Here is a 121,896-nt window from a genome sequence, read left to right on the forward strand (position 1 = left end):
ATAATATATATCTTCTATCTGACTATGAACAAAAACTAATTTTTAAGATAGTTAAAAACTTATAGGTAAGTAATCTAACCCTAAACAAGTGAAAAATTTTTGTTTGTTTACTAGTTTTTGCATACAATATTTGAAAAGTTTTACCCAAAATTGTTTTGTTTTTTTTTTTTTATCAAAATTGCTATTTCGTATAATTTTATCTGCGAAATCTAGGCACTTTTCGAAAGAAATTTTCCAATAAATCCGTTCGTTTTTCCATAATAACCATTTTTGTCCAAATGGAATGAACAAAAGCACAAAAAGCTAGATTTTAGCTATCAATTACTGTCTAAACTATTCGCTTTACAAAAAAATGTTTCAAATAAAAGTAAAGAATAACTTTAAATTTAAAGCGTCCGTATAATGTTTGTCAGTTATAAACCAGAGTGAAGTTTTAATTGAACCTGAAATCTTAGATCGAATTCGATGCCGAAAGTTTCAAGCATATGTCAACTTAAAAAAGGCACTGCATAGTTTAGAACAGTATTAGAAGAACCTTTTGGTCTGTATTTGGAGATCAGTATAACTATATATTCAATATAGTTGAATAGATTCAGTAACTTTCATGAATTATTCAATATGATAAAGCTAATAAAGTTTAAAAAAGTCTGACGTCATATTTATAATTCTTTTTTTTTTTTCATTCTACACTATTTATAATTTGTATTCACAAGATATACTCTCATCGAACGAACACAATCATGTATCAGGTTCATGTTACAACAATAATGTACTCTACGAGTCACATATTTATCTTTCCACGCTTGAAGATCGAGACAGTAGGTATAGAACTAGCACCTATCGTAATAAGTTTCAATTAAATCTTTTATTTTAAGTATACCATTTACCAAATTTTAAGTTAATAAACACACAAAAATTAATGGATAATACAAAAAAGTTTGAGATCAAACACTGAACAAAAATTAAAATAATGACTACCTCATCCCGAAGTTGGCCTTTTCATATTGAAATAAAGTAAAAATACTTTTAAACAATAATGATTGGAGTACAGCTAAATATATGTATTTACAATAGAATGAGATTGAATTTAAAATATAAATTCATTGATACAAAATCACTAAAGTTAAACAAACAAATCATTACTTCAATGCAACAGAATGATTTTAGTTTAAAGTCATGTATTTTATTGATGAAAAATAAAATTGTACTTAGTTGGAATATATAATCGAGTAAATACAGCGAATCGATGAATTAAAAGAAAATTTATTTGCGTTCGCTTTAAATAGAGGATTAGGATATTATCATCGCATATCCATCATGTCTAGTCCATATGTGATTGAGCCAACTACATGACGATTGTTGTTATTACTAACTTAAAGAAAGTTTGAAATAAACTTATTAATCATTTTTATACCATGTATATATGAAATACACATAGTATATTAAGTTTAGTCCCAAGTTTGTAACCCTTAAAAATATTGATGCTACGAAAAAAATTTTGGTATAGGTGTTCATAGAATCATCTAATTAGTCCATTTCCGGTTGTCCGTCCGTCCGTCCGTCTGTGGACACGATAACTCAAAAACGAAAAAAGATATCGAGCTGAAATTTTTACAGCGTACTCAGGACGTAAATAGTGAGGTCGAGTTCGTAAATGAGCAACATTGGTCAATTGGGTCTTGACCGTAGGACCCATCTTGTAAACCGTTAGAGATAGAACAAAAGTTTAAAAGTAAAAAATGTTCCTTATCAAAATATTTACCCATTGTTTACCCGTGAGGGCGCAAATTAGGCGTAAATTGTATAGTATGTATTATATAAATTGTATATGTATGTGCAATATGATAGAGTAATCAACACTATTTATGCATGGTATTTCAACAATTAACTCAGAAATTGTTTGTTTTCACTTGTTATAACATAAAAAATATTTTTTGGTGTATTTACAACCAAAGAGCATAGGGTAGAGGAGAAGCAGCCCATATGAGCTAATGTAAAATCGTAGTATACGAGTTTCAGCGCCTCTACCGAGTCAGGCTTTCAAACTTAATAGTTAATAGTCACCCCCGCAAAGTAGTCAAACTTAATAGTCATACCCGCAAAGGCCTACAAACTTAATAGTTGATCGCCTCAGACTCCAGATGTCACTTATAATTATACTTCTGCTTCTTGTCTATCCTATAGTCTTTGTTTACAACAAGCATTGATAGCGCAGTTGGTTAAGGCTTAGGACACTAAAATCAATAATAATCCATATGCCGCTGGTTCAATTCGACACGAAGAAATCTAATTTTTTTTATTAAAAATAAACCTTCAAATTTTTTACCTGCTCATGTAGTTGTGACAGTCACATAAGTATTTTGTTTAATATTTATAAGTGGTAGAACCAATCGATTGTTTAAAACTATGTTGCATTTCAAAACAACAATATTTGAAATTTGTTAGGTAGTATATTTCTTTCATACAAACAACTCATGCGTTTGTGTCAACTTCAACACTCAACCCAGGTAGTTGTATCACATTCATGGCACCATTTACCATATTTGATAAAGTTGAGACTACCTTATATCGGTTGGTATTAAAAATTGTTTTTTCAGGGAACGAATTAAATATGTTGAACCTCCAACAAAAAAGGTTGATTTTAAGCAATCTTCAAGGTGTGTCTGATGAAAATCTGTATAGCCGATTAAATATTGAAACTAATCTGGTATCAAGGCTGACGTCTGTGAAGGTCGTTTCTAGAAAAAATACAATTAAATCTAATATCTAAGGTAACTGTGTGAATAACAAAAATAGAACGAGATTTCCATGGAAACGACACAAAGTTTGCATTAAACATTAAAGTATAGCAAAGTTTTCAAAGAATCCACCTAGTGGTGTTTTATTGTATCGAACATACGGAGAACGACGAATTAGCAAACAAAATTTTATAAAATGTATGGATCGATTTTACCTTCTTAGAAATTTAGCGTATCTTTTAAGCTTTTCGCCAGGATTAATAAGCTTATTATATCCTATATATGAGATATATTTAGTCTCAAGTTTGTAAACTTAGAAATATTGATGCCACAAAAAAAATGTTTGTATAGGTGCTCGTAAAAAATGAGTTTGAGCTCGTAAAAGATCAAGGAAGGTCAATCGGGTCTTAGGTCTGTAATACCCAATCGAAATTTATATAAATCGCTACATCGATAGAACAAAAGTTTAAATATAAAAGATGCCCCTTATGAAAAATAAACAACTTTTGTTTGAAACATTTTTTTGTAAATATCTTTGTTTTTTTCAATGAATGTTCAAGTTAGAACAAAAGAGTCCATTGATTCTAATTTCATATTGAACTCATCCAATAATATGAAGGGCAAATTTTTGTCACAGTTCGTTTTGAAGTATGCAGATTATAAAAAATAAGTCAGTAAAGTAATTGTCGGGCAAAAATGTTCGATATTTTATCCCGTAGAACTAATATTAAACACTATCTGTACAGGATATTTCAACTATTAACTCAGTCAATTGTTTATTTTACTTGCATTTTAATTTAATTAAAAAAAATAGATATCAAACATCCTATAATATAGGCCACTTACATTAATGAAGTCTCTAGGCGAAGGTGCATGTAATTTCAATAACATTCTCATCCAGTATACAGGATTTTTCAGCAAAGCTAGTCCATGGGGCGTTAAAACGAGTAGCCACATTTACCAATACAATGTCAAAGTGGCTGAAACAATATTCTTATTGAATTCATTTAAAAATACTTTTTTATTTCGAGGGAGATTATTTTGCTCAAAGATTATTTAGTGAAAAACCCTGTATTACAGGCCTACAGGTCCGTGCGCAGGAATTATTCAAGGGAGGGGTTCAAACTTTTGTACGCCATGCTAGGCCATGAAGTCAATAAAAAAACGAAATTATTTTTTTCAAGTTTAATTTAATTAGATCAAAATGTGATATTCAGTCACTGTTTTTCAATAAGTTAATTCTGAGAAGTACAGACAAAAATGTTATTTATATTGAGCGAGGACTAAACCGTTTAGCCGATTTTCAAACATTGATCTAAGGTATGTTTTGAGAAGGCACAAGGTTGAAAAGGAGCGTTCATTCGTCGGTGTTGTCACAGGCAAAACTTCGAGTGTATTTTCGGCACCTCGTCCGGCAATGCGTTTTGCCAAAATTGAATTTCGTCGACCCCGATGTCACGGGAATCATCGTACAAAATTGAATATTCTAGATAAAAAAATGGAGCAAGGGTTTTCATCAAAATTTTTCATTTTATTCAGAAACAGACAAGCTAAATTTGATAAAATATAGCGATGATTCCAAATTCGATCTATAATCTTCAATTGAACCAGTCTATATATTCGAACTTTGAGTCTGTTATGACGCGAACCTAGGCTGCAGCACTTCTTTATCGTGTTCATCGCAAATATCGCTTATGGTTTTGAAAATTTTCCTGAACTCTTCTTCAACGTTTCCTCTTCTTGCAATCAAAGGATGTTTCGCAACATCAGCTAGTTCAATAGACTTGCCAAGGTCCAGGATTTCTGTTTGAAGTACTTGATTCAAAGAGTGAAGTCAAAGGATGTACCGACCTTAAAATATACATGGATATCTGATTCGTCAGTGAAAATGAGTCTCATAAATGGGTGCATTTTACACGACTATATTATTAGTTCAATAATGTGGATAGATTCTCAATGGGATTTAGGATAATGTGTTAAATATGGTTTGTAGAAAGGGTAAAAGTAATTTCATGCAACCATAAATGCTTATAACTGATAATGTTCCATACATAAACCAAGAAGTTTTTATCTGATTGAACAAAATATGTAAATTCTTCTCGTACATTTATGCTTATATTCATACAGGAATAACGTTTTATGTTATAAACAGGGATAACTATCTATGGTCTAAATAAGGAATATCTACTGATCCCCATATGTTCATGATAAAATGAGTCAAGGGCATTAGTTAGAGTTACAATGTATACCTACTCTGTATTATATAAAATTGTTACATTTGTTTGGTTTGATCATTTAGTTATCTTTAATAATTACAGTATAATATTACATTGTAATAATTCATGTTCCCGTAAACCGTGCGCCCATTATGAAGCGATATTGTCATGATTCTTTTTATCTGCATAGATTAGTAATACAGCACCCTTCTAGACTGCATGAAATCCGGTAGTGTTGATTTTTTTCAGACTTGTTTGTGATGTTGTCCCAATGAATAATCCAAGTTTGTAACCTTGGGTGACGGACGCAACGTTGCCAAAAATTGAAAAACCCGTGAACATTACAGCTTTTTTTCAGATTTTAGAGATTATAACCCTAAACAGGTAATTTTTAAGTACTCTTTCAAATTTTTTAACGAAGACTCACTTTGCTACAAAATGAGACTAGAATCGTCTCTGTAGACCCAATAGTTTTCGAGATAAATCCTTTCAAAGTTTATCATTTTTCGAACTTGGAACGTTATTCACGTTCTAGTCTCATATTATAGCAAATTTAGTCTACTTTAGAAACAATTGAAAAACGTACTTCAAAAACTACCTCTTTAGGGTTAAAATCGCCAAAATCTGGAAAAAGCTGAAATTTTTAGGGGTTTTTTCGATTTTTGACAAAGATGCTCGAGAGACTAATTCATCTAAAGTATATTTAAGTAACTTTTTTCTAAATTAATAATTCTAATTTTTTATTAATTATTAATAAACAATAGTTATATTTTTGAATAAAAAAAAAAACAGTAGTGTCATATTTACACCCGTGGAGGCAGTGAGCCAATCGAAATCACCCTAAATTAATATTTTTCAGCTTGTTTCTATGGAAAATTACGTTATAATATATTTAAAGCATTTTAGAAACAAACCATTTACCATTCTGCATGTCACTGGCGTTTGAACTTATAGTATAAAAAAACATTTTCAATTGTAAAATTTTAAAGAAAAAACAATTAAAAAAATTTTTTTTAATTTTTTCTTAGTAATTTTTAGTAAACTTTTGAAAAATAATAAAATTAAAAAACATGCAAGTTCTCTATTAATAAATTTATCCAATGACAGAGCACTTAGAATCATTTTCGGAGATACTGCAGATTTTCTAGTTGCTTAGCAGAAATGGCGTTTGCAAGATATTGCATATGACGTAGAAGATGGCCCAATGTATGGATCTGGGATCGCCCATTTATCCAAAGTGAGCAATATTATTATCCGAGAAACTCTGCCCTCACAAAAATAAAATGCGTTTTTCTTGAAACTACTTTTTTCGAGGTGCATTCCCTGATATCTCAAGTTCTACTCGACCGAAAGAAAAATGAAGTTTAAACCGTGAATCGAATGTTGACTTTAAAGAAATCGGTTTTACTATTTTTGTGCTTTGATATGCTTGTTTGCCTTCCGTTTTTGTTAGAAGAAATTTATTGACAACACTAGACATATTGGAACAAATTTCTGGAAGCTTGCAACTATCGAATGTGCAATTACCGTTTCCACTATTAACCACCAAATAATTGCATTTCACTTTTTAACACCTCCTAGAACTGCAAACATCCTGCCCTTTGTTTCTAATATGCTGTCAATACGAAAATCGAATAATCCAATTTCCGTAAATTCAACCATCGATCCTTGGCTGTTAATTCACTTTTCTTTATTATCAAACTTCAACTTCATTTTCTTTATCATTCCTTCAAATAGAAGACAAAACAACATTTATTATGGGCTTAAGGTCTATGACTGTTTTAATGGATATATAAGTTTATTTGTTTGTTCATTCGATCTAATCTAATTACAGAATTGCTTTTTTCGAGTTCGATTATTTATTCTCGTTCAATTAACATCGATTGTATAGATTACAGTGTGTTCCACATAGAGGAATATCATTTCTTTTAGGTTTATATGTTATATTTACTGGCTGAAATTGCTCCGAGATATCCGAATGACCCGATTATTTTACTTTTGTATCAAAATTGCTCTAGAAAATAACTTTATCCAAATCGAATACAAACAAATTTTCCCGTTTTTTTGCAATTTTCTTAAGGCCATAAAAAACTAACATCTTTTAACTAAAAAAAAAACATTTTTTCGAAAGTAGTTAGCTTTCGAAAAAATATGTCATTATAGCATTTAATTAAAAGAAAACATGGTAGCTGCAGAAAAATGCTTTGGTCAAAAGTTGCGGAGATTAGTAAAGGGCAATTGCGGAGATTTCCCTGTGTCCACGACTTTGACTTGAAATTGCAATTTCAAAGTCATTTCATCTTGATTTTCAAAGGATCTTGACCTGGACATGAAAGTTATTAGCATAGATAAATGACCATTATTGTCCTTGATAATTTTTGGTTAAAACATTTTTCTAAATCTAGCGTATTTTATTTCGATTAAATGCAATAATGATATATTTTGAAGTTGTATTTTCTCCGAAACTAATGATTTTCGAAAAAATGTTTTAAATAATAAATATTAGTTTTTTTATGTGGATAAACTTTTTAATTTATCTCTTATTGTTATTATTCTATTTCTTATCTTTTAGAATTGAAATTGACGGTTAAAGCAACCCGGAGAACCAGGTTTAATCTGATGTCAGAACATAATTATATCCATCAAACTCTACAACTTTTGTTTAAGTAATTTTTTTATTGATTGACAACAAAACGAGCTATTAGCGAGCTAATAATAGATTAAAATGGTCCACCCCGTATAAGAAATTATTTCCCCAACTGTCAAAGAATCCACACTTTTCTTATCTTTTGGAGGGTGAAATAATATCGATTTCCACTCTCTGGATATTAAAAAATACTGGTTCTATCAAGGTGAAAATACTTGTCTTATAAATATAATCAACATTAAATCAAAATCATAAAAGTACAAAAGAAATAAATCTACAAAATGCATAAAATCGTCAATAGGGGATAATTCTGATGTAGAATTGACCATATTAGATACTCATAAAAATGTAAAACTAGACTTGATACCATGACAAAATTTGAAAGTGAAATTAAAATTGATAAAAAAACGATGAAATTATAACCAATCAAAGATTACATTCAAAAGTTAACCATTTCCTCTTAACAAAACAAAGTTTTATATGTAATCTCTATGGCGATAACCGTCGGTACCTTCATCTTTGTTTATTTAGGAATTTTAAACGTTCATATCTTGCATACTAATAAAGATTTAAAAAAAAAAAAACTGCACTTTTCTATTCCTGCAGTGAGAATTCTTCATCTAAAGTGATTTAGTCCGATCCTCTATTCTTCAAAAATTCCATTAGGATGATTATACAAAGTTTAGTGCCAGTTATTTACATATTTCTATTGATTGATACTTAACGATATAGTCCGGTACTGGTCAGTTGACTGAAACCTTGATAACAATAATAAATTGTAATAATAATGTATAGTATATGTATATATAGTCTCATATTATTACAGGAAACAACAATTTATGTATTACATTTATAAAAAAATTCGACTTTACTGAGCTGAACACTGAACACTGAAATGAATGAAGTCGTTATCAAATAAATGGTTTATTATGTAAGTTCATTATTAGAACTCTTATTATAATTTTAACACTTACGCACTAAAATGTTCTACATTTTTATTATTTAAATCTAATTTTATTCTTGATACAGTTTTTAAGTAAATTATGATTCGTTTGTTAATCAGTTCCATTTATTTTTATTATAACAATCATTATAATTAATATTATTTAATCAATGCAGTTAATTCAGTTATTAAGTCCTAATATATTTTGTACAAAATTAGTGAATACAAACAATTGACTGACTTATTTTTTTAAATACCCCGATAAAATTCGTCATTGAGTAGGCTTAATTTTCGCATGGAAAATTTTTGTAGGATCCCGTTTAAAACATGCTCCTGAACGTAAAATTGCAGGTTGCCCGGTAGGATATTGTTTCGAAAATACTCTAAATATTGTACAGAAAAGTTGAAATCCTGCCAAAGTTTTCCATGCAAAAACTAAGCATGCTCAATAACGAATTTTGCCGGGACTAAATGTCAGTACTTGTATTATTTTTAATAAACACAATAATGGCCTTTTGGACGCCTTTTCGAAAGTATTTTGTAGAACTTTTTTCGTTTTTCGAGAATCTTTCGCAAGACCATTGGTTGAAGCTCCCTGCAAATTTAAAACTCCCTATCTTTTTTAGTTTTGGACAAAGTTTGGTACTTATTTGCGACCTCAAGGACACGGACGGGTGGACAGGCGTACAGACAAACGGAAATGGGCGAATTAGTTTATTTTATGAATACCTATAACAAACCCGTTTATTAGAAGTTTATCCGAATTCATGAATAATGCGATATATTTGAGATCAATTTAATTTGAGAAAATAAATGAAAAATTTGCGAAAAACGAATGAAAAATTAAATTCGAGGTCGTATGAATAGTTCACTATAATTTTTTCAACAAGAAAAAATTTGCTTACCATAACACAATCCAACCCCCTCACCCCTCTTTCAAAATACGGTATTCACCCCTCAGAAGGTGGATGATGAATAACCTTTACATCAGATCGTTGTGAAAAGATATTGAAATTCCGGACAATACCTTCTCAGAATTTCGAATACTCATTTGCTTAGATTACAAACAAATAAGGACTCTAGTGGTTTATTTGGCTTTTGCCCTCTCTAGAAAAATTCATTTGTTAATTTTTCCCTTTCCCTCAAGAATTTGTCCATATAGCTTCGTCATCTCTGCAAGGATTGAAATTAGACGCTGTTTTATCATAAGTCCGTGTTTTATCTTTTACCATTTACTATAATTATAAAATATATTTCAAAATTTTAAAGCACTTCGTCGAAAATTGGCAACATTGTTCGTGGTTCAAAACTTTTTCCGTCAAAAATTCTCGAGGAATTCTTGAGCGGTTGAGCCAGCTTTTACTTGCGTGCCACAAAAATACAACAAATTGCTTAAATATTTTATAAACAATGAGATTTAATAAATTTGTGAAAAAAAGCTTTAAATAGAAAAATATAATTAAAGGATCTTTTTAATATTTAAATATAAATTTATCCTATGGACCTATGCAAACATTTAGAGGTGTTTGATAAGCTTCTAAAAAATATAATTTGTATTAACTTTTATATGTATATAGACAACTTTTTATACATTAATGTAATTAACATGTACGTGAGCAAATATTAATGATATAACAAATAAAAATTATATATAGCAAAAATATAATTTGTGTAAATTTTTATTAACTTTTGTATTTATAGGCAACTTTTTGTACATTAATGTAATTAAAAAGTATATGTTCAAACATATAAATGTGTCGAAAACACTTAAAAATTTACTTAATATATTCAACTATAATTTGATTCTTAATTAATTAGGAACCTTTATTTAAATTGTTTTTCATTTATTATTTCCAAAAATCCTTCAGAATAAAGAATTACCGAAACCTAAATCTAGATTCTAGAAAACTCTAATTATTGATATCTTACGAAGATTTTAACATAATCTCTTAATCATATTCAAATGGAAAACCCGGAATTGAAGACTTTTTTATAAATCCAAATTTCAAATTCGATATTTTTTGAAATTTTAACGTAAAAAAAAAATCATACTTATACTTAATAACCATGTTTTAATTATAAACAATAATTAATTATAAACAGATTAAAAAGTAATAATTGTAAAAATAATTTATAAGATTTCAACAAAGTTTTTTCTTGGCATAGAAAACATTTAAGGATACGTATTGTCTTTCTTTCAAATGAAATTGCGAAATCCATATATTTATGAAAGGTCAAATAATAAGTATTTTTGTAACAAAAGGTTTAATCACACTGAAATAAAAGAATCTTTTTTCAAAATCTTTTCAATAAATTATAATATTGGATAATTATGATATAATTAAATTAATTCAACAATAGCTTAGTTCTCAATCATAAATAAATTATTAATTATTATAAGATGTATATTTGGAAAAAATTTAGTTCAATTATTTTACTTTTTTGGGATAGCATTGATCAGAAATCTATATAAAAGATGGTTAAAAATTATTTCAAGAATCAATATTATTTATTAATTTATTAGAATAGTTTGATTGATTTTTAAGAAAGATATAGAAACTTACGAAAATGTTCCTGAAATTACGCTTTAATATTATTTTTGTAAGTATAATTTATTTTTTATAATAATCGATTTTAATAAATTTTAACCGTGTTATAAGTTTGACCGCTACGTTTGTGTCTGTCTGTCTCTCTGTGATATTATTTTTCGTTTGAAAGGTTATTTACTGGAGAGTCTACTTAGATATGTTTCAAGTGCGCGTTTTGGGTTCCGTATCCGGGCTAACTAAAAAATAGACCATGATCCTCAAAATCGGTTCAGTTTAGAGAAGGCTTTAAAGATAAAGGTAATTTATTGAAGAGTGTCCTTAGATTAGTTTCAAGTGTGAGTTTAGGATTCCGTATCCAAAAAATTTGTTGGGGGATTTTTAAATTTTGTAAATTTCATTTGTTAAAGCATATTATGCTATAATATAACGGGTTAGAGTTTACTTTTACCTTCAAGTCTTTTAAATCTCTATAGATTTCTATATTCTATTTTATTCGATTGTGTCAAGAAAACGCCAGAAAAATAAATATATATTTTGTTATTAAAAGGACTGTTGGGTACAATAATTTTTATTAACACAACGTAATAAAAACGTTCAACACTAATGAATTTGCTGTGCGAAGGAATTATACTATTTATAATGTCTCCAGAGCTTTCTACATATTCTGTATCACGCGTAGCTTCCATTGATATAACGCGATCATAAAGTTTAATAAATTCAAATAAACTCAAAATTCGAATTCAAAAACTGTGTATTGTGGCCTTGTGACCAGTGGTGGATTTAAGGGATGGCAAAGGAGCAGTTGTCAACTGGGCATCACAAGGTAGCCCTTAGTGCATTAAAAAGACTAAAATAAAGAAGAAAAGGCCGAAAAAGAGAAATTTTTCTGGAAGGGCATCACAAAGGGGGCACCAAGCATTAACGAAAACTAAAAAAAAGCAAGTGAAAACAAACAATTGATTGAGTTAATTGTTGAAATACCATGTATAGACAATGTTGATTACGAAATCGTTTTTTTACGTCATTTAAGTAAAGAAAGATAGCCACTCTTATACACAAAGTAATAAGAGTATCTTTCTTTTTACTTCCTTAGGAGATATAGTATATATATGCTAACGTATTTAATTTGCCTCACGGTAAACAGTGATATTTACGAAAAAATGTTTCAAACAAAAGTTTTTATAAGAAACATTTTCTACAGTTAAACATTTGTTCTATCTCTAACGCTTTTACAAGATGGGTGCTGTGGACCCAAGATCCAATTGACCTATGTTGCTCATTTACGAACTAAATCTCACTTTTTACGCCCTAAGCACGCTATACAAATTTTATTTTTATATCTCTTTTCATTTTTGAGGTTTCGTGTTGACAGACAGACAGACGGACAACCGGAAATGGATTTTTTTGATGATTTTATGAACACCTATACTAAAATTTTCTTCGTAACATTAATATTTTTAAGCATTACAAACTTGGGACTAAACTTAATATACCTCGATATATTTCATCTTTGGTATAAAAAAACCGACCTTTTTATAGATTCTGCCCACTGGGCCTTTTACCTTTGAGTTTTTTTTTTTTTAATTCTATTCTAATTATAGCTTTATTTTCAGATTGGACTACTATCATTTTGTGAATATGTTTCAAGCAGCAAAAATTTATATTTGCCACCATCAAATCGATTTGATGCTGGTTATATGCCACCAATAAATCAAAATTTTTTACCAGAATTATTACAACGACCCGTTTATGGACCAGCCAATTTTAATCCACCACGAACTCATTATGTTCCACCAAATTATTTCCCTCCACCCATGTACCAAATACCTAATCCATCGTTCCATACGTATTATCCAATTGATGTTCCAATAACGACTCCGCCATCAGAAATTAGTATCACTACATCAAGTCCAAATAATAACCCATCAACAGTATCACCACCTGTTGGAAATCTAGGATATCCTGGTTATCCTAGCTATCCTAGTTATTTTCCAGGTGCATGCTGGTGCGGTGCATATCCAAATCCACAACCATCGTATGCACCTCCAACTTCCACAGTTGTTCCGGTAGCGACATCAACGCCGCAAAGTGTTGTTTCCAGTCCAGCACCAGTAAGTAGTAGTCCAGCACCAGTAACGGTAGCTCCTTCGATTCAACCACCAGTTTCTTCATCTCCAGTTGATGGTGCAGGTCTACCAAGTGGTGAGCAAACGCCTGCTCCTATGCCTCCGCCACCATCTGTAAATCCATAAAAATCTATGTTTAAAACAAGTGTTGTAAATATGTTTTGATTATTTATTTATTTTAATTTTATTATGTCAACAAAATTATATTTATAATGTTTTTAATAAAGTTATATTTTTATTATATTTACACTGATTTATATGAAGGTGAGGTAGTACTTATAGATTTGGGCCAAAAGTTTCATCTGTGATGTTAGTTTATCGCTACCAATCACCTATATGCTAAAAACCGAGACAGGACACTACAGTCTAAAAACCTATTATATCCATGTTAATTTTAACCACAAATTTTAAAAGTATGACTCAAATTTAGTATAATTCCATATTTGGTTTATCAAAATTTGATAAAATTTGGATATGATAGAGCGAATTTTAAATTTTTTTGATTTTGACGATGTCATCAAGTTAAAAAATTGATAACGCAAGCAAATTTGATTCGATCTTAGTGGAATTTTTTTTGAAATCCACTAATTTTTGGCCAAACTCTTCATCTGTGATGATAACTTTTCGCTACCAATCACCTATGTTCTAAATACTGGAATCAGGACTCCACATTATTAAAACCTTTTACAGCTAGGTAAAGTTGGATTACAAATTTGAAAATTTTGACCTAAGTTTAGTATAATTCCATACTTGGTTTATCAAAATTGGCTAAAATTTGGATATGATTAAAGTTTTTGGATTTTGATGACGTCATTGAGTTAAGGCAAATCGATTGACTTATAAATAATCAAAATAGGCCAACACGTTTGTTCTCTAGTGTGTCACATATGAATATACTACATATATATAGGCTGAAAAACACATTACCACTCCTTTGTGTCGCACAGTCGGGTAAAATACTGAACTGCATAAAAGATGAAAATAATAATCTTCAATAAATCTTTAATAATATAATAAAATAATTACAGAAGTCAAAAGGTGTAAAATTTAATTACTAATTTATTAGTAATTATTATGTTTGTTTATTTTCTTTTATCTCACCTATAACTTCTGATTTATAGTTAATTTTGTGATTATTATTTTATATTTAATAGATCAAGGTGCCCATAATGGAAAGGTCACCAATTACAACAATATTTTTAACAAATAAATTTACCTATATTCAGGGTTATTCATGTTATTCGAAACGAAAGATTAAGGCTAAAATCTGCTTGTTTTTAAGAAGATTTTTTTCTGTGGAATAGATTGAGGCTTATTGGTTGTACATTTTAAAATTATTTTTGTAATATCTATATATATAAAACAAAGTCGTGTTAGTTACACTACTTATAACTAAAGAACGGCTGAACCGATTTAGCCGATTGGCAGGGAGGTAGTTTAGAGCCAGGAGAAGGACATAGGATAGATCCCGTTCGACAAAATTCCCGTGGGACTTGATAACTGGGTTGGGTTTCGGTGGTGGTGCCATCTATGGTAAACATATTGAACTGACATTTATTTCGATTGTGGCGCCATCTATGGTAAACTTATCGAACTAACATTTATTTCGGCGGTGGTGCCATCTATGATGAACTTATTGGCCAATCCTTAAAAGTTTGTGTTTTAAATCTAGAACATTCATGTTTTTCCCATGGTCAATTATACGTGGCATGTTCACGGGTCGGAAGACCATCTGCGTTGTTTGTTTTTGCGCCTGATAATAAAACAAAAAATGTCGTGTATCACAAGGTACTTTAATGAAGAGCAACCTATGTACTAAAATACAGAAATAATTATGAATGATTAATGTGTTTTTTTATTTTTTCGAATTAAAAAAAAAAAAACTGATTATTTATTGCCATTAAGGCGGAACAAAGTTCGCCGGGTCAGCTAGTATAGGATAACACTTCAACTGCACATTTTTCAATATGAGGTGTGAATTTAATGCTGCGTTACAGTTAAAGATGTTACAAATAAAGGAAAATGAAAGAAATCGCTCGCATTTTGCTTAAATCTCAAGTATTCTGTTTCTTAGGAGTCAAATAACATTAGTAACTTATGAGTTACTCGTGCAAATGTTTCTATTTGTTAATAAACAATAAATTTTTAATTCAATGAAACGGTTAATGTTAAAGCTGAGTTACAAAAAAAGGCAACTTGAATTACGTATACGTCATACGTGTATAATAGTTTTCGATTATTTGACAAATACTTAACATATACATCATACAAATTGCATAGTTACTAATCTAATAAATGAACTTTAGCATTAATCGTTTCATTGAATTAACAATTTATTGTTTATTAACAAATAGAAACATTTGCGCCACTAATGCATTTTGTTCAACGGGAATATAATACTGATTTTGAGAATTTCTGTCTCATGTCAGACGGCCTTAGAGCTTCAAGTGGCGAAATAACCGCTAGCTCAAAAACGTATCAAACTATTTTTCATCTTTATAGGACCTTTTTTGTGAAACTAATGAATTTTTTTCTCAAAGATTAAGTCAATGCCGACTACATTTTTTTAGTAAAATATTTATATTAAAAATTCATGTATCTATTTATCATTTTTGATTAGCAGTGGCATCTAATGAAAATTTTTACAAAAAAAACTATTTTATAGTGGCCGTTCCAAGGCCAAAGTCTAAAGCTGTCTCTAGTTTTAAAAACAATCTTAAAAAAAAAAAAAAAAAAAAAAAAAAAAAAAAAAAAATGAATTTACTTAGAGGAGGGTGTCCCAAAATTTCCTTCCTAAGAAAAAAAATGTAATTTATAGCCAAACTATTTAAGATATTTTTGGTTTCTTTATTTATAAGTGATAGAATATATACCAATTTCTTTTGATTTGTTCAAATTTTTATAACATATTTCACCATCAAAATTAAAAAAATATATTTTTTTTATTTGTGTACCCACTGCCATGTTCATACATCCTTAATTAGTCTGACACAACGGGTTTCTTTTTGTTTTCAATAATTTATTAGGATTTTAACTTTAATTTAAATATATATTTTTTTTAATTTCCATCATCCATCTACCGTTTTCCCATAAAACCAATGTTAAATATGTCTACTTTTCAAGTCGTTTATTTATTTAAATAATCAGTCAACCCCTCCTAAAATTTTCAGAATTGATTAAGACTTAGTCCAATTACATTAAAAAAAAATCAAGTCTTTAATCCAAAATTGCCCTGGCGCTCGTACATCCTTAATAGATCACTTTAAACAAGGAGGTATCATTTTACACCACCTTCCCCTAAGTTTACCTGACTTTATAGCCGTAGTATATGGAAATCTTTGTAATAATAATAAATTAAATGCATATGTTAATTTATGTACACGGAGGTAGAAATATAGTATACATATACACATAGTGTAAAATTTGTGTCGAAAAAAGCGATCAAATCTGTTTTTAAAAATAATCAAAAGTCTTTAGACTTTGATTGATGTGAGTGTTAAAAATTTAAGTTATCCCATTCATAAACTAATTTATCGTACAAACTCAATTTGATTAGTACAAAACACAATTTGGACCAATCAGACACCCCTTTTTATCCTATCATCTTAGTCAAAATAAGTTATCAACCTCGAAATCTAACGCAATAAGCTGCATTTTTGTACAAACTTGTATTTTGGTAGTACAAATTTTGTCTCAAAAGTCACATGTAGTCAGCGTGCGCGTCGTTAGATAATCAAGGTCAAAGGTCTCGAAAATCAGGTTTTTGTGAATATCTGGTTTCTTTTGCTTTCCACCGTATTAACTTATTATAAACGTTGTAGAGGTTAAAATTTTCTACAAATTTTGCCTGAAACTTTTTTTTGTATGTTGAACCGTTTTTGAAATAGAGTTCGCAGAAGGTGTTGCGCTCAGTTTAACGTACTTCAGTGCTGGGTTAATATTTTTAAATATAAGATATTAAATAATTATTTAAGTAGCATTTAATGAATAATTATGGAAAAAAACCGCATAATAGACTGGGATTCACGATTGACCCTATCTATTAAACGGTTTTTCCACTTAATTATCGATTAAATACTATTTAAGTAAATAATTATTTAATACATTATATTTATAAATATTGACCCTGCACTAAGGTACGTATCGCTGAGATACTATTTGTCTGAAAGCTTTTTTTATACGTTCGCGTTGGACCGTTTTTGAAATAGAAAGAACAGAATATGGGGATCTGAGCTATACGTACCTTAGGGCAGGATCAATAATTATAAACATATGCTATTAAAAAATTATTTAAGTAGTATTTAATCGATAATTAAGTGAAAAAACTGTATAATAGACAAGGGCAATCGTGAATCGAAGTCTATTATGCGGTTTTTTTCCTTAACTATTCATTAAATAATAATTAAATAATTTTTAAATATCTTATATTTATAAATGGTGACCTAGCACTGAAATACATTAAGTTTAGCGCACCATCTTCTGCGCCCTCTATTTCAAAAACGGTTCAACGTAATAACAAAAGTTTTATAATAAATACGATTGAAGGCAGAAGAAACGACATATTCACAAAAAATGATTTTCGAGACCTTGAATATCTAACGACGCGCAAGCGTGATCGTATTTAATTTTTGCGACAACATTTTTACTATCAAAATAAATGTTTGTACAAAAATTCTGCTTATTGATTATTCCGTTAGTTTCCGAGGAGAAACCCTTAGATCAGGGCTTCTTAAACTTTTGTAATTCACGACCCCATTTATGATTGCGAGTTTCTTGACGACCCCATACAAATATAAAAGAAAAATAAATTAATATTTTTTGATGATTTATTTATTAGGTAACAAACATATACATATGAAAATATGTAAGTTTAGAATTCGTTTTGAAACATACAAAAATCTAAAATTAAAAATTGCACAAAAAATTATAAAATTGTATTTATTATAGTTTCAAAAATAAAAGTGGATTCTGACCGTCTTAATTCTCTCGAATATATTCAAGTAGTTGCGTGGTAAGTATTAAATTAAAGTATAAGTTAAAAATTTAATGAGATGGATGTGCCTGTTTTTTATTGCATAACAAATCAAATCTTGGTGGAATGTTTGAAACTGCTGGACGTAAGACCTCTTCAACATTTTTTATCGCTGAACGATACTGGGATTTAATATGTGTTAAAGCTGTTTCTTCAGCAATAATACCTAGAAATTTTGTTGATAATTATTTCGGCTTTTAGAGATTGGCAAAAATAAATTTATATTTTTTATTAATTCCAATAACATTTCTGAATTCATAGTAAATGTAATTCAAGTTATTATAATACTCTTAATAGAAATGCAGATACAAACAATCTTTCCGAACTAGAAGATTTTATGATATATTTATCTACGATAATTGTTATTTTATCTTTATAACAATAATTTTACAAGTTAAAAAACATTTTCTGTTATATTTTATTTTTACCTCTCGCGACCCCAGAATTTTGTTACGCGACCCCAAATGGGGTCGCGACCCATAGTTTAAGAAGCCCTGCCTTAGATGATTGGAGTGTCTTGTCTATTTGCTGAGTAAGCTTTACACTACGAATTAAAATTTTATACATATTAAAAATCAATTTAGATTTTTTTCAGATTTTGTCATACAATTTTTGTGGGATGAAAATAGTAAAAATTTCGTTTTTTCAAATTCTACGAACATTAATTTGAAAACTGGAGGGTTAAGAGAAAAGCGTCTCAGAAAAGTTTTTGTTGATTTTCTACCCCCCTGCACTTTTTCGTTTAATAGCATTGTTTAAACGGGATTCTGCAAAAATTTTCGAGAATTTAATGCGAGAATTAAACATGCTTAATGACGGATTAACCGGGTCTACCTATACCGCAACAAATTTTACGAATTAATAAAAAACTTACAACTTTTAATTAAAAAAATTGTGTTTTCTATCAAAATTACATGTTGCGTTAAATTTTACACCTTTTATTTCAATATGGTTCAACATATTTTAGCTCTACTTTACTACATACGTAAAAAAAAATACTATGTCCAGGAACTCTATCTACTAATATCGTGATATTACAAGAGTTAAAATGCATTATAATATATAAATAATAATTACAATCACATGGTTTGTTTAGCTTGAAATTCTCTTTTAAAAATAAAATGTTGAAAGAAATTCAAACATAGTTGTTCAGTTTGTTGTATAATCAACAACAACACGGAAGGTTTAAACACACATTTAACTTAATATTTAAATTATATTTTTATATACATTTTAAGCTATATTAGCTTAACTTTTTAATTAAAAACAACAATGTTTTCTTTAAAATTATTTGTTTTATTAAGTTGTTTGTGTTTGAATTATGTTTATTCGACAACAGTTAAAAATTGTCAAACTGGCGCACAATCAAGTAAATATTACTTTTTTCTTTTCTTTTTTTTTTTTATTGTAGAAAGTTACTAAAAATTAAGCGTTTTTAATACTCGAATTTAGGAAAAAAGAAACCAAAAATTTTGTCTAATAGTATAATAGTATCCCATTTTTAACGCAAGGGCTAAAAACTTCAGAACCAACTCTATAGTCGACAAACTCAACCTAAACACCTCGTAATTAACACAATACTCCGGGTCTATACAATTTTCGGTCTTTTTTTACGATATATTTTTTGCGATATTACGAGTATTCCTTGAACACCCCATTGATAAAAAGTCTTGTTTTTCTTAAGGATATTCTCAAATATCCAAATATTATCAAAATGAGTGTATGATAATAATATCTGAGAGTAAATATTACTTCTTTTTTTTTTTAAATTTCTATAAAAATTTATCAGATTTGGGACAAAAAAAAAACTTTAAAAAAAAAAAACCGACTTCAAAAGAAAAACTTTTCCAAAAAAAATTAATATGCACTAAAAAGTAAAAAAATAATTTATAATATAATGTAGTTACAATTATTGTTATTTTTGCAGTCGGTGTCAGCCAAGCTAATGTAGCAAACTGTTCTGTCAGAGTTGTGTCCTTGGCTGACACCGACTCCAAAAATAACAATAATTTTAACTACATTATATTATACATAATTTTTTTACTTTTTAGTGCATATTAATTTGTTTTAGAAAAGTTTTTCTTTTGAAGTCGGTTTTCTTTTTGTTAAAAGTTTTTTTTATTTAGTGATTTTTTGTGAATCTGAAGTATACTAACTAATTTGTCACTAAAAAAAGAATCATCGAAATCGGTTGGCGTGATATTGAGTTATTCGTCTTCTTGTCGTGCATACTTAATGCAAATTTAAGATTTTTACGGATTACTCATGGATGCCGTTGTCAGAACTGGACCAAAATAAAATGGGACCACACGGGAAGCACGAGCTTTCAAATAGATAAAGAATCATCAAATTCGGTTCACCCAGTCGAAAGTTCAGAGTCCTCCTCCGTTTTTGTTTGAAGTCGGTTAAAAATAGACCGTTTGGCTAATAGTGTGTACAAACACAGGTACCTACGCTTCAAACATAAAAATTGCTTACCCACCATTTTTTAAAACTGTTGCAAAATCAATTTTCATAATTTAAAGCGGTCATAGAGACCTATTAAAATTTAATATTTATAAAATCACTATGTATGAAGTTGGTAAATAATCGTTAGCTAGATAAAGCAGAAAATACTAGAAACTGGTTACCATCAGTGGCGGATTAAGTATTTTGCCGCCCTAGGCCCTGTCTGATTAGCCGCCCTTTTTAAAAGATGAAATTTTATTTTTTTGAATCCGTTTATATTATTTATCCGTTTATAATACTTATATCAATTTAAATATGAAACACCAGAATCATTGAAAATAAAATAAGAAAACATTGTGCAATTCTAGAAGCGGCTTACATGTAAGATTAATTTTACTAAAGATACAAAAAATCAACAGAGCTTTGAAAATTCTTCAAAAAAAGCTTATCAATATTCAATTATTTCTGTTATAAAACATTTTTTATCAGTATTGCACTCACAAATAAAAAAGTTAATCAGAAAATAAATTCCATTCTATTTTATAGAAATTTATTTGTAAATTTATATAAAAAAAATTCGAATAGATCCTTAAAATGTATTGTCGTTACATTATATCAGATTTAAAATTTTGACATTCTGAAAAATTTGCCGCCCCCCAAATTGTGCCGCCCTAGGCCCGGGCCTCACGGGCCTAGGCGGTAATCCATCACTGGTTACCATTGCAATAGTAAACATTGCGAATCGTAATAGAAGTAAAACACAAAAATCTTAGATATTCGTATGAAGAGAATTGTGACAAAATTCATTTTATTTTAAACCATTTTTAAGTAGGACATGTTAGATATTAACGGAGTAACAGGGCCTAGAGGTTATCAATCGAGACAAATGGCATTAATAAGAAAAAGTCTTTTACATAAATCATTTAAAAATATTAATAGAATTTTTTATCATAAAAATTTTTTTTATCTAATTTTTATTTCCGAGAAGATAATTCATATCATTAATATTCAATAGGATGTAAGAATGTAAATAAAAAGTGAGAATTTTCGAAATAACACACTCTTGTAAATGTAATAATTTTTTATTGTATTGACCAGGAAAATATTTGTATTTTTTCTACCCATCGCATGAGGTTAATTATAGTATTTAATTACGCGGTACGCGGTAATAAAGTGATTCAGCAAGGTAGAACAAAAACTTAGTAAACTCACATTTACTTCGAAATATAACGATTATTGTAGATAATTAAATTATATCAAAGAGCCTAAATGGCCGAGCGGTCTAAGGTGTGTGTATTACACTGCGGACTGAGGTTGCGGTTTCGAATCCAGGCAGCAGCAGTGTGAATAATTATGATTAACGAGGGCGGTAGAATAGATTATATTGTCGTCGCTTGTATAAGAACGAAGTAACCGACTCCACCCACATCAAAATGTAATTGTCTCTGTTGCAGGCGTATATGTCAGAGAAACGGAGGTTAAACTCCATTATTATTATTATAATAAAATTTTATATTTTTTTGTTAAATAATGTTTTTGAATCACTAACCGTTTTCGACTTAAACGACTATTACGATTTATTTATTGACTTTTTGACCGATATCTCTTCTAATAATTGTTTAAACAATAAAATTCTATTGTTAGCGAATTGTCGATGTAAATGGAACTATTACTTTTGTACTGATGATGGAATTTTAAAAAAATTTCTTCAAACGTTCATCGATCCTACCTAATAAATGTCAGACTATGTATCTTTACGTTATCTATACGCAAATTAAGCCCGATTTGAAAAAAATTTGGTACCAAGAAGGGTTTTGGTATTTAAAAGGTCAAGTTCGTTAATGAGAAAAATAGATAACGACAGATAAAGAAAGAGGGAAGGTGCGCAAAGTTTACTTTTTATTATTTGATAAAGTTTTAAGCAAAAAAGTACTAATGTGATTTTTTTCTTAGACGCTTAGTTTTTGAAATAAAAATTATTTGCTTACAAAAAATGCAATATTCGATTTTAAGAAAAATGTGTTATTTTTCAATCTCTAAGGGAGTTCGCTTAGTTGGCCCAGCTCCTGCCCTACAAATTTTCTCAACTTTTTATATACAAGTTACCTGCAACTTTTACTTAAAATTTTTTTTTTCTAAAATTAATATTCATGAAATTATAATCGCGTACAATGTTACACTACTGAGTACAAGGTTAAATAAAAACAAGTGAAAACAAACAATTGACTGAGTTAATTGTTGAAATACCATGTATAAACAGTGCTCTGTCACATTACACATACATACATAACTGATATTCCCATATAATACATACTACACAATTTGCGCTCTCACGGGTAAACAGTCATGTTTACGAAAAAATGTTTCAAACAAAAGTTGTTTACTTTTTTATAAGGAATATTTTTTATATTTAAACTTTTGTTCTCTCTAACGATTTACAAGATGGGTCCTACAGACCCAAGACCCAATTGGCTTATCTTATTCATTTACGAACTTGACCTTACTTTTTACGTCCTAAGCATGCCATAAAAATTTCAGCTTGATATCTCTTTTTAGACAGACAGACAGACAACCGGAAATGGGCTAATGAGGTGATTTTATGAACATCTATACCAAAATTTTGTTCATAGTATCAGTATTTTTAAGCGTTACAAACTTGGGACTAAACTTAGTATACCTTGCTATATTTCATATACATTGTATAACGAGGTATGTAAGTGTAATGAAGAAAGTTCAATAAATGTGTAAGAAAATATAAATGATAGTGGCATAATTAGTAATAAATAATTAGCCTTTCTGCAAAAACAGCGACTAGCCCCGCTGAAATTTTTTCACGATACAATAAAAATATTTAACAAAAATGTATTAAATTTAAATCTACAATAAAGGTTGTTACCATTTTTGGCCTAAAGTAGAAGATTACATAGATAAAATTCTCAAGATGGGATCCAACTTTGTAAAGGATTTTGTGTATTTACATTCTTTACGTGGTACTGAACCTATTTAAAGATGTACGGGCATCAAGGCAATTTTTAGTAAAAAGATGGAATTTTGTTCAAATTTCAGTTGGACTAAGTCTAAATCAATTCTGAAAATATTAAGGGGTTGCCCCATTACATTTAAATAAATAGTTGACTTCAAAAGTTGGCATTTTTAACATTGGTTTTATGGTAAAACGGTAGATGGATATGTTTTCATAGATTTCTCCAAAACTAGTGGGTGGAAATTGAAAAAACTACTATTTAATTAAAGTTAAAACTTTAATAAATTATTGAAACCCGTTGCCCCCAACTAATTAAGGATATATGAGTACGGTGGAGGGGACACAAATTTAAAGAAAGTATATTTTATCAATTTGGATGGTGAATTATGTTATAACTTACACAATGTAGTTGCCCTATTAGCTCAGTTGGTTAAGGCGTAACCAATTCCGTCCTCGGTATGCATAGAGTAGCGGGTTCGATTCCCGCCGTCGCAACAAAATTAATTTAATTAATAGTTATGATGGGCTGGTGTAGTGCATGGTAAATGTATGAACTTGGTGCACTCAGCCTCTGAAATTGAGGAGCTGATAAACGAAATTATCAGCGGAAAGGTGGTAAAACACATATATGGTATCACAATGGGCTCTATGGCCTGAGTGTGTCCTTCGTGGACAGCCAATATAACCTACACAATATAAGATGAAATGTAAAAATAATAATTTTTCGATATTTCGAAAACTAAAGTAAATATCGAAAAATTGTATTTATTTTTCGTCTACATTACTCGCACTTGCCTTTTTGCTCATACTACTTTAAAGATAAAAATAACTCCTGTAATTTAATGCAAGAAAAAATTATATTTTAAATCTGTATTAATTCGTTATTTTTTTAAGTAAAAGAAACTTACCGAAGTATGCTAGAAATGTCTTTTAAAGAAGTTTCAACAACTTAAGAATATAAATCAGGATTAGTGTCCGACCGAAGGTTCGGTTTCTGTTTCGGCCTAAAAATCTAGTTACGACGTTAGTTGCGGTTTCGGCAGAAAATCTGCCGAACTTTCGGCCACACCGAAACTCGTGAATTATCGCTCGAGTTCGTGAATTATCGCGCGTCGTTCGGCTAACTTTGAGTGAGTTCGTGTCTGCTGAGTTTGCCGGCCTGTCCGGCGTAATTTTGTTTTGGCTTTATATGCTGTGTTGTCTATTCGGTTTTATTAATTTTAACCAGCCAAATATTGAAACAACTGCCTGCTATCATATCGCTATGATTTAATTGTGTGTTATCTTCTGATACTTGTTTGTTGATTTTAACAATGAGGAAACACAGTATTTAAACAATATCCATTTAATTCAAACTCAATTTTTTTTATTATTATTTGATTGAACCTGTGTTAACTGTCTGTATAAGTTTAAAAAATAAGCCAAATTTCAGTAAACAATCAATTTTTAACATGTCTAAAAAAGTTTCAGTTTCAGTTTCGTTTTCGACCGAAACTGAGACATATACCGAAGATTCGGTTTTGGTAGAAATTTCGTTCTACACCAGTTTCGTTCGTACACTAATCAGGATACTCTGTGTCATTAGTGGCAATAATGTTCAGATAAAAGAATTTCTCACGAATGAATAAGTAAGATATTGCAATTTTCAAGGTTTATAAAAAATGATAATTTTTATACCATGCATATATGTAATATGCAAGGTATACTAAGTTTAGTCCCAAGTTTGTAACGCTTAAAAATATTGATGCTATGAACAAAATTTTGGTATACGTGTTTATAAAATCACCTAATTAGTCCATTTTCGGTTGTCTGTCCGTCTGTCTGCCAACACGATAACTCAAAAACGAAAAAAGATATCAAGCTGAAATTTTTACAGCGTACTCAGGACGTAAAAAGTGAGGTAAAGTTCATAAATGAGCAGCATAGGTCAATTGGGTCTTGACCTATGAGTCCGTAGGACCCATCTTGTAAACCGTTAAAGATAGAACAAAAGTTTAAATGTCTAAAATCTTCCTTATCAAAAACTTTTGTTTGAAACATTTTTTCATAAACATCACCGTTTACCCGTGAGGGCGCAAATTAGGCGTAAATGGTATAGTATTATATGGGGATATCAGTTACATATGTGTGATATGTATGTATGTGTAATGTGACAGAGTAATCAACACTGTCTATGCATGGTATATCAACAATTAACTCAGTCAATTGTTTGTTTTCACTTGTTTATATAATAAAAATAATTTATTTTAATTCAAATTCTTATAAATTGCAATAAATAATGTTTTCTGCAAATATTTATTTATTACCAATATATACGTTTAAACATTGTGAAAGTAATTTTGTAATAAATTATCATTAATAAATATTATATCGATTCTTCATATTATACATACAAAAATGTGATATTGAAAACCATTTCACACACATACATAATTATTAATTTCATAATATCTAGAAAAGCATTTCCGTATATGAAAATTGTAGCTAATTAATCGACAATTATCATTGCACAATCATTATTGAATGATAATCGTACACAGTAGAAAACAAGTGAAAACAACAATTGACTGAGTTAATTGTTGAAATACCATGTATAGACAGTGTTGATTACTCTGTCACATTACACATACATGCATGTCACACACACTATTGATATACCCATATAATACATACTACACAATTTGGGCATAATTTGCGCTCTCACGGGTAAACAGTGATGTTTATGAAAAAACGTTACGTTCCAAACAATGGTTGTTTTTTTTTATAAGGAATATTTTTTATATTTAAACTTTTGTTCTATCTGTAACAGTTAACAATATGGGTCCTACGGATCCAAGACCCAATTAAAATATGTTGTTCATTTACGAACTCGGCCTCACTTTTTACGTCCTCAGCACGCTATAAAAGCTTGGTATCTCAGCTTTATATCTCTTTTCGTTTTTTAGTAATCGTGATGACGGGCGGGCAGGCAGACAGACGACAGATAGACAGGCAACCGGAAATGGACTATTCAGGTGATTTTATGAACACCTATACCAAAATTTTGTTCATAGCATCAATATTTTTAAGCGTTACAAACTTGGGACTTAACTTAAAATAGCTTGGTATATTTCATATACATGGCATCAAAAGTAGACACTATAGTTGCAACAAATCCTGTTCTTAACATGGTAGCAAGAAAATATTTTCTTGGCCCAAAAAAAATTTTTACTTAGTTAGGTACTACAAAGATCGCAATAGGGTACTTTCGGTAGTGAAAAATAAATAATGAAATTTGAAAAAAGTTAAAATTTATGTAAAAATATACTTTAATATTCTGATTTCGAGTCATAAAAGCACATTTTTGTTTTATAATATTAAAATTAAAAATCGTAATTTTTAAACTGTATATCACGTGACATAAAACGCGGGCAAGCCCTGATGTGATGTCATATCGGTATGAACCATAGACCATCAGTTAGTTCAGGGTAGACAGCTGGGTATAACATATCCATAATAAATATTTATATTTATTATAATTAGTTGTCTATGAATATATCTGTCAAACTTATTTGTGTTATTTCGTATAATGATACCGATATTACGTCACCAAATTGAATACCCGCGTTTTTTACAGTTTAAAAAAGGTTTAAAATTAAATTTAAGTTTTTGGCAAGAAAGCGTGTGTATTTTTCCGAAATAAATTTTTGGTGGCTTTTTATTAGCAAAATCAACATTTTGAAGAACTTTTTCAAATATAGTAGAATACCCTATTATCGTAATTCAAGAAAATATAGTATTTGACGGCTAAAAAAAGTTAAGTAAGTAATAGTATTTTTTTGGCTTACAACAACTTCTCAAAGCTTCAACTGAAAGTACTTTCAAGTACTACGTTTGGCCCATAGATAAAATATAGTAGTGGGAAGTTTGTCCCTAGACCATTTTATCTTCATTCGGTCATACAGTCTCCAAAAATAATAAATATTAAAACATAATACAAGTGAAAACAAACAATTGACTGAGTTAATTGTTGAAATACCATGTATAGACAGTGTTAATTACTCTCATTACACACATTACACACACATACATGTTGATGCGCACTCGTTTGTTTTTTTGACGTCACGTAAATAACAAAAGATATTCACTTTTAAATACACACACACACACGCAACTGATATTCCTATATTAATACATACTATAAAATTTTCACCTAATTAACGCCCTCGTGGGTAAACAGTGATGTTTACGAAAAAATGTTTCAAACAAAAGTTGTTTAATTTTTTATAAGGAACATTTTTTACATTTAAACTTTTGTTCTATCTCTAACGGTTTAAAAGATGGGTCCTACGGACCCAAGACCCAATTGACCCATGATGCTCATTTACGAACTTGACCTCACTTTTTACGTCCTGAGTACGCTGTAAAAATTTCAGCTCGATATCTTTTTTCGTTTTTGAGTTATCGTGTCCACAGACGGACGGACGGACAACCGGAAATGGACTAATTAGGTGATTTTATGAACACCTATGACAAAATTTTTTTCCTAGCATCAATATTTTTAAGCGTTACAAACTTTGGACTAAACTTAATATACTATGTATATTTCATATATACATGGTATAATAAACAGTTTTTAATGACGTGTTATTTATTGTAATAATTTGCGACAAGGTCTTCTTGTGAAATTTTTACAATTTTTTTTTATTATTTCACTCAAATTGAACAAAAAAGATATTATTTGTTATTTTTTAATAGTTCTTTTATTTATCAATCAAACAATGCGCATCATACATTTTTATCGATGCTAAAAATTGTTAATAGAAACAGAGACAGGATTTATCTCATTAAGGGGGTATAAGAGTCGGAGATAACAAAATATAAAAGCATTCTTTGTGTTTTTTTTACAAAGTACCTTATTTATTACTAAGCATTATTCTATAGACCCGGTAAAATCCGTCATTGAGCATGAATAATTTTCGGATGTAAAATTTTTTCAGAATTCTCCTGAATGTAAAAGTTATTTATTATTTATATTTGCTTAATAAATTTTGTATACAAATTTAAACATCAAAGTCTTTCGATTATTATTGATGTTTTTTTATGATACAATAGCGTAAACTATACAGATAAATAACTTGTCGAGTTAATCTTAATTAAGTCGAACCCGGGTCAATAGCAATTTCCTATAGAATATTGGTGGATACTATAAAAAAATAGAATTTTTGTACTTTTGGATAAAAATTAATTTATTTTCCTATATTTATCACATTCAGATTTAAGAATTGATCTTAAATCGGTATTTCCAAATGCCGTTAGAGGTATCGTACTTTCAAATAAAAATTAAAATAACTCGTAAAAGTGCTTCACCGAAAGATATTTCAAGAGACTGTGAAGAGGAGTACAAGATTCAAGCCCCTTCCAACCCACTATAGTACGATTACTTAAATACGTAGAATTTACTGTGATAAAAAATGACAAAAATTTTTATTGTGTATTTTCAATAGGTAATTATTTTACGAATGCCATGGTTTTATACACATGGCTTGCTGATTATTGGCATTCTATGGATAATAATTGTGTTTAATTGATAAAAATTTAATTATTATAGAACATGAAAGCATTGAATTGTGTTAAATTGTCATGATTTTTTATAGATACTATTTTTTTCCCTATATACTATAATTTTCATTCATTATTTGAATTTTCTAAGAAATTTTTTTCTTCTAATAAAAAGTAACAGAATAGGGAATATTCATGAAATTTAAATTTGTTTCAAATATTTTTTTCCGTAACTTTATTGGCTGGACATTTCAACTAAACCATTATTTTACTAATAAATATCTTTTTAATTACTTAAAATTAATTAATATAAGTACAAATTCAAAATTACTAAAACGGAAATTCAAATTTTAAAACGGACATAACGTCATAGTATTGGTTTGTCAAATTCGTTGACATACTGTATGGTATTAATTACTTATATTTTGTATGGTATTACATTGAGTTATTTATTCTACGACTTTTTATTAGAAAACTTAATAATAACGAGAGTAAATTCTGTGTTGTAAATTGATTTTTTTAAAGTGTAAATTATATATTGAACTGTCACCAGTTGACAGGTCACATATTAATACGTCATCAACAGAGAGCGCCAAAAGACTGCGTTTAAACATCTCAAAATTATAATGTATTTTAAATACTTTTTTTTACACTTAATTAAAGCATTTTTAAACAGTATTTATATTTTTTGCTATGCTATAACGGTGTAAACAATGAATTGACAATATAAAAAAAACAAGTGAAAACAAACAATTGACTGAGTTAATTGTTGAAATACCATGCATAGTCAGTGTTGATTTCTTTATCACATTACACATACAAACATGTGATACATACATAACTGATAATCAAGTATAGTACATATTATAAAATTTTCGCCTAATTGGCGCCCTCACGGGTAAACAGTGATGTTTACGAAAAAATGTTTCAAACAAAAGTTGTTTAATTTTTGATAAGGAACATTTTTTACATTTAAACTTTTGTTCTATCTCTAACGGTTTACAAGATGGGTCCTACGGCCCCAAGACCCAATTGACCTATGATGCTCATTTACAAACTTGACCTCACTATTTACGTCCTAAGTACGCTGTAAAAAATTCAGCTCGATATCTTTTTTCATTTTTGAGTTATCGTGTCCACAGACGGACGGACAACCGGAAATGGACTAATTAGGTGATTTTATGAACACCTATGACAAAATTTTTTTCCTAGCATCATTATTTTTAAGCGTTACAAACTTGGGACTAAACTTAATACACTATGTATATTTCATATATACATGGTATAAAAAAAACATATTCCCTATTGTTCGAATCGAAAAAGAATGCGAAAATATCCATTTAGCACATTGCTGAATACCATTTCGGTAATGTTCAAAAATAAACTATTTAAATGCGGAAATATTATAAATTCCTTGCGTGTTTAAAACTTATAGGCACAATCAAGGGCAAACATTACACATTTTGAATAATTTAGAGTAGAGTAAAATATTTTTACAACTTTGTTCTGGCATCACGTAAGCTTAATCTAAATAACAAATTCTGAACACATATAAATATTAATCATTTTACACATATAAATGTTAATAATTAGGCTTATGAGAAAATTATGATTAATTAAAATAACCTTGGTGAATCTGAGAATTAATGTGGAAATTTCCGAAATTTTTGAAAACCAAATAAATGGCCATAATTGTGTTGGTTTTTTAAACCCTTTTAATTTATAAAAAATAATGCAAGCACTGGCACTCAACACTTTCTATACAGGGTACTTCAACAATTAACTCATTCAATTGATTGTTTTCGCTTGTTAAAATTATTAATAGCAATTCTCAAGAGGGCGGTTACGTCTTTTTTGAAAAATTTATATTGATTGTCTATACGGTTTATGAGAAATTAACTATCAAATTTAGCGTTTTTAATAAAAAAAGTTTTTCGTTTTTGTGCACAGTTCTTAATTTTGGTATGATTTTAAAGCTTAAAACTTGGGGAATATTGATAAAAGTTTTTAATGTAATTGGTAAAACATTTTTAAAAGCACTTATTGACTAAAAAACCAACATTTATTACGACTTCTTCATATACCATCATGCAAAAAGGGCTGTTTTTAATAATTAATTTATCTTAAGGATGTATGAGCATGACAACAATGTTTGATTTAAAGGCTCAAAATTTGTTTGTAGGTAGTCTTTTACTCAAAGAATATGTGGTTAAAATTTCAGCTTAGGTAACCGTGCAAATTTTTAAGAAAAAAGTCATTAAAAATCGATATAAAATACATTGGCTCTTATGGAGGAATCTCAAAAAACGACATATTTTGGAAGTTTTTGATAATTTTCATTTGGAATGAATGAAAATAAATTTAAAAAAAACTTTTTAATAGAAAGTAAACATATTAGCAATGAATTAGAAAAGAAAAAAACTAAGTGTCACCTACCATATAAGGGATGTAATAGCAGGGTAGATTAAGGGTTGAAATTATTTTTATCTTATTTTCAATTTTGATTATGAATTTTGTTATAACTTCATGAATGTAGACGAAAAATAAGAATAAAATTTTTCGATATGTGTCTTGGTTTTCGAAATGTCGAAAGCTAAATAATTAAACAAAATTTTTAATTTTCGATATTTTGAAAATTAAACCAGATATCGAAAAATTTTATTCTTACTTTTCGTCTTATATCGTCAAGTAATAATATAAATTTATCATCAAAATTGAAAATATCTATTTTTAAATTTGTGCCCCCACTACCATGCTCATACATCCTTAAACCGTACAAAAAATAGAAAATCGACTTGAAATTTGTATAGAAGGCGTATTAAATACTCATTAATTGACACACATAATTTCAGTTTTTTGATAACACTTTCGTTTTGGTGTCGAAATGCCTTAAATATCTTAATAGTTTTTGTAAAAATTGTCGCCACCTTTTATCACTATAAAATACTTCAGACGTCTATGCAAGGATTCCCTGGCTTTTGATATTGTCTAGTCTAAACTCTCGATATTGTAGATAATGTATTTGTTAATAAATATGTAAAAATTTATATAAATGCATTCAGGTACTGTCGATTTTCAAGGCTACCTTAATTATACCATATTAAACAGAAGATTACTTTTTATTATAACCTGATATTATCTATACAAGTAATATTAATATGTATATGTAAGCATAGGCGTATTCAAAATTTGGTCCAAATGAAGGTTTATCAGAAATTTTTTTATTAAAAAATTTCCAGATAAAGATATTGTTATATATAAGCTCACTAGTTGCACCCCGCGATGTTACGCACGATTAAAAGAGAGTGGTGTTACTCGCGACTAAAAGAGATTTCATTACTGTGTAAATTAATCAAGCCTTCTTGAGAAAAATGCGCTAAAAATCTATTTCACGAACTTTTACAAAATTATTTAAAAACCTCGGTTTCTGAATGCTTTCCCATAAGAACCTTGCATTTTTCAGGGATAAAAAGTAGCTTTTGTTATTTTATGACCCCTAAACTACAACTACCTATGGAAAAAATCATGTCGATCCTTTAGTCTATGAAAAATTAAAACAAATCTATCCCACGAGAACCATAAATTTTACTATGATAAAAAGCTATTCCAGACTATAATCTATCTCTGTGTCAAATTTCATTCGAATCCGTTCAGCCGTTCTGGCGTGATTGAGTAACATCTATCCATCCAAACTTTTACAATTATAATATACATATATCAGATATCAGATACCAACATAATTAACTATTTAAGATTAACCAGCGGGAGGTAACTATACCTACGGGGGTTCGCCTATGTGTATAACTATTAATTAATAAAAAATCTATAAGATGGATTTTTCCATTAAAAAAAAAAAAACCTTTAATTACCAATAAAAATGTTGAACCTTCATTTTTAGTATCTTAAAAAAATTGTTTAATTTCAGGGAAATAAAATTATAATTATTCATTATAATTAATAAAAATGCATGGGTAATTACATGAATAAACATCCGTGCATCTGACCCCTTTCAACTACACAAATTAATCCGAAAAACACAGAGAATTCAAATTAATTACTTATTTTGTTTCGATTAAGGTAGTTGTTTTGCTATGGGCATTAACAAAAAAATTTGAAGTCGTTTGACCGTCTCTAACTCGAGTTAAATACAATTAAAGTTCGGATAATTAACATGGAGAGCATAGGACAGGTTGCGTTTTGTTGTGTTTTTAACAAGTTTTTTAATTTTAGAAAAAAACTAGATTTAAGATATTTTCAAAAAACTAACTGAACATTCATGAATTTGTACATGTGAGTTTAAAAAAAAATCAAAACTATTGACCGCTTCATTCTTGAGATATAGTCACTCAAAGTTATTTTGTATAACAGAAACAATTATATTTAGAGTATAAGTAGTGTAAGAGAGATGTCTATTATATACAGAATTACAGATATTTATTATCATGCTATTATCATACAGAATACGTGATAAATGGACAGTCGAGATAAAAGCATGTTAAAATTAATACTTAGCATATCTATACGTACATACCACTGCTGTATGATGTAGTACACTATTTTTACAATATTGTACAAAGATTAATTTAAATGCAATTATGAAATATTTTTAAGTCGCATTTTCATCGAAATCTAACGTTTTTCGAAAAAATGTTTTAAATAAAAATGGTTAGATTTTTTATGAGAATCATCTTTCTAATTTAAATTATTGTTCTATCTCTTACCGCTTAGGATAAAAATTGTTTATAAAAGAAACCCTAAGAACTAGGTCCAATCTGGTGTCAGAACATGATATCCACCATCAAACTCTGCAACTTTTATATAAGCTATTTTTTGATTGGTAAACTACAAAACGAGATATTTAGTTGCATAGATTAAAAGGTCCCACCCTGTATATGTTTTTGAAATGGGCTAATTAAGCCTTTTCATTTGATACTCAACGCGGTATTATTTAAAGATATTTACGGGGATATTCTTTTTAAAATTTCCATATATTTTGGCTTTATCCTTTGGCATTTTTATTATGTTTGAAATATGAAAATAATTAGTTCGATAAATATTCCATTCAATCAAAAACAATGCGGGCTATAAACAATTTAATCGTAATTGATGACTCTCTTTACGATTAATGAATTTCAATCATAGAAACACATCAATTTTATTTTGGTTTGAAGGTTACCATTTGTGTAATAATAAAGTAATTACAGTTCATGAAAATCTATAAAAAAATTTATCTAAAATAAGTGATTTAAAATGATTGATCGGCATAATATATCATACAATAATAGTAATGATCTTAAAAATCTTATACAAATAAATTATACTTCTAATCCTTTCACAAACAGATTTCTAAGTTCGGGTTTCTAATTGATAATTTCTTATATACACGGGGTGACTCAGTGGACATCTAGTGACTCAGTGGACATAGCTTAAGGCAGTATTCTGGTCTAGAAATTTGAAGAAATCAATTTTTTTGAAAATTTTTAAAGGTCAGACCCTTTAGAATATGCACTTAAACGGATTTTTCAAAATTCGAATTATTTTCGGAGATACAGCGGATTTTCTGGCAACGAAGTTTAAATCGATCGCTCTGAACTGCGAACTTCTGCTGCTTCAAAAGAAGACAAAACATGTCGGTTAGCAGAAATAACTTTGCAAGACATTGCATTTGAAGTAGAAGAAGGCCCAATGTATCGATCTGGGATCACCGATTAATTCAAAGAGAGAGTAATATTCATATCCGAGTTTCTCTGCCGAAATTATCAAACTTTTTGAAAGTGGTTGACATGATATCTCAAGTTTTACTCGACCTATTCCTTTGGAATTTGATGGGAATCGTCTGAATTTTTGATTTTAAAAATTCTGGGTATTCGATTTGAATTTTGAGTATTTTTAAAAAGGTCGAAGAGGTAAAAAAAGGATTAAAAACAAAATTTTCTTTTCATTTTAGCCGATTATTATACTTTTTGGGTCAAAGTTACCCTATAAACCTAGTTTCATCAAAAAAATTTAATGAGATTTTCTAGATTCTTTCAAAGAAAATTGCAAAAAATCCGGATTTTATTTTTGATAATATCTTTCAATTGATATCTTCGCAACTTATGGTTCAAACGCAAAATGAACCAGATTTTCGCGTTTTCATAAAGAATAAACAAAAGTATAGAATATACCATTTAGCAATCATTCGTGATTCTTGAATTTCTAGAAAAGATAGTCACTCGTTGATTGTTAGGTTAGGTTAGAGCTATAGAGCCCATTGTGATACCATATAAGTATTTTACCACCTTTCCGCTGATAATTTCATTTATCAGCTCCTTAATTTCAGAGGCTGAGTGCACCTCCTTCATGCATATACCATGCACTACACCAGCCCATCACAACTATTAATTATATTAATTTTGTTGCGACGGCGGGAATTGAACCCGCTACCCTATGCATGCCACGGACGGAATTGGTTACGCCTTAACCAACTGAACTAATAGGTTGATTGAATTTTATGAATTTTTAACGATTTCACTTTTTATTGTGTAGCGTCACAATTTACCTTTTTAAATGTCCCGGTTAAATATACGTAAATAATATTAAAGAATATTTTTATTTATATGTTTAGTATAAATATAATAAGATATTATATTATTAATAAAACAGGTATACATTGAAAAAAATATTCAAGGTCAAATTTATATTATTAAAAAAAAAAATCAAAAATTATTATTATTTTATTTATAAACAAGCAAACAAATTAACGTAGATAATTATTACGAATGATATCAAGGATTATTCATTTTTTGCTCTTTTATAATCCGGCAAGACGAACGTAAAAAACAAGTGAAAACAAACAATTGACTGAATTAATTGTTGAAATACCATGCATAGTCAGTGTTGATTTCTTTATAACATAACACATACAAACATGTGACACATACATAACTGATAATCAAGTATAGTACATATTATAAAATTTTCGCTTAATTGTCGCCCTCACGGGTAAACAGTGATGTTTAAGAAAAAATGTTTCAAACAAAAGTTGTTTAATTTTTGATAAGGAACATTTTTTACATTTAAACTTTATCTCCAACGGTTTACAAGATGTGTCCTACGGACCCCAGACCCAATTGACCTATGATGCTCATTTACGAACTTGACCTCACTTTTACGTCCTGAGTACGCTGTAAAAATTTCAGCTCGATATCTTTTTTCGTTTTTGAGTTATCGTGTCCACAGACGGACGGACGGACGGACGGACAACCGGAAATGGACTAATTAGGTGATTTAGTGAACACCTATGACAATATGACCTAGCATCATTATTTTTAAGCGTTACAAACTTTGGACTAAACTTAATATACTATGTATTTTTCATATATACATGGTATAATAATAGATACCGAGCTGTTTGAGTCGCGAACCCAAGTCGCTCATTCGTACAATAAAATTTCAAGTTTAAAAGCAGTGCTGAACAGCGTTGTTAACCCAAAATCTGTCTACGTGGTAAATATGATTTAAAAAGTTGGTAGTTTGTTGCCCTCTTGTCGTTTTCGGTCGCCCTGTTCCAAAACTAAATCCTTTGCCTCATATTTTGATTAAACATTTTATAATTTTTCTTTAGTAAGTACTTAATGAAAGAGGGGTAGAAACGTCGATAAAAAAGAAAGAAACATAATATTATTTCTAAAGGACCATAAACATTCCTATCGAACTTTTTCAATTTGCGGCAGCATTCTGTACATTCGATGTCAAATAAATAAATAAATAGTAAAAAGCTGAATGTTAATATTTTTGTAAGCAGTACTTTTTATAAAAAATAACTTTTTTTCGTAAACCTTATAATAAAAAAGTTTTACAAATGTAACCAACTTAAGTAGACTCGCTCTATATTAACTATAAACAGAGAAACCTTAAAGTTTAGAGAACGTTCTTGAAAACTTTAGAGTTTAAATTGTATTTTTATTTGGTGAGACTTTGTAAATACCTTGAGAGAAACAATGTTTTGTTTCATATCAGCTGAGTTACTAACTGCCATAAAGTCTTAAAATTTCCTCTAATCAGTGCTGGATTACCCATTAGGCCGGACTAGGCCATGGCCTAGGGCCCCCGACGGGCAGGGGCCCCCACGAAAATCTGATATGATTATTTTTGAACAAAATTTTTCAATTTCAAGTTATTTTTTTTTTCAAATTTCGAAAAAATTTCCTTTCAACCAATTTATTTCATGATAATATGTATTTTGAAACTCAAAATATTCAAAATAACGATTAATTTTACAATTATTCAAAAAAGGGGGGCCCCCGATGGGCTTAATCCGGCACTACCTCTAATAATGTCTTAAAATTTCCTGAAAACATAAATCAAGGTGGTACAATGAAGTTATGCATTAAATAAATTTACTTTTTTTATTCTAAGCAATAGGTATATAGCGACTTTTTTTTCAAAAATTCTATAAAACGAACTTACTGTACCATTTTCATGTTTCAGGCTTCAGCTAATTCTCTTCCTAATAATATTAAAATTTAAGAAATATAATAGGATACATATTTGAAAATTAATTTTTGTGGTTTTTCTTTGTTATAGAGGCATCTCCAGAAGATTTGTCTGCAGCCATAAATATAGTAAACTGTGATAAACCACCATGTAAATTAGTTCGAAAAACAACAACACATATAGAAGCTAAGTTTACACCTTGTAAGTAAATCTTTCTAATTCTATATTAAATAATCTGGTACTTAATAATAAGTTAATTTTTATTTTTTTTTTATAGCCGAAGACGTAGAAAATTTAGTTGATTCAGTACAAGCTATTATTGGCGGAGTGCCACTTCCATTTATTGGAGTTGATGGAAGTTCTGTATGTTCGAAAATTCTACTAGCAAGTGATGGAAGTAAAGCTGAGTGTCCATTAAAAGCTGGAACTGAATACATTTACAAAGATCAATTTGACGTATTAGCAATATATCCAAAAGTAAGAAAATATTTCCCTTCTATCCTATATCCTTTGAGGATCTTGTCACGAAATACGGCTTAAAATGGTCACAGAATTATGATAAAGAAATTTTAAAAATCCCTATCAATAGTCACGATGCAAGCTAATGCCTTATATATCATATTGACATTAAAGTAGTCAGGCTGTTTCAGCAAGTACGATGAATGTTCATTTTTTGCGGTAAAAGATAGTTCAAAGCCCCTTGATCACAATAAACGCAGTTATGGAACAACTCACAATAATGTTAATTATAAAAAAATTAATCGGTGATTGAGCTTCAAAAAAGTTTTCATTATGATGAAAATTTATCACAGATTCTGTTTATGCACAAACAAAAAAGATATTACCTTACGGCGCTTTCCAAAGAGAAAAGATAAAAAACTTTGGTTTTTAATGCTTTTACGATATTTTTAGAGGATTTTCTTACATTTACGTCATACAAATTGCCTAGTTGACTTCACAGTTGACTGCACAACAGCCGAACTACCTTAAACTATTATAAACCAAAATTAAAAAATAACATCAAAATATGGTTTAATAAAGCACTAAAATCTCAAAGAATCACTTTAAAAGGATAGATCGAGGGCTTACAGCATCAATCTGTCAAAAAGATCAAGGTCTGTCGAAAATATCAAGATGAAAGTCTGTCCGAAAGCCATCAATTAAATATTTAACCTTTTTTGGAAGGTATTAGAGACACAGAGAATAAAATTCACGAATTATCGCCACAAGATTAAAACTCTTAAGTTTCTTATTCTTTTATCGTTTTTTTGGTGGTTTTATGGATTTCATACCACGCACGGTCTAGTTATTATAAGACTGTATACCAGGCATGGGCAAACGTGGCTTAGAGAAGTCATTCAGACTTCTGTAACTAACATACAAGTAAGACAGTGATACCCTAACCAGTGACAACCAAAAATACGAGTAAGACAGAGAGACAACATTTTTTCAGTGCGTACCAGGCATGGGCGAGTTATTTGAAGTCACCATTGTTATAACTTTATTGTGTGTCATAAACTTTATTGTGGGTCTCTTTATCCAAGTCCGGATTGCTCAGAGAGGAGGAAGCGAGAAGGGTATACGACTCTTCGATCTATCTCCGTTTCTCTAATAGTAATGAGATAGGTATGTTGTCACTCGTATTTAAGGTTGTCACTGGTTAGATTGTTACTCGTATGTTAAGTTAGGAGTCCGAGGGACTTCTGTAACCCACAAAGTCTTTACACGTATTCTCTCAGCCTAGTATAGTCACAGGCTCCCGGTCTATGTATGGAATAAGGAGCATGGATTTTTAAATTTTCAAATCACTACCTACCATCAGTAAATAGATTCGTTTTGAACTATGCTTGAAAAGTGGGAGTCTTAATTCAGGTTGTGTAATAAAAAAAACAATGGGCATTGTTCGTGTAAAAGTTATTGTTTAAGAATAATTAAAAGTAAATATTCGTGTAGATAACCAAAGATTAACCCATCAACACTTGCGTTGTGAGCATTTTGCTCATGCTTGATTTAAATCATAATTAACTATTATTTGCAAACGTTATATGTGATTGAAACTTCTTCATATAACTTTATTTATTTTCGAATTATGAATTTTTTAGATTTTCTCAAACTTATCTACAGCTTTTAAAAACATTTTTTTCAAGTCCGTCAGAAATTGTGAAAATTTCTCTAATCACAATAGTAAAAGTGTAAGCAAAAATATGCTGAAATTAGTTAAAATAAATTTAAATTATTAGATTATTTCTAACATTTTCACTATCAAACATCATTCAATAATCGCATAATCAAATTATTTTTAATTAGCTAGTGCATTAAAACGTTATAGCAAAAGTTTTTTTTAGATTCTGATGACGTCATAAAGTTAAAAATTCGATTTTTTTGATAACACAGGCAAATTTGATCCGATCTTATTGAAATTTTTATGGAAACCCCCACTAATTTTGGTCATTCTTTTCAGTTGTGATGTCAGTTTTTCGTTAGCTTCCACTTATGTGTTTAATTCCGGGGCCAGAACTCCACATACTTGAAACCTATCAGAACTAGGTTAATTTTGATCAAAAATTTGAAAATTATGACCCAAATGAAGTAGGATTACGTACTTGGTTTATCAAAATTGGATCTAAATTTGGATGTGATAGAGCAAAATTAAATTTTTTGAATTCTGATGACGTCATAAAGTTAAAAAATTCGATTTTTTTGATAACACAGGACAATTTGATCAAATCTCATTTGAATTTTTTGGAAACCCACTAATTTTGGGTCATTCTTTTTAGCTGTGTGTCAGTTTTTCGTTAGCTATCACTTATGTGCTTAACTCCGGGGCTAGGACTCCGCATTCTTAAAACCTATCAGAACTAGGTTAATTTTGATCATAAATTTGAAAATTATGACCCAAATGAAGTAGGATTACATACTTGGTTTATGAAAAATGAATAAAATTTGGATGTGATGGAGCAAAATTAATTTTTTTGGATTCTGATTACGTCATAAAGTTAAAAAATTCGATCTTTTTGATAACACAGGCAAATTTGATCCGATCTTGTTTGAATTTTTTTTGAAACCCACTAATTTTGGGTCAGTCTTTTCAGCTGTGTTGTTAGTTTTCGCTAGCTTTCAATTATGTGCTTAATTCCTGGACCGAAAATCCACATTCTTAAAATCTATTAGATTTCAACACAAATTTGAAAATTATGACCCCAATTTAGTAGGATTATGTACTTGGTTTATCAAAATTGTACATGATCCTTAACATAACTCTAAACCGATATTTCTTAACAGCATCGATATTTTTAAAACCATTTCGACTCTTGAAATACTTATTGTTAGATAGTTTTGAACAAACTGCAACTGTTTCCAAGATATGCCATGACAACTTTCACTAAAATATTTATTAATAATGTTTGTTAATATTTTTATTTCAGATTCAAGCCGTAGTTCATTGGGCATTACAAAGTGATAAGAAAGATATTTTATGTTTTGAAGTACCAATTAAAATTGTTTAAGAATATTTAAGTTTTTAAATATTTTCAATTTTAAATTTACCTGTATTTTTTATCTTTTGTTACCTATATTGAATTTGTAGTGTTAAATTTTAATAAAAATATTTAAAAAGGAAAGTTGATAAAAAATTATTGCTTACAATTTCTTATAAACTCTTTATTTGTTGTACCCTGTATAGGTATTTGAAGGTATATCAAGGTATACTAATTTTAATAACAAAGAGTGTAACCCTTAGAAATATTGATGCTACGAACAAAATTTTGGTATAGGTGTTCATAAAATCACCTAATTAGTTCATTTCTGATTGCTCGCCCGTCATCACAATAATTCAAAAACGAAAAAAGATATCATAGCAAGCTGTAATTTAAATAGCGAGCTCAGGACGTAAAAAGTGAGTTTGAGTTCAAAAATGAGCAATATAGGTCAATTGTGTCTTGGTTTCGTAGGACCCATCTTGTAAACCACTAGAGACAAATTAAGACAATTTTTGGGGTCAATTTTTCTCCAAAAATTTAAAAGATATGGAGTTCAAAAGTTGCAGGTAGCTTCAACCAGTGATCTCGTGAAAGATTCTCGAAAAACGAAAAAAAATTCTAAACGATTATGTTGTTTTTTTTAAAAACTTCTAATTTATTATAAATAATGCAAACACTGACATTCAATACTTTCTTAACAGGGTATTTCAACAATTAACTCAGTCAATTGTTTGTTTTCACTTTCTGTCAGGTTTTTATAAACTGAATATTATGTCTTTAGAATAGGCATCGTAAATGTGCAATTTAGAAAACCTGACAAGAATCTAACGGGAAATAGTTCTCACTCAAAATTTCAAAAACAATTCTGAAAGTTTCTTATGAACAATTTGAAAGTCCTCTGAGTACATACCTTGATTGTTCTACCTACAACCGAAAAGAACTCTCTATAGAACTAGCTAGTGTTTGACAGGTCTAGCCTTAGAACAAATCTACCGGCACATTTAATGGAGATAAATGATAAAGAAGGCTTTTGAGGATTTGAGTTCGTGTTTTTACTTTTGGAGTTTTTAGGAATCGAAATCAGACATAAACAATACACTTTCTTTGAAACACCTTTCAGGCGTGTTTCTGAGGGGAAAAATTACCGGAAGATTGCATTATACTTTTTAGTAGTACACAAAAACATAATGAAATTAGAGAGAAGTATCATTTTCACATTTATTAAACAATAAATAACTAATCCATTATCTCAAAGGAGCAATTGAATCAGAAAGAAAGTATTTCTTTTATGTTAGAAAACAGGGTAAGACAATTTATTTTACTCCTGATTAAAAAAACTATTCTAATTTAAATAAAGTTCTTAAAACGAAATGCAGTTCGTGATACTACCTTTTTTCTCTAGATGCATATTAGAGGAAAAAATTAAAATTAACTGTATTGATTTCTCTTTTCTCTATATTACGTAATTAACAAAATATATTGACATCAAAGAAATAGGTTAAGAACTCTAACCGTCAAAAGTTAGCAAGGTACCTTGTGCCATCTATCATTTATTTTCTTTAAATAGACAAACGATACAGTTTGCACCATTATTGTAGTTGTACATGACTCGAATAGATGTCGTTGTAAGCTTAAACAAAAGCATGTCGGCTAGCTCAATAAACAAAAACATTGTGATAAAGAGCGCACTAGTGATGTTTATAATGCATAGAACGCGCATATGCAGACCACAGCCTGATAAAAGTAATATATATGCACGTATATGTTGTAAACGCCAGTTACCAATTTTATTAACAATAAATTATTGTATTCAATATACATTTTAAAAAGAAAAACATTTAAAAGTGATTCAAATCAAACAAATCAATTATAAATATCGATCATATAAACACATTAATTCATTTATCTATTAAAATTGTGACTATGTAAAACATATTTGTAAATATACTTCTAAAAAAAACGTGATTCAAATTTTCAGCAAAGAAACCACAGTTAGTTTTTAATGTTTTGTGTTACAAAAACCATCATTATATATTATTAATATTTTGAATGTTAAATTACAATGGAACTTGAGTGTATACATTTGAAAAATACATCGATTTCGTTATTTGTGATTGAGTGTAGTTAGAAGTAAAAAAAAAATAATACAAGTTTAGTGTTCTCCGTTCTCGAGTTCATTACTACTTTATTAAAACTGGAAATTTAATATCATTCAAAGTGTTGCAGAATAAATCATCAATTATGGTTAAAAGGTAAGATTTCCTAACAAACATGTCTTTTCTGGATAACTTGTTTCTTCTGTTGTCGATATAATATTTCTTTGATGTCGGATCCAGAATGACTTCTTCAATTAAGGTTAATTATTCCATATCTCAGTATCACAAATTGATCTGTATGATTATTTTTATTTTGTCTAATCAGAAACAGATTTGTTTACATTTGAAACTATATCATTTCATGTTATTATGTAAACATAAGATAATCTAATAATAATAACACCTTCTTCGGAGTGTAATCACTATTATTATATTAAGAAAACCATTATTTAATTAGTAACACTTATGCAATTTCTGGGTTATGTTATGGTTATTACATGTAACGAGGAGAATTAACAGTTTTAAGTTTTCATTTTCCTTCAAAACACTTTCTTATTATATAAAGAAGCAAAACGCCATTTAAATATAAATTTGCAATAACGTCTTATCAGACAGGACTTTGGATATAATAAATATTTTTACGGCGTAGTGCGATTTTTCTTTAAAAAAAAATCGTTAAACAGTTTTAAATCTTTATACCCTGTGTATAAAATTAAAAAAAAAAGTTTCTAAAAGTTGTGTTATTGAAAGTATGGTTAAAGGTAATAAGTAAAAGTTGCCATTGACTTGCAAGTCTGATAAACTGATATTTCTATTCAAAAAATATCGGAAGGGGCCTGTTACTTTTGTATTGTGTACATACTTTTTTTACCTGAATCGTGGGTGAAAGAATTATTTGTGTAGTAGTACCAACTCCCAACTGTTTAAATTGTTCTTTGAATAATCTTACAAGTTACAAGTCGATAATATTTTGGTACAATACAACTTACAGGACATATGGTAATTGTCTGGAACGCACACTATTAGTGACATATTGAGTTTTGCCGTTCATGTTTTTTATTCAAATGTTTTGTCACAAAAAATGTTAACGATCAATATTTACTTGTTTTATAGCCTAGGTTCCATATTTTTATTGGAGGTTAAAAGTGTAAACAATTTGCTTCCTACGAATTCTACTTGATGTAGCTTGATAGAAAGAAAATATTCTTTGAATTAGAAAGTTAGTTTGAGTTTCGAAAATATCAATACTCGCTCGGATTCACCCATTGTGCTGCTCTATTTAAAACCAATAATCCATGTTTTAAACGTGTTTTAAAATCATTTACAGCCCTAAACAAAACTCGCTTTTCTCAATGTTTAACTTCACCGCTTCCGCCAGAACATTTAGAAAACTTTGCTCTAATCTTTTGGAATGCCGGTTTCTAGTGCCGGGTCTCGATGCAGCAGATATTATTTTGTTTCTTCTTCTACATCCCCATTTTTTGATGACTTCAGTGGCTACGCAGACAAGATTCTTCTTATGGTTGAGTAATCTTTTTGTCCTACTAATACTCTTTACTGCCATATATCTTTTACCATAATTTACTATATCTCTTTACTGCCATGTCTCACCTTACTTTCCTTTGTAATTTCATTGATGGTATCCTTTAACAATTTGATTAGCGCTCCAAGCCTAAATAACAATAAAAAATAAGAGGTGTATTGTAAATGGGTCCCTAGCACCTAGACCAAGGGAACTCTTTTTGAGAACTACCTGTCACTCGAAGGCGGTGACGTCTTCGGGCGAGAGTTGTTGTTTTGTTCAGGTGAAGCTATAGGATTCACAGCTTCTCCGCCGGTTAATCGTCCTCCATACTGGCCCTACAAATATGATAATCAGAGATCCTCATATTATGATGGTGGTAGTTCAATCGGCAGTGTCCTGTCACGAGTTCCATCACCTTTCTCAACTGTGCTCTAGTAAGTTTCAGGCGAGTAGAGTCGAATGGCCTAGCTGTGGCCTTCCACAGTCTGGCCTGTCGCATGTCCTACGCAATGTCCCAGCAGGCAAGATGGGCCTATCGTAGTCCATGCTAGATTCGGTAAATTACGGAACATCTGGTTAGGGGAACGACATGCTCAGGTGAAAGGGGCATTTGAGACGACCTTTCTCGTGCCAGCAAGTCCGCTGTTTCATTCTTTTTAGCGTCAGAGTGGATCTCCAAGTCTTTCTAAAGTATGCCTGCTTCTAAATTCCCATTATATATCTGTGGCTAAGAAGCCAATGTAAACAGACTTTGACGTCGCGTATCTGTCTTTTCGGCCACTTATCTATATCTTGGATTTTATCACCCTAGTAATACATTTAATTGCAGTTAGCCGGCAATTTTAGTAGGTTAAATTAGGTTATAGAGGACACACTTAGGCTATAGAACCCATTGTGATACCATATATTTGTTTTACCACCTTTCCGCTGATAATTTCATTTATCAGCTCCTCCATTTCAGACGCTGAGTGCCACCTCCTTCATGCATATACCATGCACTACACCAGCCCATCACTATTAATTAAATTAATTTTGTTGCGACGATATATTAAAAATATATCATTATCGTATTTGATTGAAAGAAAATACGCAGTAATTAATTACCAAGTACCAGTAATTAAGAACTGTATATTTAAAAATGTCGTTGTTTTTATTATTTTCGTGCCAACTTTACAGACATTTGGATTGGTCCTATAAATTCAGCACCATTAAAAATATTACATACTCATTTTTTTAACGCTTTTATTTATATCAAGGCTATAGATATAAAATGCCCTTTGGTAAGACACAATATATTACCATAGGTATAAATTATTTTCATGAAAAAAGAGCAATAAAACACGAAATATGAAATAAATAAAAATTTTAGGTTCTTTAATATTAAACAACTCGTGGTTGTGGTTGAGACCACCCTTATAGCCCAGACCAATAATTTACTGTTACATATAACACCAATATCATCTATAGTGTCTATACATATGTATAAAGTTCTTTGTCCTGAATGACTGACGGATCAACGCACAGCCTAAACCGTTGATAGTAGAGATCTGAAACATGGAGGGTGGTAGGCATCCGATACGACTTATAAAAATTCCTACTCCTAAGGGGGTGAAAAAGGCGATGAAAGTTTTTATTAAAATCCGTCTTTTTTTAGTCTTCACTTAACTAATTTTAAAAATTATTTTACCTATAGAATTTCATTTTGTTATATTGTCAGCAAATAACATGGGATATATTTTATTTAAAAAAAAATTAGGATTCCCCGCCAAAAAACTGAAACCCATTAAATGGCGAACAAAAAGGGGAATTAAGTGAGGGTAAAGGAAGAGAAGGCTACAACGCGGTAGTCTTTGTTTTTAAACTCAAGATTGACGCAAGATTTGAATGTTTGGACATTAGCGTAGTAAAGTGTAGACAACAAGTGAAATTCACATAATTAAAAAAAACAACCGATAATTTTTTTGGCTACGGTACCCTTAACTCGCAGTTGGAACATATCTAGGAACACTCTCCATTAAATTACCTTTTTCCTTAAAGCCTTTTCAAACTGAGCCGATTTTGAAGATCATCGAAAATTTTTTTGTTTTTCGGGTACGGAATCCTAAACTTGCACTTGAAACATGGCTAAGAAGACTTGAAATTACCTTTCATTAAACAAACAAAAAAATCAATATCGATTAATCCGTTTAGGGTGCTACGATGCCACAGACAGACACATACACATAGCATTCAAACTTGTAACACCCCTTTTGTTCGGGGGCTAATAAAATAGCAAAGATAGTTGGTTGTTTAAGGCTTTTTAAAATAAAAAAACTCGAAGAGAAAAGAGTCAGTAACATGAGCTATTTAATAAAAAAAAAAAAAAATAGGATTCCGCAGCAAAAAACTAAAACCTATTAAATGGCGGACAAAAAGGGAAATTAAGTGAGAGTAAAGGAAGAGAAGACCACAATGCGGTAATCTCTGTTTTTAAGAATGAAATTGCCCAGCGACGCCTGTCGTTTGTCTCAAATTAACGCCCATTATCCGTGGTATAGTGTGGACAACAAATGAAATTTACAAAATTTAAAAAACACCCGATAAATTTTTCGGGTACTGAACCCTAAACTTGCAATTGAAACATATCTAAGAACACTCCATAAATTACCTTTTTCCTTTAAGCCTTTTCAAACTAAGCCGATTCTGAAAATCATGCTCAATTTTTTTTTTTTTTTTGGATAGGGAACCCTAAACTCGCACTTTAAACATAGTTAAGAACTACCTTTCACATGAAACAAAAAACAATCTAAATCGATTCATCCGTTTAGGTGCTACGATGCCACAGATAGACAGACAGAGACACACACATAGCGGTCAAACTTGTAACATCCCTTTTTTTAGTTCGGGAGTTAATAAAATAGCAAAGATAGTTGAGTGTTTAAGGTTTTTTAAAATGAACAACTTGAAGAAAAAAGAACGTGTTTTCACTGTTGGGCAAGGTTTTAAAAGCAACAGCTCGCGATTTTCGAAATGAACACAATAATTTCCTATCAAGAAATAAACATACAATTTTGCGTTAATATAAAATAATACCCCAAAAAAACACAAATCCTTTAGTCTTTTTTTTTTTAGAGATAATAATATTCATATGAATTTTTAATAAAAAACACATGCTATGCTATAATAATATACATTTTAGAGCGTATTTTATAATAGTAAATTAGTAGTAACACATAATTCTACATGCATTAAAATATTATTGTAACTATCAAAATATTTATTTAAATAAATTAATATATTTTTATAAAAAAAAGAGTGGTTTTTATTATGCTTTCACAATGTATGTATTTATGCAAATATTGTGGGTATTATGTATGCATTCATAAAATGATTGAGTGACGGACATGCGGATTCTATTATTGTTTATAACAATTAAATTATGCTTTTTACGATTCATTTCATATTAAAACAAGTGAAAACAAACAATTGACTGAGTTAATTGTTGAAATACCATATGTAGACATTGTTGATGACGCAATCGTTTGTTTTTTGACGTCACGTGAATAAAAAGATATATCCATTTTTAAATAGCCACACACACATAACTGATAATCCCATATTAATACATACTATAAAATTTGTAAACAATGTTGTTTATAAAAAAATGTTTTAAATAAAAGTTGTTCATTTTTTTATAACATTTGAACATTTTTTACATTTAAACTTTTGTTCTATCTCTAACGGTTTACAAGATGGGTCCTACGGACCCAAGACCCAATTGAAATATATTGCTCAATCACTAACTTGGCCTCACTTTTTACGTCCTGAGTACGCCATAAAAATTTCATCTTGATATCTCTTTTCGTTATTGAGTTATCTTGTTGACAGAGAGACGGACAGACAACCGGAAATGCACTAATTAGGTAATTCTAAGAACATCTATGCCAAAATGTTTTTTGTAGCATCAATATTTTTAGGCGTTACAAACTTGAGACTAAACTTAGTATAATTTCATATACATTACATATATATTACAGGGTATAAAAAATAGTATTAAATTATTTATTATGTGAGGGCGTGAGTCGTGAGGGCTGGCAAAATGTAGTTTCACACTCTTCTAAAGGGTCCAAATAACATACTAAAAAATCAGCTTTACATCACGTTTTTCGATTTTAATGTAGAATCTGAGTGGCGTAATATTGGCAAGATTTACTAGGATGATTCCATGTCTATGTTTCACACGTCTAAAAAGTTGACAGTGTCAAATGAACGTCATCGGATAATTTTTAGCTTTAAAAAATTGTTTATAAGGTTCCGAGATTATTCGGGAGCACTTAATAACTACCCGACTCTTTAATCGCTCAATTCTTTAGGAAAAATAAATAACCAAATAAATTTCACAATAGCTGAAGACAAAATTAAAAATATTGCACTGATTAAGGTAGTACGAGCGCCAAGCTAAGCTTAGACTTGTGGTTGAAATTATTTATACCTTTGTCTGCTAGCTTCCTTTCAGTAAAGTTGATTTCAACTTCAATGATGAATTTTTTTATAACTTCATGAATGTAAACGAAAAATAAGAATAAAATTTTTTGATCGATATTTTGAAAATTATTCCAGATATCGAAAAATTCTATTCTTATTTTTCGTCCTATATTGTCAAGGTATAACATAATTCACCATCAAAATTGAAAATATATATTTTTAAAAATTCCTGTCTCGACTACCGTGCTCATACATCCTTAATTAGCCGAGCTCAACAGATTTTTTTTGGTTTTCAATAATTTATTAACATTTTAACTTTAATTTAAATAGTTTTTTTAATTTCCACCGACTAGTTTTGGAGAAATCTATGAGAACATATCATCCATCTACAGTTTTCCCATAAGACCAATGTTAACGCCTGCTTTTGAAGTCATTTATTTATTTAAATAATTGGATAAACCCCCACCCCACTAAAATTTTCAGAATTGGTATAGACTAAGTCCAACTTCATATAAAAAAAACCAAGCTTTTTATTTAAAATTGCCTTGGTGGTCGTACTACCTTAAAAACGCAATCGCATATTATTATTATTATTAAAAAACTATTTATTTTATTATCAACTAAAATCGTTGAAATTCAAATATAGACAAGACTAGTTGTTTGTTTCAACAAGTGTTTTTCTTAGTAAATAGTAATACAGATGTACAACCCTTTTTTGGCAGAAGGTTTGTTGTGTGTCACTGACTTCTCATTACTAGTTCTTCCGTTTAAGAAGAACTAGTAGGTATTTAAGTACCTACATTATGTATAAATAAATCTAAGTACACACATATTTAAGAATTACGCCTCCCCATTTTATTGGAAATATAACCCAAAAGATATGTCAACAAAATCTTAAGGTACCTGTACACTGTAGCTAAAACTTAAAAAAATAGGTGTTTATAACATTAAAGTTCTCTGTACATTGCAGAGATTTAGAAATTTCTTCCTTGCACATCTTTTAAGATGTTTCGATACCAAAGAGAAAGTGTTACGAAAATTCTGAAATTTTGTTTCAATTAATGAGTATTTAATACACATATAAATATGATCAACGATAATAAATGAGAACTCTAGGATATGTCGAAATAAATTCCGATTTTTGCTCCCATTTCCTAGATCAATTTTTGTATTTTATAAATACGTATTTTGACTACCAAGTAGTCATCATCAGTATGAATTAGCTAATCGTAATTTCTCTTATGTTACTACTAAGGATTAGGAACTCATTTTAGAAGTTTTAGGTTCGATTTTTTAATTTTATGGTCATTTTCCATAACGTGAGCGGCTCACATGATTATTCTATTCTTCCGTATTTTATATATCCCATATGTTCTTTAAATCTTGTAATAATTTGTCTTCTACTTTGACTTACATATTTCTTCGAACAATTTTGACATCCAATGCAATATATTCCCGATTGTTGTTCGTTGTTAACCTGAAAATAGCTCCCATCAGTAGAACTAAATTGAAATAATTACTTGGAAATCCGAAAGATAAAATTAACAACGAACAACAATCGGGAATATATTGCATTGGATGTCAAAATTGTTCGAAGAAATATGTAAGTCGAAAGTGGAAGACAAATTATTATAAGATTTAAAGAACATATGGGACATATAAAATACGGAAGAATAGACAAATCTTGTGTAGCCGCCCACGTTATGAAAAATGACCATAAAATTGACAAATCGAACTTGAAACTTAATCCTTGCCAATTAGACGCTTATGAAAGTATCTACATTCAAAAATTGGGTGATGAAACAATGAACTTAGACAAGGAACCTATTCCAAATTCGGATTTAATAAAAATTGCAAAATCAAGGTTGAATTTCTAAAATTGGTAATACGTTGTGAAAATAAAATACTATTTATTTTTATGATTTATTTATAATTTTTAATTTAAGTTTGATTTGTAATTTATTATTTTTTAAAATGTCCAAATTTAAACGTCAAAAATACTCTAATGTCGTTGCGCAGAAGGATCATGCTCATTGACCAAGCACTAGTCATCTGATGGAAGCTGATTGGCTGACGTCAATGACACTACAATTTGGCAGATACTTTGAACAGTATAAATTTTAGGTACACGAAAACATCGATGTGCAGTCCGCCACTAAATTAGCAACGAGTAACATAAGAGTAATTACGATTAGCTAATTCATACTGATGATGACTACTTGGTAGTCGAAATACCTTAATTAGTTTTATAGTTAGTTATGGTTTTTTTTTTTTTCTGAATCGCCTCAACAACCTTTACTTCAAGAAATCAAAAAGTACACTTAATCTGTCTTGTACCATGTTTTAAACCCTTAAATTGTTGCAAATCAAATATGCAGACAGAATTTTGTAGTAAATAATTACAGACATTTTTTTTTTTACTACAAAAACTTAAAAATATTATATTATTATAAAATTGTTACACGAACACAAAATAATACAATTCCACAATGTTATGAAATATTTAGCGACTAATCACGAAGCACCGTTAATTACATGTCACGATAACAAAAACATATTGGTGATAATAAACAATTGATTGAGTAACTTGTTAGAATACTCGGTATAGAAAATGTTGAATGTTAGTGTTTACATTATTTTTAATAAATTAGAAAAGTTTCAAAAAACCATTTCGGACGCCATTTGTTTTGGTTTTTGAAAATTTTTGAAAGTATTTTTATAGACTTTTTTGTTTTTTCATTTTTCAAGAACCTTTAGTTGAAGCTACCTCCAAATTTGAACTCCCAATCTTTTGTAGTATTGGAGGAAAATAGAAATCAACTTTGTGCCCTTTGTCCTAACTTGCGTCCTCACGAGTAAACAGTGATGTTTACGAAAAAATGTTTCCAGCAAAAGTTATTTATTTTTTTTATAAGGAAAATTTTTTATATTTAAACTTTTGTTCTATCTCCAACGGTTTACAAGATGGGATCCTAGATCCAATACGTAGCTGATTTACGAAGTCAAACTCATTTTTTCATCCAGCTTGATATCCCTTTTTGTTTTTGAGGTATCGTGTTAATTTTTTATTTTATGAACACTTATTACAAAATTTTGTTCATATCATCAATATTTCTAAGCGTTACAATTTTGGAACTAACTTAGTTTTTAAAAGCGCAAACTATTGTTTTTGCTACTTTTAGGCTTTAGATTTAGCTAAATTATATTATTAACGACTAAGATTTGCCTAAATTCATTTTGACATAAAATTTTTTGCGTTGATGAAATTAAGTTACGGTTGGTTTAATACCCAGAAAGAAAGTACATAAAGCAGAAAACTATTTGAAGGTTGTGAATATTATTATAAAAATGATTTGCCACATAATACTGTTACACAATATTGTTAAAATGAAAAAAAATGAAAATGCGAATTTTGTTATGAAAATCGGTATGTTCTGAGCAAATTTGTCTAATAATTTTTTTCGATATCTCTAACCATCTCTGATGCTAGGAAAAATATTAAGAATCGGCCCTATTTGTTAATTTGTAGTAGGCTGAGTTTAAAGTACAGATTTCGGTTAAGTATTTTAAAAAATGTGACTCATCGTTCTGTATGACTGTGCAAAAATTTCAAATCGATATATTCTTATAAATAACGAAAATATGACGGTCTCTTCATCTTAAATGCGACACACTGTATATGTAGATAATTGATTTATAATGATTATTTAAAGTAAATCTCCGAAAATTCGGAAATAACACAATACGGCTTAATCGAAACTTTAAAGTCCAAAAAATTTGGCTTATGCAAAATCAAAAATTTGATTGACCAAGACTCATCTCTGCAAGACCTAGAATCGATTCTGCAAGACCAAGACATATTTCTGCAAGACCGAGACTAAAACTAATAATGCAAAACCAATACCAAGATACAATATTTTTGCAAGACTAAGACAATTATGGCCTTGGTTTTATTCTCCAAGTTTCGCTCATCCATAGCTAAGAAAAAAGACAATAGGCTTCTGTCCTAAATTTTAAAAATTGGTTTATACGTTATATCAAGTATCTGATTTACACCAAGATTTTATATTATATTTAATAAAAAAAACTTTTAACAAAAAGAAAACTGACTTCAAAAGAAAAACTTTTCCAGAATAAATTAATATGGTGCCAGCCAAGGAAACAACTCTGACAGAACAGTTTGCTACAATAGCTTGGCTGACACCGACTCCAAAAGAACAATAATTATAACCACATTATATTATCGTAATTTTTTTTTTACTTTTTAGTGCGTATTAATTTATATTGGAAAAGTTTTTCTTTTGAAGTCGGTTTTCTTTTTGTTAAAATTTTTTTTATTTTGTGATTTTTAGTGAATCTGAAGTACACTAACTAATTTGTCACTAAAAAAGAATCATCGAAATCGGTTGCCTTGATATTGAGTTATTCGTCCTGTTGTACAAATGCAAATTTAAGACTTTTATGGTTTTCTCATAAATGCCGTTGTCAGAAATAGACCAAAATGAAATGAGACCACACGGGGAGCACCAGCTTTCAAACAGATAAAGAATCATCAAAATCGGTTCACCCAGTCAAAAGTTCTGAGGTAACACACATAAAAGAAAAAATACAGTCGAATTGATAGCTTCCTCCGTTTTTGTTTGAAGTCGGTTAAAAAAATACCATTTACCTTATGTATTTTGCATTTTAAAAAACCAATTCAAATTTACTTCAAAAACATTGTAGAGTGCCATGACGTCTTGAATGACATCATTACATGACATATAATTTTTTAATATGCAAGTTTACAAGCATTTGCAAGTTAACATGTTTTTGTATTTTTAAGCTTACATAGCCTTTCATAGCTTTATATTTTTATACCATGCATATATGTAATTTGCAAGGTATACTAAGTTTAGTCCCAAGTTTGTAACGCTTAAAAATATTGGTGCTACGCAAAAAATTTTGCTATAGGTGTTCATAGAATCACCTTATTAGTCCATTTCCGGTTGTCCGTCCGTCCGTCCGTCTGTGGACACGATAACTCAAAAACGAAAAAAGATATCGAGCTGAAATTACAGCGTACTCAGGGCGTAAAATGTGAGGTTAAGTTCGTAAATGAGCATCATAGGTCAATTGGGTCTTGGGTCCGTGGGACCCATCTTGTAAACCGTTAGAGATAGAATAAAAGATTAAATGTAAAAAATGTTCCTTATAATAAAATAAACAACTTTTGTTTGAAACATTTTTTCGTAAACATCACTGTTTACCCGTGAGGGCGGCAATTAGGCGGAAATTTTATAATAGGTACTGTACTTGAATATCAGTTATGTATGTGTGACATGTATGTATGTGTTATGTGATAAAGAAATCAACACTGACTATGCATGGTATTTCAACAATTAGCTCAGTCAATTGTTTGTTTGCACTTGTTCTTTATTCTTTGTGGACACAAGCCTATTACACGCAAAACAATACAAAGATGCAGCCAATTAAAATAAATGATTTCCGCACTCCTAATTTTTGTTGTTTGAAAGTAAAATAGGAGAAAATTATTCACATTGATGAGTGAATGGACGTGGCGATAATTATTCAGGCTTTTAAGTTGAATGACTTGCAATGTGTTTTTCTTCGCTTGTGCAAATTTACTTTTAGTATTAAAATATTTCAACCCTGACACAAATTTAATCCTCTATATTATGTGTGTGTGACAATACTATTCGTTTTTTTTTTGTTGTTGTTGTGTTTTTGTCGTAAATAATGATTATTATTTATTATTAAGTTTACTTTTTATTATATATTTATTTTATTGTTTTAAATTAAAGGTACAGTCAAATCTAGCTATAACGACGTTGAAGGATACTACATTTGTAATATTATACGAATATAGTATTTTATATGAATCGTTTAGTCGCGGAAACGAAACATTAAAAACAGTCAAAGTTCGAAAAATTTTAACGGTAGGTTGCGGATTCGTTAGAGGGTCAGTAAATTTTGTGACATAAATTAAAAATATGCACTGCGCATAAATATTATGCATTTTATGATTTTAACGTAAATACTCAATTCACAATTCTGTTAATAGTAATGAAAATGATTCCAAACCGGCGCGGTGTCGCTGTTACTCGGAGGTATTTGGAGTCGCTGTACACGAATATCGCTACAGAATTGGTCTCCGAGGTTCCTGGTGATCAGGGTGAGTGGTATACCTGTTGTCCCTTGGAGTTTTCGGAAATTCGTTATGTAATCGGTCCAAACTAGTTACTCGGGAGTTTTAGGAGTCGATGAACATGAATATCGCGACAGAATCGTCCACCGAGGTATCTGGTGCCCATAGTGAGTGGTATCCTCGTAGTTCCCCGTGAATTAATTTTATTATGATAATAAAAAATCATGTAATAATAACATAAATTTATGGGGAAAACGAGTATAATGTTTACCCTGGACAACCTCGGTACCTCGGTACAACAAAGGTACTTCATAGACCAATTCTGTCGGAATATTCGTGTTCAGTGACCCCGAAAACTCCCGAGTAAAAAGTTTGGAAGATTATATAATGATTTTTCCGAAAACTCCAAGCGACGACGAGAATGCCAAAACCTTCAGCTTTCGGAGGAAATGCTACTTAAAAATTTGTGTCATTATTGCATTTAATCGAAATAAAAATTCTTGAAACATTTAAAATGCAATATTAGATGATTTTTCAGAGAAAATTCGCTTAGCTCACGCAACTTCTGCGGTACGAATTTTTTCATTTCGAAGTCCTTTAATAGTTGATTCTCATATAAAAATTAATATGTTTCTATTTAAACCATTTTTTCGAAAATCGTCAGCTTTCGGAGGAAATGCGTCTTAAAAATATGTCATTATTGTATTTAATCGAAAGAAAAATTTTCAAAATAAAAATTATTGAATAATTTTAAATGCAATATTAGAGATTTTTTAATTTTATTCTACAGAGAATTCGCTTAACTAACGCATCTTCTGCGCTACGAATTTATTTAATTTCGAAGTCATTGTTTTAAATAAAGGTATCATTAAAATGATAAACGGTGTGTAATTTATGTGAATAATATTCACTTTTATATGTTTGTTTTTGTTTTTGTTGTTTTTTTTTTTTTTTGTTTTTTTGTTCACACAGTTAAATGTTTTTGAAGAAAAAAAAAAGTTAAACAGAGAGAATAGGTTGTTGTTGCTGGTAGTTGTAAATTCAATATTTATTTTTGAAAATTTATTTTTGTTTGGTGAAGAGTGTGAGAGAGATTTGCTTTGTTTTTGTTGTAAAATGATGGAAAGTAAAAGATTCATTTGTATTTGTCATTCGTTTTTTTATTATTGTACGACAGTTTGTGTCTTTTGTATCTAAGGTAGTACGAGCGCCTTGGCAAGTTTAAACTTGTGGTTGAAATTATTTTTACCTTATTTTTAACAAAATTGATTATGAATTTCATGAATGTAGACGAAAAATAAGAATACAATTTTTCTATATCTGCTTTGGTTTTCAAAATAGCGAAAGATTCTTACTTACTCGTTTTATATTGTTTAGTTATAACATAATTCACCATCAAAATTGAAAAAATCTATATTTTTTAAATTTGTGTCTCCACCACCGAGTGTGCACATACATCATTAATTAGCCGAGCACAACGGGTTTTTTTTGTTTCCAATAATTATTGATTAAGATTTAAACTTTAATTTAAATAGTTTTTATTCCATCGACTAGTTTTAGAGAAGTCTATGAAAACATATCCATCTACCATTATGCCTAATTTTCAACTCATTTATTTTCAGAATTGATTTAGGCTTAGTCCGATTTTATATTAAAAAAAAAATCAAGCTTTTTATCCAAAATTGCCCTGGCACTCGTATATCTGTAACCGTTTTTTTTTATACATTAATTCATAATAATTGTAGATCATGAAACACGAGTCTTGAATAAACTAGCTGTATACGAATTAAGAGAGGTAATAGCAGCATTCTTTAATTGGCTCCATTTGCTTCTCAAAATACAGTAAACTAGTGTTCCGCAGGAAAAGGCCTTAGAACCTCATTTGTTTTATTCAATTTTTGCAAAAAAATTATTCAAAAATTGTATCATCTTTGTAGCATCTTTATAAACTGTACTAGTGTGTCGCATTTAAGATGAAGACATCCTCATATTTGTGTTATTTATACGAATATCGATTTGAAATTTTGCACAGTCATACAGGGTGATGGTGCACATTTTTTTAAGATACTTAACCGAAATTAGAACTTAAAACTCAGAATACTAAAAATTGACAAATTTGGCCGATTCTTAATATTTGTCTAACAAAATTCACATGTTTAATTTTTTCATTATTTTAGTATTTACTCAAAATTATTACAAGTTTATTAAAATATGTATTTGAATACATAACGGTATTCAATTATCAATTTATCCAGTTTTTACATTCCATAGCAGGCATGGACGAATTATTATAAGTAGTAATCACCATTGTTACAACTTTAATTTGTGCTATAAACTTTATTGTGTGTCTCTTTATCCAAGACCGCATTGCTCAAAGAGGAGGAAGCGAGACGGGCATACGACTCTTCTACCTATCTCAGCATCTCTTATAGTAATGAGATTGGTAGACAAAAATTGATGTCTCTTTGTCTTACTTGTATTATTGGTTGACACTGGTTAGGTTGTCCCTGCCTTGCTCGTTATTTAGTTACAGAAGTCTGAAGGACTTCTCTGAGTCACATTTGCCTATGCCTGTTCCATAGCACACTAGTTTAATTTTTAATTTTATAACTACGGAATGTAAAAACTGAATAAATTTATAATTTTAATTTTGTCATGAAAATCGATATGTGGGTGTAAAAAAATATTCTAAGCAACTTTTTCTAATAATAATATTTTCGATGTATTTAACCATCTCTGACGCTAGACAAAATATTAAAAATCGGCAATATTTGTCCATTTTTAGTAGTCTGAGTTCAGTTTCGGTTCTTAAATGTGACACACTGCATCTATTCGCTCCGTGCGTGATTTGCGTTTCCATGGTAACGATACACTACTTTAATTATAGAATTGTATGGATGCATTTATAATTGTATGGATTGCATTGAAGACTTACATTTAAAATTTAATATTATTGTCTCACAAATTTAAATAAATAATTATGATAATTTACATTTGAAAAATAATATTTGTTCAATTTGATTTCTTATTTTCACAATTTTTAATGCATTAAGTTTAATTATAGTTCGTGCTTTTCAATAATTTTAATTTGACATTTCTATAACATTAACATGTAAAGAACTGCAAATTAGTCATAACAGCCCCCTTTAACTCCAAAATTTTTCACTTAAAGCGCTAGCATCGATTTTATTGTCCCTACCATGACTACGCACACAACGAATATTCTACATCATTGAACTGACTAATAATAAGTACACGACCCTTAATATTGAAATTCAGAGTTCAATTTATATGTTATAATGTATTAATAACTTATGCATCTACCGTTACCGTTCACTTACCGTTTTACTACCTAATTCTAATACATGTTCTAACACGCACTTGGTACATCTTTATTTTTTTTTTTGTCATGGTATTAGGAATACTAGGAACCATAATAATTCTATTGTAAGCATAAAATGTAAATGTTACTAAACAAAGAATTACAAATATGTACAAAATAATTTTTATGATTCAGTTATAATAATGTAGATATGATGCCTTGCATATTGTTTAGCAATGACTCAGACTCATCGCATAATGTGATGTAGAAACATGTATATTGTGTGATGAATCATTGGGGAATAATCTAATTGTAGCTCTGAATTGACTATACACATGTGTTTGTTTATTTCATCAGTACAATAATAGGGGGGAGTGAAGTACCAGAGACGATTTTTACTACACAAATGGAATCTTGACGATTTTTATACTGCCGACAAAAGACACATTTACGGTTCCCTCGGCAATAATAGAAAAAATAAATTAGTAGATAAGGATTCGAATTTTTAGTATGTTATAGTTCACGAAATATATTATTATATAAAACAAAAATTTAGGTACCTTGTCGATCAATTAAGAGAGTAATTCTTAATTAAAAATACACTAAATAACATAACCATCTTCATAACAGGTTATGTTATTTGGTGTATTTTTAATTAATTAATTCCTCTCTTAATTGATCGATAAGATACCCAAATTTTTGTTTTATACAATAATACATTTCGTTAACTATAACATACTAAAAATTCAGAGCATTATCTACTAATTTATTTTTTTCTATTACTGGCGAGTCACCCTCCTTAACTGAAACAAAACTTATAAATTGCATGAGGATTTTTACATGTTTTAGGGTCAAAGAGAATATTAACCTCATGATAACCAACCAATTAGTTCATTTTTACTCATCACTTAATAACTTTTGTCCCAAACATGGGACATTCATTTTTCATTTTAAATGACGAAAAATAACAAACTTCGATAGATTATGTGCCATCCATGTACGGGAAATTTTGAACTATTAGGTTTACTTTATTTTTAAACTTTCAAATTAACGGGTAGTTATAATATTCAATTCAAAAATTATGAAAAACAAAATTCTGTGTCAGTTGGGCTGACACATGGGAAATCAATCGGTTATAAAAGTTGACATGATGTTAAGCAATGGGCTATGTATTTCAAATTGGAGTTTTAAATAACGATGATTTTTCAAGACATCAGTTTCGAGCAAACTTAAATAGATCTGAGATTTAACAAAACAAATGAAAACAAACAATTAACAGAGTTAATTGTTGAAATACCTTGTATAGAAAGTGTTGAATGCACTACTTGCAATATTTTTTTAAAAGTTAGAATAGTTTTAAGTATATTGTAGAATATTTTTTTGTATTTTGGCAATGTTTCACAAGACCATTGGTTGAAGCTACCTACAAATGGTCAACTCCCTATTATAGTTTTGGAGAAAATGGTCACCAAAGTTTGCTGTCTTAATTTGAGCGTCTTCACGGGTAAACAGTGATGTTATCAAAAAAAAGTTGATTATTTTTTATTTAGAAACATTTTTTTAAACAATTAAACTTTTGTTGTATCTTTAACGGTTTACAAGGGCTTCTACGAACCCAAGACCCAAATAATCTATGTTACTCATTTACAAAAACAATTTTTACGCCCTGAACACGCTATAAGAATTTCAGCTTGATATATCTTTTAGTTTTTGTATTATCGTGATGATGGACGGACGGACAGACAGTCAGGCAGACGTATGAACTAATTAGATAATTTTATGAACACCTACACCAAAATTTGGTTCGCATTATGAATATTTCTACGCGTTACAAAAGGACTAAAATTAGTATACCTTGGTATGTATTACATATATACAGGATATAAAAGTTTTGTCGTAATTAATGTGATCGGAAATTGGGTGAGATTCCAACTACTAATGTGAGAGGCGTCCAGAACAAAATCCTGATTTATATTTCGGGGTAGAGAAAGTCTTCTTTATAAGAAAGATCGAATGATTTATAAAAATGAGTGGAGGTACTACACATTACCCTATAAATATAATAAAGTTGTAGGTAGACGAACGACATTCATCAATTACATTTTCTGATAATAAAATTATATTATTGTTATTCACGTGGTGGATCTTTTGTTTTTATAACTCATGGTGATGTTACTAATGTACCATTCTAATGTATGTATGTAATGTATGTAGGTATGTATGTGTATGTAGTATGTATGTATGTATGTATGTATCCTACGTACATGTGTGATGATGACGACTACTTTGTTACATTTTAAATAAAATAATGTCTAAACAAAACATTTTAATAATTAATTATTTCAAATGAAATTGGTAATTTTCATTGTAATTGTACAGAAAAAAAAGTACATGTATGGAGGGTACTTCCAATTACAATGCGTCATTGAAACGTGAAAATAAAAAGGTTTTATATGAGAAAATTATTTTTGTATAATTTTTTATGATAGCGTTGGATGATGATGATGATGAGGGTATCATGTCTGCTTTCCACAGAACGTTGATCAGCATGTTTCTCCAATTTACTCTGTCTTTAGCCATGTGCACAATTTTACTAGAGTTTAAGTTTGTAATTCTAAGCTATTAAGATAGCTTAAACGTTTTCTTCCCTTTACTTTTTTTCCTTCAAACTTTCCCGTCAAACATATCATTTCGAAACCATTCTTTCTGATTATGTGACCGAAGGATGATAATTGCCTGCGAAGAACATTGTTTAAAAGTTCCTTTTTAGCTTTCGCATTTTTTTAACACTTTTTGATTTGTCACATAATCATTCCATTTTATTTTAAAAATTTTTCTCCAACACCAAACTTCAAAAGATTCAATCGATTTTTTAAGTTTTTGTTAATAGTACAGGATTCACAACCGTATGTCAAAGTTGACCACTCACATGTTTTCAACACTAATTGTTTTGTTCGAATTTTAATATTTTTATTGGATAGAATTTTTTTGAGCCTGTTGAAATTAACTTGGCTGTTGAAATTCGTCTCTTTATTTCATTATTGAATCTTCCGTCGTTTGATATTAGGGCACCTAAGTAGATATGTTTGTCGACAAATTTAACGGGGGTATTATCAATCATAATATTACAAGGTTGTGTTGTCACCTATTCATATCTAAAGCTTTGCTAAGTTCAGTTAACTTGTTTATTAATACTTGCAGTTTATGTTCATTATCGGTTATTAAAATTTATCATCAGCATATATCAGATTATTGACGTTTATACACCAATTTTAATCCCTTCAAGGTTATTTAGCTCAGTAAATATACTTTCTGTATACATGTTTAATAGCAAAGGTGACAGTATGCATCCCTGTCTTACACCTTTTTTAATCGGTATTTCCTTTAATGAGTTATTTCCTATCTTTATTACCGCAGTTTGATTCCAGTACATGTTGATAATTAATGTTGCGTTGGATATCTGCAAATTTTGACTCTTTTCGTTTATCGAATTTCCCATGAAAATGTAATAAATTTACCTTGTACCTATGGATAGATTTTTTACATTCATAAATTGGTATTTTTTTCGCCATGTCAGATACTACAATACTAAATGTTATTATCATTATTTAAAAAAACTATCCAGAAAAAAAATTTTCATAATTACAACCTCATCCCGAAGTTGAACGTTTCATGTTGAAATGAAGGGAAAATACTTTCAAACAATTTCCTAATGATTGAAATAAATACAGCTAAATAATTGTATTTAAAAATAGAATGAGATTAAATTTAAAATATGAATTCATTGATACAAAATCACTGAGGTTAAATAAACAAAATCATTACTTTTATGAAAGAGATTGATTTTAGTTTAAAGTCATGCATTTTTTTTATGGAAAGTAAAATTGTACTTAGTTGGAATATATAATCGTTTAAGTAAAACGAATAGACGAATTAAAAGAAAATTTCTTTGCGTTTGTTGTAAATATAGGATTTTGTTACTACGGACACATACCTGCCATTTTTTTAAAATAAACCTGATAAACCTTCTCATGGTTGTGACAATCACATAAGTGTTTTGTTATTATATTTATAAGTGTTAGAACCAATCAAAAAAAGATTTTTTTAAAACTAATTTCAAAAACAATATTTGAAGTTTAACTTGTGTCAATTTCATCACTGAACCCCGTACAGCAGTTGCATCACATTCGTGGCCCCATTCGCCATATTTGCTCTCGCCGTGAGCTTGAGACAATATCATATCGGTTGATGTACCTACTCGTTTTTTTATGTTAAGTTTCAATTACGATTGGAGGTGACAATGTTTGAAAACTCATAAATTGACATAAGGATAGAATTAATTCTTTCGGAGCTCTTTGCCAATCAACCTCTGGAAGTTACGATTTCGAATTGGATATATTCATGCAAATTCCTTCGGGTGATAATTAAAAACAAGAACTAATAATTTTATGTGTAAGTATTTTTGTAGCTACGGAATTCTAAAAAGTGCAGAATTATAAGTTCCTAAGCAAATAAATAAATGAACATGTTACAACTTGTGTTTGGATTTAATATGAAAAAAAAATGTGCATAATGATGCTATATTTCTATTTTTGTCAAATTATGTACATTCTATTATGTATTCATTGTCTAGATATTAATTATCAATTTATTATTAATACTTTTACCAGTACGAACATGTTTGATTTTAAATTGCATGGGCCTACTTAGGTCATTGATTTTTTTAACTTCCTATATGGTAGCAACGTTGTAAAGAATTTCTGGTTTCATCTGCTGTACATCTTTATTTTATGTAACTTAGCTTCTCCTAACTATTATTGCGGAGTTTTACAAGCACTGTCGTAGAACGTTTAGGCATTTTTCAAATTAATGTTATAAAAAAATTGGCAGTTCATAGTCGGTGTGGTACTTAAATCGTGTGAGTGCGACCCCTGTATTCCACACAACTAACTTCCCCCTCTCGGAAGGATTATTCTTCAAACATGTACTGCAGCTTATGCTGGAACGATCATTATCTTAAAAATAAATGATGTGTTTTATCCACTTTTCAGATTATGTTTATTTAGTTTTTTCCTGTTTTTTATTAATTGAAAAGGTTTGATTCGGATGTTGCGGCCTTGAAACCGCGGAAATATGTACAACTGGAATTTTTCAAAATCGGCCCCATTACATTAACTTTCTCTAGGAAGTTAAAAATGAAAAATATTTTTGCAGCTATATGATATTTATTGGCATTTTATAAACATAATAAAAACATATAGGCCCTTGAAGTGGGGGGGGGTACAAAAAAACGACACCCAGGTTGATACGATTCTAGCCCTTGTAGTGATCTAAAACATAAAAATTTGAAAAATTGTTAATTAGTAAAAATGTAGCTATCGTCTCAGCAAAAAAAAGTAAAAACTCAACAAAATAGCAACGAAATAAAAAGAAAAATTTTCAACCCTTTCTTTTACCTTTACGAATTTTTAAAAAAATATTGAAATTTTTAAAAACCAAGGTTGAGACGATAGAAAGATTTATAAAGAAGATTCCCACCTTTCAAAGAAGCTGGTCGAGTAGAACTTGAGATATCATGTCAGCCACCTCGATAGTATTCACTTTTAATTAATCGGTGGTAGCAGATCCATACATTAGACCTTCTTCTACTTTACATGCAATATCTTGCAAAGTTATTTCTGCGAACCGAGCTGTTTTGCTTTCTTCTATCACAAGCCCGCAGTACAGCGTGGCCAATTCGAACTTCATTACCAGAAAATCCGCTGTATCTTCGAAAATAATTCAAATTTGTAAAAATCCGTTTAAGGACATATTCTTAAGGGTCTAACCTTTAAAAAAATCGATTTCTTCAAATTTCTAGACCAGAATACAGTGCAACCTCGATATAACAAATCTGAAGGGAACCAGTAAATATTCGTTATATCAAGTAATTCGTTAAACTGAGGCTTGTTATATTGAGGTTAAGTTGGTCTAAAATTCGTTATAAAGAGGTAAAGAAATAATTTTATTTACCTCAACATTACGTACTCATCTTTTTATAGGGAACAACTTTTTCTGATAAATGATAACACAATTTAATCAAATTGCTGTATGTATTTTCTATTTAAAAACAATTAGGTAGGCTACAAAATTTTTTCCTTAGTTTACAAAATTAAATGCAGTAAAATCCATATAAGTAGGTATTCAGGAGGTTACATACATTATGTCGGTAATTAAATGTTAACTTAAAAAATTTTTTTGGTAAAAAAACGTGTCGGAACCTGCCGCGACATGAATTACATACTATGGAGCATACTAACTGTCGTATATTGGTGAGACTTTATACGTTATATAAAGGTTTTGAATTGACGAATTTCGTTATTTAGAGGTATTTAAATTTTTTATTATAGTTGAAAATTCGTTATAAAGAGGCTGTTCGCAAAAAATATTCGTAATGTAGAGGTATATTTTAAATTGACTCTTATGGACAATTCAAGGGGATTGCGAAAAATTTGTTAAATCGAGGAATTCGTTATATTGAGGTTCGTTATATTAAGGTTGCACTGTACTGCCTTAATCCAATATTCGGAGAGTATCATTAAGTTTACAGTGCCTGCCTTATTGGTCTCTGGGAAATCTCACACAATAATTGAAGTTCACGCTGAAATTGTCGAAATTCCAGATTATATTTTTTGCTTGTCTCAATCAGTGAGTGATTTTTCGAAGTCGAACTTTTCTTTGATAGATCTTATGACGGTTCGTTTTTATCTACATGTTCTGATATTAAGGTAGCTTATTTCTTGCGTTGATCATGATAATGACTTTGATAAAACTATGTTAAATTTGTATCAAAATTTAAAAAAATAAAAATTTAATCAGTATCGAAGTAAATATACGACGAAATTATGAATTTTTTTAATTGCTATGAAGGTCACACTAATAAGCGATTGTGTAATCAATGCCAAGAGCATTTATAATCAGTAAGTAAGTACTCTTCTTACGGATCAGTTTTCTTTTTAGTACTCTAGAGATGATGTGAAACATTTTTCCGTCCAGTTATGTCTACGATAAATACTTACCTACCTTATTCATCATAACTGCATCACGTATGACAAATCTAAAATATCTAGTTAACAAAACTTTTAGTTTCCAACTAAAACACTAATGTACTAGATTCTAGGAAAACCAGTTGATCCAGTTTATGAAATTCATCTTAAATCATTTGAATTAAATTCTATCAAAGTTATTATATTATCATCATTTATATGTAATTAACACTATCATTTACGATTTAGAATTTACTGGATTAACTCAATGAATATTAAATGACATGTGAAGGAGGATACATAACCAAAAACAAGGATTTTCACTTAGAAATTTTATAACTCCTGGTCGATGTATTTTCTAATATACTGAATTTTTTCTGGTCTTTTAATATCTCTAAGTGCAAGAAATTTGTGGACTTGCTGAAATAGAAAAAAAAAACCATTTGATAGAGAGAAGAACCCTTCAGTAAATTGTTATTTATAGACAAAACAGCTCATTTTGGCATTAAAAATACTTCGATTTTGATTAAAATGGACGGAACTTTCAATGAAATTCCATGAAAGATCCTAGCAAATGATAATAGGTATAAAAATTGTCAAAGAAATTGAAATAAGGTCCTGATTTAGAAAACATAAAATTTTCCTTGATTTAAGAAGTTTCTATATCAATCGAAATTATGAAATTGGATACCGTGAAAATCCTAAACAAAATATTGTTCTATGATCTTTGAAAGGCTTTGAAAATAATTTTTTCGAAATGTTATCGATACGATTCACAACAAAATTTTCACTCAATTTACCGATCGATAATGCTGAAAAAACTTTTCAAACTTTAGGAAGATGCGAAAAAATGAGGTGCCCTAATTTCTTACTATCTGAAAGTATACTCAATGCCAGAAAAAATGCTCGTTTTAAATCATTCTAAGTGTTACTATTATAACATAAGATATGATGAGTACGCTTAGAATGTTTTAACTGTGGCATTTTTTTTGACAGTGAGTATACATATATTTTTTTGGTAGTGAAATTTATGATACTTAAAAGTGACATTCATGGATGTCATGTATTTACAGATGTCAACACTAGCGAATGTCATCTGTTATGAAAGAAATCGATTATATAAATTTACATAATTTAAATTTAAGGATTTACGAGCACGGTAGCGGAGCACAAATTAAAAAAATATATATTTTCAAATTTTGATGGTGAATTTTGTTTTATAACTTGACGATATGAGACGAAAATTAAGAATACAATTTTTGGATATATATTTCAAAATATCGAAAATTTTGTTTAATTATTCAGTTTTCGATGTTTCGAAAGCCAAGGCAGATATCGAAAAATTTTATTCTCATTTTTCGTCTGCATTCATAAAGTTATTACAAAATTCATCATCAAAGTTGAAAGTAAGATATGAGTTATTTCAATCCCAAATTTACCCTGCTCTTACATCCCTTATATGGATGGAGACACAAAAGTTTTTTTTAATTCCAAGTGAAAATTGTGAAAAACTCAAAATATGTCGTTTTTTGAGATTTTTCCATAAGAGTCAATGTATTTTTTTATATCGATTTTCAATAAAAACTACCTTTTAAAATATTGAACCTTTAAATCAAAACATTGTTGCCATGCTCATACATCCTTAAAGTAGTACGACCACCAATGCACTTTTTTGAGTTATTTTCAACTTTCAATATTTTAAAAATTACTCCAGATATCGGAAAATTTTATTCTTACTTTTAGTCATATATTGTCACATCCTTAATTAATCGGACGGTTTTTTTTTATCAATAATATATTAAGGTTTTAACTTTAGTTTAAATAGCATCGACGGGTTTTGGAGAAATCTATGAAAACATATCATCCATCCACCGTTTTCCCATAAGATCAATGTTAAATATGCCTACTTTTGAAGTCATTTATTTATTTAAATAATCGGGCAACCCTTCCTAAAATTTTCAAAATAGATTTAGACTTTCAAGTCCAATTTCATATAAAAATTTCCCTGGCGCTCGTAAATTTTATTGTATAAAATGCTGGTGATCTATGAAATAATAAGCTATAATCTGATTTATCTCTAGTATTAAATAAATTGAAATAGTTTTTTCAGACATTCTGTATGCACCCGATGAACATTTTCATTGGCATTTATGGTCTTTGTCCCAAACCTTTTTTGTGATTTGATTATGTAATACAGACTATTTTCAGGTAACAATCCAAACACCTTTTGTCTGTGTTAGTGTCGTTACTCGTTACTGTAAATATCATTGTAACATTTTTTATTGTCTAATTCTATTATGGTGTTATAATAAGACACCTACTCATATGAAATAATATAATATGAATATGGTGTCAATAATAAATCAATAATGCACAAGCTGAGTGTATAGAAATTGGTCGTATATGAAAACTTATTAAAATATTATCGTACCAGGACCAGCGCTGGCAACGTTATTCAGAATTTATTTTAAGACGATTTTTTAAGGATGATTTTCCGATATTTCTTTCCTTATTGAACTTAATATAATCCATTCTGGTGTACCTCAGGGCGGTCTGGTGGGTCCAACTCTTTATTTAATTTATACCGCGCATCTAACGGTCGATGACACAAACATAACAGCTACATTTGCAGATGATACTACTATTCCATCCATTGATGTGAATCCAAATTCAGCTCTTCATAAACTGCAGACAAGTATCGATAAAATACAACATTGGTTGAATAAATGGCGTATTCAAGTTAACGAGATAAAATCCGTTCAAGTAACGTTCAGTTTGAGAAAAGAAACGTGTCCAGCTGTTATAATAAACGGTGTAAGTTTTCCACAGTCAAATGAAGTCAAATATCTGGGTACACACCTTGATAGAAGACTTACTTGGCGTAAACTCATCTGGTTGAAAAGCAAACAGCTAAATTTGAAATATTCTAATTTATACTGGCTCTTGGGTCAAAATTCTAAGCTATCATTGAACAATAAAGTGTTAGTGTATAAAACAATACTTAAACCTGTCGTGGACTTACGGCATTCAGCTATGGGGAACTGCTAGCAATATCGAAATCCGTTGAGCACTTTTTATGTCAACCGTCACCATCTTCGCGTATGTTTGTAATTGAACTCCTCTCAAACGGATGAATCGATTTTAATGAAATTTTGTGTGTATGTTCAAGTAGATAGAAGGATTCGGTTTACTACAAAAAGTTTTTGAGGGTTCTGCAAAAACCAAAAAATTCAAACCCATGACATAAGTGGTGGAAACGCATATAAATAATATATTACATTATATATAATTCGCAAGCTAGTTAGTTTTTTTTTCACTTCCATCGGCGGTCCCCAAAGACTTCATCGCATATTTTTATTTAATAATTATTAAAATATTATTTGGCACGGTGTTAGCAACAGTAAAACTGTCTTGAATTATAATTAAGGAATTGAATTAAAGGAACAGAAAAAGTGATTTAAAAAAATTGTCTTCACATGATTTTAACCCGTCAACACTCGCGTTAGCATTTTGCACATGGCCAATTTAAAACATAAATAACTTGCATTATTCAAATGGTATTTGTGGTTGAATCTTTTTCTATCTTCATTTAATTTTATTTGTTTTCGCATCATGAATTTTTCAAATTTGTTGAACCTATCTACAGCTTTTTTTAAATATTTTTTAAATTCCTTCAGAAATTGTGAGAATTTCTCTCATCACGAGAGTAAACGTGCAAACAAAAAAATATTAGATTCGGAAATTTTCGGACCTGTTTGTTAGTTTAATATAAGTCGCCCGCAGTAAATTAAAAGAAACTTGTGATCGAAATTTTATGAAATTAGTTAAAATTAATTAAATTATTGAAATTATTTCTCTGCTCTAATATTTTCACTCTCAAACATCATTCATATTCACGTTATCTAACTATTATTCCATGTATATATGAAATATACATAGTATATTAAGTTTAGTCCGAAGTTTGTAACGCTTAAAAATAATTATGCTAGGAAAAAAATTTTGTCATAGGTGTTCATAAAATCACCTAATTAGACCATTTCCGGTTGTCCGTCCGTCCGTCTGTGGACACGATAACTCAAAAACGAAAAAAGATATCGAGCTGAAATTTTTACAGCGTTCTCAGGACGTAAAAAGTGAGGTCGAGTTCGAAAATGAGCATCATAGGTCAATTGGGTCTTGGGTCCGTAGGACCCATCTTGTAAACCGTTAGAGATAGAAAAAAAGTTTAAATGTAAACAATTTTCCTTATAAAAAAATAAACAACTTTTGTTTGAAACATTTTTTCGTAAACATCACTATTTACTCGTGTGAGGGCCAATTAGGCGGTATCCACTATACTTGAATATCAGTTATGTATGTGTCACATGTATGTATGTGTTATGTGATAAAAAAATCAACACTGACTATGCATGGTATTTCAACAATTAACTCAGTCAATTGTTTGTTTTCACTTGTTTTTAAATTAGAAATAAAATGTATATAAAATTATGTAGAGGCTATCATTTACAAAGTTAAAGAATATTTAACGCGTGAGCAATTATCACGCGACTAAGGATGTTCGAACGGTTGACGCGAATGCTGACGGATTAAAATCAGCAATTTTTACAGCTGGAAATTTTTTCGGGAATTCGTACTAGTAAACGCAGTAAGCCCCTCTCAAATGTGCCAGGCGTACTTTTCCCTTACCCTATTTCAACAAGAAAAGAGATAATCAAAATCCAGACGTACTGAAATCAACTTTTTTGAGGGGCTGCCAGCTCTTATATCATTATATAGCTTATTAAAGTGTAGTATTGTCAAGTGGATTATATACGTTGGTGAATCTTGATCATATGTGACATAGAAAAAGTTGTAATTCTAAGAGAAATTTATTTACTTAATACTAGGAATTCTAAGAAAAATTTACTAAAAATACTAAGAAAATGAAATAAATGATTGCTAAACCAAATTTGGCACACAGGAGATTCTAAGAAAAATTTACTAAAGAAACCTACAAAATCAAATAAAAGTCTGTTAAGCTAGAGTGGCTACACACTGGAAGGACTAGAGATTATCAGGAAAGTATGGTGAAAATATCAGAAGTTTGTAAAAAATCTGGGCGACTATCGGACGGATTTTATCGGTACACTTAAAACGACATTAAACAAGTGAAAACAACCAATTTACTGAGTTAATTGTTGAAATACCATGCATAGACAGTGATGATGACTCTATTACATTACACATACATACATGTCACACATACATAACTGATATTCCCATAATTACATACTATACAATTTGCGCCCTCACGGGTAAACAGTGACATTTACGAAAAAATGTTTCAAACAAAAGCTGGTTATTTTTTATAAGGAATGTTTTTTACATTTAAATTTTTGTTCTATCTCTAACGGTTTACAAGATGGGTCCTACGGACTCAAGACCCAATTGACCTATGTTGCTCATTTACGAACTCGACCTCACTTTTTACGTCCTCAGAAAGCTATTAAAATTTCACATTGATATCTTATTTCGTTTTTGAGTAATCGTGATGACAGACAGACAGACGACAGACAACCAGAAATGAACTAATTAGGTGATTTTGTGAACACCTACGCCAAAATTTTTTGGTTAGCATCAATATTTTTAAGCGTTACAAACTTGGGATTAAACTTATTATACCTTGCATATTACATATATGCATGGGATAAAAATTGGAAATTTATGATGTTTTTGGAATATGTAGTTCTAAAAATATTTAAAGAATACAAAATTCAGTTTATTTGACAAGGGGCAACTAATGATTAATAGTTCTTGAGACACAGTCAAAAATCTCTCCAAAATATAAGGTTAATTATAGTATTTTAGGTAATACTATAAAAATAATTTGTCCAATTGTCAAGTTTTATTAAATTACGAAAAAAAATAGTTGTTTGTGATATTTCGATTTTTTCTATGAATGACAGACAAGTTCTTAGTATATCTTTATTTAGAAATTAAATGAAGTAAATTTTCGTGATTTTAAGTTCTCATAACTTTAGAAAATCCAGAAGACTGACTTTATTTTAAAATTGTGAAAGTCACAAAAACTTCTTTTTTTAAAATTTGGCCTAAAATCACAATATTAAGAGTAATTAATAATAACAGTTTTAAAATAATTTCACTATTTTTTTTCTGTGAAGAAAATCTATGATTAATTGGTCAATTTATTTACGTCATAAATTTACACATCTGAAAAATTTATACAACAGAAAATTATTTGGGAAAGTTTATTCTATTCTTGCTCAAGAGTACAACTTTTTGTCGCATAAAGAATCATAAATTATTAAAATTTTTTGAATAAAATTAATATTATGAGGTTTTTCTAAGAAATCTTTTTTTTTTATTTCAATTATTACATAATGTCTTTAAGCAAGCAATGTAATTTATTTATTTATTTTCTTGAGGGGCTTCATCTAGACATGCGATAGAAAAAAAAAATGAGCTAAGCAAATTATTATTTTTAAGAAAACCCCTCTGTTTCCTTGAATGGTTTTTCTCTTGATTGCATAATGAATTGGTATAAGTATAGTTCATAACTATTGGTATAACTAAAACCAATAATCGATAGACTTCCGGTATTTTAACGAAGCCTATCGAGTTACTAAAGTAAGAAAGGTGTAAGACATTGTAAATAACTAGGTCAAATACATATTTTAAAATACTCCATTATTATTCCTTAAAAATAACGGTAATCGCGGAAAAATAGCTTCGGAAAAAATAAATTAATAATAAATGTTGGTTTTTTAGTCCTTAAGTTTTATTCAAGCTTTAAAATCATACCAAAATTACCATAAAAATGAAGAACTTTTTTTGGTAAAAACACTGACTTTGATAGTTAATTTATCCTAAATGAATTTTTCACAGAAAACGTGTAAAAGGATGATTAATTGATAAATAAAATTTTTTTGATCATTCTCATTTTTATGGTATCTAAATTGCTTAAATAAATTTCTAAAAATATATTATTTTTAAAATAATTAATTAAATTTCAAAATTACAATTGTGTGATTGGATTTGACCTTCATACATGATCAAATATTTAACATGTCCATATAAAATATCATAATTCGTGTGCAAATTAATTTGCGAATTTTGTTGTTGAAAATTCAATAATGATTAAAGATTTTAAGCGATCGATTTTGTCATCTTGAATCTTGATAAAGAAAAATTTTTAATCTTGATAAAGAAAAGAGTTATTAGAAAAATTTGAGACATTTCTTTTCGGATTATTTTCTGACGACCAAAAGGGTATCGAGGTTTTCCTCTAGGATCTACCTTTCCAATTATATCTACTTAGATTATTGGATTGAATAGGGGATCGGACTAAATTTTTTTTATCACTTCAGATGAAAAGTTCTCACTTCACGGATAGAAAAGTGAAGTTGGTTTTTAAAAATCTTTACTAGCATGCCAAATATGAACGTTTAAAATTCCTAATTAAAGAAAGAGGAAGATACCTACTAATGACGTCATACGTGGGTATCGCCATAGAGATTAAATATAAAACTTTGTTTTGCTAAAAGGAAATGGGCAACTTTTGATTTCTTCGTTTTTTATTCAATTTTAATTTCACTTTCACTTTTGTCATGGTTATAAGTCTAGTTTTTCATTTTTATGGGTAATATGGCCACTTTGATGTCAGGATTCTCCCCTATTGCTGAAAAATTGATTTCGATTTACAATTAGATCCAACTGAAACTAAGAAAAACCCTTCTGTTTCGTAATCCTTGCGTTACATTTTCTGTAATGTCCTTGCAAAAATACCTACATAATTTCTGTCCCCTGCTATCTCTTAAATAATCAAAAATTTAAATAAATTGAAATGAAATGATTGAATGACTTGAAATTGCGTTTTATTTTGGAAATAAGATTAACTTTCACAGATCTTTGGACAATAAGAAAAAATAATTTTATAGTTGAAGTTCAAAATAGAAAAACCTTTGAACATAAAATTTTCCCTCGGCCGTTAATCGGAATTTCATGAATGATAAAAAAGCAAACTTTTATCACATTTTATACATTTATTTTTAAATCATAAACTTATCTATGACTGTACTTCTAATTCTTCCTTAATGTATTAGATTATTACAAGACTTAAGTAAGTATAAAGTTATAAATCTAATTTTCGTAGAATATTAATTACATTTGACCAAAGACCTATAGGGCACGTTTATTTATAATATATCCGAAATACTCGTTTGACTTCTATATACAGATATTTCTATATACAGAGGTACTTAATATTATCAAGAGAAGTTCAAAATTCTGCTTATAATGTCCCAAATTTTGTGCAAAAATGGAAATGATAAACTAAATAGCCTCATCCGATATCACGAGAACTTTATTGCACGAACATAAGTTAAAGATCTCAAAATGTTAAAACATAAAGATTTGTTGTAACCACACTATCAATTTTCAATATTTCAAAACTACATCTGTTAAGTAGAAGTTTGTACATAGACGAATAAACTTTAGTTACAAACTCATATACCGCGTGTCAATTATATTATTAAATTTTTCTATTATTGTTCACAATATAAAAATTTTTGAAGTGAAACTTTTTATGGGACACTAGCGTTTTGTCATGAGAGTTAACTCGTAGAGCTAACAAAACTGTTAAACTCATTGTCTCTTTCTTATTACCATTTACTCCAGCAGAGTGAGAGAGGCCGTGGGACTTGATAACTGTACATATACCATTTATTTATTAAACAAGGATAGTTCAAACCTACTTACATTTAAATCTTATATGTCGATCTTTATTTATTAAATGTTATTAAAGTGAAACTTTTTATGGGACACTAGCGTTTTTATTAAACAAGGATAGTTCAAACCTACTTACATTTAAATCTTATATGTCGATCTTTATTTATTAAATGTTATATGTAATGTCTATATCTATTTAATATATGTTTAGAGATATCTTTGTTTAGAATATTCATTTTATAATTTACAATAAATAGTAAATGTTTGTATCTACTATCTTTTTTTGATAATTTTTTATTAAAGAAGGATAGTTCAAACCTACTTACATTTAAATCTTATATGTCGATCTTTATTTATTTATTTAATATTTTTAATATTGTTTTTATTCTCAGTTATTGTCAATGAAGATACAAAAAATGTATGCGTCAGTCCAAAACTAACAGCGTCAAAAGTGAAACTTTTTATGTAATTCAAAAACTGTCAATGAGTGTACAAAAAAATACATTGCAGCAAAGAAAAATTGACTGGAAATTATAATAAAAATGATTTATAATAAAAATCAAGAAAAATCTACAGACTATCCCGAATTAATTACTACGGAAGTTTCACTCGTACGTACTATTATTTACATATACATAAAACTATATACATATACGTACAAGTGAAACTTCCGTAGTAATTAATTCGGGATAGTCTGTAGATTTTTCTTGATTTTTATTATAAATCATTTTTATTATAATTTCCAGTCAATTTTTCTTTGCTGCAATGTATTTTCTTGTACACTCATTGACAGTTTTTGAATTACATAAAAAGTTTCACTTTTGACGCTGTTAGTTTTGGACTGACGCATACATTTTTTTTGATAGAAATACTTTTTAAAAGCCAAGCTTTTATTGTAATAAAAAATACAAAATAACTATTTCTATGAGTCACTCATACATGAATATTTGTTAAATCTGGAGGCGCTCACTTTAAAATATCAAGGATGATTTGGATTGCTTCAAGCTTTTACAAATAGCCATGTATGAGTGATTCAAAGAAAAGGTTATTTTCTACTTTTAGTACAATAAAAGATTGTCCTTTAAAAAATATTTTATATTTAAATTTGTATTTAAAACTAAACAAGTGAAAACAAACAATAGGCTGAGTTAATTGATGAAATATCCTGTATAGAAAGTGTTTAATGCCAGTGCTTGCATTATTTAAAAAAAAAATTAGAAATACCATTTTTTTTTTATATTTAAACTTTTGTTCTATCTCTAACGTTTACAAGATCCAATTGATCTATGTTGCTCATTTACGAACTTAATCTCACTTTTTACGTCCTGAGTATGCTATAAAAAGCTTTTAGCTTGATATCTCTTTTCATTTTTGAGTTATCGTGAAACAATTAACGACGACTTAAAAACGGTTTAACGCGACGCACTGTATATAGATAGTTTAAAATTTTGTGTCGATCTAGTAGTGACTGAATACAACCTCAACCATCTCTATGTATGTAACAGCATCCATCACCTACTAAATCCCCACACAGCACCTCTACACACTAGACTTTGGTACAATCTAAGTACATAACGGGTGTTTCTTTTAAAGGTTCACAACTTGAAATTAAAACAAATAAAAATATTTTTAATAGTTTAATGTTAATTTAATTTAATTTTTAGCTTCCTTTTTCCAACTTTGAAAATGTCCTTTAAGGTTTTTGTCCAAACATTAAAATATTAATATCTCGAAAACGGTGAACTTCAGATAAAAATCACAATTAGTCTTTTTTACGTGAACTGATCCAAAAAAACTAAAGTAGCTTTACTTGTTTCAAACAATTGGAATTTGTCTGTTTCTGTGGAGGCGGGGGTATTCAAAAATTGGATCAATAGGATTTCGAGAAACATCCGAAAAATTAACCTATAAGCTTTTGTGAACACGACACAAATTCAATCAATTGACAAAGTGTGAACAATTTGCAAACTCAAATACCTGTGCCCACCTGCTCTACTAAGGGTGTAGCTTATTTATAATACAATATTCTAAGAATTTTAATGATTGATCAATCGAAAGCAGGGAGACTTTTATTAAGAAAGTGAGATAAAGTAAAAAAAAACTGTCCAATTAAATAGCTTACCGTTTTTTTATAGTCCCCTCCATATAAGTGAGTGAACACCTATAGTGAATTTCAGGACTCTGTGAGTGAGAACTTATTTATAATAAAATATTCTAAGAATTTTAATGATTGATCAATCGAAAGAAGAGAGACTTTTATTAAGAAAGTGAGATAAAGTAAAAAAAAAACAGTCCAATTAAATTAGCTTACCGTTTTTTTATAGTCCCCTCCATATAAGTGAGTGAACACCTATTGTGAATTTCAGGACTCTGTGAGTGAGAAGTGTGTGGCTCCAGCCATGGAGCCACACACTTCGGATTGATACATCTAAAAAATTATGCATCAGATCGAAATTTGGTGAAGAGTTTTTTTGTTTGTTTTGATAAGCTTATTCTGCAGTCAATTATAGGACATTCTGTATATCTAAGAAAACTCGATTAAATTTACTTAAGGTAGTACTATCGATAATAGTCTTTGCATTCAGAATTTAATGAAACTTAGTTGTCCATTATATGGCATAGTTGTCCATTATTATATCATAAGTAACCAGTTAGTTTTAGGGGCCTTCAGAGAACTGAAAATCTGAACTCCAGTTTTGTGAAATAAAATAAAATCTGTTATTTCCCTTAAGGATCAATGTTAAAATATCTTTTTTTCAATTCTCTGAAGGCCCCAAAAAATTTAACTGGTTAAATATGATATAATAATGGACAACTATGCCAAGTTTCATTAAATTCTGAATGCAAAGTCTATTACCGATAGTACTACCTTAAAAAAAAAAATAATAAAAATCGGTTCATCCGTGTAGGAACTACGATGCCACAGGCATACGCACATAGCGGTCAAACTTAACACCCATAATTTTGGATCGGGTGTAAAAAACATTACTAACTGGATCTATATTTATAAGATTTGTGTAGGTTAGTAATAATAATAATGGGGTTTAACCTCCGTTTGTCATGTATTATATGTGTATAACAGAAGTCACCCACATCATTATTTTTAATCTTTATTTATTTCAACTACATTCGAATATTATACAAACAATTAATTTTACAATGTGAGTGGAGTCGATTACTTCGTTCTTATCAAATGACGACAGTGTGCTCAATTTACCACTGCCTCGATTCGAACCAGCAACCTTCGTCTAAGTAGTTGAACAGATAAAATTATTGGTGACTTAACCCGCTCGGCTACTTAGCCGATTAAATTTAGATAAGCTTAAATCATCGGCAAGTGCATTCTCGCTATCCTATTGTTCCGTTTGTCACTTGTTTGGTACACTTTCGTCAACTGCCACCGCAGGCGCCAAAGATAGTTGCCAACTCAAAGATATGAACCTCTAAAATAAACATCCTTTATAAACAAACCATACTCTCATCAACATAATAGATAATAGGTAATAATTAATATAATAACTGTAAACAAATCTTTTATAATATTTAATACTATTTCTATTTTGTATGCCCTATACTCACTCGCCATACTCCAGCTAGACTCAGATGATCAGCATCACTATCAGAGAGTGTAATAAATAAACATAATATTACTATTTGGATAGAACACACCGTAGTATACCTCTTACAATTACAATGAACAGTCAGTCAGTGTATCTCTTCTCAATATCATTGAGAGTAAATTGAATGTAAACGATAGTGCCATTGACCTACATGTCGATGTACTCAATAATTTTGATGTTTAATTTCAATCAAATTGAGTATTTTATTTGAAAAAAAATAAATAAAATAAAATAGTTTGGAGAAAAACACTTTATACAGGGACTTTTTAAATAAATGTCTTGCGTGTAGAATTAATAATAACCCACTTTTGTAGAAGTTATGGAATCTTTAGATCGTGGGACACCACGGGTTTTTTTAAATTATAAATACATTCTTGAAACTTCGTTAGTGGCTTCCTTTTGATAAATCTTCCAAGCTTTCCTCTACAATTAAAAAAATAAATAAATAAATAAAAAGACTCATATTTCGCTAAATATCGATATTTCGATAGCAACGCAATCATCGTCAGTAGCTTAATTTATTCATGTAACACATTACACTAATAGTAGAGTAAAATTACGCCTTGTGTATGGATTAAAAGTTCGGGCAGCGAAACTTTGGGGTTTTTCTTTTCACATCAAAATAAGTATTTTTTGAAATTTTTTACTTTCGCGAAGTGGTGCAACATGTTTAACTAACAAATTTGCGTCAAAAATGGAATTTTTTTCAGAAGAGATCAGCGACCCCAAAAACCCCTTTATACGTCATACAAATTTTTAATTTGCAAAGAATATGAAATCGGGAGGGGAGGGGGGTGTATGTTGTAAAAAGGGCTATATTAATAAAAACATCTAAAGTTTTGGGTTACTTTAGCATTTAAAACTATTTTGACCTCTTTTTAAAATCTTTTAAAATACATTTATTCCATACACCCCTTTCCCCTAATAGCACGGTGGTTAAAACTTAAAAATTTTGCTTTAAAACATATAGACCTTTTTTAAAAATAGTTTTCTGAAGCCAAAGCAAAAAACACCCCCCAAAGCTAGTCCATTCACCCCTCAAACAATTATTTCCAGAAAGTATTAAATTTTCCGTTTTTCGCAAAAATATGGATCAAGGAGTCATTTTACGGGTAAGCAACTTATTATAAAATCGAAAGATAATAAAAAATGCTACAATTAAAAAAAAAATTTAACCCCGTAGGATAAAATGGCAGCCATTTTAAACAATTCACTAAATTGGAAATTTTGGACGAACTATTTAACGGATTTCGCTAAAACTGTAACCGAAAGTTCTTAGTAATAAAACCTACTATTGATATTAGTTTCATTAAAATCAATCAAATATTTTTCAAGTTACAGTCAAATAAATTGTTTTACCATATGTATGTATACATATATATATAACTGAGAGGGGAAGCGACGAAACCCCCCCCCCAAATATGAGGAGTAGTTCTTAACATTGACTACAAACGTACCAAATTTGGATATGCAATGATGTCTCCTCTTGCGAATATAAAATAAAAATGATAAAATATCTGAAAAAATTCCATTTTTGACGCCATTTTGTTGGTTAGACATGTTGCACCACTCCGCGAAAGTAAAAAATTTCAAAAAATACTTATTTTGATGTGAAAAAAAAAATCCCAAAGTTTCGCTGCCCGAACTTTTTTTCCATATAACAGTCTTTTTTTGCTTAGTTTTACTCCAGTATAACACTTATAAAAATAAAATACAAAAATTATTACAAAATTGAAAAAATAAATTTCTTTAGACCAACAAACTTTTTGTAACATTTCACAACTCGAATCTAAAAATTTACCTGCTTATAAAGGGCACTAATGAAAATGGAAACCTCTTCAATGAATTTCTAGTCACAATGTCTCAGTCATGTTCTACACTTTTAGGGTACCTTTTGTTGATTTTGAATAATTGACTGATTATGGCGAAAGTTGAAATCTCAACGTATTCAAGAATAACTGATGAATCTTTGTTAAGATTCTAAGTGTCTCCAAAAAGTTTTCATAATGGTGTTGTTAAAAAATATCCTGTATATAATTTGTAGTTAATTCAAATGGAATTGATTAGTTTGACCTTTTATTCTTTTGTTTCAATATTTAATTAAGTGCAGTTGAAATATGTAGGTCTTTGAATATAGCACACCAGAGACTAATTTTTGGTACACAATATAATCATTCGAATTATTGACTATAGGTCAGTCGCTCTATATTGAGATCAACTTTTTTGAGGTACACACTTTTCCACCATGGAGGGTGGGTTCTTAATGTTAACAAAAATAAATATTCAAAAAAGTTGGACAAAAATTTTCCCTAAAACGATTTTTTTTTTACGGTTCTGAGAATTTTTTAAAAGCCGGTTTTTTTTTTTTTTGGAAAACTATTGCTAAGATATTTAAAAAATACGTATTTTAGGCTAAATCTCGATCCTGTATCTTTACCCGTTCTATAGTTATTAGCAATTGAATTTTTGAAATTGACAAATTGTTTTCTCGGAAACGGGGGGAGGGAGGTATAAGTAATAGAATGAGAAGGTAGCACTTTTTATGTACTATTTATGATATTTTTTTCGAATTTGTATTAATAATAGAAACGGGCCTATATCTATTTGTTCTTGAAAATTGATGGACCGGCGCAGACAATGGAGGGGGTTAGCGACCAAAATGAATCCCCTCAGGTCGAAATATGACTAAATATCTACAAAATATCAGAAAATTTGGTGCGTTTTGGAATTGAAGAAAAATTGCAAGGAACTTCGTTGATGATAGGAGTCGTACGATTGTACACTTTATTTTTTTTTATAAGCATTAAAAAAAGTTATATTTTATACCCAAAAATAAATAGACTCGTACTTTTTAAAATAATTACCAATATTTCCGTTCCCATCAACGTAAATCCATTTACCTCTAAACTAAAGTGACAAGAAACGTAAACAATCATTACATTTCACTTAAAGAGGTGTTTTTTAGTAAGTTTTATGCCATAATTTATGAAGTAATATATTATTTTGTTCATCATACACTTTACTACATTAGGGACCTAATGAAGTGATAAAAAAACATTTCCAGATATTGTGTGTGCTATGCTCAGCCTGTGCGTTACTTTTTTTTTTATATTATGATGATGAATTTAATAAAAATATTTTATCATGTATGACGTAATAGAACCCCTCTTCCTTTTTTTTGTATGTGTCATTAAACGTTGTTATTCCCTATTCCCTACGTCTTCTACTTAACTTGACGTATATATTCGATAGCAAAAAATTTGAAGCAAATTGTTTTTATATAAATAAATTTAACGTCCGGGAGTCTAGCATTAGCATTTACATTCAAATACCAAAAAAATTGACTGAAAATTTTAAAGATCAGGAGTGTTGTTGTAATTACGATTTGGTTAGGTTGAGTTTTTCGAAAAATGGGACACTATTACAAAAAATGCATGTAAAATTCAAACTTTTCTACATAGTTTATGATAATATCTCCGTTTTCTGTAATAGTGTCCCATTTTTGAACGTAACGGCTAAAATCTTCAGAACCCAAACAACTCCTCTATAGTCGACAAAGTCAACCAAATCAACTCGCAATTAAAACAATACAGAGCTATCAAAAAATATAATAAAAAAAGTTCAAGATAACAAAAGTGAAATAGATGAAAAAATCCAATAGAGTTACATATGATAATAAATAAAAAATTTGTGATAATTGCTGAATTCGAACTAAGTGATCACTAAAATAACAAAATACATACAATTGTTACTTAATCCGCGCTAACATCAACACTGCAACACTTCATAACTTTTTTTTTCAAATTTTACAATCGAATTAACGTCTGGAAAATTAATTTTAGGTTTTAGTATACATTAATAACATAATATTAAAATTACATGCATAACAAGTGAAAACAAACAATTGACTGAGTTAATTGTTGAAATACCATGTATAGACAGTGTTGATGAAGCAATCGTTTGTTTTTTGACGTCGCGTTAATAAAAAAAGATATCCACTTTTAAATAGCTACATACACACTGATATTCCCATATTAACCCATGTAGGAAAGTATGGCGGGCCCAGACTTGGCCCAGTCTTGGTCCAACTATGCAGAACTCTGGGCCAGACTTGTAAGCCAGACTTGGCCCAGATTTGGGTAAAGTCTGGAATGATAATGCTGGCCCAAGACTGGTTACCTCGACTGGTCCACGCCTGGTTAGCAGGGCTGGGCCATAGCTAATTTTTAAGTTTGGCCCATGCCTGGTTGGCAGAGCTGGGCCATAGTTAAGTTTTAGGTCTGGCCCACGCCTGGTTGGCAGGGCTGGGCCATAATTAATTTTTAAGTTTGGCCCATGCCTGGTTGGCAGGGCTGGGCCATAGTTAAGTTTTAGGTCTGGCTTATGCCTGGCTGGCAGGGCTGGGCCATAGTTAAGTTTTAAGTCTGGCCCATGCCTGGTTGGCAGGGCTAGTCCATAGTTGAGTTTTAAGATTATTTTATGAAGAATTCTATTTTGTGATTTATTTGACAGGGCCAATCCCAGCTGTACCGCAACACTGAGTCAACCCGCGGTAGAAGAGCTCCTAACAATCTACCGTGTTCCAAATAATAGTTTAATATACTGGTCTTGCAATGCGAGGCGTACCAGATATTGAGTTGATAAGAACACTTATTGCACGTTGAGCTTAGCTCATTGAGACGAGAAGCGATAACATTGTATGTTTATATACACATTACTAGAACATCTTACTTGTGAGAGGTTTTAAAAATAAATATTACATTGTAAAAAGGATAGTGACTAAAAGACAGAGAAGGAGGAAGTTATTGTAAGTACATGTACCTACTCCATAAACAGTATTACACATGCGCATTGTATACCTTTTGGTTGTATATGCCATTTTTTGTTAGGTATTTAAAATTTTTACAATGTCAAAGGTGTCCATTTCAGGAGTTTATGTCATCAATGTAATTAATTTAATAATAATAATAATAATAATAATAATAATAATATGACGATTTATTCTGCGATTTCCCTTCAATAATTGAATATTGTCAGCCAAGGCTAGGATGCCTAGTCTTGGCCTAAGACTGGGCTTCCTTGCGTTGGCCGTTCTATGGAAAACCAATGTTGGCCCAGGCTTGGATAATCATTGGATTGGCCAAGGCTGGGATGCCTAATCTTGGCCGAAGACTGTGCTCCCTTGCGTTGGCCGTTCTATGGCAAACCAATGTTGGCCCAGGCTTGGATAATCATTGGATTGGCCAAGGCTAGGATGCCAAGTCTTGGCCCAAGACTGGGCTCCCTTGCGTTGGCCGTTCTATGGCAAACCAATGTTGGCCCAGGTTTGGATAATCATTGGATTGGCCAAGGCTAGGATGACTAGTCTTGGCCGAAGACTGGGCTCCCTTGCGTTGGCCGTTCTATGGCAAACCAATGTTGGCCCAGGCTTGGATAATCATTGGATTGGCCAAGGCTAGGATGCCACGTCTTGGCCCAAGACTGGGCTCCCTTGCGTTGGCCGTTCTATGGCAAACCAATGTTGGCCCAGGCTTGGATAATCATTGGATTGGCCAAGGCTAGGATGCCAAGTCTTGGCCCAAGACTGGGCTCCCTTGCGTTGGCCGTTCTATGGCAAACCAATGTTGGCCCAGGCTTGGATAATCATTGGATTGGCCAAGGCTAGGATGCCTAGTCTTGGCCGAAGACTGGGCTCCCTTGCGTTGGCCGTTCTATGACAAACCAATGTTGGCCCAGGCTTGGATAATCATTGGATTGGCCAAGGCTAGGATGCCTAGTCTTGGCCGAAGACTGGGCTCCCTTGCGTTGGCCGTTCTATGGCAAACCAATGTTGGCCCAGGCTTGGATAATCATTGGATTGGCCAAGGCTAGGATGCCAAGTCTTGGCCCAAGACTGGGCTCCCTTGCGTTGGCCGTTCTATGGCAAGCCAATGTTGACCCAGGCTTGGATAATCATTGGATTGGAGAAGGCTAAGATGCCAAGTCTTGGCCCAAGACTGGGCTCCCTTGCGTTGGCCGTTCTATGGCAAACCAATGTTGGCCCAGGCTTGGATAATCATTGGATTGGCCAAGGCTAGGATGCCAAGTCTTGGCCCAAGACTGGGCTCCCTTGCGTTGGCCGTTCTATGGCAAACCAATGTTGGCCCAGACTTGGATAATCATTGGATCGGCCAAGGCTGGGCAACCCAGCCTTGTCCCAGGCTCGGGCAATCGTTGGGTCGGCCAAGGCTAATTATTTCATCTTGGCTCAAGCATGGGCCAATATCGGGGCGCCAAAGCTGAGATCCCCAGTACTGGACCAGGCTAGGCCCCGTCGTTCAACTATGGCGGTTCCTACATGGGAATGCGTACTATAAAATTTGCACCTAATAAGCGCCCTCGTGGGTAAACAGTGAAGTTTACAAAAAAATTTTTCAAACAAAGGTTGTTTATTTTTTTATAAAGAACATTTTTTACATTTAAACTTTTGTTCTATCTCTAACGGTTTACAAGATGGATCCTGCGGACCCAAGACCCAATTGACCCATATTGCTCATTTACGAACTTGACCTCAGTTTTTAGGTCCTGAGTACGCTATAAAAATTTCATCTTGATATCTCTTTTCGTTTTTGAGTTATCGTGTCCACAGACGGACGGACGGACAACCGGAAAGTGACTAATTAGGTGATTCTATGAACACCTATGCCAAAATTTTTTTCGTAGCATGAATATGTTTAGGCGTTATAAACTTTGGACTAAACTTAATATACTATGTATATTTCATATATACATGGTATAATAATATTTTTTATTTAAGGTAGTATGGGTCGTCAACAGACCACCTTTTTTCCAAAATTTTAAATAGCGTACAAAATTTAATACACATTACCATAATTTATCATAATAATTAAACCGATTTTATAACAATTAATAATCCATAAAATTCTATTACAAGAAAAATGAATAGTATTTTGACCATACATTATTAGTTATTGTAGTTATAATTCCTATATTATCGACATATTATATTCTAGAAATCTTCTATATCATAATGAAAATAATAGATTTGGCAATGTTACAATTGTTTAAAGCGCCGAGTTATGGTCTTTAAAAATTTTCGGAGTCAATTGTCTATTTTATAAAAACAATTTTTTGTGACGTTTAAATTCTTTAAATTTTAAGCTTTTTTTTGGTGCATTATTATGTGAACACAGTTTTTTGGAAATATGAGAATTTTGGTCTTGTATAAAGAATAACGCATGGGATCCCATTGAGTCAATGTAAAAACTACGATTTTTAATTTTCAATATTCATTAAAAAAGTCGATAAGGCATCCTCAAACTTGAATAAAAAATTAATAAGATGCTTGCCTTTAATATAATAAAAGGCTAACTGTTCTAAGTTTATTTTTATATTTTTCCCATACTACCTTAAATAAAAGAAAAAAATCGCGCCTGGCACATACTTTGCAATGATAAAAGTGTCTGCAATAAAAAATTAAGTCTGATAAACGTATTTAAAGTAAAAAAAAATTGAAAATTAGACTTCTTAAAATTTGTTTAAAATTAAGGACAGCCAGAAACCACAGCCTCTAACTGAAAGAGCAAAAAGAACGACATATCAATGTTCCTAACTTCTGCATTATCAATAATCAATGTAATTGATTTTAAGATCGGGCACATTTTTTCAATAACAAAAATTATGAAAATTACGAAAATTCATTGAAGAAGGTGAAATAATTTGGTTCATTTTTTTTACTGTCTACAATACTTTTACAGAATCGTACATATACCGTAGTATTTGATATGAGTAGTCTTGACAATTATTATAGACATTCTTAACTACCCTCATAGCAACCAGAATAAAAGGAATGTTTAGGGGATGTATTTACGTATGTATGTATATATGTATGTATGTATAAACGTACGTAAATTATGACGTTAGCAATGTATATGTCATATTATTATCATCATCAAACCAGCTTTCATTTAACGGCATAAGTTCACTAGTCGGTTTTTATACCATGTATATATGAAATATACATAGTATATCAAGTTTGTAACGCCTAAAAATGTTCATGCTACGAAAAAAATTTTGGTATAGGTGTTCATAGAATCACCTTATTAATCCATTTCCGGTTGTCCGTCCGTCCGTCTGTGGACACGAAAACTCAAAAACGAAATAAGATATCGAGCTGAAATTTTTACAGCGTACTCAGGACGTAAAAAGTGAGGTCAAGTTCGTAAATGAGCATCATAGGTCAATCGGATCTTGGGTCCGTAGGACCCATCTTGTAAACCGTTAGAGATAGAACAAAAGTTTAAATGTAAAAAATGTTTCTTATAAAAAAATAAAAAACTTTTGTTTGAAACATCTTTTTGTAAACATCACTGTTTACCCACGAAGGCGTTAATTAGGTGCATATTTTATAATATGTATTAATATAGGAATATCAGTTGTGTGTGTGTCTATTTAAAAGTGAATATCTTTTGTTATTTACGTGACGTCAAAAAAACAAACGATTGCGCATCAACACTGTCTATACATGGTATTTCAACAGTTAACTCAGTCAATTGTTTGTTTTCACTTGTTTTCTCTTAAATTATCAGAAAGATATACAGGATGGGTAGAATGTCTATAAATGAAATGAGTGGCACACATTTTTAGTAAAAATATACAGAATGTTCGATTTACATCTAGGCATATAAATATCAAGAGCATGACAGGATACATGCGTTAAGCAATGCATCTAACAATAAGTGAGAGGTATTATATACATGTGTTGAAGCTTCGATATGCGTTGAGATAGTTGTAAGTCGCTTGGAGAGTGGGAGTTTCTTAGTTGAAAAGATGAACCACAACAGATAAGCCACGATACAAGTCACAACACCTATAATACCTCTTACTTAGATGCATTGCTTAACGCATGTACTCTGTCAAACTCGTGATATTTATATTCTTAGATGTAAATCGAACATTCTGTATATAATCGAGGTAATAATATCGAAAACTGACTAAAATATAGGCATTTAATTATACAACTCGCGTAAATTTTTCGCTTTAGGATTTACAAAAAAGGTAGTTTAGTCAAAAAGTTGATACTGAAATTTGCGCGCTTGAAATTGCCTTATAATGTCATGTTAAGTATTGATGGTATTTAACTACTGTAATCATTTTTTGTCCCGTTAAATCTAAAATTTGAAGTCTAACAAAAATTATTTGATAAATATATACAGGGTGGATCATTCTTATCTATTATAGCTAATACAGTGCAACCTTTATATAACGAATTCCTCGATTTAACAAATTTTTCGCAATCCCCTTGAATTGTCCATAAGAGTCAATATAAAATATACCTCTACATTACGAATATTTTTTGCGACCAGTCTCTTTATAACGAATTTTCAACTATATTAAAAAATTTAAATACCTCTAAATAACGAAATTCATCAATTCAAAACCTTTATATAACGTATAAAGTCCCACCAATATATGACAGTTAGTATGCTCCATAGTATGTAATTCATGTCGCGAGAGGTTCCGACACTTTTTTCCTCTTTATAACGAATTTTAGACCAACTTAACCTCAATATTACAAACCTCAGTTTAATGAATTACTTGATATAACGAATATTTACTGGTTCCCTTCAGATTTGTTATATCGAGGTTGCACTGTATCTCGTTTTGTAGTTAATCAATAAAAAGATAACTTAAACAAAAGTTGAAGAGTTTGATGAGGTACATTATGTTCTGACATCAAATTGGACTTAGTTCTTCGGGTTGCTTTAATGTAGGCATGGGCGAGTTATTTTAAGTCGAAGTCATTATCGTTATAACTTTATTGCGTGTCTCTTTATCCAAGTCCGCATTGCTCATAGAGGAGGAAGCGAGACGGGTATCCGATTCTTTTAGCTATCTCAGTTTCTCCAATAGTAATGAGATCGGTAGAAAAAAAAATTTTTGTCTCTTTGTCCTACTCGTATTTTAGGTAAGAAGTCCGGGGGACTTCTGTTTGCCCATGCCTCCTTTAATGGTCATATTCCCTCAACTAATAAGCTGCACTAGACTATAACGATTGTATTCACTTTGCAATATTATATAGTTATATAGTTATATATCCATTTGATACTTATCTATTTTCGTTGGTGTTTGCCTTCGTGTTTGGCCGTACTTTTAAATGCTATCGGTCAGTTCTATTAATATCTGTTTTATTGAAAGGAATTTAATATCTATTTCTTTACAATTTGGAATAAAACATGATAAAACCAGTCCTTCAATTAAGGACATATCCTACAAAGGACAAATATAAGTACAAACTGTAAAATCTAAAACCGTCATAAAGTCTTGCACATACCTGCACATTATTACGATTATGTTAAAGGTTGCTTCTTCTACTCAATAGTCCCGCCATTAAATAATTAAAATATAAAGTAATTACAATAAATACCTAAATATTTTTTATTAAATTTTTACGTTATAATAATCAAAGAGCCGATTTTTTCGAAGGGATGCGTACCCTTTTAATGTTTTTATTTCTGAATTCAATAAAACTCATTAAATAAGTCTCAATTTTAACTCTAGGAATTAAAAAATGGGGATTTGCTGATTGGATTCATAATTTCTATGATTTTTTACGACATTTTAAATCGATTTCAAATAATTTCTTATAAAATATTTGACTAAGTCAAATGAATAATATATTTGATTTTTGGGTCTTGTAATTACTTTACGATCCAAAGGTGGAGACAAAAAATATTTTGTATTTTGTACTTTTTCCATTTTATCGATTTTTACAAATAACTGGATTCAATTAGAATCGTAAAAATCACAAAAATGTTCTTATCGATTTGGATAAAAAGTTATTTTAAGGGTACTAAAAGAACCATTTAACGTAGTTTCGTTAATAATTTATTTGAGTAGGTCGGTTCTTACTTATTTATCTATAAGGCGCGTTACATCAGCAAAATAAACGCATAAATTCGGTTGTAAACGTAATAATTTTCCTAGTGAAGTTCGTTAAAAAAATAAATTTAAAAAAATAAAAGTCCATTAATTTACATAGCGATTTAAACAGTCAGGACCCATTGTTGGGAAATTTTCTGTAAACTACGGGAATGTTTACTTCTTTTCAGTTTTTATTAAACGCAGCGGGTTTTTTTATTATTTAAATTTTAAATTTTTTATGTTACCCTTTTATTAGTTAGGATTTTGAAATACCTATTCAATGATACCCCATTGAACATAGTTCGTCGATTTTCATATTCAGTTTATGTGTGCATGTTCGGTCCTTTGTGGCGCTCTAGAGACCAAACGCGTTAATAGATTGTAATGATTCGAACGTCAACCAATTTTTATATTTAAGACGGTTCTATATACATTTTTCTATTTGTTGGGTGCGTAGTCATGGTAGGGACAATAAAATCGATTCCAGCGCTTCCAGTGAAAAATTTTGGCGTTAAAGGAGGCTGTTATGACTTATTTGCAATTCTTTACATATTAATGTTATAGAAATGTCAATTTTAAATTATTGTAAAACACTAACTAATTAAACTTATTGCATTAAAAATTGTGAAAATAAGAAATCAAATTGCACAAATATTATTTTTCAAATGTAAATTTTCATAATTATTTATTTAAATTGAAACAATAATATTAAATTTTCAATGTAAATCTTAAATGCAATCCATACAATTATATATGCATCCATACAATTCTATAATTAAAGTAGTGTATCGTTACCATGGAAACGAAACTCACACACGGAGCGAATTGCGTAAAATCATTATTTGATTGGCGTGAAACTTTGTAATTTTTTTAAGACTCCTCTTAAATATTAATTGGTGGAGAAAAATATTTATAAAGAAAAGCGGTTTTCCAGATAAGAATGGTTAAAGTAAAAATTGAATTTCTAGCACTGCGATTATACCCTTTACTTTATCGATTTGAAATTTGGATGTGTTATAGGTACTCATATTCTACCTGCCCTGGTTACTTTTATTTTTCGAAATTTTTGTTAATTTTTACAATTTTTAGTGTTTACACTTAGGTACTTTTTCGTTTTCCACTATACCTGGATGTGAACAGTGAAAATTGGGAAAATTAACAGAATTTTCGAAAAATAAAAGTAACCAAGGTAGGTAGAATATGAGTACCTATAACTTATCCAAATTTCAAATCGATAAAGTAAAGGGCATAATCGCAGTGCTTGAAATTCAAATGTAACTTTAACCATTCTTATCTGGAAAATCGCTTTTTATACCATGCATATAAGTAATATGCAAGGTATACTAAGTTTAGTCCCAAGTTTGTAACGCTTAAAAATATTGATGCTACCAACAAAATTTTGGTATAGGTGTTCATAGAATCACCAAATGAGTCCATTTCCGGCTGTCCGTCCGTCCGTCTGTGGACACGATAACTCAAAAACGAAAAAATATATCGAGCTGAAATTTTTACAGCGTACTCAGGACGTAAAAAGTGAGGTTGAGTTCGTAAATGAGCAACATAGGTCAATTGGGTCTTGGATCCGTAGGACCCATCTTGTAAACCGTTAGAGATAGAACAAAAGTTCAAATGTGAAAAATGTTCCTTATCAAAAATTAAACAACTTTTATTTGAAACATTTTTTCTGAAACATCACTGTTTACCCGTGAGGGCGCCAATTAGGCGGAAATTTTATAATATGTACTATATCAGTTATGTCACATGTATGTATATGTTATATGATAAAGAAATCAACACTGACTATGCATGGTATTTCAACAATTAACTGAGTCAATTGTTTGTTTTCACTTGTTTTTTATAAATATTTGTTTCCACCAATGAATATTTAAGAGCAATCTTAAAAAAATTAGAAAGTTTCACGCCAATCAAATAATGATTTCACGCCATTGAAAAATGTGTATAGAACCGTCTTAAAACCTATGCAATGATACCCCACTTTATATAGTTCATCAACTTAACAAACAAATTATCAATATTTGCAAACATGTTGATGAAGACAATGACACTTCATTGTTTTTGAAATACTCTGTATGTTGAATAACAATAAAAACTACAATCTTAAGTCTCGACTCAACATGATACAAAGTAAATATAAATATATATTTGTTTATATTATAATAAATATTGTGAAAGATTAAAACAAAATATAATACAGAAAATAAAATAAAATATTTTTTATTATTTCTAACACTTTCATATTATTATTTTACACAACTGTAACTTAACACAAAACACTGACCACAAATTAAAAAAATAAATATTTTTAAAAAAACAGTAATGAATTGAATTCAATCTAAAAATCCTTGAGTTATGATTATAGATTAAAAAAAAAGTATTATATCAAATATCCAGAGAAAAGTATATTGTACTGGATATGTATTAGGTACGAGAAACTTTATCTAAAATATCAAATTTACCTCAATTTCTACATTAATTTTGGAATTTTAAGTTAAGTTTTTATGACGGTTTTAGATTTTACAGTTTGTACTTATTTTTATCCTTTGTACGTTTGTAAGATATATCCTTAATTGAAGGACTGGTTTTATCATGTTTTATTCCAAATTGTAAAGAAATAGATATTAAATTCCTTTCAATAAAACAGATATTAATAGAACTGACCGATAGCATTTAAAAGTACGGCCAAACACGAAGGCAAACACCAACGAAAATAGATAAGTATCAAATGGATATATAACTATATAACTATATAATATTGCAAAGTGAATACAATCGTTATAGTCTAGTGCAGCTTATTAGTTGAAGGAATATGACTATTAAAGGAGGTATGGGCAAACGAGACTTACAGAAGTCCCCCGGACTTCTTACCTAAAATACGAGTAAGACAGAGACAACCTAAAATACGAGTAAGACAAAGAGACGAAAATTTTTTTTTCTACCTATCTCATTACTATTGGAGAAACTGAGATAGCTAAAAGAATCGGATACCCGTCTCGCTTCCTCCTCTATGAGCAATGCGGACTTGGATAAAGAGACACGCAATAAAGTTATAACGATAATGACTTCGACTTAAAATAACTCGCCCATGCCTACATCAAAGCATCCCGAAGAACTAGGTCCAATTTGATGTCAGAACATAATATACCTCATCAAACTACCTAAGTTATCTTTCAATTTATTCCATACCTTTGAGCGATGAATTCAAAAGACATTTTAGCACCGCAAAAATTTGCTCCAAAACGATCTTTTTTAGTAGGGTTTTTTAAATTTTTGAAAAAGGCAGTTTTTTGGGAAAACTGTTGATTTTTGCTGATAAAATTAAATGGGAAGACAATTCAAAAATACAATTGACTCCAAAGTTGAAGACAATTCAAAAATACATATTTTGAGTCAAGGCTCGACACTGTATCTTTATCTGTCCTCTAGCTATAAACAATTGAAGTTTTAAAATTAATAAATTTGTTTCTCGGAAACGTTGGGGATGGGTAGGAGGGATTTTATTAAAAAGTAACACTTTTTATGTACTGTTTATGATAATTTTTTCGAATTTGTATTTATAATAGAAACGGGCCTAAACCTGGTTGTTTTTGAAAATAAATGGACCGCCACTGACAATTGAGGGAGTTAGTGGCCAAAATGAACCCCCTCAGATCGAAGTATGACTAAATATCTATAAAATATCAAAAAATTCAATTAATTGGAATTTTAATAGAGCGAAGATTTAAGCTTGGAAAATCGCTGCGTAATGAACAAGAAGAGTCATTTCGTTTATAGTACGTCCATATTCAACAGATTTTCAATTATTTAATGCGATCGAGAAATTTTACATAAAAATTCGATTCAAAAGATCGTTATAATTTAGAACCCTCTTAGCTTTGATCATGCTGATCAAAAGTTCTTATGGACTCAACCTTCAAAAGCTCTTCCCTTCCGAGCTACGGCCCTTCAAATTTTATGCCTACACGACATTAAGGGTTTTTTAGTCCATAAGAACTTTTGATCAGCATGATCAAAGCTATCTTAATCCATAGTTTTTCAAAAAAATTTTAACCGCAACCACAAATCAATATCTCATGTAGGCACAACCTTTGAAGGGCTGTAGCTCAGAAGGGAAGTTTTTTGAGGGTTAAGTCCATAAGAACTTTTGATCAGCAAGATTAAAGCTACCTTAAACCATAGTTTTCAAAAAATTTAAACCGAAACCAAAAACCAATGTATTGTGTCCGGGGTCCTTTGTGTCTTAAACCTAAATGACACATTTTTTATCACCAGCTCTTCGTCTACAAGCAAAGTTTAATTTAGTTGACACCAAATACCGCATTAGAATGTCACATTCAACCTTTTTCTAATTCTATATAAGTAATCCAATGCAATGTAACCTTGTACCTTATGTGAACGTGAAGATATGTGACCAAATAAATGTTAAATACTAAGGGAATAATAAAAATATCAGCAGAGCTCTCTCCAACACTTAAAACACATATCACAACTGCTGTAGGAAATAAAGCATTTGACCAAGGAATAGACTTCTCAACAGTAGATTTTATGGGAGTCATATACATGCGAATTTGTGCTTTTTCGATTTACCCCCATAGGGTGGAACAGAAGTGCACTACTTCCAAGCACCACATTCTATTTACTTGACATAAAAAAAATATTGTATTTTATTCTATGGACATTTCCCAACATTTTTTGATTTTTAATATTTTTTATCTTATAACTACGTTTTTGAAATATAAGCATTTGAAAAAATAATATGCGCATTTTTGCAGAGCATTCGTTATAATGGAAAATAAAAATTATTTTGTGGTTCCGGTCAAAAATTTAATTTGAAAGCAATTGGATATTATATTTTGGACGATTCTAAGTATTTTTTGACGCTTGATATTTTTTATCTTACCTTTTTTACATTTTTTTTGTCTCGATAAATGGGCAAATTTTTTTCCCCTATTTTTTTGGAGTCATATGATCCGGAAACACACGAAGTTATACGAATGGCGCTGTGGCGTTAGTTCGTAAGTTGATTTTTATTAGTTATCATACGAATTATTGCGAATGAAATAAACCGGCAATGACAGATAAATCGGTCAATATTGGCGATGAAAAATCGCGCATAAAAATGTATCGGGCATGTTTTGTGCCTCTGTGTCCAAGTACTACTCAAAACAGCCAAAAAACTTTATTTTAAAAGTGGTTTGATCGTGCTCATCGCAAATTATTAAAATTAGTACTCATTAAGTTGCTTTTACCTCACAAACTTCGGGTTCATTGAACCTGTCCTCTTGCACTAAAATCTCCCATACCATAAAAATAGTTATATTTCCTTAATCTGCCTTTGAAAATCCTGGGTCGATTTTTGGTGGCATTTTATTCTTCACTTTCAGAAATGATATAATACCTCTTTAAAGTTGCTATTAATGATATATTAATACGACTGTTGACACTGTTTTATTGTCATTGCTTGTCGAATTGACGTCACAGATCAGGTATGCGGTGTAGCAAAAAAAATCGTTTTAAATTATTTCAAATATTGTGACTTTTTTACAATTTTTTCATAGTGTTTTTATTGTTAAAAATTTTCAGGTTACAGGCTCTACTCGACCTATATTTTCATAAAAATTTAACAAAAAGTATTTCTGTTTTTCATGAAAAAGGTCTATTTCAGCTATACCTAAAAATATACATTTTTAAGTTAAGAGGTAAGATAAAAAACGCCAAGAGTCAAAAAGTCTTTGTAATTGTAAAAAATATAAAATCATGTGGATATCAAATCAAATTTTTGATCAGAATCAAAAAATTATCTTTATAATAATATTAAAAAATGTCAAGAATTAAAAAATGGTGGGAAAAGTTCATAATATAGACTACAATAGTTTTTTTCAAATGTGAAGTAAAGAGAATGAAGAAGGGTGCTTCTGTCCAACCTTATGGAGGGTAAATCGAAAAAGCAAAAGTTCGCATGTATAATATACCTTTATTAAGTACACTCAGGCAAATATTTTCCACCAACTTCCATATAAATCCACTGACGAGGAGTGAATTCCTTAGTTAGACTGTTTTTTCGGTTCTATTTTCTCGATTAAACACTACATGTATTATTATTATTCTACCTTGTACTTGTATTAAAATAGCAAAATAAATTGTATCAAGTTCACTGACTACAATAAAACACTACTACCCTTATGACGTGTATATCATATTACGTAAACAAATTGAAAAAAAAAATCAATTCTCTGGTTTTTATTTCAAAACTGTGTTGTACGTACATTTGATTACGTTTAATAATCCGCATTTTCCTGTAAAAGAGTAATTTACAATAAAAAAATCTGGTTATTGTATGTTGTTCGAATGCAGATATTAAATACCTTCTTTTACAAATTGAATAGTTCTAGTCTTCGGTATTTCCGGTCGAATAAAACAACTCTACATACCATTTGTGTTGTGAATAGAATTACTTTTATGCTTTTTATTTTTCTACGCCAAAATATTTCTATTCGACAATCCTTCTAAGGAAGATTTTTACTTATTTTAATTGGAAGCTTTTTACAGATCACTTTATAGACATAGAATGTTATACAGATGTAATGATTCGCCATACTTATGGTTGTTAGTTGTATGCTATTTATAATAATTCTCTACGATTAAATAATTTTTGTTGGCTATATTTGAATATATTATTTTTGGTTTGTTTTAGCAAGCAAAAAATTTGAATAAAATGCTTTCGAATAAATATTGCTGTGTAGCTGAATGTAATTCAGTTAATGTTATTTTACATGAATTTCCTACAAAAAGTAAAAAGGAATGGGAAATTAATTAACTGAAGGGAAATTAGGATGATTAAATTGGGAATTTTGACAAGAAAACTCACAGCAAGAATAACAGGCTGGTCAATCTATTTTATAAGAAAAAGATGACTCGATAAAGTACAAATTAAAAAAAAAAAAATCAAAAAATTTCTAATATTAACAACACAGTAGAGCAATCTTTTGAGATGACGAAAGGAAACAACTGTCCAAAGTACGCTTTAAACACAATACTACAATATTTCTACAAAATCAATAAATATCCCAACGCATTCTAAAATTGTTCCATAATCTTTATTCAATGACAAGTGAAAACAAACAATTGACTGGGTTAATTGTTGAAATACCATGAATAGACAGTGTTGATTACTCTATCACATTACACATACATACATGTCACACATATATCTGATATTCCCATATAATACATACTATACAATTTACGCCTAATTTGCACCCTCACGGGTACAGTGATGTTTACGAAAAATGTTTCAAACAAAAGTTGTTTATTTTTTAATAAGGAAGATTTTTTACATTTAAACTTTTGTTCTTCTCTTAACGGTTTACAAGATGGGTCCTACGGATCTTGACCTATGGGTCCCATAGATCAAGACGCAATTGACCTATGTTGCTCATTTACGAACTTGATCTCACTTTTTACGGCCTGAGTACGCTGTAAAAATTTCAGCTTGATATCCTTTTTCGTTTTTTAGTTATTGTGTTGGCAGACAGACGTACAGACAACCGAAGATGGACTAATTGGGTGATTTTATAAACACCTATACCAAAATTTTGTACATAGCATTAATATTTTTAAGCGTTACAAACTTGGGATTAAACTTAGTATACCTTGCATATTACATATATGCATGGTTTAAAAACTGTAAGTTAGATGAAAATCAGTTCAACCGTTTAAAAGTTGTTATCCGGGGATTTATCAAATTTTTAAAATTAACTAGATACTTCTTATCTATTTATATGCAACCGGGAACGTATCCAAATACACAGTACTTCTTGGGTGATGTGGAAATCTGCGTATTCACTGACTGGCACTATATTTTCCTATTTAAAATTTAAAAAATTTACAATAAATATCAAAACGAAATTAAACATTTCGTTGATAAAAGAAGTATAGATTCACTTCCAAATGGTTAGAATGCCCAGGGAAGTGGGCGGGAATCAACTAGTATATATAAAATATATTCAGGGGAACAAATGATAAACCATTAGACAGGAGAAACATTCTTTTAAAATATAATTATTTGAAAATAGAATAAATAGTTTAACAGTAAAAATTTTAAAAGCAAATATATTTAAACGTAAAAATTTGTGTAATAATAGTTATAAGATATAATATAATAAAATTCGATTTTGATGGCGCCGCGCCATCTTTAAGTATTGTTACAAAACCATATTAGTTTATTAAATTTTCATGAACAATTATAAAATTACAAAATATATTTATTGTTGATTAACATGATATTGTTCAGTTTTAAATGCAATTGAATTACTTGTTTAGTTGTTTATTGGTGGGTGTTGGGTGTTTATTTGTGTGTAGTAGTATAAACATGCGGCTTATTACATTCGTCTGCATGTCATGTCGGCGTTGATCGGGTTTTAATAGCTAGCGGCATATGTGTGTTGGATTAATTTGTATAAATTATTATTATTATTTTATTTTTTATTTACTCTTGAACTTGCAACATTGAATTTTTTTTTTTGAAAATTTTATTGATGCTAAAATATTTGGTTAAAAATTAATAAGAAGTTATTATTAGAATTAGCATACTTGACCAGTTATACTACCAGCTGTAGGACATCCGTTTATAGCGGAAGTTTCCCTATCTAGGTATATTACGTATTTTGTTATAATCACTTTCGTTTATAGTGACATCGAAGGAAAATTACAACTAAGATAGTTTACGCGAGAATTCCTTTTTCGAATTTTCTTATTTTATTTTATTAATATAGAAATATGTATAATGCCATCATATATTTTTTGGCATTATTTGTAACAGTCAAACATTTGCGTAGGCATATTTCTTAGGCATACGGTGGACCATTTTAATATTTTATGGTTAATAGCCTGTTTTGTAGTTAAACTATCAAAAAATAACTTAAACAAAAATTGCAGACTTGTTGTTGCAAGGTATACTAAGTTTAGTCCCAAGTTTGTAACGCTTAAAAATATTGATGCCACGCACAAAATTTTGCTATAGGTGTTCATAGAATCACCTAATTAGTCCATTTCCGGTTGTCCGTCCGTCCGTCTGTGGACACGATAACTCAAAAACGAAAAAAGATATAGAGCTGAAATTTTTACAGCGTACTCAGGAGGTAAAAAGTGAGGTCGGGTTCGTAAATGAGCATCATAGGTCAATTGGGTCCATAGGATCCATCTTGTAAACCGTTAGAGATAGAACAAAAGTTTAAATGTAAAAAATGTTCCTTATCAAAAAATAAACAACTTTTTTTTAAACATTTTTTCGTAAACATCACTGTTTACCCGTAATGGCGCCAATTAGGCGAAAATTTTATAGTATGTACCATACTTGAATATCAGTTATGTATGTGTCACATGTATGTATGTGTTATGTGATAAAGAAATCACCACTGACATGGTATTTCAACAATTAATTCAGTCAATTGTTTGTTTTACTTGTTTTAAATTCTCTTTAATTAAGATTACTAGACAAGATATTTGTCAATCTAGTTTACACTGTATATGCATCATATTAAAAACATCAATGATAATGGAAGAGACCATGATGTAAATAAATATGGTATGCATGATTAAAAAAAAGTAAACAAAAACAAAAAGTAATAATAATAAATAAGTGGATAAACAAATTAAAAAATTCAATGAGTTGAAAAAATTGCACTCTGTGTCTAGAACTCGAATAGCCTAATTGGTAGGGCGCTTGACATGAATCCAAGAACTCCGGGTTTGAGTGTATTTTTTTCAATTCTAATTAATTAAACAAAAGTTGCAGAGTTTGATGGGGGGACATCATGACATTAGATTAGACTTAAATTCATTGGGTTGCTTTAACAGCCAATTTAGCTCCTAAACGGTAAGAGATAGAATAACACTTTAAATTAAAAAGCTCCTCATAGAAAAATTTACTTTTTTTTATTAAAAACATTTTTTCGACTTAAAAATATGTTATTATTGCATTCAATATAAAGAAAATACGCTAACTTTAAAAATCATCTTGAAAATTTATCTGAGCTTAAAAGTTATTAACACAGACGAATGACCTTCATGGTACTTGATAACTCTTGTCTAAAAGTTTTTTTCTAAAGCTAGCGTATTTTTTTTCGATTAAATGCAATAATGACATATTTTTAAATCGCTTTTCCTTCAAAAGCTAATGATTTTCGAAAAAAAGTTAGTTTTTTATGAGGATCAACTCTCTACCTTAAAGTGTTATTATGTCTCTTACTTTTTAGGATTTAAATTGACTGTCCGAACATGATATCCTCCATCAAACTCTGCTACTATTATTTAAAATGGCTCACCCTGTATAACCACATCAAGGAGGCGTAAGTAGCTCGGCATATTTTTTACGCACCATCTTATATAACTAAAATTTGCTTAAATATTAGGGTAAGATGTAGTCCCTATAGTACAGTGTACCATGAATCATTCTATAGCTTCTCGGCAAATTTTAATTTTGATTGGATCGTATTTGTATTGAAATGACAATATTTTATCAGAATGCAGGTAGGCTGAAGAATGATTGTCAAATTTTGTTTACTATTTATTTACAAGATGACCATGACTCACGACAAAGATATAAATCATTGGTTATTGATGAGTAAGTTATGTCATATTAACTCGAGATTTTTTGTTTTGAAATATTTGTGATATAATCTAATTTTTCGCATTTTTATTAATAATGAAAAAATATGCAATTCAAAATACATATTTCATTATATTTTCCATATTTAAAAATTAATAAAATTTGCTTATTAATTATTGAAAATACCATTCACATATTTTGATATAATATCAAAATATGAAATTGAATATTTTATTGAAATGAGATATCAATTATTTAATTTATTTACAATTATAAGTATAAAAAATTTTGTATACTTTTTTATTTGATTCATAGAAGATATCAGACTTAATTTGATAAGTAAAAATTTTAAAAGTAATTTTAAATATGTATAAACTTTAATTTTGATTACTTTTACTTTAATAATGATTTTTCTTCTTCTTCTAAACTTTCACAAATTTATATTAATAATTAAAAAAATTTAATTGATTTTTTTTAAATTAATTTTAAGTACACGGTGATATTCAAATGTGGTCTCAATCTATTGTAGGTCTAAAAACTTACTAAAGCGTTTGGTACACATATATCAATAACTAGCTGTGAACTACCCACTTTGCTTTTATGTAATGTACACGTCATACTCTTTTATTTGATACCCCACTTCAGTATATTTAAAAACTAGCTTTTACCCGCCCGCTTTGCGTGGCGTAAAATATACCCGCTTTGCTGGGCAACATCCCCACTTGCACCCCTCCCTCCACATTTCCTTGCGTTGGATAACAGTTTTGTAATGTACACGTCATGCTCTTTTATTTGATACCCCACTTAGGTATATTTGTAAATATTCGATATTTCCTTCCCACTTTCTCGCTACACCTTTCTACCCTCCGAAGGTTAAAAAAATTTCTAAATGTAATTTAAAACATTCTGACCAAGTTTTGAACTATTAAAAGCCATAATTGAAAAATATGAATTTTTTATTCATGAACACCCCCGCAACCCCCCTTGTGGGTGTAATTTCGTAAAATCCGTTCTTAGCTGACCTCTACTTGGCAAAAGGAATATTCCTGCCAAATTTCAAGTCTCTAGGTCTTATAGTTCCAGAGATATCGTGATGAGTGACTATCTATCTATCTATATCTATAGAAAGTCTCCTATATATTTATAGATATTCAATTATTCATTCCCAATTCGTCCAACTTTTCCACTCCTCTGAAGGTTATAAATAGATTAAAAAATTCTTGAAGCTGGTTGTATATCTTGTCAATATTTGAGCTTTATCGATGCCCAACTTTTTGAATTTTTGAAGCTCATCCCTTTTAACCCATATTTCAATCCTTTACTCTGCAATATTATGCTTGTAACAGGTTGGCTGATAAGTCCCCGGTCTGACACATAGATGGCGTCGCTAGTATTAAATGCATATTATTTTTATATAGTACCAACCTTCAAATGATTCGTGTCAAAATTTGACGTCTGTAAGTCAATTAGTTTGTGAGATAGAGCGTCTTTTGTGAAGCAACTTTTGTTATTGTGAAAAAAATGAAATTTCGTGTTTTGATAAAATACTGTTTTCTGAAGGGAAAAAATACAGAGTCCGGAAACTCATTATCAAGCCAAGTTTTTGCTTCCACTGTATTTTTTCCCTTCAGAAAACAGTATTTTATCAAAACACGAAATTCCTTTTTTTCCATTTTTTTCACAATAACAAAAGTTGCTTCACAAAAGACGCTCTATCTCACAAACTAATTGACTTACAGACGTCAAATTTTGACACGAATCATTTGAAGGTTGGTACTATATAAAAATAATATGCATTTAATACTAGCGACGCCATCTATGTGTCAGACCGGGGACTTATCAGCCAACCTATTATTATACATAAAAACTTCCCTCTTTACCACTCTATCTATTAGAAAAACCGCATCAAAATCCGTTGAGAAGTTTAAAAAATCTAATCAAACATAGGGATTAGGGGCAGACAGACGGCAAATATTTTCATAGTGGACATTTTATGTCTAGATAAATAGTACTATAACTACCACCCAAAAAGCTGTCCAAAATATAGGGCTTTATATTAAATTTCGGGCAATATTAATATGTAACAAATATCTTTTATTTTTTTTAGTCAAAATTACTTTATATACCGAGTTTTATCAAACTACGAAAAAAAATTTTGTTCAGAAATTTTTCGTTTTTTTTCCAAGAGTAACCAACCTCCTTAAGAAAATTATAAAAAATCGCGAGTTTTTCTGTTTCTTTTCCAATTTCGATAAAACTCAGTAGCTAAGGTTATATTTTTACTCAAAAAATACAAATATTATGTTCATGTGATAATTGGATGTATAGTTTTTAAACAATTTAATATTCAAATGAACTTGCTTTTTGTGACTTTTCGATCAAAACGATGCAAAAATTAACATTATCTGGGCATAAACTCTATCTTCTAAGGAAGAATTTATATATTCTGGGAATATATGATAAAGTATATCGAATATACAAATTTCGTACAGAATTAAGGATTTATTTGATCGAAACAAAAAATCATAAAAACACTCCCTTTTACACATATCTATAATAACCCTGTCTGTACACTTGAGAATTAGTGCGATAAAAAATGTTTTTATGATGTGCTTTGGCGGTAGATAAGAGAGATTATAAAGTGTTTAGTAGATTTTTTTATGGGTAATTTTATTTTCTTTAAAAGAATTGAAGTGTAATTTTGTCTAGCTAAAGCTTGCGTAAATGATTTTTTTTAACTGTTTAATGTTGCAATGGGAAATTTTCCCAATTTATATATTATAAATAGTGAAAGTTTGATAAATAACTTTTAAAAAATATTATTTCGAAAAACGAAAAGTATCGACTTTAAACGCTTGCAAACGACTTTACAAATTTGAATAATGTATCTCAGTGTCACAACAAATGCACGTATTACATACCATGTGTGTTTGTACCATCTAGGCATATACGACAGATCTTCTGTTGTATGCATGCAGAGAGTGGGAGTCTTGATGAACTTACTAGTTATCTGTAACTAAAAAACTCCCACTCTCCAAGCGTCTTCCAACTAATGTTCAATACATGTATATAATACCTCTCGCTTAGATGCATTACTAAACGGATGTATTCTGTCATACTACAGATATGTATATGCCTAGATGGTACAAACACACATGGTATAATACTGTGTATGTAATACGTGCATTTGTTGTGACATTGAGATACATTTTTCTAAAATTATCATAAAACAAGTGAAAACAAACAATTTACTAAGTTAATTGTTGAAATACCCTGTATAAAAATTGTTGAATGTCAGTGCTTGCATTATTTTTTATAAATTTGAAAAGTTTAAAAAAACAACACAATTATGGCGTCACCATTTGTTTTGGTTTTCGAAAATTTTCAAAAGTATTGTCTATAATTTATTTTCATTTTTCGAGAATCTTTCACAAGATCATTAATTGTAGCTATCTGCAAATTTTCAACTAACTATATTTTTTATAGTTTTGCAGAAAACAAAAAAGTTGGTTTTTTATGAGGATCAACTTTCTAATTTAAAGTGTTACTTTATCTCTTAACTTTTATGATCTAAATCTTATATATTTAAAGGAGCAATTATTGTACATATGCACAATCTAGGAAATGGCTCCAATGATTTTCATGAAATTTATTATACAGGAGTTTTCGGGGGCGAAAAATCGATCTAGCTAGGTTTCGTTTTTAGAAAATGTCGTTTTATCCGTGTTTTCAGGAAGAAGTGAAACATCCACTGCAAAATATGACTCTTCCTGACATCTATTGACGAGTATATACATCGTATGCGTTTGCTTCGTATGTATTATATAGTGTGAAGTCCATGTGGCTTTGTCAGTTTTGGTTGATATATAGCTGTGTGATTTATACGTTTATGATAGTTAAGGAAATAAATTACATTAGTGGGACCTTAAAACTGGTATTTGTGTGGAGACATTTGAAACGGTTCTTATATAAGTGATAAAATTTATGTCTTTTTAACTAAAAAAATACCGAACAAAGCTTCGATCTTCCAGGTACTTGACTATTAAAGCAACTCGGAAATCTATGTCAGAACGTTATGTGCCCCATCAAATTCAGCAACATTTGTTTTAAGTTATTTTTTGATTGGTTTACTCCAAAACGAGTTATTAGCCATAATAGATCAAAATGTATAGCCTGTATATTCAGGGTGAAAATAATAATTTGCTATCAGGAAATAAATGATAATGTTCCAATATCGTTCTTTCATGCACATTCTTAATCGTTTACATAAAATGTATAATAAATAAAACATGATATTGTAAAAGTTAAATTGCCTTACAAACAACACAAAAATTAACTTTTACGTAGAAAATATAACCAGAAAAGAGAATGATTTTTTGTTTTTAATGTAAAATAAATGAAATATAAACACGAACATTGTAAATGATTATTGATGACGACATGATATTGTAAATCTAATTATTATCTTTAGGGTCATCGAATTTTTTGACTATATCATGCAAAATGGAATAAATTGTATGTTGTTACATTTTATTTTATTTAAATAATACAATTTGAAATGTATCTAATTTATATATATTTATTATTTATTTATGTTATCATACAAATCAATGCGAAATTATTTAGAAAGATATATGTTACTAGATGACCCGTACGAAATTTTCGCACTGTCAAGTATGCATCTGTATTAGCCCCAAGTAAGGCACACGGTCTTTTCTTCGGAAAAGGTGTATAAAATTTTGTAAATAAATACAATTTTTACATCCAAAAAGTTTTTAATTATAGCCAATTTTCTTACACCAATATGTTAAAAATAGGACACAAATGCTTCCAAATTTCAGTATTCACAAATTCAAGTATTTGTCTATAAAAAAAAGCTTCATTCTAGAAACTTATATCAATTTCGATATTGGAAACATTTTAACCCCCGAATCAAAAAAGTGGTGTTTGACCGCTATGTGCATCGTAGCGCTTAAACGGATGAGCCAATTTTGATTTTTTTCTTTCATTTGAATGGTGATTTAATGGGAAGTGTTCTTAGCTACGTTTCAAGTGCGAGTTTAAGGTTCCGTACTCGGAGCAAATAAAAAATAGGCGATGATCCTCAAAAGCAGTTCAGTTTGGAAAAGGTTTTAACGAAAAAGGTAATTTAATGGAGAGGGTTCTTAGATACGTTTCAAGCGCGAGTTTAGGGTTACGTACCTGAAAAATTTTTAAAAGTCACAGCATCCATTTTTTATAAACCGGGAAAAATAGATGCAGGCAAAACTTTTTGACCGTTTCGGAAAGGGGTGGGATTGAAGGAAGTCGGGAAAAAACGAATCCTAACCAGTATGACGGTAGTTTGAAATCAAGTATGAAGAAGTCCCGAAAACTGTTGTAAAACAAAATAAGTAAAAACTGAAAAAAATTTTTGCCGCTTGCCAAATATCTTCCATAACGACCGCACAAACGTTATACTATAGTGGCAGACATTTCCCCTCTCCCCACTAACAAACGAACCACTGATGTTACTTTTGAAGTGGTTTGGGAGGGGGAGGGCTATGTCTGCCAGTATTGTGTAAGGTTTGTGCGGTCGTAATGGAAGTTAATTGGCAAGCGGGATAAATTTTTTCCAGTTTTTACTTTGTTTTACAATAGTTTTCAGGACTTCTTTGACGCTTGATTTCGAATTACTGTCATACTGCCAGTCTGAAATGTCTGCCACTATTTTCCCATAAAAGTACATGTTGTAAAGGGAAATTGCGCCGAAAATTTTCTGCCAATGTTTTTCCCGGTTTATAAAAAATGGTTGCTTTTACTTACCGTTCCTTCCAGGCGGTTCGGGTCCACTATTTTCCTCATATTTCTACATCTCGAAAATGGCCGTTATATGTTATGTGAGAAATTGCTCCACATCAACTCAGGATCGACACTTATTTACTACGTGACAGAGATTTTTTACATGCCATATCCTAGAATAATTTATTTAATAAACTAGATAACGTCACATGGTGCAAACTAATTGAATATTTTCATAAATACCTTTTTAGGTTCATTACTAATAATATTAATCAAAACAGTATTATTTGATTGATTATTTGAAATAATTTTACAACAGTAATCAACATACACGATATTAAATATGACACAATTAAAATATTATTTTAGTACCCAACTGTTTAGTATTATGTAAAAAAACAATATTTTCTAACAAATTATTTTTGAAATATTAATTTTAATTTATTTATTTTTGTTTAAGGACGGACGGGGCAGAATCACCTATTCCAGAAGAACAGGATTCTGCGCATGCAGAAAAACCTAAACAACTTGTTAAATATGGAGAACTAGTCATTTTAGGGTATTTATTAATAATATTTATATATTTTATTAGTTTTAAGGTTTGAAACTCAATGATCGAATATTTTCAAAAATTCTTAAGTCTAGTACCAAATAAAAGTTTACATTAAAAAATACATGAAAAGTAAGTTACATGAAAATCAGTTCAACCGTTTAAAAGTTGTTATCCGGGGATTTATCAAATTTTATAAAATTAACTAGATACTTCTTATCTATTTATATGCAAACCATAATGTCCCTCAGCGAAGTGTGGCGGGGTACAGCTGGTCGTTGATAATAATAGAAAACATATTTTTGATATTTGATGCTACATCCGACATGTGCATTTTTATATGATAACGATTATTAATACACTATATTAATTATGTCTAGAGTTGCAGACATCTTGAAACACATACGAAGCTTGAATTAAGTCTAAGTCATAAAATAAGTTATAACTTTGGAATGTTAATTTTTGTATTAATTCATTCATCAAGATCATTCAGCACATTTCAGAATACGTATTGTTCCTTAGATACTTAAATATTTTTGTAATCGCATTAAATGCGGATATATATTCTTGAATATTAAAATGATATTTATGGCTGTGAACGATATGGTCACAACGATTACGAATGGATTGGCGATTTGTACTGTTTGGCATTAATGAAATGGTCAGGCTGACCTAACTAGCATAGCCTGAAATCCAAACTGATTTGAATCGATGAATCAGATAAGCTCAATGATCAATGCTCCAGATCAGCATGGATTTCAGGCTCTGCTAGTCTGGTCAGTCTGACCATGTCATTCATGACAAACAATACAAATTGGCAATCCATTCATAATCGTTAGCGCCATATAAGTCGGCAAAATAAAGCAAAGAACTGTTGATTTTGTGAGCAGTAAGACGGATCGGGAAGCGGTTTTTTGCATTCGATTTGTGAGGACGTATGCAAACTTTGTGAACAAATGTGATGAGGGAAAAATGAAAAAATGGAAATTAAATTTCGATGAAAATGAGTCTGATTTTCTTACTCGGGGGCTTTTGAGGCTGCTGAACTCGAATATCACAATGGAAAAGGTTCCCGAGGTTTATGGTCCACAGGGCGGGCATTATATACCACGTCTCTTGGAGTTTAACGAGAATATGCAACATATTTCGACGAAAACCCCCCAATTTTCAGGCTCATCAATTCGGCCCACACGTTTGGTCTCTAGTGTTCCACATGAAAACACACATATATATATATATATATATATATATATATATATATACTGATAAACACATTACAACTCCTTTGCGTCGCGCAGTCGGGTAAAATACAGCCGTTGAGGCAGTGATCCAATCAGAATCACATAAATTTACATTTTTCGACTTGTTTCTATGGCAATTTACGTGAAAGCAAGTTGAGAGACAAACCATTTTTGGTTCTGTATGCTATGATAATGTGTTGATGTCACTAGCGTTTGAATTTATAGTTCGAAAAATTATTTTAAATTGTAAAATTACATGAAAACTTAACTTAAAATTGTTTTTTTCTTAGTAATTTTTAGTTAACTTTCGAAATAAAATAAAATTAAAAAAAACATACAATTTCTCTATTATCAGTATTCGTTGATAAATTTTTTTAGTAAATAATATGAACAGAAAAAAATTTGCAGTTTCATGTCAAATTGTTAATAGATTAGATACATCTTATCGATGTGGGTGGTTAAAAACAAACAAACAAACAAAATTTCTAATATTTCATGGAAAAAATATGAGGATGTGAAATAAATATTGCACAACGCAATGTAAAGTTAGGAAAAATTAGGCAAGATAGTGACGTCACTGAAGATAGCGTCATGGTCTGTGGTCTGTCATACATAACAATTAACAATGTTAATTGTTTAAGCATCGTGTCTATACTGAGATGTTTTCTTAAAAGTCATAAATTATTTGTACTTTTCTTCTTCGATAAATATTTTTAATTAGCACGAATTTTTATCTAAACTGCTTTATATAAGTTACTAGCTGTGAACTACCCGCTTTGCTGGGCAACATTCCCACTTTCACCCCTCCCCCCATATTCCATATCCTTTTCTAGGTTACTATCTATCACCTAACTAAATTTTATCAAAATCCGTTCAGCCGTTTAGGCATGATAGAGCAAAACTCCCAGCAAAAACCATAAAAAAATCACTAACTCAATTCAGTTTTCTGCCTACTTCCTACCCCCTAAGTACGATGACGTGATCATTTTGATCTTATATCCGTTTTTAGGTAACCATCTATTACCTTACTAAATTTCATCAAAATCTGTTCAGCCGTTTAGACGGAATGAGCAAAAGTCCCAACAAAAACGACTAAAAATCACTAACTCAATTTAGTTATCTGCCTACTGCCTACCCCCTAAGAACGATGGCGTGATTATTTAGCCTATGACCATTTCTAGGTTATCATCTATCACCATACCAAATTTCATCAAAATCCGTTCAGCCGTTTAGGCGTGAAAGAGTAAAAGACAGACAGACAGACAGACAGACAGAGTTACTTTCGCATTTATAATATTAGTATGGATGTGAGTTTTTAAGCGTAGATTAAAAAAGTATAAATATAAATATTTAAAAAAATTTACTACTTAAGTTGGTTACATATGGAAAACTTTTTTATTAAAAGGTTTACGAAAAAAAGTTATTCTTTATAAAAATCTCTACTTTTAAAAATATTAACATTCAGTTATTTACTTTTGACACTGAATGTACAGGGTGCACCTGTAAATTGAAAAAGATCGAAAGGAATGTTAATGGTCGTTTAGAAATTAAAAAAAATGTATACCATTTAGAGCAGATAATAAGGGAAATGGTTCAAGAAATCACTCTCGAGATATGTAGGAGTGTATTTAAGGAATTTTATAATAGAACAATTACATGTATGGAGCACGATGGTGGATGATACGTTGAGCCAAAGACGAACTGAAGATAACTGTTTTTACTTACGTCAACAATAATAGTTGTATCGTAAAGTATAAAAAATAACTGTATTAATTATTTTGTTATAAATGTTACAAATTAGCAAATTAACACTGTAAGTACGATGGCTGGTTAATTTAAAATTTATTTTAAAATTGAAATCGTCAAAACATTGCCATCATTCAATTCATTCCTAAAGAGTTATCTTCAGTTCGTTTTTGGGTCAACGTATCCTCCTTCGTGTTCCTTACATGTACTTGTTCTTTTACAAAATTAATTAAATACACTCTTATATATTTCGGGAATGATTTCTTGAACCGTTTCCCATATTATCTGTTCAAAATGGTCTACATTTCTAAACGACCATTAACATTCCTATCGAACTTTTTCAATTTGAGGACACCCTGTCATTTGATATCAAAAATGAATAGCTGAATGTTAATATTTTTATAAAGAATAACTTTTTTTCTTAAACCTTACAATAAACAAGTGAAAACAAACAATTAACTGAATTAATTGTTAAAATACCATGCATAGACAGTGTTGTTGCCGCAATCGGTTTTTTCTTACGTCACCTAAGTAAAGAAAGATACCCACTCTTAGATAGCTACACACACATAACTGATATTCCCATATAAAACATACTATAAAATTTGCGTCCTTGCAAGAAAACAGTGACATTTACGATCAAATGTTTCAGACAAAAGTTGTTTATTTTTTTATAATTAATATTTTTTAAATTTTTGATCTATCTCTGACGGTTTACAAAATGGGTCCTGCGGTCCCAAAACCCAATTGACTTAAGTTTTGATTTACGAACTCGACCTCACTTTTTACGTCCCAAGCACGCTATAAATATTTTAGCTCTATATCTATTTCGTTTTTGAGTTATCGTGCTCACAGACAGGCGGACAACCGAAAATAGACTAATGAGGTGATTATATGAACACCTGTACCAAAATTTTGTTCGTAACATAATTATTTTAGGCGTCACAAACTTGGGACTAAACTTAGTATACCTTGATATATTTCAAATAGACACCCTGCACAAATATTAATTTATTTTTAAATTAATAAATAAGATTATCAAGTTTTATTTACAGTAAATAATTAATTTCGCATCATTAATATAATTAATTTAAAATTTACTTTTTTTTTTGCTAGATATAATGGATCATTAATTCCACAAGGTGATCGTGGTAGAAGAAAAAGTAAATTTGTTTTACATAAACGACAAAAGGCAAATGGTGTAAAACGTTCAAAACATTATGTTGTGAAAACTCCACATTCCTCACAAGCGATCTTAGATGCACGAAGACATTCAATATCATATACATTATCAAGAAATCAAGCTGTTATTGTAGAATATGTTCAAGATGATGAAACAGATATGTTTCAGGTAATATATCTCTATTTTCTTTATGTCTGAGAACATTCCAGCGTTAAAAATGATTGACGTCGAAGATTTATCGGATGTTATTCAAAATTAACAAGCAATGAAATATAAAGCCGCCTTTTTCTACGCTAGTATGTTTCTGGGCTAAGATATACAATAGTCTTTCTAGAAGCATTAAATTGAAGTCTTGCCAAAGAGTTTAATATTAATTAATTCGAAAAGTGAACAAGATCATACTCTTTTCGAATTGCACATGATATCGCATATTGTAGACCTATTTCGTGAGGTTAACACGATTTCAAATATTGTATAAGTTTACAACGAATCCTCCTTAGAACAATCAAGTTAAACATTGAACGTTGTATCCAATCAGTTATTTTTATTTATTTTTTTATATTTTGTTTGCAATTGAAAGGCATTTTTAAATCCAAGTTTTCGACCGCGACAGGCGACCGGATCTTGTCGGACTGGTTTTCTAAAAAACTTTGTCTAAAAAAAAAAAAAAAAATTTCGAAAAAATATTTTCTATAATTTTTTTTTCGTTTTTTCAGAATGTCTCACAAGACAGCTAGTTGAAGCTACTTGCAAATTTTCAACTTTCTATTTTTTATACGAAAAAATGTTTCAAACAAAAGTTGTTTATTTTTTTTATAAGAAACATCTTCTTCTTTACATTTAAACTGTTCTATCTCTAAAGGTTTACAAGATGAAATTTTGCGAAAAATTGTATAACTTGAAAAAATAGACAACTTTGAAAAGCTGTATCTTCGAAACTGTCAGTCCTATAAAAACGGGCTTGATCTCAAATTGTTGCAAATTTAACCTTCTTTAAAGATAAATTATACAGTTTTTCTTATTTTTCGGCATGGTCATGTCGTTTGCCGAGGTCGAAATCTTAGATTTAACATTGCCTTTACATTGCAAACAACTTATGAAAAAACCTGACCTGATTTGTTGCAACGGTCATCCCCCTTTTCATGTTTAATTTGATTGTATGACATTACTTATTATCACTTATAAAGTCGATGGCTAAGACAATTAAAAAGGTCTGATTAAGCAAAACAAAAAAATGAATAAATCTTCTAAAATGAATTCTGTTTTAGATTGGACGATCATCCGAACAACCAATAGATTTCGTAGTTATGGACACAATACCTGGTGATAAAACAGGAGAAAATAAAGTATTACAAAGTACGATATCACGCTTTGCTTGTCGAATATTAGCTGAGCGTAATAACACAGATGTCGTTCGTATTTATGCTGCAGGGTTTGATTCATCAAGAAATATATTTTTAGGGGTAAGTTTTATGGAATGTTAATTAAGTTTCCAGCCATACTTTTCGTTAATTTTTGATTGTTGAAAAATTCTCTTCGACAACCTCTTTTAAGCTCAATTCAAAGAGTTAGTTACCCTTTTTGTAAACAGAAATAAAATGTTTAAGACCATAGCAAAAAGGAAGATATCAACCCGAACGCTATCTATATGTATTATAGACGTTCTAAGACTTAATAGTTTACTGAGATTTTTAATAATTTTCTTTGTGTCCTGTAGGAAAAAGCTACAAAATGGCAAGAAAATAGAGAAATTGATGGTTTAACAACAAATGGTGTCTTAATAATGCATCCACGAGGTTCATTTTGTGGCGGTGGAGCAAAAGGAGGACTTTGGAGAGAAGTTTCTGTTGGTGGAGGTGTATTTTCACTGAGAGAATCACGATCAGCACAACAAAAAGGGATGGTTGTGAGTAGTATACAGAAAATTTCCTTTCTGAATCAATTTTTCAACTCTTCATAATTTTAAAATATGTTTTTTTTTTTAAATTTAATAGGTTGAAGATGAAAATAATATACTGCAAGATGGAACTTTAATAGACTTATGTGGCGCAACGTTATTATGGAGGTCTGCAAGTGGTTTAGCTAATTCTCCAGTAAGTAAAGTATCAAAAAACCGAATCAATTAGTTCCCGACAGGATGTACGGAATACACTGTCTTTTATGTCGGTATGTAAACATTGATTAATTATAACAATTTTCAACGATTGAGTTAATAATACCTGTTTTTGAAATGTCAATTTAAAAAAATATAAATTCCGAAACAACGCGCAGAAATAATGACGCTGTACTTTGAAAATAGTCGTGCCATTGTGTTAACTCAACGTGAATATCGTCGAAAATATCGTTGCCAACCGGCATCGTTTGGTGTAAAATTTTACTGAGCACGGGACAGTGGGAAATCGTCAACATGACCAGAACCCAAAAGTGTCGTAATGTCGCCGCGCTCAGCATTACTGGAACAACTTTGCAACGCATTTTAAAAGATGATTTGCATTTGTTTCCGTATAAGACCATTAACAAGCTCAAGGTAAACGTTCGTGCCACAATTATCGCTGTACCGCACAAAATGCTCGAAAAGGTAACGAAAGCAAAAAGAACACGCTTTCTTTTGGCCACTTTATTGATGTTTTATTCAAAAATTAGTCCAAATCTTTGTAATTTATTGATGCTTTGCAATTTATTTGGCTTAATTTTTGAATAAAACATCGATCAAGTGGCCGCCTCTATTCGCCAAAACAAAATGTGTCCCTTTTTCTGCGTTTTTCATTACTTTTTCGAGCATTTCGTGTGGTATAACGATGATTTTGAATTTTTGTTTTGAGTTTGTAAATGGTCGTCTGAGGAATGGAATGGTCTTCTTGTTACACGGAAAATTGCACTTTATACGGAAACAAATGCAAATCATCCTTCAAATTTCATATACAGAAATAAATTTTTTTTTCAAAGTTATTCAACGTTTACCATAGCGACATAAAAGATGGCGCATCCGTTAAATAATTCACTTGTATTATCGAAAAAAAAATAAATAAATAAAACCTAAAAGCTGTCACTACAAAATCTTTACCATTCCCATGTTACATGCACATAAAAATGGTGCTTTCAACTTCTTCTGTAGAATTCCTAAACGCAAAGTTTTTTGGATTTATTTTTCATTCCTTTACCTTTGATTTCCCATGCGATATGCAACAAACTGTGTACTTGTATATTTGGGTTATATTTTTGGGGTATCAAGCTCTGATAAAATTTAACATAAAAATGTTACTTTCAACTTCTTCTGTGGAATTCCTAAACGCAAAGTTTCTTGGATTTATTTTTCATTCGCTTACCTCTGGTTTCAATTCTCTAATAATATTATTAAACTTTTTTTTTAATAGAACAAACGTGATTTGGAACAACAAGTAGATGAAATCAATGCGGGCAGACCACAATGTCCTGTCGGATTAAATACATTAGTTATACCACGAAAAGTGACCAGTGGTGAAAATCAACAACAACCTTATGTATATTTAAACTGTGGTCATGTACAGGGTCAACATGATTGGGGTCAAGATAAGGACTCTGGTGCTAGACGATGTCCTATGTGTTTGGAGGTAAAGTTTTTTTTTTAATTATCCTAAAATCTAACAAACACAAAAAATGATGATATGAATCATCAGATGATTCATTTGATGATTAAATGAATGATTCTCGAGATTCCGCCAAAAAATAATATTACATATCGGTTTTCGGGCGATACTATAGAAAATACTTTATCAATCATCAAATAAACCCAAATTTTTATTTTTTGGTACAAAATTAGTCTATTAGCCAAATTTAATAAAATTCTGGAACAAAATATTGTAATTTTTTTTAATCAAAAACAAAAATAAAAAAAAAATTTATTGCCTCAACTTTTGATAAAACTTAGTACATAGGGTAATTTTGAGTCAAAACTACAAAATCCAGTTCATTTGGTTCCAGTTCACATGAATTTCTTGGAAAATCTTTGTCTAGTAGTTAAATAAACTGAAATTTCGTATTTTGCATTTTTTTGTTAAAAATTTTACCATGTTAATGTGATTACACCCCATCGTGGCTTTAATCTTTATGAATTTCTAAAAATTATTGAAAAGTATGACAAATTTTACTAGAAATCGAGTTTCTCATTATGTAAATTATCGTAGTCGAGTCTCTTTTTAAATTACAACAAAATTGATTTTATTAAAGCATATTTAATAATATTATTAATATTAATTAGGTTGGACCAGTTGTAAGATTATGTATGGGTATCGAACCAACTTTCTATGTGGATTCTGGACCTCCAACGTATGCATTTAACCCCTGCGGGCATATGGCCACCGAAAAAACCGTAAAGTAAGTATTCGATAACTTTATTTAAGGATGTACAAGCACCAAGGCAACTTTAAATAAAAAGCTTAATTTTTTTTAAGTTGGAATAAGTCTAAATCAATTCTGAAAATTTTAGGGAAACATTTTATTTAAATAAATGAATGAATTCAAAAGTAGGCATATTTAACATTGGTTTTATGGTAAAACGGTAGATGGATGATATGTTTTCATAGATCTCTCAAAAACTAGTCGTTGGAAATTAAAAAGCAGCTATTTAAAGTTATAACCTTTAAATGATTGAAAACAAAAAAACCCGCTGTGCTCGACTAATTAAGCATGTATGAGCACGGAAATGGAGACACAAGTTTAAAAAAATATATTTTTTCAATTTTTTATGGTGAATTATGTTATAACTGGACAATATAAGACGAAAAGTAAGAATAAAATGTTCAATATCTGCAGTAATTTTCAAAATATAGAAAATTTTGTTCAATTATTTAGCTTTCGATATTTTGAAAACCAAAGCAGATATCGAAAAGTTGTACTCTTATTTTTCGTCTACATTTATGAAGTTCTTACAAAATTCATCATCAAGGTTGAAAATAAAGTATAAAAATAATTTCAACCCTAAATCTAAAATTGCCTCGGTGCTCGTAATACCTTAAAGAATGGGACAAATTAAAAGAGATAATGAAACCACTTTCATAACAACCTTAACTTTCAGACCTGATGAGATCGGACTAGATGATAATAACAATTAATATATCTTTAAAATTTTTAGATATTGGGCTAATATTGATATTCCACATGGTACAAATGGTTTTCATGCAGTGTGTCCATTTTGTGCGTCACCTTTATTGGGTACACCAGGTTATGTTCGTCTTATATTTCAAGATAATGTGGATTAAATTCAGTGTGTATAAAACGAGTGCCATTTGTGTCTATAAAAATTGATATTGGAAACATTTTACAACAACAAAATATATAGAAATTAAATTTAAAGATAAAATATTTAAATGCATATTGTAGTGTGATCAAATCGGGTGTGTTTGGAATTTATCTTTTTTTGTTTTGTTCGAATTATATAACACAAAAAAATTAATTTAACTAAACAACAAAAAAAAACAACCAAAGTTATAATTCTCACTATTTTTATAATCCAATTTCTTCTTTCTACGGATTAAATTGTACTATATTTATCTTTTCTTCTTCGTCTCTAAATTCATCACAGCCTTTATCGGAAAAAATTATTCAATAACTCGAATTATCGATTAAGGAATTTTATAGAATTTTGTTTTAAATAATAATTTTTCGAGATTGTCACACAAGTTTATATGAAATCTAAATCACTTTAAGCCTTAAAAATTTCAATGTTTTTTCTAAGCTTAAAAGGTGTCTTAATGATATTCCGAATTTGTGTGGATAATTTATTGCTAAAAGGAACGCATCACGTTTTTTTAAACTCTTGAGATAAAATTGGAAGAAATCATCTAAAATTTTGAGTTGGAATCGATACCTTGGAGAATTTTCAAGGTACTAAAACAAAAAACAACTTTTTTGTATTTAAAAACGGTTTTTATAGGCGCTTGATTTCGATAAAGTCTTTAAATTTTTTACAACATCGCATAAAATTGAAAAACAATTTTTGTTGCCAATTTTTAAATTGTTACAAAAACAACTACTTAATACAATGAATAAACCGGGAAAAAATGTCGAAAAGGAAAAGTGGGGAAACAGCATCGAATTTAATGAAACTCTTTCTGACGTGTTTCTTGGACCCCAAGGAACAAGCAGCCAACTTAACCTAGCCTTCCGCTGGAACCATATGCCCTCCATAGGGTCCCAACAGGAGGCATATGTAGTTCAAAATTTTTTGAAATGCTTGGTTTGGCTTCAAATTGTCATTTAGTAGGTAATTTTGGTTGCTGAATAATTCCAATTTATGGCACAAAAACGAAAAACCAAGTATTTATCGTCCAATCTGTTATCTAGGGAGTATTTTTGGCCGCTGATTACGAATCCTATGTTCGATTACACGAATTTTATGATGCCTTCCAAAACTCGTCTCATTATTGCTAGTAGCTCTCTCTAGAAAATAGTAATACCTTAAAAATTTAATATTTTCTGGAATAATGTGTATTCTGGTTATAATTTATTTTATTTATACATGATTTGGTGATCTAGAATCTATCAGCTTTTCGTTGTGGCAGAATCCGTGTAATCTGCCATCGGATTCGTAATCAGCAACCAAAAATACCTCCTAGAGCACAGTTTGTTTGGACAATAAATACTTAATTTGCAGTTTTTGTACCAAAAAATTTAAATTCTTGGTCAAAAATGGTAAGATTTTCGGAATACGTAACAGAATCCGCTTCTAGATAATAATTTGGACGATAAATACTTAGTTTTTCGTTTTTTTGACAAAAAGTGGAATTTCTGATCAAAAATGGCACAATTTTTGGTATTCGTGTAATCTGACATTGGATACGTATTCAGCGAACAATAATACCCATTAGATGGCAATTTTAAGACAAAATAAGAGTTTAAAAAAGTTTGGGCTACATATGCCCCCGTTGGGAATTTACTTATGACTAAGTTACGTTGGATGAATGTTCCCTGAGGTCCTATAAACACGTTACAAAGAGTTTCATTAAAATCGGTGCTAAACTAAACAACATATTTTGATGCGTTCTTCCTGTAATAAATTTTGATAATTTCGAAAAAAAACCCCTATTAATTGTGTAAGTAATTCCTGTGAAATATTTGTATTTGAGAATGTGTGTACAAATTTCAAAATGACGAACCTATTTTATTAGGATGAGGTTAAATTTTGATAATTTTGTTTGTGTTTCAAGAATCATTTTTCAATTATATGAAAAGTGAATTTTTGTATGTAGTCACGAAAATATAAAAAATTTTTATAAACTTTACAAAAATAATTCAAAGCGGGAATTTTTTTTTTTATAATCGAAACTTTTACGTTTTTTTTTTTACTTAATTTTAGATAATTGTTTTTTGAAAATTGGATAAAATCTCTTTTTTTTTTTTAAATTTTGTTATACTAATTTTTATAGGAATGTATGTGTATGTTATTGTAAGATAAAAGCGAAAAGATCCCAAGGTTTATTTTTTTTTGAAATAAGTTTAGTTTGATTGCAATGCCAAGTTCGAATTTCGAACAGACATCTTTTACTTGCTATACCCATGAAATGTAGGAAAACATCCACTTACAATAAATTTTTTGTTGGTAAAAAAAAAAAAAAAAAAAAAAAAAAACAAAGCTAGCGAAAAATAATCAAACACTGATGGGAGAGTAAGGGAAATAATTGATGGTAAATTTAAATATCGATGTGTTTGACTTACGTATAAAACTCAAGTATTTTAAGAGTTCCAATATATTTGAGAGGCACAATTTGATTAAATAACTTTCTTTTGCTTGGGGGTGAATTGATTTGGTGATGAAACAACACTGCCAATAAATAACTCTTTCGTATTCTGTATTCTGTCACGTATTCCGAAAACAGTGCCATTTTTGGCCAATAATTTGCGCACAAAAACGGAAATTAAGTATTTATCGTCTAAACGGATTCTGTCACACCTTTCGAAAATCGTGCCATCTTTGGTCAAGAATTTCACTTTTTTGTCACAAATATGGAAAACTAAGTATTTATTGTACAAACTGTCCTCTAAGGGATATTTTTGTTCGCTGTACGAACTCAATGTCAGATTACATGGATTCTGAGAAAATCGTTTCATTTTATGCCAAAATTTCCAATATTTTGCACAAAAACGGCGAACTAAGTATTTATCGTCTAAACTGTTCTCTAAGGGGTATTTTTTCGTTGATTACAAATCGTGGAGTTATTAGTTTTTCGTTTTTGCACAAAAATTGCACGATATTTGGAATACGTGACATAATTCGTGTAATCTGACATTGGATTCGTATTCAGCGATCAAAAGTATCTATTACATGAAAATTTAAAATCAAAAACGGTATTTTTTTTGTTGCTGAAGGTCCTATAAACAAGGTACAAAAAGTTTCATTAAAATCGGTGCTGTTTTCCGGGTTATTCATTGTATTAAAAGTAAAAGGGTGTTCGGAATATAACGAATTTCGAATTTAGAGAAGCGGAATAGCCAAATGTGGCAAAACAATATTTTCTTTAAATTCCTGGCATTCCGTCTAAGTAAAAGTACCTTCTGTAAATAATTACCTTAATTAAATTATAATTTTTAATTAAAAAAAAAAAAAAAAACTTGTTGGGTAAAATGCCACCAAAAACTTGCCCTGTTCATATTTCAAAAAGATTAGAGAATAAAAATTATGATTTCATTAAGGAGAGGCTTTGTATCCTCGTTACGACCCTGTAGAGACAAAATACTTTTGTAAATGAAATTATTTTCCTCTTAAAATAGTCCCTTCCTCTACGATCATTAAATTAATTCGAAAAAAATACACCTGAGGATATTTTCAAACGAAATAAAATTGTAAATATATTTTTCATTATCTTCAATTTTAGGAATTGTAAGAAAATGTAAGGAAAAATTTAAACTTTTACATTTAAAAGGAATTTTTTTTTTAAATTACGAAAATTGTGTTTTTTTCATCGTATTTTTCTTTATTTTTTAAATACATTTGTATTTTTTTTTTATAATTTATTTCTAAGCAAAACAATTTTGTGGTTTATGCGTTCGGAGATGTAATAAAAAGAAAAAAGAAAAATATTGCCTTTTTCAATTTTTTGAAATGTTACAAAATTCATGTACAATTTATCTGTTTTATCTCTACTTTAGCATATCCGCCGGGAGCTAGTGATAAATTTCATTTTATACGTCATAATACTCAGGCCGAAGAAATATTAGCGTTTAATTTAAAGTTCGTTGCAATGCATGTACGTTTTTATCAAATATACAGGGCTGTTTGCGCTATATGGCACGAAAGATTATGGCTAAACGGCTAAATATTAACAAAATTTTGTTTCAGGAATAGATGGAAAGTTATTGGCTGTACATTTTCAAATTATTTTCGTAATATACAGGGTGGTTGGAAATGGGAAAAGTATCAAAGTTATATTTTTTAAATAGAACACCCTGTTTTTTATTTCATTTTCAAGTTCTACTATCAAAATAAAGGTGTTTTTCACAAGGTTTATCTCACTTAAACTTCACGTTTTTTAAAATATTCTGTATTTTCTGAAATTATAGCAGCAACTTTAACGTATAATTTCTCAAAGCTTATATCTGTTTTTCAAACCAAATTTAACTTGGAGTCTACTAATCGATTGAGTTTCTTGCCGCAATTGTGAATAATTGAATAACATATACAGGTTGTCCAGAATTATGACTAAAGAATTACAAGGTTTAAACGATAATAACTTGTGTAATTTAAATACAACTCAGGGTTTATGTCAACAGCAAATGTAAATTGTAACTGTCTTACTATTAAATACCATCAACTTTCCTTATTATACCTTAATTAAACCTTCTAATTCTTTAGTCGTAATTTTAGGACAACCTGTATATGTTATGCAATTATTCATAGTTGCGACAAGAAACTCAATCGACTCGAAAAACTGATATGTATAAGCTTTGAGAAATTATACGTTAAATTTGATACTAGAATTTCAGAAAATACAGAATATTTCGAAAACTTTGAAATTTAAGGGAGGTAAAAAGTAAATCTTAATGAAAAACTTTTATTTTGATCGTAGAACCTGGAAATGAAATAAAAAACAGTGTTCTATTCAAAAAAATACAACTTTGAAACATATCGCGTTTCCGCTCAGCCTGTACTTTACGAAAATAATCAAGCCGCTTAGCCATAATCTTCCGTGTCGTATAGCATGAACAATCTTAATCCTGTATTGCTTCGATTGGCTTAATTTTGAAAATAAAATAGACTAATAATTATCATCAGTTCCATAATTACGTTGGAAAGTAACTTGCATGAATGTTTACTTACTTGTATGAACGTCTTAATGAGGGCTAGTGATCACGCTTTGAGGCAGTTTTGGCACTCCTGTCGATCCTAAAATACCTAGTTTCTCGAATTTGACTTGCGTTTTAGTTATTGATAATAAGCTGAAAAAAGCTGCTTCACCAACACATTTAATAGTACGTTAAAACGTGCGTTGCTCCTAGCGTTTGTCAACGGCCTCGGTATGACTCCAACTCGAGTCACTAACTCCCGTACTAATATTTATTATTATTATTATAAATATATTTTTTTAAATATATCATTCAATTCCTTAGAATATAATTAGTAGATGCCAAAAATGGAAAAACAATTTAAAAAATAAAAAAAATAAATATTGTAAAAAAAAACAATTTGTAAAAAAAAATCAACATTTTTTATAAAGCAGACGATTTGATTAGAAGATGAATGCTAATAAAATGAGTAATAGGAGGATTTAGATAGGTAAAAATGAATGCTTTTTCATTAAATTAATGATAATTAGGGAAGGAATTAAAAATAAATCGGGTTTTATTATGATTTAGAATTAATTAACTTCGACAAATTGTACAAAAGTTATCGAAATTTTAGAAAAAGATCTTTCTGTTGGTGAAAAATTGTACTATGTATATTATAGTCCCATTAAGTTAGGTGAAATTTACTGATGTTTGGGGTAAAACTTCAATAAATTATTGACGAAAACAAAAAAAACGTTGTGCCCGACTAATGAAAGATGTAAGAGCACGCTAGTGGGGACACGTCCGATAACTTTAGACTGATCTATATTTTCACTAAAATGCATAATTTTCTATTAACTTAGCAAAGAAATACGTAAAAACGTTGAAAATCGTTGATTTTTCCGAAATCACTCTTTTTCGATTACCGATAATATGATATTTTCTTTCTGGGCATATGAAAATTAGTATTCTACAGGGTGTATTCTAAAAGCTCAAAATTATTATAGGTGGCATTGCCGTAGTCAAAATTTCGATAAATTTCACTCAGCTTGATGGGACGCTTATGTAGGCAGGGTTGGATTAATACGATATTCTATCCAGGTCGGGTTTAAGTTGAGAACGTATGGTTGTTAGTTGACGCAGAGAAGCAGAATTTGTATAGAAACATCACTGCAATGTGTTTGATATTTTACTTAATTCAGATTCTGTCTTAAACGATTTGGATAAATAAATTAAACAGTTAACAATAGAAAAAAAAATCACTCACCAAACTGCATCTCAACTTGTGCCCGCTCTAAACATTCAAGAACCGATTCGAAGTGTTCAATTAATCTGACATTGACTTTAGGTGCAAAAATTTGGATTGTATTGTGTTTGCCATCGATATTTTATAGTCTGATTATTTTAGGATTTTAATCGAATATACTAAAGATAGTTTTAACTCAATTTGATATTAATTATATTGGGATGGAAACATAGCCGAAACGATTTTATGGGCT

At 30.0% G+C, this 121,896-nt stretch overlaps 3 protein-coding genes and 1 non-coding gene across 5 annotated transcripts; 3 read left to right on the plus strand and 1 right to left on the minus strand.

Annotated features, from left to right (window-relative positions):
• Positions 1–11,072: 11,072 nt before the first annotated feature.
• LOC123293853 (vegetative cell wall protein gp1-like) lies at positions 11,073–13,407 on the plus strand. The gene is made up of 2 exons (XM_044874811.1): positions 11,073–11,145; positions 12,707–13,407. The coding sequence occupies exons 1-2, from the start codon at positions 11,113–11,115 to the stop codon at positions 13,343–13,345; spliced, it is 672 nt and encodes a 223-aa protein (XP_044730746.1). The 5' UTR covers positions 11,073–11,112; the 3' UTR covers positions 13,346–13,407.
• A 5,978-nt stretch (positions 13,408–19,385) lies between these two features.
• Positions 19,386–41,247, plus strand: LOC123293854 (ecdysteroid-regulated 16 kDa protein). Its single transcript, XM_044874812.1, has 4 exons — positions 19,386–19,620; positions 37,792–37,902; positions 37,979–38,178; positions 41,127–41,247. The coding sequence occupies exons 1-4, from the start codon at positions 19,524–19,526 to the stop codon at positions 41,205–41,207; spliced, it is 489 nt and encodes a 162-aa protein (XP_044730747.1). The 5' UTR covers positions 19,386–19,523; the 3' UTR covers positions 41,208–41,247.
• A 1,915-nt stretch (positions 41,248–43,162) lies between these two features.
• Positions 43,163–115,525, plus strand: LOC123293845 (protein pellino). 2 transcript variants are annotated; one of them, XM_044874793.1, is made up of 9 exons: positions 43,163–43,432; positions 105,899–105,997; positions 110,092–110,326; positions 111,427–111,621; positions 111,876–112,064; positions 112,153–112,251; positions 113,533–113,748; positions 114,396–114,511; positions 115,269–115,525. In XM_044874793.1, the coding sequence occupies exons 1-9, from the start codon at positions 43,422–43,424 to the stop codon at positions 115,393–115,395; spliced, it is 1,287 nt and encodes a 428-aa protein (XP_044730728.1). In that variant the 5' UTR covers positions 43,163–43,421; the 3' UTR covers positions 115,396–115,525. The 2 variants fall into 2 exon arrangements, with proteins under 2 accessions (XP_044730728.1, XP_044730729.1); XM_044874794.1 differs by lacking the exon at positions 43,163–43,432 and adding an exon at positions 105,014–105,033.
• LOC123294339 lies at positions 82,612–82,798 on the minus strand. The gene has a single exon (XR_006535089.1). It is a non-coding gene; the product is annotated as a U2 spliceosomal RNA (small nuclear RNA).
• Positions 115,526–121,896: the final 6,371 nt, after the last annotated feature.

The sequence above is a fragment of the Chrysoperla carnea genome, chromosome 2, assembly GCF_905475395.1.
Source record: "Chrysoperla carnea chromosome 2, inChrCarn1.1, whole genome shotgun sequence".
In the NCBI taxonomy this organism is placed as follows: domain Eukaryota; kingdom Metazoa; phylum Arthropoda; class Insecta; order Neuroptera; family Chrysopidae; genus Chrysoperla; species Chrysoperla carnea.

Excerpts from the sequence above, each read along its gene's own strand:
- LOC123293845 (XM_044874794.1), top strand. The coding sequence starts at position 105,014 with ATGAAGAAGTCCCGAAAACT. Across the intron at positions 110,327-111,426 it reads ATGAAACAGATATGTTTCAG|ATTGGACGATCATCCGAACA; the intron begins GTAATATATCTC and ends ATTCTGTTTTAG. Across the intron at positions 112,065-112,152 it reads CACAACAAAAAGGGATGGTT|GTTGAAGATGAAAATAATAT; the intron begins GTGAGTAGTATA and ends TAAATTTAATAG.
- LOC123293854 (XM_044874812.1), top strand. The coding sequence starts at position 19,524 with ATGTTTTCTTTAAAATTATTTGTTTTATTAAGTTGTTTGTGTTTGAAT. Across the intron at positions 37,903-37,978 it reads AGAAGCTAAGTTTACACCTT|CCGAAGACGTAGAAAATTTA; the intron begins GTAAGTAAATCT and ends TTTTTTTTATAG. Across the intron at positions 38,179-41,126 it reads TATTAGCAATATATCCAAAA|ATTCAAGCCGTAGTTCATTG; the intron begins GTAAGAAAATAT and ends TTTTTATTTCAG.
- LOC123293853 (XM_044874811.1), top strand. The coding sequence starts at position 11,113 with ATGTTCCTGAAATTACGCTTTAATATTATTTTT. Across the intron at positions 11,146-12,706 it reads TACGCTTTAATATTATTTTT|ATTGGACTACTATCATTTTG; the intron begins GTAAGTATAATT and ends CTTTATTTTCAG.